At 41.2% G+C, this 143,694-nt stretch overlaps 8 protein-coding genes across 12 annotated transcripts; 2 read left to right on the plus strand and 6 right to left on the minus strand.

The window, feature by feature from the left end:
• Positions 1–15,013: 15,013 nt before the first annotated feature.
• On the minus strand, positions 15,014–28,732 carry wnt11 (wingless-type MMTV integration site family, member 11). The gene is made up of 6 exons (XM_033636885.2): positions 28,456–28,732; positions 25,956–26,148; positions 23,934–24,178; positions 20,091–20,368; positions 19,715–20,007; positions 15,014–16,053 (listed from the first exon to the last, which is right to left on the minus strand). Exons 2-6 carry the CDS (start codon positions 26,036–26,038, stop codon positions 15,879–15,881), a joined length of 1,074 nt encoding a protein of 357 aa, XP_033492776.1. The 5' UTR covers positions 26,039–26,148; positions 28,456–28,732; the 3' UTR covers positions 15,014–15,878.
• A 7,585-nt stretch (positions 28,733–36,317) lies between these two features.
• LOC117267355 (uncharacterized) lies at positions 36,318–50,913 on the minus strand. The gene is made up of 11 exons (XM_033643236.2): positions 50,530–50,913; positions 47,262–47,382; positions 45,189–45,296; positions 45,049–45,085; positions 43,079–44,880; positions 42,938–42,968; positions 40,864–42,629; positions 40,687–40,735; positions 38,731–40,529; positions 38,587–38,623; positions 36,318–38,445 (listed from the first exon to the last, which is right to left on the minus strand). The coding sequence occupies exons 1-11, from the start codon at positions 50,622–50,624 to the stop codon at positions 36,914–36,916; spliced, it is 7,377 nt and encodes a 2,458-aa protein (XP_033499127.2). The 5' UTR covers positions 50,625–50,913; the 3' UTR covers positions 36,318–36,913.
• Positions 50,914–53,337: 2,424 nt separating this feature from the next.
• Positions 53,338–59,742, minus strand: thap12a (THAP domain containing 12a). The gene is made up of 5 exons (XM_033651746.2): positions 59,530–59,742; positions 58,459–58,576; positions 57,782–57,880; positions 57,639–57,675; positions 53,338–57,527 (listed from the first exon to the last, which is right to left on the minus strand). The coding sequence occupies exons 1-5, from the start codon at positions 59,613–59,615 to the stop codon at positions 55,723–55,725; spliced, it is 2,145 nt and encodes a 714-aa protein (XP_033507637.2). The 5' UTR covers positions 59,616–59,742; the 3' UTR covers positions 53,338–55,722.
• A 2,125-nt stretch (positions 59,743–61,867) lies between these two features.
• On the plus strand, positions 61,868–64,904 carry LOC117269519 (cytoskeleton-associated protein 2). The gene is made up of 7 exons (XM_033646565.2): positions 61,868–61,979; positions 62,336–62,416; positions 62,502–63,310; positions 63,392–63,713; positions 63,814–63,874; positions 64,026–64,320; positions 64,421–64,904. Exons 2-7 carry the CDS (start codon positions 62,372–62,374, stop codon positions 64,683–64,685), a joined length of 1,797 nt encoding a protein of 598 aa, XP_033502456.2. The 5' UTR covers positions 61,868–61,979; positions 62,336–62,371; the 3' UTR covers positions 64,686–64,904.
• Positions 64,905–65,326: 422 nt separating this feature from the next.
• On the minus strand, positions 65,327–77,403 carry stt3a (STT3 oligosaccharyltransferase complex catalytic subunit A). Of its 2 annotated transcripts, none has more exons than XM_033646541.2 (18): positions 77,335–77,403; positions 76,423–76,543; positions 75,251–75,311; positions 75,040–75,161; positions 74,704–74,849; positions 73,626–73,716; positions 73,434–73,540; positions 73,187–73,351; positions 72,889–73,069; positions 72,577–72,732; positions 72,354–72,445; positions 70,085–70,240; positions 67,969–68,157; positions 67,719–67,835; positions 67,443–67,545; positions 66,366–66,554; positions 65,912–66,027; positions 65,327–65,704 (listed from the first exon to the last, which is right to left on the minus strand). In XM_033646541.2, the coding sequence occupies exons 2-18, from the start codon at positions 76,508–76,510 to the stop codon at positions 65,666–65,668; spliced, it is 2,118 nt and encodes a 705-aa protein (XP_033502432.1). In that variant the 5' UTR covers positions 76,511–76,543; positions 77,335–77,403; the 3' UTR covers positions 65,327–65,665. The 2 variants fall into 2 exon arrangements, with proteins under 2 accessions (XP_033502432.1, XP_033502441.1); XM_033646550.2 differs by lacking the exon at positions 77,335–77,403 and adding an exon at positions 77,167–77,188.
• Positions 77,404–79,433: 2,030 nt separating this feature from the next.
• On the minus strand, positions 79,434–96,269 carry ei24 (EI24 autophagy associated transmembrane protein). The gene is made up of 11 exons (XM_033609586.2): positions 96,135–96,269; positions 94,088–94,224; positions 91,928–92,073; positions 91,202–91,262; positions 90,760–90,826; positions 90,545–90,669; positions 87,572–87,691; positions 85,126–85,237; positions 84,917–85,028; positions 80,965–81,039; positions 79,434–80,873 (listed from the first exon to the last, which is right to left on the minus strand). The coding sequence occupies exons 2-11, from the start codon at positions 94,127–94,129 to the stop codon at positions 80,711–80,713; spliced, it is 1,023 nt and encodes a 340-aa protein (XP_033465477.1). The 5' UTR covers positions 94,130–94,224; positions 96,135–96,269; the 3' UTR covers positions 79,434–80,710.
• A 2,153-nt stretch (positions 96,270–98,422) lies between these two features.
• Positions 98,423–125,470, minus strand: dmpk (DM1 protein kinase). 3 transcript variants are annotated; one of them, XM_033610260.2, is made up of 16 exons: positions 125,130–125,470; positions 111,034–111,125; positions 110,714–110,797; positions 110,395–110,490; positions 110,103–110,251; positions 108,752–108,845; positions 108,399–108,596; positions 108,051–108,299; positions 107,001–107,080; positions 106,806–106,902; positions 106,441–106,643; positions 104,988–105,085; positions 103,981–104,042; positions 103,848–103,870; positions 103,611–103,685; positions 98,423–100,150 (listed from the first exon to the last, which is right to left on the minus strand). In XM_033610260.2, the coding sequence occupies exons 1-15, from the start codon at positions 125,293–125,295 to the stop codon at positions 103,646–103,648; spliced, it is 1,731 nt and encodes a 576-aa protein (XP_033466151.2). In that variant the 5' UTR covers positions 125,296–125,470; the 3' UTR covers positions 98,423–100,150; positions 103,611–103,645. The 3 variants fall into 3 exon arrangements, with proteins under 3 accessions (XP_033466151.2, XP_033466146.2, XP_033466157.2); XM_033610255.2 differs by lacking the exon at positions 103,848–103,870; XM_033610266.2 differs by lacking the exons at positions 103,848–103,870; positions 103,981–104,042.
• A 1,668-nt stretch (positions 125,471–127,138) lies between these two features.
• LOC117265028 (uncharacterized) lies at positions 127,139–142,801 on the plus strand. Of its 2 annotated transcripts, none has more exons than XM_078172345.1 (4): positions 127,139–127,256; positions 137,844–137,922; positions 138,032–138,297; positions 141,073–142,801. In XM_078172345.1, the coding sequence occupies exons 1-4, from the start codon at positions 127,228–127,230 to the stop codon at positions 141,188–141,190; spliced, it is 492 nt and encodes a 163-aa protein (XP_078028471.1). In that variant the 5' UTR covers positions 127,139–127,227; the 3' UTR covers positions 141,191–142,801. The 2 variants fall into 2 exon arrangements, with proteins under 2 accessions (XP_078028471.1, XP_033495305.1); XM_033639414.2 differs by lacking the exon at positions 127,139–127,256 and adding an exon at positions 131,919–132,096.
• Positions 142,802–143,694: the final 893 nt, after the last annotated feature.

The raw sequence follows: 143,694 nt of genomic DNA on the forward strand, positions 1-143,694 counted from the left end.
GGATGCCATTACTCCACTAGATCTTTACATAGCATATAGTGGTTTGCTGCTGTGTTAATGCTCTGAATTTTGCATACAGGACCTTTAACTAATTTTGCTTTTGAGAAGTTGCTTCTTTTTCTAATCTATGTTATGCAATCTATGTAATCGTGTTGTTGTTTTTTATTTATAAAGCATCACTTCCCTGGAAGTTATTTGGTGCCGTAATTTTACTCACAAAAAGAACCTAATTTAAACATATTCATATGACATTTCTAAGTGCAGTAGATTTATCTGATACTGTTTAATAAAAAACAATAGCCTTCATGTTAGCCCCTGGCTGCTGAAATAATTCAAATGTAAACATTTGGCCTCCTCTTGAAAAACAGAGTTGCTGTCATCCAAGATGTTTTGTGACGAGCCAAGTGTCTGCCGATGGAATCTGCGATCACGGCTGCTGAACCAGCACAGCTGTGAATTGTGGCGCGGTGTGGAATGAAGATTGTGATGCAAATTCTCCAGGGAACAGATTTGTGTAGGAATGCACTGTGATCCAACCTCTCAGCCAATAATCTGGTCCCACCGCAGAGGAAAAGAGAAAGAGAGAGAAGGAGAGATGGAAAATAAAGGGGAAAATAAATCTGTTACACGTCTTCATCTCAATTTGTCATCTGTAATAATAAACACAGCACGTTACAAAACTGTACACCATTTATGACAAGCTGGACAATCACATACACACTCTTCTACCGGGAGACTTGAGGCAGCGTTGATCAGATATCTTTGAACCGTTCTACAAAGCAGATGGTTAATGTTTTGTCTTTGTTTGTTCGTGAGAGCCGGCGGAGTGAAAAAAAAAAAAAGCTTCCTTAATCATTTACTTGGCGCAGGATAAACATTAAATGCGATTCCATGGCTGGCTGTGGAAATTCAACTCTATTCAATGTTATTGTCATTTTACTGTGAAACAAAAAATCAGCTCCTTGGGGGTCACACCGCTTTCTAAACAACAGAAGCAAGGACAATACAAGACTAAACACCACAATGGTGTCACACAGCTCAATGATTACATCATAAAACAACATAATAGCTAAGATTACATCCTACTGACATGCATGGTTAACAGTGAGAGGTCTACCTGCACTTTATTGACATGTACACAGTACAGCCCACAGTATCTTATGCACCAAAACAACACAAACTCAGCTGAGGGTCAAAATTAGCTGCATGAGTTCTTTTGTTGGTTAACAGGCAAGCTCGGGTCACTCACACACACACACTCATGAATGCACACACAGCTTCATAATACAAACAGGAATCCGACAAACAAGACCGCTCCTGTCAGTCTCCAGCTGCGCCCCTCCACCAAAGTCACACAAGGGCCCTGAAAGCACAAATGTTTGTTTCCCCCGGCAGAATTAATGAGGGCATCAGTTCCTGCCACCTCCGCTCTGCTGCGCCGACAGACTGCGCCCAGCCACCACTCTGCCTGGGCTTGAAAGCGAGAAGTAAATATTAGGACTTGACTATTTAGAAAGAGTTGGAAATGTGAACCCTGCAGCAGGGCCATGAGAGGGGCAGCAGGAGAAACCACTGGCAGAACATCTGAAATCTGCTCCCCACCAGGATGTGACAGAGATGTGCGCTAATTGCTTTAACCCTTCACACCTACTTGCTCCTTGTAATGGCCCTCCAGCTTTTCCTCTTCAAATAAAGATTAATCTCCCCTCACCTACATGCATGCATTTCATTTTAAAGGGACAGTTCAACCCAAAATCAAAAATACCTGTTTTTTATCTTATCTGTGGTGCTTCTTGTCAGATTAGATCAGGGGTAGGCAACATGCAGCTCTTTAGCTCCTCTCCAGTGGCTCCCTGTGGCTTTAAGATTATATTAACATTTTAATTTTCATTTATTGTTATAAGCTTGAAGTGATTCTTACACTCATCAACTATAAAAATGTGTAGCCTATACAAAAATGTTTTCACATTTTGGCAACTAAAGGCCTTCGCACACTGAATACATTTTTTTCGAACGTTTTTTTAATCCGTCATTTGAAAAAAATCATTACCCACAGAAACCTTGCACACTGATTTGCAATAAACCCTAACCGGCTGTCACCACTCCCTCCCTGTCTTACATTTGGCACTGCAGCTGCATGAAGAGGTCGAGCTGTCCTCCACATTCCGTGTGCGGTCCACATCCTCCTTTTCCTCATCATCATCCACCTGAATATTCAGTTTCAATCAATCAATTTTATTTATAAAGCCCAATATCACAAATCACAATTTGCCTCACAGGGCTTTACAGCATACGACATCCCTCTGTCCTTATGACCCTCGCAGTGGATAAGGAAAAACGCCCCAAAAAAAACCCCTTTTATATTACTATCTGACCTGCTGAACATGAGCTATTTGAGTTATGAAATGATCCTGAGCACCCTGCTCCTCTGTATTGTTGCAATTGTGTCCTGCTGCCACATTTTCTTTGTCAATGTCTGTAAAGGCTCTGACGGATGTGATAAATACATTTCTATGACAGATGAAAGTTTCGGACTCAGTGTGCGAACGTGGTTGTCACAACATGAGGTTGTATTTATTTTTAGCCGTGCAAGAATTTTCGGATGAATAAAAACTGACTCAGTGTGCAAAGGCCTTAAAATGTGCATCATGTCTGTGGCCTGGCACCTTTTCCTCTAAAAACATCACTAGCAATGGCTACAATGGTCTTGAGTCTTGGCTAAATTCGAGGCTGTGTTACCTTTATTATGAGGCTAAAATTTGTCAATACGTTTCTTTTTTGGCCAAAAATGTCTCTTTTGATAGTAAAGGTTGGCAACCCTTGGTCTAGATTGTTTTGGTGTGGGGTGCAGAGTGTTGGAGATATCGGCCATAGAGAGGTCTGCCTTCTCTCCAAAATAGTAGAACTAGATGGCACCAGCTTGTGGTTCTCACAGCGCCAAAAAATATATTCAACAGCGATGTCTCTTTCCAGAAGTCATGCCCCAGTTACTCAAGATAATCCACAGAACTTGTTGCGAGCAGTTTCATGTTGGAACTATTTTCTTTCAACCATCACTGAGAAAAAGGAAGTGTGTATCTACTCATGGATGAGAGGTTTGTGTTTGTGACAGCACAAGATGTAAACATTAATGGCGTGCTCCTCGGCTGAGCTGTAACATTAGCCAGCTCAGTGGTGCCAGGTGAGCTAAGACTCATTCGGTAGAAAGAAAATTGTTCCTTCATGAAACTGCTCACAACAAGGTCTGTGGATTATCTTGAGTAACTGACTCATGAAACCTATAAAAAGACATTGCTGTTGAGTTTTTCAAATGTGTTTTGTTGGCACTTTAAGCAGCACAAGCCGAGTGCCATCTAGTTCTATTACATTGGAGAGAAGGCAGAAATCTCTAAAGCCGGTATCTCCAACACTCAGGGATTTCACAGCAAAACAATCTAGATGATGAACAGCACTACAGGTAAGAGGAAAGGATTTGAGGTTGAACTGTCCCCTTAATAAGAGTGTAATTAGGTAACTGAGAACAGAGCAGTAATGAGGGTATGTTTGGTGAGCAGCCAGCTCACACATTTAGTCAAATAAAAGTAATCTGACCCCTACAGTTGCAGAGCGTCTTACGGTAGTGTGTGAAGAAATTATTCTCTAATCGGAGCAGTCTTAACAGCCCATTGTTGAATGACAAGAATATGTGATGTAACAGAGGCTTTCCTTTCATGTAAAGGTCCACTTCTTGCTCCAGTTCTTGCTCTGTATGCTTTTGATTATGTCTTTTGGCTGTATGTTTCTACTCGCACAGTTACATGTCTAATGTGGCCAGGAAGTACTCTATGCATTAACACTAACAATGTAGTCTTATGTGTCCACGACCACCACCATATGTGTTTTGTGTGACCGGATTCTCGGTGCATCTTGAATGTGTTCACACCTGTATTTTAGCTGTGCGGTTGTCACTGGAGCACCCGAGTCAGACTTTCATGTCAGACCTGAACAAGCCCACCCAAATAGCTAGTTGTACACATTTAAAAGAGCGCATTTCCACAAGTATTTACAGATTCAAGATTGCACGACCACACACTGATCGTATGTGTGTTGTGAGAGGGGATTTGGATGAAGCAGGTTAGTGAGGAGAAGCAGGGTGTATCTGGGAGTGGAGGAGGTGAGACAGAGTGTAGCAGCAGTGACTGTTCCCCTCTTGGCTTCATCAGTGTGTAGATTTAACAGCCCAGCCGAGGGTTGAGTCCATTCCAGCTCTAATAGAGGCCAGTAAATCAGGCTGGCGTCAGGCTGCAGGTATAATATAGTGGACCTGTGGCCTGTGGCGAAGGTCTCTGGGTCAAAGACAGCACAGCAGACTGGGGTCTGCACCATCATCATTTCTCAGGGCTCCGCCTACAATAACTTGGAGGGGAAGTTGAATGTTTTTTGTTTAGTCACTCCTCTCCGATTATAGTTTGTTTTTTCACTGCTCTTTTTGTTAAGATCTGAAATGACATTTTATTAAATCTTGGGTCTTATTTCCACATTTTTTTGCATCATTTCTGTTAGTTATGATAACAAAGTTCAACCTGCCTGATCATCCTACCTAGTGTTTTTTGACCTGGACCTAGATCTCAACAATTAACATGGAGAAGACAATGTTATACAGATGCAGCTTGCAACCCCGGTCTCACTCCGAGGTCACTGAAATCCGGCACTTGGGCAGTGACTTATGGCGTCAGACACAGACGAAAAAAGCCATCCTTTAACGTCGGCATGATACGCGGCTGGTTGCCTTTATAGTTTAACAGCGCTTGGCATCGCCAACGAAAGTTAAGGTGGCGAAAGTCCAAGTAGGGTGGGTGGGTCCAACAAACACCAACCTCTTACCTGGGAGAGCGGTGTTCACGACCTGTAAGATTATAACGCCAAAACTTGTTATTTTTTCCTACTGTTGTTTATTGAATAGCGATGATGTGAAGATGATGAAGGACACTCCGCTGACACCGTCTTGCTTGTATATAGAAAGGTTTATTACAAGAAGTACAGCATCAAATCAAGCGCCTAGGAAGCCTGAGAGGGAGTTCGAAGCCAATATGAACTGCTCTGAATAACGGCTCAATTTACCCTGCATATATAGGTTGGTTGTTTTGATGAACTTTGAAACAAAATGTGACAAGTGACAGAGAGACAATCTAGATGGAATCCAACCTTTCATCTTACTTATCTATCCTTGACCTAAGCCATGATAAAATCTTGACCTGGGCCCCTAACTGATCATATAAGACCCCAGTCGTCACATAACATGTGGCACGTCAGATACTACACTACCATGTGCGTTAGTTGCTGGAGGGTAGTTGTACTGACATAGTGCATTTATTTTGAAAGAGACTGTATGTAAATGGTAAATTTCCTGTGAAAACAGAAGTGTATTTTGAGAGATGTAACAGGCAGAACTTGACACGGCATCCCAGAACATCAACAACCAACGCACCCAGGGTACCGTGCATATCGTATCTGGACGTGGAAAGTCCATGACCAAACATCGATATGTGACGAAGTGAGAATGTGTTGCAGTTTGATGATCTGTGAGGTGGCCTTAACACTCTAAGCTGTTTTTAGTCTGTTCTCTTCTTGTCTCAATGTTCTGACAAAATCAGACATGTTTAATATTATCATAGGTTTTTAGTCTTGGCTCCTGTAATAATGACAATCAACCAGTGACGTGAACATCGTCAACAACCAATGGCTACACTTTCTTCAGCACCAAACAGGGAGCAGCCAAACAGGTAGACAGTAAACATGGAGGGAACTCCAGGGAGGCGCAAGAACATGAACACGTCTCGGTTGTCTTACTATGGAAAAGGAGGATAAACTGGTGGAGGTGTGGAGTGAACAAGAGTCTGCGTTAAATTTGGCGTGAATCTGATCCACCAATCACCACTTAGTTTAGGGAGAAATGTAAACATTTAAATCACTTTGCCTCTCATTCCCACAGTCTCCTTCCACTTAAATATCGCAGCTGACCAACGGAAATCTGGCAGCAAGTTGAGGGGACAAAATCCAGAATATAAAGTTTGTGTGGAAATTCAGTTTCTTTACGTATTAAATTGATGCCGAATTGACAATACTGTCGACAAATGAGACCTTCTATCTCGTGTTTCTAGAGTTATGAATTTTTACAGACAATTGTTAAATTGTTAAAATGTCACATTTCATAAAGGGAGTTTGGTTTAATATTTTCCACCAGGAGCAAGATGGGAAATAACCTCAAAAGGAATCTAGTTGTAATCTGGCAAATAGTGACCCTGCCATATCCTCAGTCTTTGTAAAATCTTACAGTGTGTGACTAATATCTCAGACTGTCTTTAGATGTGAGACCGTGTCAGATTTTAGTAATTTAAAAGTATTTTCAAAATAAATAATATACTATTAGTTACATTTTCTTTTCTTTCAGTTTCCTACATTTTTTAAAGTTGAATTTATCAGATTTTACGATATAAGCTAACTACAAAAACAAAACCCAAGTTGTAAGGCACCTGCACTGGTCACTTAACAAGGTAGCTACTGTGTTTTTATATTGTAATTTGTACTGCTTCTATTATGTTAGGCACATGAATTAACTGTAGTCTGCATTGCACCTTGAATTTTTTTTTTATTTATTGCGTCTACTTGTACGTGTAAGACTACAGATGGAAATTAGCATTTTGCTAAATCTGGTGCAACCATGTTTTCATTTCTTGTAAATGATTAATGTCATTGCACACTGTCCTCTTATAAATCAAATAAACTAAACTAAACTAACCTAAATTAAGCTAAACTAAACTAAATTAAGCTAAACTAAACTTATTTGAGCTAAACTAAATTAAGCTAAACTAAACTAAACTAAATTGAGCTAAATTAAATTAAGCTAAACTAAACTAAATTAAGCTAAACTAAATTGAGATAAATTTAACTAAACTAAATTAAGATAAACTAAACTAAATTGAGCTAAACTAAATTAAGCTAAATTAAATTAAGCTGAACTAAACTAAACTAAATTAAGCTAAACTAAACTATGCTAAACTAAACTAAATTAAGCTAAACTAAACTATGCTAAACTAAACTAAATTGAGCTAAACTAAACTATGCTAAACTAATCTAATTAAGCAAAACTAAACTAAACTGAGCTAAACTAAATTAAGGTAAACTAAACTAAATTGCGCTAAACTAAATTAAGGTAAACTAAACTAAACTAATTAAGCTAAACTAAACTAAACTGAGCTAAACTAAATTAAGGTAAGCTAATAAGCTAAACTGAACTAAATTAAACTAAACTAATAAACTGAAATAGCTATTTAATTTCAATACAATCGTGTCTCCTTTTCTCTTTTAAAGCATCACAGGGTTTTTTTAAAATTTTATTTATTTATATATTTATTGTGTTAAAAGAATTAAATACTAAAGTGGGAAACAATAGATAATTTTTTTCCCCAGCAATCACCAATGGGTGAACACACAAACATAACAGTACACTGAGTATCATCATCATAAACCCCTACATTTCCCTCCATCCCAATAATCCAGAGTAAGCATCAAACAAACAAAATAACGAAACAAAAAGCAAAACAAACAAACAAAAAAGTATACAAAAACAGCGACATCATTGTTAGTCATAATATCATAATGTGTTCTTAATTTATGGTGTATTTATATCCATAAAGGCTCACAGCCAGAAACTGCCCAGGTCCGTTATTGAGCACTCCTTCAGGTTTTGTAATTATTCCATAAATACTTTACATTTTTGACAAGAAAATGAAGCTGCTGCTGAACATCAGCACAAACTCTCAGCCAAGATATATGTTTGCTGATTTGGCCTTTCAAAATTGGCGGAGCCATGAATATTTCAGCACCTGCTTCAATTTCGGTAGCAGGTTATTGATGATTGATGGTGGCACATAGTTTCCAGTTGGGTATTCTTAAATCGGGAAATTAAAAAAGAAAAAAAAAAAAATCTTTTCCCACAGGCCATGTCACCAATCAGACAATTCACAAATCAAATCAGTGCTGCAAACAGTGCTAATCACACATAATGGCTTTGCTGGCTGCCCTTCCCACTCAGCCTTTTGCCAGATAAATGGTATTACCTCATTCAGGCTGAGAAATGTGGAAGCAATTAAAGAGAGGGGGGGTAATCTGGCGACCATTCAAAATCACCCTCATGTTACAAATGAAGGAGAGACTGAGACAAATATGCTTGTGTGTGTGTATAAAGTCGATTCCCTCCTCATGTCCATTGCTTTTTCCTCCCATAAAAAATGGTTCTTTTAAATGAGAGCTCAAGTTGAAAGATTTGCGAGGGCAAAAGATTGATTTATTATGATGCGCTTGAGTTGCAGCAAGAGAAGAAATGTCTGAATTTTATGCCTGTGCCATTCATTTGGACAACTTGAGAAAGCAGCGGCATTTAACCAGATCTGGCAGGGGATTTGAGCCGTGCACTGAGCTCATATGGTCTATCTGCTCTAAGCCAAGGCTGTGTGTACATTTCAGCCACTCAACAACTGTGACTGTCGAAGGAAGCCGAGGAGCAATTTTAGCACTTAGCCCTGAACTTGTCCTCATGTTCCCGTGTTCAACCTGACTTGTCTGGGTTAACAAAATACTGAAAAGAAAGCTGAACAGTGATCAGCAGCCTCCTGAATTAACTGACGCCAAATGAATTATTCTCACAGTTAAGCTTTGGGCCACAGTCGCAATGAGAGCGGAATATTTATTAGAAATAAACACGACCCACATCTGGTCTCAATATATCAGTGTATATGACAAACAAAGTCCTTTTCCAGCAATATCCACTTGCACATTCATTTTCCAAAAACTGGACGCTGAAACAAAGGAACGCACACGCTGTGCTTCAGATGAAGATCACAGTATGGAGTCATTTATTCCAAATGTTTCTACATTTTTGTCTCACTTAACAATGAGCTCGTAAAATCTGTCCCTCAGTTCATAGAAATATTAAAACTAGAGTTAATTAATTAGCATCTGCGACACATAAAAAGTCACTGTAAATCTGGCATCAAAAGGAATCCAAAAACAAACACTCACTGTTTCCTTAGTATCAACTGACAGATGGGAGAGACAAGAATTAATACTTGTACTAATAATATTAAGTCTTGCATAAAATCGCCTCTTTGTTCTCCTGTTTTCCTTAAAAATCTCAACATTTTTCATATCTGCCGTTAACTGGATTCCTTTGATGTGTTTGCATGACATCAGTCAACTTGGCAGCACATGACAGCTGACGGTTAGACGAGGATATTAGCGGGGAAAAAATGCTTCATGCAGGGTGATGAAATGCAAAGCCAATTGGCCTGACGCCTTGACTGATCTGTGGTCAGTGTGGGGGGCCGGCCCGCTCCATTTATCAGATCATCATGGCTGATCTTAATGCTGCTGGCTAGGTGAATGTTTTCCCTCATCGGTCGTCTCGCTCTGGCCTCAAAACGGTGGCAGGTTTCACGTCAGAAACTGCCGTATTCTCCCAACTTCACAAGACTCACACAAAACTCTCTCAAACTGTGACTGAAGCCATCTTTACATTTTTGTCCCTGAAATCTTTCCTTGAATTATACGCTGAGGTTTACATTGTTTGACTCAGCCAGACACTGGGTAAACATGGCGGCGTTTCACTGATCTTCATGTGAATAAAGCCGTGCCGCTGCCCTCTTTAACCCCTCTCAGTAATGGTAGTTAGTTAGCTGTTTTTTTCTCTGGGTTTGTTGACTCCTCGACTGAGGGCGCAGCCCGCTCTGTCAGCCCCCTGGCCAGATTTACTGTGATTACACGGAGCAGTGTTTACTTTTCCCAGCGTACTTAGCTCGCTGTTTCTTTTATTCGTATTAATTCAGTCTCCCTTCTTTCTCCCTCTGCAGCTCTTTTCATCTATCCTTCCCTTGATAGCTTATACTGAGGGTCTGCCATCCAGATAGGCACTGATTCACTGTGTGTTGACATTACGGAAGTATAAATTTATCTGTTGTCGCGGGTTAAAGACGAGTTTAGTCTGAAGATGAACAAATCTGTTTTTATCCCAAACAATGTGGCATGTCCTCAACTTATATAAACCAAAGTGCTTTTACTTTAATGGAGGATTTATGGCTCAAAAACTGAAAATAAGTTGCTTTAATTTTGTTTCATACAGTTTCCAAACACTGCAGAAAGAATTTAACGGAGATGTTTAACTGTAGATGTGTAATTTGAATAATTCTTGAGTCTGATTCATGTGCCTATATATGGCCAAGCTTCTCAGCTGTGTCGACCTCAGTCACACACATCTTGATTTGTGTGCTTTATTAAATTGTAGACTTATTGCGATTACCTTGAGAGACTCACTGTGACTCAACAAAAAAACCCTGACAACCCGCACTGCAGCTCAGCTCCCGTTTGATATATGTGACCAAAGTGGTCGTAAAAATAAAAGTGGAAAAAGGAAAAGTTTACAGAAAGAAATGCTGTTTAAACTGTGATATTTCATTCACATGTTGAAGTAGGTTTCATGTTTATTGTTGTTTTTATTGCTGCTTTCACACTCAAATTCATTTTGAAAACATATTCAGGGTAGAAATACATGACTTGTGATCTGTTCCAGGATTTGTTTCCAGAATTATGTAATCTGAAAGAGTAGTAGAGTGATTTAAAATGAAGGTGAAGCTTGGTTTTGTCTCTAATTAACAACTTAAAACGTAACGCACGTGTCCACATATTCTCAAAACGACAAAAAGAATAAACCTCCTAATACAGGACACGTGTGCCAGAAATGCAGAGACAAAAAAGAAAACATGAAATTAAATATAACAAGCTGTAAATAACACAAAACACAAACAAGATGTTGTGCTTAAAACTGAAGGATGGCAAAGGATAAAAGCATTAAAAGTTAATATAAATTATTTCCACTGTGAAATCTGAAATGTTTATTTGCATCCCCTTGGCCATATTAGTTTCCGACTCAGCGGTGTCACTGTCTGCTCTTCAGACATCCGCTGGGTTGTCTTAGAAAGGTGCATGCTTTGCATGATCCTCTATCTCCCAGCAACATGCCCGAGGACACACACACATGCACACTCTCACCACAAACAAACAAAAAAAAAAAAATAGCCTTTAACAGCACATACTGCTGGGTTCCTATTTAAAGGGCGGAGGGTGAGAGCGGGGGCGGGGTCCACAAAAGTCAATTTACAGTACGGGTCAGTACATCTGAAAGCCTTTACCACTTCAGCCAAATTCTTTGTCTCCCTCATTCACTGCTTGTTATCTAGACCGCAGGCATCACAAAGGCAATTGGCATTATATTGTCCGGGCTGACATTAACCCCTGATATTTTCACTGCTCTCCATTAAAGTCCTCTTTTCCTTCTCAATTACCAGGCAATTCCCACAGAGCAAAGGGTCACACCAACCGTGGAGAGATACTCAGATACTTTCTGACAAAGACAGAGAGTAAGAAAAGAAACATAAACTGCAGCCGAGATTAGTTCCGTTTTTTTGTCGTCTTTCGGACACAAAGGTCCCTAACAGCCCAGATAAGGGCCGCTCTTAAGCTGTTTTTTACCTGATCGCCGCCAAACTGGCAGCCCATTCATGTCCCTTTCTCCACACTGCCTCTCTTCTGCACCGTCACAGCTTTGTGTCGATAGGAAAAAAAAAAAGGAAGAATGTGGGCCAAATTAATGTTAACAACAGCTTTATATTGTCGCAGACATGTTTTATCGTGTGGACCATATCCAAGTGAGATATTTCAGAAGGGTTAGACTGAGGTCAGCGGAATAGTTGCACGGCTTAATGATAACAATGGTTGCTCAGAGGGTCAGTCAGCTCGGTTCAGCATTTCCAGACGAAAGCAGGTCAGACTTGAGGTCCTATCTAATCTTTAAAGGCGTGATAAAATTACTCTAATGTCATGCTTACTTTTTAGTCTGGAAAAGAATTCATATGGTACTGGTGTGTGACAGAATTTCACAACCTGATTTCAACATTTACATAAGCACAGTTTCGTCATTTTTAAAGTAAATTTCTAGACCTGGATTAAACTCACAGAGGATGAAGAAAGTAAATTTGAAAACATCTTAACACGGGTCAAGAGTTCAGCTCATTCATTCACTGTCAGCAGATTTTCAGAGGTGCTTTAGTCATACAAGAGAGTGGCCACATAAGAGTAAAAAACAATGTCTGTCCAGCTTACTTAATGCAGAGGTCCATGGTAGAGGTTGGCAGTCTCAAAAGCATCTTGGATTGTATATAAAAATCCTGAATTAATGTGGATTACCAGCGCCCTTTGGACTTTAAGAGCCTTCATCAGGGTGTAAAATGGATTGGGGACAGGTGTTCAACTTAAACCTCATCAAGAGGTCATGTGACACAGGTCACATGGCATGTTAGTAGTGCCTACTTGAAAAAGAAAACACCTCTTCAGTCTTCATTTATTCCCTAGAGCAGTGGTTCCTAACTGATCCAGATTTCCCCTAAGTCATTAGTTAAGGTGCACACAGTTTAAAATACTGAGCGTCATACTTGCGTTTGGCCACGTTGTTGAACTACTTTCTTGTCTCTGTCAAGTAGCTGTATGTTGGTTGCCCACTCTACAGCAGGAAACGGCACTTCAAAATAAAAGCTCTGTGCTGGAAATTCACTGTACTTCAAAATAAAATGTTTTTCTTTTACAAACTCGAAATGTTTCCGAGTCCCTTGCAGTCCATTCATGATGGGTTCACAACCCACTTTCGGGGCCGCAACCCACCAGTTGGGAACCACTGTTCTAGAAAGTATTTTACATACTTAAAATACGCTCTATGGTGGCTTATTTTTTAAAATGTATTAAGAGTAACATCTGTAAATCTTCCGTACGTTTCAGGCAGGAACGTTGGTGTCAGGCACATATGAAATGGAGGAGCTGGGGATCAAAATTCTGAGCATCAAACACTTTTTTATGCACCAGTTTGTGCATTTTCTGCATTAATCGACAGAATAAATGTCTTTTATTACTCCTGCACACTGTCTAACCTGCAAAAATAATGATTTAAATGCTGCTGCAACATTTCGGTGACGAGACCTTCATCGGGCAAACAGCTCTGTAACAAAGAGAAGCCATCTTAAAGCGGAGTGGCTGTGAGTTTGCAATCAGTCACATTACTCACGTGCAGTAGGAAGACATCAATACCACACATCTTTAAGACAATCAACATTATACATAGAAATAGAGGAACAAGAAATTAAAAACAGCTTAGTGACAATCCTAAACATACCCCCCCAAAAACTAAGTTATGTCACTGGTTGCAAACTCACAGCCACTCCGTCTTAAGATGGCTTCTCTTTGTTACAGAACTGTTGCCTGACGAAGGTGTCGTCACTGAAACGTTGCAGCAGCATTAAAAATTTTGCAAGACAATCTTTTCTTCAAGTTTAATTCTTCTCGTCCCTCTCCTACGCACCAGTTTGAGAATAGATATGTGAAGTATTCCCTCATTTTGTGTTACAGCTGATTTGCCATGTTTTTTTGGGGGGGAGACAAATGGATACGTTCCAAATATTGATCAGGACATGTCCTCTGCATCCCCTGCAAAGTCTACACATATGTGCTCAGACACACTAACATGACTTTGGTGTCCTCATTAGCACTTTTCCACCCACTGCTAGTCCTTCGACTCCACCTGTATTTGAGGACAGCGTGCAAGTCGTCAATCAGCCGGCGAGGCTTCACATTTCTGCAGCAGTGAACCCAGTGACAGACGCATACACACACATACGCACACCCTGTTCTCTCCAACTGCCAGGCTGAGGAATGCCAGTGACTGAGGAGTCCTTGAGGCTGTCGACGGACAGGCCTGTGTGCAGACAGCGCAGTAGACCCCCGCTCACCTGCAGGCAGCAGATCCTTCCAGCCCCCAAACCAAAAGACCACAGTACACTGTGTCCGCCCTCACTGCCTGTGACTGCTTTTAGACTGCGGCTATACAACAACATCCACTCATTGACTCTTTATATATGTAAGGCTTCTTAGAGTTCATTGTTCAGCTGCTCCTCTTGGTCGCACTGTTAGCAAGCATCGTCTTTGGTTCTCTGCTGGAACATTAAAGAGCTTTTTGTATTCACAGTCTTGGCTTTGGATCCAGAGTCATATTTCTGCTCATTACCTTAAATAGATGTGCCTAATCAACTCTTCTTAACCTGTGTTTGTATCCAAAATGAAATGGACAGCTGTGAAACAAGTCCAGAGTCATAAAATGGCCACTAAAATCTAAATGGCTGGTGATAATATCCCCCTCCACCTTGTTTTTCCAGGGTTGTTTTGGCTGTTTCTATGTCCTAGTCCACAGGCTAGGTTCAAGGAGTGTTACAGCTCCAGTGAGTGTGCAGCTTGTGTGAGCTGGTGGTGCCATGTATCATGTGAGCTCACAGCATGGGCCCTACATCTTCCACAGCTATTTCTGTCAGTGCAAAATCATGAGAACCACTTTAACCAACACACGGCAGGCCAGAGGGTAATGTCTCGGCTCTGTGCAGCGCCAAGTCTGCTCCCTCCGACAGGCCAACAGTCTGGCTATACATTCAAAATAAATTAGATTTCTGTCTTGTTTTTTGATTTGATGTTTGTCCATTGGAGGTCGGGCTCCCAGACAGATGAGTGTTTGAGTGCTAAAGCCATGATAGGAGTGACAAAATCCCTTCGCAATGGCCTTTGTGAGGACGTGGAATGTCCAAACAAACACTTTCCCAGGGTTTGGGTAATTCACCGAGCGATCCCAAAAGGCTGTCAGGTCGAACCCTGCAACTCATTACTGGCTGCGCTGAGCTGATTTACAATCACAGTGTGCTATAAGTTGTGGTAAAGTCTTATTTTATAACACTTGGATTTGCAGTGAATTACGGTAAATGTTGCTTAGTTTAGAAGTAATTAGCCTTGGAGGTTATGAATTTGTCTTTGCCAAAATCCTGTAAGATGATCTACACAGCACATCATTAAAGGTGCAGTTCACAGAAGAAAAAAAAGCCATGCAATTCCCATGTAAAGATGATGGTGAGGATCATTTAATTATTTTATAAATACTTCTTTCTTTATTTCAGTATACAAAATAACAGTATGTACATCCACACAAAAGTGGTTTACAAAAAAATCCATGAGTTCAGCTCATACGCTCTGAAAAATAGAATATATTTTGAACTGCATGTCAGACATAAAGGAGATAATGCACCATTTCACAAAGTCCTTAATGCTCTTCTCTCAATCCACAGGGATGCAGTCATGTCAAGATCCACACAGGACACATGGTGAGAGTCCAAAAACTCAATCACAAAAAAAGTTCCATGGTTTAAAAGTACTTGAAGTTCCCTTTGTGTTCCTTTTTCCCCCCATTGTCCTTTTGCCGCAGAGGAAAAAAGTCTTAATAGTACCTTAAGAAGTACCACGCGGATCCATCAGAACCCTCTGATTTCCGTGGAATGAAGCCAAACACAAGTGTCTGTCTAGTGAGGGGAAGAGACAATCCCTCACCTCCAGCATAAAATCCAATATTATTTCTTTTTTATTAGAGATATAATAAAATAGACTTTCAACATCCCTGTTAAGGGGATTTATAATCATTAACATGAAAAAAAGGAAATACCCAGGAGGACGGCGGTCTTCACGTAAACCAGCACTGTTGCCACGCTCTCCACGTCCAGGTTTGTGAAGCAAAAAAAAAAAAAAAAGCTTAGAGGCCCAATTGGCAGTTTGGAGATACAAAAATGATACTGACACAAGAATAGACCACTTCTCATTGAAGATACACATGCTAAAGCTTAAGACAACAGTAAGCCTTCTTGGTATTGTAGTGCTTTGGTTAATCTGTAGCCTCGGGCGGCTGGGTGCGAGTAGAGGACTGTAGGTGGGGCTCATTTGCAGACGTATCTCTCCACGATCCGCTCGCACTTTTTGCAGGTAACGTAGCAGCACCAGTGGTACTTGCAGTGGCAGCGCTCCACCAGCTTCTCCGTGTAGGGGTTGTATCCACGCCCGCAGCACATCAGGTCACAGCTGTCACTGCCAAGGGAGGTTTTGTTGCACTGCCTGAAAGCACCAAAGACAGTACAAAGGAAAATATTAGTTTTATTTTGTGTTATTTTTTGCTTCAACAAGATGGAATAAATGGAGGAGCATTTCGGCCCGCTATGAACATAATTTCAGTTTAGTTTCCTGCCTCAGACAATTAGGTTTACAGCTTCTCTCTAAAATATTTTCACTATCTTGCAGCCGTTGAACAGTCCACAATAGTCCTTTAAAAGCGCTTGATGGTCCTGTGTGCCTCAGCCTTTTGTGCAGTCCTTTTTCCAAACATTTTTTCCCTTTCATTTTCTTTTTGTTTCATCGTCTTTGGGCTGTGGATGCTCATTTCAGAAGCCCGAGGCATCCTGAATGAGAAGAGAATAGCCCCGTCGTAAATCACACTGAATACACAGGGCTGCCCTCCCTTTCTTTAGCTTGACCTCTTCACATAATTGCATTGTTTTATGATGGCAGAGCGTTAATGACCAGCATGGTGAGGGAGACACTGGGGCTTCTGCGGGAGCGGAGGAGAAGGAGGAGAGTTACTGCGAGTGCAAGACAGGTTTATTACATCAGTGGGAGCTGGGAAAGAGACAGAAACCCCACACAGTTATGTTTAGTCAGGAGCGAGATCTTGTTATATCACTGCTGTGCTGTAAGTAGAGAAAGAGGACAGCAGTGTGCATTCTGCAGCTCACATCTGGTGGTTTAAGTGGACGCACAGTAATGTAATTTAAGACTAAAGCACAGGCTTCAATAGCGTGTCTCTTCCCAGGGCCATGACACAGCTTTGCACCAGTGATCACATTTTATCCATTAGGAACTGCTGCTAAAATTTACCTGTCCCAGATTCTATCATTAAATGTGCCGCTCTCGAGTCTTGTGAGTTAACAATTTGGACAGCAGAAGCGTAAAAACTAATAAAACCTTTCCTCAAGGGGCCGTCAGTGAGCGAGAAGTCAGCGGTGAGATGATTATGGCAGACGATATATTGAGCATGTGATTGAATGCTGTGACACAGCAAGGTTTGAGTATCCCTCCACACACATATGGGAATAATCGATACCCACGCATGCACACTCACGGTTACTCATACACAAACAACAGCGTCACACGTTCGTGTAATAACAGCAGCAAAGAGGGCACCTCGTGATTTGGGAAAAGCACTAATGTTGCAGACATGTGTGTGGCTGCTGCGTTATCAGTGAGTGCTCAGTGACATGAAACATGTCGCTGGTTATCTGTGGAGTGGCCTCTGGCTGAGGGACACATGATATGACAGTCATATGATGTATGACATTTATAATATACAACAACATCATGTGCCATTTAGTGGAGCTTCTTATCCCCAGTGACCTACTCAGCCATGATTGCTGGCTGTTGACATTGAAGCATGCTAAAGTACATGAAGATGCACAAAAAGATTTATTCTTATGCCTCTGTTAGAGAAAAGTTAAATGGACTTGCAGTTGTATAGCACCTTTCTAGTTTCCTGACTACTCAAAGTGCTTTTTTACACTATGAGTCACATTCACACGCTGATGTGTGAGGCTACTGTACAGGGTGCCACCTGCTACGCAGCCTTAACACACTCACACACCAATGGAACAGCGATCGGGAGCAATTTTGAGTTCAGTATTTTGCGGACTGAAGGCTGGGGATCGAACCGCTGATCTTTCAATTGGTGGACGACCTGCCCTACCTCCTGAGCCACAACCGCCTCTAAAGGGACTTAGAAACTTAAAGGGTAACTTTGGTATATTTCACCCTTGAGTCTATTTTTGTGCGTGTTTTTGTCATGTTTTTGTGTCTACATGATTAATGGGAACAAGAATTTTTTAAGTTGGTCCAGCACTGAGGAAGAGCTGCAGTGTAACCACTTGGGGCATGTGCACACCGTCAATGTACGTCCACTAAAAGTGCTTGTTTTTGCCACTGACAGGCTCATTTTTTTATTCTAAGTGTCCAACAACTTACCGAAAGGATTCCTACAGAGATAGACCTTTGTGTTAAAGAGAAGGGTCCTTTTTATTTAAACAGAAACAACCCCGAAATTGCTATCACCAAAGCCACCAGACTCCATTTAAAAAAACAGCACTTTTACAATCGTAAAACACACTTCATTCAAAATTGACAGAAACAAAATGAAGTCCTAAAACCCATCCTGGTTCATCTGTCCACTGTTCAAACAATCACCAACTCTGGTTTAGTTGAAATAAACCCTTAATTCACCCAGTCAGATGTGTAAATATGCTGCCTCTATTCATGCTAAAATTACTGTTTTTTTAAATGGAGTCTCACTGGTGGGTTTGGAGATGTAGGTTGTTTCTGGTTAAACAAAGAGGATCTCACTCTTTAAAAAGAGTCTAACTATGTAGAGATCCTTTCCATAATGTTGTCAGACACTGTCAGTAGGGCTGCAACTAACGATTATTTTCATTGTCGACTATTTCTTCGATTAGTCGACTAATCATTTCATTGAAAAATGTGTTAAAATGTTGAAAAATGTTGGTCTGTCTCTCCCAAACCCCAAAATTATGTCATCTAATGTCTTGTTTCGTACTCACGCCAAAGGGTTTTAGTTCACTGTCATGGGAGAGTGTGTAAAGCTGCCAATATTTGAACATAAGAAGCTGCAATAAGAGTTTTTTGGGGGACTTTTATAGTACTTTTCTATGAAAAATGACTCAAACCGATGAATCGACTACTAAAACAGTCACCGATTATTTTAATAGTCGATTAGTCATTGATTAGTCGACTAATCGTTGCAGCCCTAAATATCGGACAATAATCTGATCCTGTCAGTGGCAAAAACAAGCACATATTGTGGATGTAAGTTGATGGTGCCCACATGCCCTAAGTGGTTGCATTGCAGCATGTTTTCTGGCTGCCAGCTGCAGTGCTCCTAATCAATACTGGACCTTATTTAAAACTTCTTGTTCCAGTGAGTTAAGTAGACACAAAAACATGGGAAAATAGGGTCCAGGTTGAAGTATCAGAAGTTATTCTTTATGCAACCACACTAGTCATCCTCATAATTTGCCTCCTGATCCACACATCTCAACACAACCTGTTCTTCTCTGCAAAACATTAATGAAAAATAGTGCTGCATAGTTGTACCATATTTCTCCAGGCAGATCTCAGCCTGAGTCAGACCCTCAGACAAATGAGCTCCTTTCCTGCCCATTTACTTCTCACAGAGCACAAAGCAGCAACATGTAGCACTGTCCCAACTAAAACACTGGGGCTGAATGGTGTAAATAAACCTTTATCTCAGGGGGGCTATTTCCCCATTTGTGTGGCCCTCTCCAATCGATATCAGCTCGAGTGCACTCAGTCCTAAGAATAACGTCATTAGATAGCGGGACAACGACTCCAGTCACAGGGCCAGTGACACATGCTCAGACAAGTCACAGACAGAGTACTTTCAGGGTTGTTATCAGCGAGCCTGCAAACTAACTGGTGCCACCAGGCAGGACGGCACTTCACTAAGTCAACATCCTGGATGACCAGACATTCAGGATTGGTCACTTCCTATTTGTCAGCTGTGCGGGTCTGTTGCTGATATGAGTCGTGCTAATAAATCTAACACCAGACAACAGAGAATTATCACTACCACCACATATCCCCCTCTTTCTCATGCACGCTCACAGTCAAACACAGTGATGTGACGCTGCAGTCTCACCTGTCCTGTGTGCCAACAGAGCCCTGTTTGTCATTCTTAACACAGAAGTCCGGGGAGCTCTGCAGGTAGACCAGCTCATTCTCCCTCACAGGCCTGATGTCAATGTCTTTGGGTACCAGCTGCTTGCGTGTCCCCATGGGCCGGTGAACCACTTTGGTGGCAGACAGGTACTTTGTCTTCAGGTCCATGGCGATCTCCCTCAGGTCTTGCAGGCCTCTCCAGCAGGTCCTTATGGAGCAGGAGCCGGACACGCCGTGACATTTACACTTCATCACCAGCGCATCTCTCAATACCTACATCAGGACATGGAGGTTAGACAGTACTCAGGCATAAAAAAACAAAATTTTTGCAAGCAAAATATGTCCATATTGCTTACTTGTCTCCCGACTTCACTGTTGTGTAGGTGCATCAGTTTGTTGGCGTGTGAGCCTGCGCGCTTCATCTTCATGGGAGCATCAGAGAACTTGGAGCCCATCATCAAACCATAGTGCAGGTTGTCAGCGCAGCCGCCCCAACGATAACCTGGCTCTGGGATCTCCGCGGGGATAGGACCACACGAGCACAGCCGCAGATCTCCAGAAGTGCATGCCCGTGCTATGGTGTGACTGATGGTTGCTGCGGACAGGGCGTAGACAAATGCAGCCTCTCTTGTTCCTGGTAAAAAAACAGAAAAAAGAAACAAATTAAATAAGTAAAAAAGAGTCCAGTGCTAACAAATTATAGTCAGCGGTCAGTGGCATTTATCAGGGCTGCATCCAACATTCATTCTCATTATTAATTATTTTCTTGGTTAATCAAGAAATCTTTTGGTCTGTTTTAACATCAGGATATAGTAAAGTTTCCTTTCACAATTTCCTAACACCTACAGTGACGTCATCAGATGCCTTGTTTTGTCCAACCAACAGTCCAAAACTCAAGTTTGCTATCACACAAGACAACGAAAACCAGCAAATTCTCTCATTTTAGAAGCTGGAACTGGTAAATGTTGGCATTTATTTGCTTGAAAAATGACTTCAACAATTAATCGTTTATTAAAATACCTGTATTTTATTCCTCTGTTGACTGATTAATCGACTTATCGTTGCAGCTCTTACAGTTGTTCATAGCAAAGCGCCTGCCGATTCAAAAATGTAATACTTGAAATAATATTTGCTTAATATAAAGAGCTACCAGCGCAGTGTGTGAATATTTTTCTCTGATTTAAGTTTAGTGAGATTAGTCTTTTTTGTGTGTGTGCTTTCCTGCAGTTGTCAGAATACGTTCCGTTCGCAGTAAATGTTGCATCGTCCATTTCTGCAAACCACAGATATATAAAATTTGTGCATTATTATGTAGTGAATATGTTGAAACTTTATGTTTGCTTTATATTTTAACAATGTTGTTTTGTGGTTACATTTAGCTACAAAAACCACTTGGTTATGTTCAGTAAAACATCATGTTTTTGCTTCACAAACCGCCCGCCTATGACCCGCTAAAAATGGTTTTGTTTTTTGTTTGTCTCAAACAGTGGTCGGCAGTCTGGCAGCCATCTCTCCCAGGTGTCACACCATCCAACATCCCCTCCACCTCGGGACTATGTCACTTTAGAAACATTGATAGAATACGTATGAAGGAGAAAAATGTAACTGTGGTTTGCAGAGACGTACATTGAAAACATTTTCCTCTGGCGACTTGGCTGCAGAATATTATTATTCGTCAAAATGTATGCGGAAGCGTGTGATGGTCAGCTTAAATTTAAAAAATCCCAAATGAAAACACCCTTAAAAAATTCTCAAACTACTTCTGCTGTATATTCAACTCCTCTGCTATCCATTTATCCTTCAGTTCCCTCTGTCTCGGCAAAAAAAAACAAAAAAAGTGCACAAAATGAAACTATCAAACATAGTTTCAGCCCATCACTGCTCGGGCTGTAATGCAGAGTGAGCACTGATGTAATTGGTGGTGATGTGCGTACACAGAAAGCACATATGTTAAAGGCCGGGGAGCAATTGGAAGTAAGGGAAGAAATCATGTATGACCGTGGGCTGGTTAGATCAAAGCCATCCCTGGACAGAGATGAGCCATTTCCTGTTCGGAGCAGACTGTTCATTTGGCAAATGGCAGCCATGTCTTTTTCTTAGAGGAGTGCTGCACCGCTCCCCCCACCCAAAACCCTGCAACTGTCTCCGGCTAACTCAAGGTCCTTTTTGGCAATAAAAACAACAAAAACCAGACGGTGACGCGAACAGGCATGTGGAGTTTGGAAATAAGGAGACAATTTTTTTTCCATACAGAAAGTATGCATTTTGTTTGTGGGGGTCATTTCAAATAACAGCTTCAGTAAAAGTCCCTGGTGAAGGCTCCTCGGGAAAAAATGATGGTGTCATTTGGCTGGCAGTAGAGGCTTAAAAAAATGTGGCTTAAGTCGTCTTTAAACCAGAAATCTTTTTTGATTGGTATTAAACCAGAGGTGTACTTTTTGTCATATCTCGCAGATGCTTTATTCTTTCATTCCAATATTTCATGACGATCACTTTTCTCTGAATCACTTCATATCACTATTTTATGTTTCAGTTTTGCTTTTTATAAGTAGGCTACCAATGTATTGGGGGACTCTTGTCAAAAACAGCCAATTCCGCCTATGCAGTTTTAATAGATTTAACTATTTATTGAGTTCATGTTTGCCATGTGTCCTAATTTAAAGTATCACACACTATCAGTGGGGGTGGGGCACTCTGTCAGTCATTATGAAGGAGACAGACACAGATTTGCTCATGTGCTCTGTCGACAATGTTATATACTGAGGGTCAGGGAAATAATCGATATAGCATAGCACTGTCATATTTTGCGTATTTTTAAATAATATAAACTATTAAATATTGCAAATAAATTAAGCTTTTGGCAGCCTGGTAGAGTAGTGGTTCCCAACTGGTGGGTCGTGGTCCAAAAGTGGGTCAGAGGTCGATTCTGAATGGACCGCAAGTGACTCGCAAACATGTCGAGTTTGTAAAAAAACACACTTTATTTTGAAGTAATTTCCGTCACAGAGCTTTTGTTGTGAAGTGCCATTTCATGCTGTAGAGTGTGTGACTAAAGGACAGCAAACTAGCTTGACAACATGGCCAAACACAAGTATGACGGTGAATATATTAAGCTGTGTGGACCTTGAACTTATGACTGAGGAAAAATCTGGACCCTGTAGCTGGACCAGTTGGGAGCCACTGTGCTAGAACAATAAATACAATAGCTTTTTCAGTCTCCTGCATAAATTTTGCTGCCATTAAAGTGACTGAGGTGATTGGATAAAACTGATGTTGACAGTTTTCCTCTGAGGACATAATTTGCAGCTGTAAAAAGGTAATAAATTGCAATATATGATATGGTAATACTCTGCATATCGCAATAAAATTTAAATCTTGGATCATGACTTAAGTATCCTAGCGTGTGGTGATTCCCACCTCTACTAAATACTGCTCCTCCTACAGTAAGAAGATGTCAACTAACTCTAACTTAACTGTAATAATAATTATCTGTTGTTACCCTTTAGATTACATTATTTGCAAAACTAAAATGTTTTGAGGAGAAATAGGTTAACATTTTCCTATAATGGTTGTTTCTTTCAGTAGTTTATTCTAGGGGCCCTCAGGGGCCCCAGTCGGTAGTCCTTGTATGTTATGTTCATAGGTGTAGACTAAAGGAGGGATGCAGGGGACACGTCCACTTCAATATTCACAACATGAGCATTTGTCCCTCGAGTAAAACATGAAAGTAGCAGAGGACTATTTTTTTTGACAAAACTAAAGATATTTACACCATAAATTTCCTATAGAGAACACACAAATTGGTGCATTTTAATTCACCAGATGGCAGTAAATCAAGTGTTTGATGCTGGCGGGGGACCCCCCAAACCCCCTGTTTAATTTGTATCTCCCTCAAAGTTAAACTAAACCTACACACTTCAATATATTGGACAGATGAGGGTTTATATGTACGGACAAATCTATTGTGGCGTCTGAGCGCAGACACTGTTAAACAGCTGAGGATCATTTCACCAGTTACTGTAAACTGAACTGCAATACATGCAGCACTTCATGACCTCGGTTTTGGATATTCACTGAATGTCAAGCGTGACCGTAAACATCAGACTCTTGTGGGGAAATGAGGAAAAAAAAAAAACTTGGAGCGGCTCTTTGGAAACAAAAGCGTCCGTGCTGTCATTCCAAACAATTTATGACCATACCTCGGTCGAGGTCTGGCCGATACTTTGGAGCATCGATGGGGATGTCGATGGAGGAGCAGTTCCAACGCATGTCAGAGAAGGTCTTCTGGCATGTTTTCTTGACTTCGCGGGCGGCTGTGATAATAGTTTGCATGAGCTCCAGGTTGCTGCGGCACAGCTGAGCTTGGGAGGACACCAGGCCGGGCAGCAGCTTACAGTGTTGGGTCTGATTGATGTGTAAAGATGTAGGGGTGTGTGATAGTGATCTGCAAACAAGAGGAATTGGTTAGTATGCATTATACAATATACTTATTTTCTGGTGCTGGCGTTGTGATGATTTCTTAATCGTGTTTCTTTGTATTATGAGTTGTAAAATCAGGTTTATGCGCCTAAGAAACCTGCGAGTTTTAGTTACAATTGTGTGTTCGCGATTTCAGTTTGTTGTGTTCACACATTTCAAGCCTCTGAGATGCATCAGAACAAACAATTGAAAAATTGAAACAGATAATGCTTCAGGCAGAGAAATATCTGTGGCATGTGTTGCAGAGAAGAGCCATCTTATCACAGTGAAAAACTTGAAGGAAAGTCTGCTGGGGATTCATAAAATATAAGTGACACGTTCTTGGCACGGAGCTTTTCTTTTGTTAAAGCACAGAGGAGGCCTTGAGATAGTCCAAGAAAATATTTTAAAATAACCCGAATAAATTCAGATCCACAGTTAGATGAGAAACTGCATCGTTCCTTTACATTTGCATTCTGCACCACAGAAAGCGTCGTCCTCCAGGCCTCAGCTTGACATGAATCATCAGTGTACGGGTTATCAAAGGGTGCACGCGTTTGATTTAAACATTTCAGACTTATTGAGTATTAACTTAATAGAGAAACCACAGGCGGAGCAGGTTAGCTCTGATCTCCACTCTCTGTGTCTCGCACTCTGCTCAGAGTTCGTGAGAACCAGGCAACACCGCCTGCACCTTGGCCTGTTTTGCATTAGGGGGCCGTGGGGCCGCCACTCTGTGCCCAATGATAAGCTGTGACTCCACTGGGCCGGTGGTAACCCGGCACTCACAGGTGTTTACAGCCGCATCTGTTTTGCATTGCACCGCTGTGCATTATCAAGACTGAAGAACCTCTAGCTTAGATTTAGCACATGCCATCCAGGCTCTCATGGGCACATCTGCTTAAGTCTTCCCACTGTGAGTACTACAACACTCTGATGAGAAGCCATGGATATTTTTGGTGAAGCCAACGCAGAGAGTTTTCGCGGTGATCTGACATGAAGCAGAGGGATAAAAACTCAGATAAAGAAATACACAAGACACACATGAAGAAAACCTCAAAGCGTTTATGGGTCGACCAAACAAAAGCGTGCAAAACATCCAATTGAAACTCAAACAAATTCAAAAAATAGCGACTTGGGAATTTTATGGACTTTCCAAAATTATTGCGAAAATTATTGTTTACTTTTACCCTGCCATAAAAACAGCGTGCTGTTCAGTGCGAGCAATCAACATTTGTGTCAACATTTGCAGCTTCCCTCTGCAGCACACTACTTTTACACTGACCGAGGCCTAGCTAGACTACACACACTGTCACTGTCTGCGCCACCGTGACGCCTCCTCATCTCCATCTCAGTTTCTCTTCTCATCATCTTATTATAACACAGCAGGGGGTGCATGTGATCTGAGATCTTGGAGCTGAAATGCACACGCCCTCTCCTTTTACTGAAGACGCAGTATTAATAAAAAAAAAAGGTTTCCGCTCATAACTTGAAGACCTGCCAGCTAATCTACTGTCCCCTTCATCAGACGCACATGTACAGAACACATAGCCTCTCCCTTGATCAGAAGCAACTCGAGGAATGCTGGGGGCCCTTTTCAAAGCTGCCACGGGGCCCTCCACTCCATAAAACACTGAAACATGCAGAAAAGAGCTGCACAATATCGCATATCTTCACCACGTCATCTGTTTGGACATTGTTTGAATGCGAGGATGGCGAAGAGGCCTAAAGAATGAGACGGCGCCACTCCTGAGGATACTTACAGCCATTTGATGCCGGAGCAGACCTGAGACAGCAGCAGAGCCGTGAGCACACCAAGAGGCAGGACATGAGAGCTGCTCCTCATGGTTGGACAGGGGCTCCGGTTCACACAGGACACAAATACAAAGGGTTGTCAGGGCTTCTTGGCTCAGACTCAAAAGTCAGCTCTCATGGCACGGCCTCCTCTTTGAAACCCTGGAATAAATAACAAAAATAATATGAATGACCATGCAGATTTTAGGTAGTTTTTTCTTGATGCGTTCATGAAAACTGTTAAAGTCTGAATCATTACAAGGCTTTTGAGAAGGTCATTTTAAAATCTGATGAGGGAATATTATTTTAAATCTCTGTCTGCAATCTCAAAAAATATGCACGCATTAAGTAACTAATAACTACAAGACAGAAAAAAATGGAAACGAGCAAAACTGTTCTACTCAATGGACTACATATACAGACTATGACAAGCGTTCACGCACAATAACAGTAAGTAGTGAGTAAACTTAATTTATAAATTGCCTTTCCAAACCAGAGTTAAAAGGCGCTGTACAAGTGCAACAATAAAGAGTGTGCAGAAGGCAAAAACACAAAACAACAAAAACAATACAGCACTTCAACCTCCTAACACACGTGTGTATGCATTTATTTAATCATTTATTTAACCTTTACTTAACCAGGAAGTCTCATTGAGACTGAATATCTCTTTTACAAGAGAGACCTGTCCGATAGCAGCCGATTAAAACACATTTAAAATGCAACAAATGCAAAAGATTATACAAAAATCCACAATAAAACAACTTTTCAAACATAGAGAAGCAAGCACCACATTCATCATGATGCCCTTAAATTCATCAGTGGATATAAGTGTTCCTAATTTTAGATGTTAGATCAGAGTAGGAGAATGCAGTTTCCCCAGATCTGTTAAAACCCAAGGTACATTAAAAAGTAACCACCTGGAGGAGTGTAGCTGGTAACTACCAGAGCTGACACACAGAAGGGTGCAGAGGTTGGACGGAAGTTTGCCTAACATTGCTTTATAGGTAAAATATACCAGTGCTGCTGTCTGCGAGTGGTCAGTGACGTCCAACCCACCAAATCATAAAGAATGCAGTGATGAGTAAGGGACTTTGCATTTGTAATAAAATGTAGAGATGCATGATACACTGAATCAAGGCTACGTAAAATTGAGGTTGCATGTATATACAATATGTCACCGTAATCAATCACAGACAGAAAAGTAGCTTCTGCAAGTTTTTTCCATAACACTGAAACACAAGAAATTTGCAATGAAACCTGCATGACAAAGACATTTTTAGGAATTTTTGGAGGAAAAATAACTTTTTGCTTCTTTCTGTTGTTTTGTAGTCACCCTAGAATTTACAGTAACAGTCACGAAAGCTGGTTGTTACACAGCTGTACTCAGTGTCCCATTGTTTGGCGCTCACTTAAAATGATTTTGCTCAACTTTAAAAGAAGCATGCAAACAAAGAAAAAGGGCCCTCTTTCCTCTGCTTCATTTGCACCTCAGCCTCTTGGAGTCACCTGGTCGTCCTCTCAGCTCCACATGGAGAAATGCAAAGAATTTTACATTTAGTGAGTGACAGCAGTGGGATCAACGCGCAGATCAACGCAGTAATCTGCAGTCAGAGCATCAGGAGCATTATCTGATAATGAGCTGCTGCTGATAAGCAATCTCTTTGAAGAGAGCTTAAAGCGAGCGCATTCAAACTACAGATAAAGGGCTTTTTTTTAAAAAAAGCACGAGTTCCGCTGCTGGCCTCTGATTGGCGGAGGCGCTTTCGAAACTGTGTGATATTAATTATTTAAATGAGCAAACACATTTCACAACTTTTCAAACACTTTGGATTGTGAACTTTGAGCTAAAACATTAAAATAAAAAAAGGGTATTTCCTGAATATAAACAGTCATATCTGTTTAAACACATTTGAGGCCTCAAGTGGATTAACTGGTTAAATTTACATTTGGCCCAAGTGGGCTCAAAGGCAGCTCCTGTTTCCCTCCTGGAAGATAAAGGCTGATAGCGTCACACTCACACCATCCGATGTGTGTCTCTCATCGAGCCAAGATAAGCTGGGTAGGGTGCACGAAGTGGACAATACATCATATTTCCTACGATCAACAGGGAGTTTATTAGCGGGGATTAACTAACAAGGTCGGGCAAAGATATCTTTATGAAATAATAATGTTGTCTGCAAGAAAACAGAAGTGTTCAGAATGAGAAAGTCACTTTAAAGTCAGATTTCTTCAGACGCATTTTGCGCTTAAGCGTTGATAAATGAAATTAAACCAGCTCCTATCTTAAAGCAAACTTTGCTGCCATTCTTCCCACACTTTCCCCCAAGCAGATAACTCCTCCACAGCCTAACTCTGGCGACAAACAATCAGCTTTTTGTGCGGTACTCACTCCATAATCATAGACCTTTGTGCGTAAAGACGCACTCCAGTCCCAAACTGCCGCCTACAGCCAAACAAGTTTCTCCTCACCTTTGCGTCGGCGCTCAGCTCTCACCGTTGAACAAAACCAGACAAGTTAAAAAGAAATAAAAAATCTCAGCAGGTCGGAATATCCTTTCAACCAGACGCGGGAGTAAAATCCAGCATGGGGTGGTAGAATAGCTCCGGACAGGTACGCATGGTGTGTGTGAGAGCGGTGTCGGTGTGAGAGTGTGAGTGGGACACAGACACAGAGAGGTTGGAGTAGAGGAGAGTGAGTGAGCCTGAGTGGGGGCAGACTCAGCTTTAAAGTACCCCTGCTGGCCTGCTTTGATCTCACTGCTGATGTCAGACCAGCATTAGCATAAGAAAGCACGCTGCACCGGGACCACAGCGCGCGCGCGCGCACACACACACACACACACACACACACACACACACACACACACAGCCAGCTACTCGGAAATGCTGCAAGTATCGCAGTTGGGTTGATAACCTAGAGCAAAGTACTCTGGAAAAGATCCATAATATTCCCACAGGGACGCGGGGTGAGTTATAGTGTGTCTGTGATGATGAAGAGTCCACACAGTGACCTTATTTTAATGGTATTTTTATAGCTGCTCTGGTATCAGAGGCTACTCCCATAAAATGGCATTACAGATTCCTGAAGTTCTCAAAGGACACTTTATAGTGACCTTATCATAAATAGTAGCCAATACTTTAAATATTTCACCAATCACATGGCTGTACAATATTACTGAGATTAAGCTGCTACAAATTTATAAAGCCCTGGATTATAATAATTCTTAGACCAAAATTATCTGTGGTTTTGCAGTCATCTTCAGAAACAGTTAGTCCTTCTTTTGTTATAAAATAATGAGCACTAAAAAACTAACAGCATTAAAGTAACACTGGTGTTAAAAGGCTACAATTAGACATTTATGTATTTTAAGTGATTATATGTATTATAAAGTATATAATTCTTAAGACACTCCTGTGTTAAAGTGACATTATTGTTCAAAACCATTAAATTAAACAAGACGTGCTGTATCGGCAGATTTTTTAATGTGGATTTGTATGAAAAATACAAAAATAATCAAATCCTGCATCTACAATTACTGAACATTTTGATGCCCTATGTTTTGTGTCCAGATCCCTTTAGAAACAACATGTTAAATTCAGATGTCGTTATATTTTTCTGTTGCTTTTGTGCACTTGGAACAACTAAAAAGTTCAGCAACATCTGGGCTGTAAAACTCTTCCCCGCACGGTCTCTCCTTTGAAAGCATATTGCCTTCATAACAGACAGTCATAGTCACGGACACACCCTTTTATCTGCACTCAAATGCCATGTATTTTTTTGGTTCAGTTTCATTTGATATTGGACTAATTTCCCATTTGAAATATAAACGATGCTCTGAATTCAACCCTCATTTTATAATAGTTACAATATATTGCAATGCAATGTGACATGATATTGTGGTGAGTACACACCTGCACACACACACACACACACACAACATGTTTCCTTTAAAATGTTTTAAATAAAACCTTCCTAAAGTTACATAGAGTTTTTCTGGCTGATTTCCTCAAAAATGAACCCACACTGTAAGTGATACGCCGCAAAGCCAGTTGTGGGAAAGCAATGTATAGTTTCCCTAAGAATCTGCTGCACCTCAGACGCTCACACAAAGGCAATAGTGAGCTGTTGTCCAGACCTTGACCTTGCAACTGGTATAGCTAACATGGCTGGCCTCATGTGCTCGCTGCTCCGCCGGGAACAGCAGATCAGGTGTTGTCTTTGCTGTGTGGAGCAGACACGTTTCCAGACCACAACAAGCCCCTCGACCTCTGGGAACGCCCGGCTCTTGTGTCTAAATCTGTTGGCCAAACAAGGCCCACTGTTACGTTTTACACGCAGTATGATAGCTCCGTGTTTACAGTGGAGCTGTGATCCTGGTTCCAGAGAGTCAATGTGTTTTACATGGCAGTCAACTGCGAATGGGCACAGGTCGGAGCGTGTGTGGGAGTCGTGGAGCTTCCAGCAGGACCGGGCCCGTCTACAGAGAGACTTTTTACACACAGGCTCTCCATTCCTGAGCTAGGATCAACACGCAGCCCCTTGATCTTCACATCTCACCTTCCAAGCAACACAGAGGTGGATGGGTGGGGGGGGACACCTTCTGAAGGAGGCAGAGGGGGATAAGTGAGCCACTGGAGTCCATGATAATGAAATAACTCATGTCACGTAACGGAGCTGAGTTATGATACATAATCTACATGCAGGATCAAAACCAGCTTTACGGAGATAATATTACAGTTACATTTTTCTTTTCAACTGTCACGATAATCAGCTTTGGACATGGTGGGATTACTGGTGATAAAACATACAACATGTCTACGAAAAGATGTCCTGTTATATAGACAGTAAAAACATTTCCAAGCATTGCAATTTTGTAGAAGTCACTATTGTTTAATCCAGATGAGGTTTGAGCCTGAGCTGAAAGTTTATTTTCAAATGAATCTCAATAAAGAATTAGATAAATCTCTTTAAATTCTGGGATATCAAGACACCAATGAAATATTTCAAGAACCCAAAATGTAAATATACATAAACACAAACTGCAGCTTATTCGTCTGTGGTAAAACACTGCTTTTGCAAACTGTATATCACAGTTCTTGTGTTGCAAAAAGGTTGTCGAAAAATATACAATTTGAATGAAGAATGGAGTTAGCCCAGCTCTGGATGAATACAGTGTCAATCCTCGGGCTCACAGCATTGAGCCATTGTCCTTCAACTCTCAAGAGGGTCAAGCCAATATCACAAATCTGGAGGCTCAGCGACGGGGGGAGTAAGGACACTCAACTTTCACCCAGGAGGATCAGAGCCTGAATGGGTGCAGAGTTACTATTATGCCCCTGGAAAATACTCCCATGCTCCCATCAGCATAAACCCAAACCGGGCTCCAAAGAAAGACGATAAAAAGATGGTATGTTCTCGAATGCTGAACCTTCATTACACAATCGGAAAGCTGCCCTCATAAGCACAGTGGCATGTTTTTTATTTTTAAATCTAGTCCCTTTTATTTTGTCAATTTTTGATAAAAAGACTCGAATATGCAAACCACAATGATAAACTAATAAAGTTAAACTCTGATGAGGTACGTTCGGTTTGGCCTGTTTTGTATTACCGACGAAACGCATCTGACCGTAGATAAATTTCCAATCAAAATTAGAACCAGGACTTTGATTAACAGACATCATAAATACAATAAAAGCAAAAACTTAAAAGGGAAGTTTCAAATGGAAACAATCAGTGAACCATGTCCGAAACGGTTAGTTTTCATTTAGGCTCTTATCTCCAACCAGACAGTGCAGGGCTCTGCTGCCAGCTGATTATTGACAAATAACAAGAACATTATGGATTCTCAGCAGAACTCCTAAAGGGTAAAATCTATCAAATGAGGCCCGCAGAGGGACAGTGACAGCTTCGGATCGGCCACGTGAAAATCCAAACACCCTCTGGTGTCCCTCCTGTGCTCACAGTGGGGATCGCACCAGAAACAACAAGCTCCGTCCAATCCGTCTGACTGGACCCACGTCTTTTGTATACCATTTGTTTATAACCTCTGTCTCTACTGTGCTTTGAGGACAGAGGCCTTTCAAGTGACAGATGGGTGGCACCTTTGAACACGTCATGTGGTCCCTACAGGAGCCGTCACCATGAGCTGTGTGTTCATGAAGCCCAGGAGTTTACCAAACCAGCGCTGGAGGATCATTCCCGAAAAACAGATCACCATGGCTGTTCTGGTTTGAGCTGCTGGGGGTGTAAAAGTTGCCTGCGTTATGGGTTAACCAGCCAAGAGAGGAGTGGATTCCAGTAAATAATTAATCACATTGCAGTCCTGTCATATCAACAGATTATCGTAAATCTGAGTTAAATGAGTCCATTCGCTGCATGGAAATGAAGTTTAAAGGGAAAATCCACCCTAAAACAGATTGATTTTTACATCTGTTTACTCCACTGATTAAGTCATTTTAACACGTTTTAACTACTGACACCTAAGTCGGAATTTAGATCAAGACATTAATTGACGTTGCCTGGGTCCAGACCTTTGAATCCGCCCACTCCAGAGACTGATTCGTCTGGCATCGTGACGTGAAACAGACTAGCCAATAAGTACCACGGGGCGCTTAATGCTGTATCAAGCTGTCGTCAAGCGGTAGGCTGAAACCAACGAGGGGCAATACAACAATAAGGAGCCCTACAGACAAGATAGACACTCAAGGGTCACTGAACGGGCCTAACAGGCACAGGTCCAAGTCCCTCTGGCCTATGCCTGCAAAAATCATTCGGAAGAAACATACTGACCTGGAAGAGATTTAAAATGACCACAAAGAGATGCAAAACAGCTGCAAGGAGACACAAAGAGACTACAAAGAGATATAAACAACAACAAAGAGATGCGGGATGACTACTTAGAGACACATTACTAAAAGACACTCAAAGTAGCTACAGACTTAAAATCTCTACAAAGTGACACAAGGCCACTCCAAAGAGACTAGAAACGACTACAGAGACAAAACAACTACGAAGACACTCAAAATGACCACAAAAAGAGACAGAAGAACTTCAAAGAGACACTAAACAACAGCAAAAAGACTTTAAACTACCACAAAGTACGTGTCTTACTCCTGTGTTCTGCATGTCAGTGCCTACAGACCAATTGTCTCATAGTCCGTCCATGGCTGCTCTCTCGGCTGTTCTAAATTGATACATAGACCGCATGTCTTCTCAATACTGCCCACGACATAGTTTGTTTTATTTCACTCTGCTCTTAAAACCCCAGAAAAACAGGTATGTGGGCATGGCTACGCAAAAGTGTGGACATAAAATGACTTTACGTTCAGGCAGATGGGGAAAACTGAATCTCCCTCCCCCACGGAAATCGGTTAGATTAGACTGACGATGGAAACAGAGTGTAATGACTTAACAATTCTTACCAGGCAATATCTAATGATGTCATCAGGTGACATGATATGGATTTGTTTCACTGACACATAGTTAGCGACTGTATTAATTGAGAAGTCTTGTCATCCAGTAAATGATGTTATATTTGAAAGATGTGTCTGTCTATAATCCACTAAAATATCTTGGGGATTAGTTTTATTATTTACTGTCTATGGAGCAGCTGCATGACTCGTCTCATGACATCATCACTGCAGACTGTCTCTTTGCTCTTCATCTGGTCGAGGACGTGAATTAAAACTGAGCCAATACATCACTACAAAATTAACACGTGTGAATTATATCTTGAGGTCTATTTTATTACACTATATGAAGCCATATCGCTGCGTCTGAAGAGGTGTTACCGAAGAAGAGCAAAAGGGGTTGAGGGCAGAGGGGGTTGAGGTGAACCATGTGGGTGGGGTGATGACTTCACCAGAGTCTGGGGTGCTCTCCGCCTGCACCTCTTGGTAAACATAAAGCCGAAGAGCGATGGAGGAATTGAAAAGGACAGGCACCAGCCCGGCTGCAGGCCTCTAAACAGTACAATAGATAAATTGTGCAGATACATCTGGTTCTTATGAATTTGGCCCTTTAGATTGTGGTTGGTGGAGGCGTGAGAGCACCAGAGCATCCTTATAAATGATTAAAGCTTCCTTCTTTAGGGATTACAAAAGCATTTGAAATTCCAAGCCGTGTGCCCATTGCTCTGTTAAAGTATTACAGGACCAAATCAATAGATGCTTTTGCACCAGTCCAAAAAGGGTGCTGAGGGTTTTTTTGCAATCAAGTAAACCTTGTCAGCAATCATAAAATAAATTGTAACTGCGTCACGATCAGATAATCTCTTACACACCTCAGTATTGGTTAAACACACTCGCTGTAGACAATCCGTCACATTTTACTCAAAATCCTTAAGCTTTACAATGGCAAGTAAAAATGAAGTGCTCTTTAAGCGTACAATCAACAAGTTGACATCTGAATAATTCAAACCAAAAGTTTTGCTCATAATACTAGGAGGATCTGAATTCTGGCTTGTGCTGCCAATTTTCCCTGAAAGGGAACCTTGAAATAAAATCCACTTAAGCCCTGTGTCTTCCCCTCCAGAGTATAGTTAAATCCTGGCTGTGTATGGACATGATTACAGAGTGCCACGGGTCTTACATCAGTGCAGAACCTTGACTTCCAGCAGGAAGCCTGGTGCACGGGTCAATTATGGCAATACCTTGTTTTGCTTTAAGATGGAGGATGTGTTCTTCATGCCCAAACACACCGGCTGCACCTGAGATTTAAACTGTAACAAAGCCCACCTCTTCGTCGAAAGTGTAAATAAATAAAACACAGCTTGTTGGAGGTATATAGCTCTTGGCCGCGAGTGTAGAGAAGGGGTTATTACGAGACAATGCTGGTGTGCTCCTGTGCTGCACATGGCTACGCTGAGGCCTGTGAACAACACAGATCCGTTTGCTCAGCAGCTGAGCGGGGGTACACGGAGATGCTCCTTTCACACTGAGCTGAGCACCAACAATCGGGGCTTTGTCAGGGAGGCATCTGCTGTTCCGGCTTACAGGAAGAATACATGTTTCTTCAAAAAGTGCACTCAGTGGGGTTATCAGTGTTAAAGATAAGGTGGCTTCATGTCAACAAACAAAGTCTATGTACTGTATGTGGAAGGGTTTTAACAGCAGCAGTCTTTGTTTTCACGAAACAAGTAGGAGAAAACAGGAAAAATACTTCAGTTTAGTCCTGGGGATCATGTCTTTAAGTGACTAAAATAAGCCCTGGGGTATTAAGTCAGTTAACAGCACCCATTTACTATCAGCAGAAGAAAGCTATTGCAGAAAACTAGAATGAACCTGGATAGAGATTCAAATAGGTTTTTAATAATCCCATTTATTACAGGTGTTTGTCAGCTTTAAACTCAGTTTAGCATTTGGTGGAGCATTGCCATTGGCCACAAGTACAAAAGAGTAATTACTTAGGGCTTAAATAAAGCTGTAACACAAACGCAGCTACAATACCTTGCTTTTCTAACTGTCAGTACAGTAGCTGTTATTGAAATTCCTCTTAAAAAGGCTTATACACCAGATTGAAATTCACAGCAAATAATTGACAAGAAGGCCAGACTCCATGCCACAGCAAACCCACAGAATACATTTGTTCTACAAAATTACATATTAACCAAATCACAATGGTAACAATGGAGCCGAAAGCCACGATTTGCATTACTGACCAATACTAGTCAAACCTGTCCACCTCACATACCCAGCATTGCACAGACCTTAGACTTTATTTGAAGATAAAAGGTAATTGTAAAATAAATATTTACCAGGTGCCTTGAGATAATGTAGCGGTCGTATGACCTCAACAACCCTCCCTGTAAAGCCACATCCTTGTTGATCAGTGAAGTGAATCATGCAAGAATTTTTTTTTATTCAATGTATTGTGACCGGAACTTGAGGGTGAAGTGCCCTTTCTCAGCCAGCAATCATTAACACTGGCAACCTTGAACACGACTGAAATTCCACATAAAATTAAACTTCCTTTAGGTTTTTCTTTAAAAAAAGAAAAAGAAAAACATATAGGTCATTTGCAGAAAGCAAGAATTCCACTAGTACCCTGTACTTCCTTCTGTCCAGTTGGACTTCATTATTGTAAAATATTGCTGCAGGTATCATGATTCAACTTTTTCAAATCACATTTTGCTTTAAAATTACCAGCTACTGCACATTCACCTATTTAGAGTGGCACTTCTGACTTGAGTCAATTATTTCCTCCTAAGACAAATTACAGCCCCACTGCGCCATCTTGTGTTCACTCACAGACAGGACTAGACTTGACAACACATGAAAGTCTATTGCACATCTAGCTTGAGGAAAAAAAAGCCAAACACAAAAGCCAAACATCTTTTTGGAGCGTTTTATTACTTTTTTGACAAATATATATGAAGGTTTTCCTATTAAGGAAACATTCTTTCAAAAGATACGTTTACAGCAAATTCATTCCTGCAGAGAGACAGGAAACATGAGAAATCATCAGAAGACGTGATGGAACTAACCATTTCTATTTGTGCCCAGGAAAGGTAAGGGTGCAATTTAATCATTTATAATGAATTCATGACAGCGATACAGAAGTCAGTCAACGCCAATGGGACATTTTTCAACATCTGAATTATCATGATACATGGGGTGAATTATTCGTTTCGCATCAAGGCACACAAGCATTGCTTTTTTTTTGCCAAGACATTGGTCCCATTGGGCAGTACAACTGTACAAACTACAGAATAATAAAAAAACCCAAAACATAACATAGGGCTTGGTTTGCAGGATAACAACAAAAGGAAATCTCAAAGAATTTAGATCAATAATGTACACAGAAATATTAAGTTCAGAACTTGGGACCTCAATTGGGGTTGAGACACGTTAGTTCCTAAGTATGGTGGTGGTGACATCTCAAACGCAATGTTCAAATCTGCTAGCCGTGAAGGAAGACCTGCAACTCTTAAAGAGGATGTAGCTCAGTGAGGGATCGCTTTTCCTGCTGTATGAACTCCTGTAAGCTTCTTTTTCCCTGCCTGAAGTTGCTCTCTCTCCTTGAAAACGGCAAGATGACCTGGAGTCTGAGGAGAGTTTCAATGTTACCAAAACTTCTTATCTGTGACGTCTTGAGCGTATCAAGCACAGTAGTTGGGAGATAGCCTGCCAGGGGATCCAACCATCTCTCCTTCCACAACCTCATCTCAGAGTGAAGAGAGACCTGATCTGGCAAGTCCTCCTTATACAGGCGGAAAACAAGACCACTAAGAATGCTGGTTTCTACTTTGGACATTGCGTAAGGCACAATCTCCAGACACCTCAAGGTATCCAGTACCTTTTCTGTGAAGAGGTCATCAATTTCTGCTATTGAGTGCTCTACAGCTTTCATGCTTACCGATTCTTTGTAAAACTCACTCAATGGCTCGAGAAGCACTGAATGCAACATTGTTACATCGAGTTTAGAAGCCAGCGTGGTGGCTTCCTCAAACCAGGCCTTGTGATGCGTGTCAATATCGCTCTTCAGTTTACTGAGGGATGCTTTCACATCAGGCAAATTATTCACAGCGAGTAACATATCTAAGGGTTTGCCCTGAAGAGACTGACTTAGCTTTTTAGTTACACTCAAGATGTTCTTCTGCACCACTGTTGATAGGATAAACTCAAAGTTTCTGATCGCATTGAAGAACTGTGATGCTTGCTGCTGGTTCGGAGTGCTTCCCTCCCCTTTCAACTCATTCAAACAGAGCATGACAGCTTCCAAAATCTCTGCCATCACCTCATGCATGTCATGACTCTTCTCCCAGTTTTTGATGAGCTTGTCTCTCAGCTCGTTGCCCTTTCCTTCATCCTGCTGGAATACATGAATGATCATGTCTTCCAGTTTGTTCTGGCGTTCTGCATCCTCTGTGAGCCAATGTAATATTTTACCTACGAGAACTGCTCCATCAGCTGCTTCTTCAACGGGAGAAGATTTAGCCAGCCAAACATTAAGAGACAAAGCAGAGCTGACAGTTCTTACAGCATGGGGGTATGTCGTAGCTATAGCTAAAGTTACAGCCCTCATCTGAGCTCCTACTTCACCAACACTCAGCATGGCCTGCCCTCTACAGTACTCCATGTTCAGCCCCCATTTCTCAGACAGGGCAGTCTGAATAGCTTCTGCAAGGGCAACTGGGTCATCACCGAATGGGATGAAGGCCAGCGTTTCCTCACACTGGATGTCCTCTTTGTTTAAGTACCTGATGCACAACGGGATGTAGATCTCACCGTCAATTTCAACAGCTTGCTCAGTTATAACTGTAAAGAACTGAGAGTCCCAGAGTTCCTTGAGGATTTGTTCACGCAGCTGTGGCTCGTAGAAAGACACTGCTTTTCTTGGTCCTTGAGCTACCTCTGCTGTCACTTTACTTTCTGCAGGTTTTACTTCTCCATCAGCAGGCTTCTCTGCTACACTGGAGGAGTGCGATTCTGCTGGTGCCGCCGGTTTTACCTCCACACCTGATTTCAAAAGTAAAAATACATGTTGATTGCACACATACAAATTCACCCGCTAGCAAAATGGTTATTTTTGTCATCTTATTGTTTGAATCAAAGACACAGTGATGCTTTTATAAATCAAGTTGCCACGAATGGACTTACCACTGTCCAACTTTAGTCTTTGCAAAGTTCCCATCACCTAAAAAAATATGTGGTGCAGATTAGAATGGCTGTAAAAATCCTATAATATTTGGATACAACAGGACAAATAATCAAATATCTATCTTAAAACTATTTTAAATGTACCTGGGAAAGACATGGTCTGCTCGCTGGATCAATCTCCATACACTTCTCAATGACCTCTGGCAGTCTCTGTAGTGTTGTGCAGTGAAAGAGGAGCACCACATGATCCTTTCTGCTGCCTTTGCATACAGTGTGTTTCAACAGATCCCTCATTGCATTCAGAGTGGTCTTCATCAGGTCCCACTCCATACTGACACTAGGCAGGACAGCTACAAGCCTAAGCATTGAGGTAACAGTTGGGTGGCTCTTTGACTCAGGATGGACAAGTGTTTCAGCGATGGATGATGGAGGAGCAGCATCCTGGTATTTCTCTCTCCAGACAGCTGACCATGCATTGATTTCCTGCTCGGCTGCTTCAGGTTCAGAAAAATCTGTAAGGTAGAGGCTGAATGGCTTGTCTGTGGACTCTGACAGAATGGGCTGTGGATTGCAGGAGGGCAGTAACGACAGGACCGACAGGGCCTTCAAGTGACTGTCTGAGAAGCAGTACTTCATTTCATCGGTGAGACTTCTGAGGAGAGGAACACTAAGATTTTCTCTGTAATATATCTCAGGTGATTCATAGCTGTTGGCCTCCTCTGAGAAGCACACTTGCTCAGGAGCTACCTTGGTTGCTAGCTGGAATGCCTGCTCGAACCAAGTGGAGTGCAGGGTGCTCACGTTTTCTAACATTTTGTTAAGAGTCTCTATGATCGAGGGAATTTTTTCCACTTCACAGAGAATATCAGCAGGATTTCCACAGCGGAATACAGTGCTACAGTTACGAAGAGGAGCACAGGCGTTCTTCAAAATCACTAGGGTGACAATGAAATCCATATTTCTCAGAGCGGTGGAGAGAACTTGTGCATGCATTGACTTGGCACCTGTTGCACTAGAGCTAACAGCATCCAGGCAGCTGAGGATACCCTCTAATGTGTCAGCGAGTATGTCAAAGAAGTCCTCTCTCTTTTTCCACCTTGAGCAACAGGTTTCTGGTATTTCCTCCAGGGCCTCTCTTGGCATATTCAAAAGCCCATCAACAGCCTGCGCTAGCTGTCCCTCCAGACAAGGAGATTCGTCAAAGAACAGCAGCAGGTCTTCTGTGATGTCCAACATTTTTGCTACTGAGGGGCAAGGCACACTTCCTGCCAGCCAATGGGCAAGGCCGCAAGACTCACTGGGTGTTACAACAGCGAGCGGATAACTCTTGAGGAAATCCAGAGACATTTTCTTCAGGCTTTGATAACCTGAGCCCAAGTGCATGAATGCTTGTCCACGACACTGAGACATTGGTAAGCCCCAGTCTTCAGTGAGAATCTTCGCAAGTCTAGTGGCTTGTGTCTCAACGTGACAGTTTTCATCAAATGGTAAGAAACCCATGAGCTCTACCTTTGGGGCAGATTCTCCAACATACCTGACAAAAACAGGCAGGTGGGTCTTCTCAGCAATTTTTACAGGTTTGTCTGTGATAAGTGAGAAGAATGGTGACTCCTGGATTTCCTTGAGAATGACATCTCGGATTCCATTTATCAGAAGGTTCACCATTTCATCATCACCTATAGAATGTGTGCTTTTGCTCTCTTTTCCAAACCAGTGGCAAATGCTAAGCTCCTGGATGAAAAGCTCTCTGTCCTCTTCTGAGAGATCAGAGAGACTGCCATTCTTTTTCCCTAGTAGTGCAGCCAGTTTGAATACCGTCGCCAAACTCTGACGATTGTCACCTGAGTGCCCATTCTCGTCTGCTGGTTTCATTTCTTGGTCCTCAATCTTGACAGGAGATTGTTGATTTTTAAGCTCTTCAGGTTCCTCTTTGACACAATCAACTAAATGTAGAGAAAAACAAATCACACAACACTGGTTAAGACAATCATTTAAATCAACGCAAAAGCTACTTTCAATAACTTAGTATGGGCATTAGTAACTCTTGTTTTCTTTTGAGTTGTTAGTAAATCATATAAAACAAAAAACCATCCAACATACCTTCCATATTATTCTCAGAGTTTCTGACAAAACTTTTGGATTCCTTGTCCTGCAAATATAGCCAAGAAAATAAAAATTAGTCAGACATTCATATTGATAATAAAATACAGGGAATAAAATAAGAATAAACCAGAAATATAACACAAACATTTTTTATGAAAGAATACAACCACATACCAGACATATACCCTCCAAGGCTTGCGGAGTAACCTTCAAACACTGGGTCACCATGCGGTCCAGGTCTCTGCTGAAGTCTGTGCTCACCTGCAGCAAAGCCAAGCACGGGGACCTGTCTTTGGGATTTGTATTTCTCAGGTACTCTTGGAACTTCTTGTGGCGCATTACGACACCACAGTCCTCCAGTGCTGTGCTGGGTAGCACGGACATAATCCTTAGCAGTGCATTGATGTTACCGAAGTACTGCATGAGTGGCAGGCGCAACGTCTGAAATATTGAGCCTGGGATGGTCACAGATGCAACTTTGGTCTTCCACGTTACTCTCCAACAGCACAGCTCTGTGAAGAAGTTGTCGGCATCAGGAAGGTCACTGCTGTAGAGGGGAGGCTTTGACTTCAAGCTCTCAAACATGTAACTCACTGTGACTGAGCATGGAACTAGGGAGAGGAAGTTCAGAGCTTCTTTGTGGTCCTCTGAAAAATGATCCTTCACAGCATTGATGAGGTTATCTACTAGGGGCACACTCAAGCCATCTTTATAAAAACCCACTGGCTTAATCATGCCATCTCTTGGCAAAGAATTCTCAGGCACTTCAATCTGCACTCTTAGACTCTGTGCCATTGCACAGGCCTCATCGAACCAGTTCTGGTGAAACACCTTCATGTTTGTTTTCACTCGGTTCAGAGTGGCCACAATACCACTGATTTGGCAAAGTTGGGATGCGGCACTGAAGTGGTCCTTCTGGAGACCCGCGCTTAGCTCTCTGGTGAAAGAGGACGCATTCTTCAAGACCACCATAGCGATGATGAAATCAAACTCCATTACCTTGCGGAGGAGTCCCCCAGCTTGGTCAGACACAAAGGCTTTCCATCTCTGTGGGTTATTTTTGATCTTCTCCAGACATTCAACCAGGGGTTCCAGCATCTGCACAAACACCTCATAAGAATCGTGCTTCTCTTGCCAAAGGGCACAGAACTTCCCCTGTAACTCCTGAACCTTTTCATAGCTCTCTCTAAGACCAAAAGCTATCACATGGTCTAGCTGTTTTTGTAGAGTAGCGCTGCTGCCAAAAAACATCAACACTTCTTCAAATGTATCCAGGGCTCTCTTAACAGCAGGCACTGGGATAGATTTTGACCACCATGTGTTGAAAGAGTAGGAAGAGCAGTGTGTGCTTATAGCGAGAGGATGAGTCTCCTGGACTTTGCAGGCAAAGGCTTTCAGCTTGTAGGAAACATCACCAGAGCCGAGGTATGCTTGACCTCTGCAGTTATTTAAATCAAGACTCCACTCAACTGTGACTATTTCATGGAGACGCTGTACCATGGCATCACAGTCAAGATCAGCCTCAAGAAAACCCATCAACTCCAATCGCATGACATCAAAACTGTCCACAAACCTCAGGAAGAGGGGAAGATAGTCTTTCTCCCCCAACTTCACAACACGGTCGATGAACAAGGAAAAGAATGAAGTCCCCACTTCCATGAGGATTCCCTCCCTGACAGCGTTTTCGCACACAGTGAGAACTTCTTTCATTTCAGACTTGGTCACATACTCGACCTCTCCTTCGTGAGCAAGAGCTTCACCGTGTTGCCTGCTTTGAGTGCTGTATGCAGCCGTCACTGCAGCCTGCAGAGCAGATTTAAGAGCTTCTCTATCAGTCTCCGCACACTTCATCTCCACAAGCCTTTCAGCATCCATCTCTAGGTTTATGTACTGTAACTCTTCTTCAGTGTCCTTTTCAGCATGGTTCCCATGGGATGCCACTGAAATGAGAGGTGAGAGTGGTCTTGAAAATCAAAGGCATTAGTAAATCAGCAAATGTGCATATTCAAGATTGTAGTTAAACAAAAATTTTCCTTTTGCCCCAGTTACTTCAGCTGAACTAATTTAATCCCAAAACATCTTTTTAAATGTAGCCATTATTGTGTGTACTACCCATATATTTGTCTACAGCTCTATTTCCAGAACAACATTTCCTTAAATTGGCATATTATGTGATAGAATAGCTGTGCCATTAACCAAAAATGTGGCATGCTGAAATGGTAAATAAATAATTTCAAAGCCATCTCACCTTGCGGAGGCTTCTCCTTTGTGTCATCATCCTGAAATAAACATTCACATAGTTTAATGTAATTTCAGCAAGAACAGTTGTTTTATCACAAAAGAGGGCAATGAAATTTCAACATTGATCTGCTAATGAGAATCTACTAACCGTTTGCAGCAGTTGCAGGATGTCTGGATGCTTCTGGGTATATGACTCCACCATTTGTTCCACATTGAAGTGCACATCTTGGTTCACGTAGACATATGCCATGCTGCATTTTCTTTGGTCCTCTGGCGTGGCTCTCAGGTACGAGTGGCACCGCTCAAGTACCATATGGTACTGACCATACACATCTGCTTCTGCATTTACACACGGAACAGTACCCAACACCCGCAGCAGGCTCTGCACATTTGGGTAAAACCCAATATCTGGAATCTTGAGCGTGGCAAACACTGTGGTAGGTAGAATTCTGCGCTTGCTCGCATGCCTCCACTTCACTTCCCAACAACCAAGCTCTTCGTAGAACGTGTCAGGCCTGGCAAGGTTGTTCAAGTTGGCGTCTGCTACTTTGTCCCTGCGAATGCTGAAATTGTGGTCAGCCATGTAAGATGGCACTAACGAAAGCCATCGGAGAATCCTTACCATCTCTGTGCTGAACACTCTCTTCACCTCTGCGACAAGATACTGCAAGATAGGCCGGCTCAGAGTTTCTCTGTAAAAGTCCTCCAGTGGTGTTTCATTTGTGTCTCCTTGGTCCATCTCTGGTTTAGTGACCTCCACTCCCAACTTCTTTGCTCTGCCAACTGCATCTGAAAACCATTTCCTGTGGAATATTGCGAGCTCCTGTTGGTATTTGCTTACCAGCTTTAAGGCATTGGAAATTGTGTACTGCAACGTACTGCTGATGCTAATTATTCCCCTGAGACTCGAGTTGAGTATGCTCACACAACAGAGGGTGTTCTTCAGAACAACAAGTGTGATGATGAAGTTGAAATTCTTCAATACTGGCTTGAGCTTGGCCATCTGTTCAGCAGTATCTTCATCTACCTTTGAAATCATCTCATTGATGCAGTTCAGGAATGGCTCCAGAATGTCCAACATGGTCTGGAAGGCATCAGTGCCATATTCCCAATTCTCGCTGACTGCTGCTTTGATCCTGTCCACTTCCCCTTTTACATGCCCATATGTCATCTGGATCTTTCCCTCCAATCTTTTCCACAGCTCTGGTGTTCTCCTGAGTAACGAGGCCACCTCCTCTACAGTGTTGGCAACATTCTGAATGGAGGGCACAGGCATGCAGCGAATAATCCATATGTTGAAGGCATATGGGTCACTTGGTGACAGGACTACTTGTGGGAACTCCTGCAGAATCCTGGAGGTAAGGTCTCGCATTTTCTGACACATGCTTCCTGTAACCAGATACGTCAGTCCTCTGCAGTGCTCCATCCTCAGCCCCCACTTGTTTCGCAGCTCTGAGAGAAGCATGTAAAACAGATTCTCTGCATCCATGTCGCATGGCAAGAACCCAATGAGGTGCTTCTGTGGGAACCCGTCTACTGTGACAGACCTGATGAAAACTGGGATCTGCTCCTTTCCCTCTATACTTGTCACATCCTGAAGCAGAATGGAGAAGAATCGCGCCAGTCTGAGGCTGTTTTGGATCTCCTCACGCATGAGGTCTTCGCTAAACTGGAGGATTTCTTTCTTGTCAATTTTCTCCACACAGATACGATTGAGAGCCTGCTGTCCCCTCGCGCCTCCGATGGGCTCATCAGTGTTGATGTTTGCACCGTTTATGCTGAATCCAGTCAGTGCCAGGATTTCCTTGAAATAGACTTTCAGAGTCTCTTTTGCTTTAGAGTTGGCTACATCCTCTTGGGTTTGGTTCTCTTTTTGCAGTTCAGGTGCTGCACTGTTCTCGCCAGATACTTCTGTCCTCTCCTCAGTCACTTCTGTTGTTGCTGTGTTTTCTGATGAGAAAGAGAAAAACCTGAGTAAAAGCCTGAGATCATTTTTATAGCTGCTAATTCAATCAGTGGATAAAATTTACAGCAGTGGCTATTACAATCTCACAGACTAAACCTCAAGGGGCTTAAATGAGACAATTTTCCAAGAATGAAGTGAACTAGTTACTGTACCTTTTGTTTTCTTCACAGACGTGGGGTCCTCTTCAGACTAGGTAAATGGAAAGGATAATTCAAGGTTTGCATTCTAGTGTCTTAATGTGTCATAGAAAATGTTCAGAAGACAAATGTTAAAGATTGAATATAACACTTACAGGATCTCTAGCTCGTTTCCTGTTGCAGGTTGATTGATTATTCACAGGCATTGTTAAGTCAAATATTGTTGGAACAGCATCTTCCCTTAAGACACAACTGGAAGCGCTCTGAAAAACAATAAGCAGAGGATCCCACTTTTATCCTAATCCTCAATATTCTATAGCCTCATTTCCACCAAGCAGTACGGTGTGGTACAGTTCAGTACGCATTTTTTCCATTTCCACTGTCAAAGGTTGTGGATGGTATCAATGAAACGTTCTGTACGTCCCCGTTTTTGGTCCCCCCTCTGTTGGGGTACCTAGCACACAGATCTGGTACTAAAAGGTGGAGCTGTGAACACCGCAGTCTGTTGAATGGTCAATAGCAGACGGTCACTCTGCTCAGGGCTGAGTTGTGGCTGGTTTTGAACTGTGAGAGTTTTATCAGTAGACTGTAACTATAGATTGAAAGGATGTTTTGCTGCGTCTCGCAGCAGCTGGAGTTGCAGTAAAAATAACTTAATTCACTGGGCCGACTGCCGGCTTTTTACGGTGGAACATTAACTTGTAATGTTACTCAACACATGAATTGACGACATGAATCCATCAACACACCTTCAATTTCACTGTGACAACTATGACCATTGCTTTAGCTTTTTTATGACATAAACTTTTAGCAATGAATTGATCTTAAAACATTTATATATTAATTTCGACCAGGATGGCATATATCCCAATACTCATTTGGAGGGGGAAAAAAATTGCAGACCGTTGTTCCTGTGGACTCCGGCAACACTAAACTCCTGAGCTTGCCTTAGAAAGACGAAATGAACAAACCTGCTATTTTTAAATACCCCATCGAGAGAGACTCTCACTGCAGCCTGTTTTATTTTGTTCTGAAAATGTCGGCATGCAACCTCGTTCCGTGGACGATAAACAAGGTGCAGACTTCCATCTGTTTGCGGTGAAGGGTTACTTTTGGCTCCAAAGGTACCATACCTAAAGTGTTTGGTGGAAATGGGGCTTATGTGAAGCAGGGAATTCCCCACTGACTAGTCAACACAATATGATATGGAGCTTAAGAAATCTAACTAAATATACAGCAGCACTGAGTACACAAATGTTGAATAACAAAACCTTCACTAACTCTGATGATTTGTGCAGCTATAAAATAAAAAAGACTTTCAATGACCCCCATTTTTGCACTGACAAACTGTCTAATAAACCAAAGGGTTTCAGTAGCTGTTTAAAAAAGGAAGTTTGTAAAATTTTTAAAACCCAATCACATTAGTAATATAGCACTAAAAACCACCAACTTGTGTTACTACTACTACTAATAATAATGATAATAACATTAATTTGATATAGCACCTTTCACACATAAGAAATTCACAAAGTGCCTCACAAAATACAATCAAGCAATCAAACAATAATAGTCAATAAAAACAAAGGCAATATAACAAATAAAACAAAGCAACAAAAAGAAAGTAAAACATAAGGCAAATACAGGCTACTAAGGCCTCGGGCAGAAACATACCAGGGAACAAGCACGAGACAATTAAGGGTGGGACAAAGGCCATTTTGAAAAGATGGGTCTTCAGTTGTTTTTTAAGTTTCTAAAGAGACCGCAGATTGTAAACCTAATGGACGAGAGCTCCATAATGTTGGAGCCACTTCTTCAAAGGCACGAGCACATTTTGTTTTGAGTCTTGAGCAGAGGACAGCCAGTAGATCATTGTCAGTAGACTTAAGGGACCTACTGATGATACATGGATGGAGGAGGCCACTGATGTATTCAGGTGCCTGACCCTGGAGGCACCGAGTTACATGTGACGCCACTGCATTACACTAATCGAATGCACAAATGAGTTTCTAATATTCCTAACACCTATGGTTTTTGACACTGTAAGCTTCAAAGACAGGAATCATTACTGTTGCTTTAAAATGCACTAGACTGTTTAGGTGTACCTAACAAACAGGTAATCCAGGTTTACATACAGCTGTGAAAAAAATACAATCATTCAAAATTACAATTATAATTATTATTATTGAAACATTTACAAAAAGGTTATGGGCAACAGATTTGATTCTTACCTGACGACAGATCACAGAGGGCTCAAAGTGCTTTGCACAAAGTCTGTACAGCTTATGCAACTGTTCAGGAGGTTCTGATGCCAAATCTTGGCGGTGACAGTTGTTCAGCCATTGTTTGCATCTGAAAAAACAGCAGGATAAGGCATAAGTTGTTGTCGGGGTCACAGCCATAGACTCAATAATTAAACCAAGCATTAGCCAAAAAACTTGCACACGAATGTTCTGTGTTCTAAATGTGCTAAATAATGACCTGACGAACAGATATGAGCTCTCAAAGGTTGATGAAACAGTTTGCTTTAATTAAGACACTGTTCATTGTGATGTAACAGCCTAACATGGGTGAGCATGGCGAATCTTTGCATTACTAAAATGTCACCATAGCAGTGGGTCTGAACTACCCTACAGCTACAATATTCATTCAATGACATTTCATCTTATTTCAGAGAGTTCAACATGCTTACTGAGCGAAAAACATTTTTTTTTGTTATTACATTTGTCTGCATACTAGGGCTGCAACTAACGATTATTTTCATTGTCGACTAATCTGTCGATTATTTCTTCGATTAGTCGACTAATCATGTTATTGAAAAATGTTGTCAAAATGTTGGTGTGTCTCTCACAAACCCCAAACTGATATCATCTAATGTCTTGTTTCGTACTCATGCCAAAGGGTTTTAGTTCACTGTCATGGGAGAGTGTGTAAAGCTGCCAATATTTGAACGTAAGAAGCTGCAATAAGAGTTTTTTGGGGGACTTTTATAGTACTTTTCTATGAAAAATGACTCAGACTGATTAGTCAACTACTAAAATAGTCACCGATTATTTTAATAGTCGATTAGTCGACTAATCTTTGCAGCCCTACTGCATACATTATATTATTGCATTGGTCCAAACCACTGTATCGGACCTGCAGTCTGTTTCTTTATAAAATCTTTGTCTCGCAGGTTAGATCGCATATTATACTTGTAACTCTTGTACTCTTTATGAATTTTGTTTGAATGTTTTTGAAGACTGTAAAAGAAAAAATATTGAAAAAGAAAAGTGAAATAAATCATGTGACCCATTAGCACGCCTGTGAGTGCTCGTGTGATCCTGTTGAGCAAGCTTGAAGAAGCCATGGGCGAAACGCTTTGTTCGCTCTTAATAAAATCACAGCAATTCAGTTCGGTGCGCAGTGGTTTATGTTCACGATTTTATCTTAGATGTTCCTGCAGCCGACCGACACCTGATCCTTGAGACTGGCTGTGCAGAAGGAGTTCTGTTAACTCACGAACTCGCTTTACTAAATGTGCAAATTGCTATGTGGAGATACTAGTTCAAATACATTTTGCATTATGCATTAGGGCTGCACGATATGAAAAAGAAAAAAATATATATCGTACTTTGATTATTTTACAAATAATGCAATTGCCTTGCATTTTTTTTCGGGAATGGTAATTTCATTTATCTTTTAATTAAAAAAATTATAAAAATGATGGTGGTGGTGTGATTTTTGCTAGAGTCTGTATCAAACAAGCACGTTCCCTTGCATCCAGGGTTGGAAATTAATCTATTGTAATCTATTGAGTGGCTGGTAAAGTTTGGAATCCACCAGACACAGTGGCAAGTGGACAAAAAGTTAATTTCCAACCCTGCTTACATCTGGAATATCATTTGAAGGCCGGGGCCTGTATGGGGTTGGCTTGTGGAACGAGCTGCATGATGAGTTGAAACAAAGCACATACATAAACCAATTAAAAAAACTTTACAAAAAAACATATTTGTGGCAGATATATAGCTAAGGAAAGGTTGTGTTAGGGGAGTGCATATTTTTTTGTAACACTGGGTGGTACTTGGACCGTAAATAAACTGGGTTTATTACTTATTTATTAACAAGGTGGTAGATAGATTGGGGATTGTTGTTTATTATTTAAATATTAAATTGGGAATTCATGCATTCATTCATCTCTGCAGCACCACAATCATCTGTTCATCTCAATTAATCTATTACGGTAACTGTGACACATTAAAAAATAGCACCTCCTGCTGTTTGGTTATTGCATTTGGCCATATTACAATTCTGATAATATTTCAATTAACTGTGCAGCCCTGAGCGTGACCACATCACGCATGATAAAGAGGTCATATCTGCAACAATAACATGGATTTGATTTATACAATTCTGCTTTAATTAGCTGCATCTGTAACAAAACCCTGCCTCAGTGCTGGCGCTAATAAAACAGGTACCAAGTTGTAACATCTTGCTAAAAAGCCTTCACCACTTCACAAGCTCTTTGCTCTCATAACACAAATTCCTCCTCTCCCTCTCAGCTGATTTTATTGATGCATGCACAGAATGAGGCTGGATGGATTTGCCCACCAGCAAATGAGATTTACCTCTCTAAATTTAACACAATATCAGGCTGGTGACAGATTATAAACGAGCACAGAGTGCAAAAGGAGAGGAAGAGAAAAAAATCATTGCAGGGACTGGACGTGAAATATTTTGGTGATCTATAAGTCTTGGCTGGGAGGTTTGCATTTCGTCAGCTGTGATTCAGCCAGCTCAACTGCAGCTGTCAATCAATCACAGTCCTTAAAAATTACTTGTGTTGCATAGATTTTTGTACAACACATCACTCCTATGGTTGCACAATAGCACCGGAATCTAAGCGTGAACAGAGCCAGTGAGGAGGTCTGATAAAGGGGGCGCTAGACTGCTATTTATTCATAGGGACATCACCTGTTAAAACTACGTTTATATTAGTTTCTATTGATATCCACAGTACGCTGTGCTGCAAACTGACTCCACTTTATAAACGCAATTTTGTACGCAAAAGCAACAATAACGCAAAGTCAGCTCTATAAATAGGAGGTGTTTTTATTTTGCTAAGCTAACATCAGTTTTCCTACTAATGTTACCGCACTGTGGAGACGGTAGGTGTCGTGTATACCGATGGCGATTTAAATTACAGCACAAAAAGTTTTAAACTATGGTTTCTGTCGGTTTGAGACACACCTGAACACAAAGACAAACGGACACCAGCTAATATCATGAGTCAGTGTCGGTCTCCGAGGCTGAATGAGTGAGCGGAGTCTGTTTCACACGGACTTTTCTTTCAAGAGTAACGTTAGTCTGCGCCATTTTCGACAGAGTTGTGTCACTGTTAGCCAACATGATGTTAAGCTAACGCCAGTGCTAACAGTGGATAGCTAACACATTCATTCTGCATGCTCACTGGCTCGTTTTTTTACACCCACATCTCAATGAAATAAGCACAACTCTTACCGCTCCGGGTCCAAAGGGAAGCTGAAGAGTGGAGGGGAGTTTTCGGATCCCCCTTGCTGGTAATCACAGTTCGCTGCGGCGCAGCAGTCAGTCATTTTGGACTGCAATGATGCTAGCTAGCAAGTTAGCTAGCTTAGCTGGCGGTTGCAAGCTGGCAAGCCTACTGTGAGCAAACCTGCAGGAGAGTCTACAGAGTCATGCCTCGGGCGAAATCTGCAACCGACACAGTTGGGTTTCAAGGTTGTTCTCGCTTAACGTCTCTTTGGTGAACTAAGAACCCACTAATTCCATGCTTTTAAAAGTTGATGTTGCGTGGTGAGCCAAGAGTCGCCGAAAGCGTGTTATCCCATCAACCAGGAACTGGACCGTGCAGTGCAACACGTTGACCAGCAGAGGGCAGGATGGCACCGTCGGCTCCGGCCAAAGAGTTTCATTGTCAAGATAAATCACTTCCTGATTCATTGTAACCGCCCTGTGTCGACTGGTTTGTGCTAATTCCTTTTAAAATTTAGTGATATGCACCATGCAAGCATCAACTAATGTACTTGTTAGCATATCTGACGATTAATTATTGTGTCAGTGTGACGAAACAGATGGATATAGTACTTTATTGACCCCAATTTAGGACATTCTTTTGTTACACCAACAGATTAAAATTTAAAGCAGTAAACAAACAGCAATACTCATACCACTCTTGACAGGAAAATGCAACAACAAATAGAAAAATTATATATACACTCACCAGCCACTTTATTAGGTACACCTTGTTAGTACCAGGTTGGACCCCTTTTGCCTTTAGAACCGGCCTTAATTCTTCATGGTATAGATTGAACAAGGTGCTGGACACATTCCTCAGAGACTTTGGTCCATATTGACATGATAGCATCACACAGTTGCTGCAGATTTGTCGGCTGCACATCCATGATGCGAATCTCCCGTTCCACCACATCCCAAAGGTGCTCTATTGGACTGAGATCTGGTGACTGTGGAGGCCATTGGTGTACAGTGAACTCATTGTCATGTTCAAGAAACCAGTTTGAGATGATTTGAGCTTTGTGACATGGTGCGTTATCCTGCTGGAAGTAGCCATCAGAAGATGGGAACACTGTGGTCATAAAGGGATGGACACGGTCAGCAACAATACTCAGGTAGGCTGTGGTGTTTAAACCATGCTCAGTTGGTACTAAGAAAATCTCCCCCACACCATTACACCACCAGCACCAGCCTGAACTGTTGACACAAGGCAGGATGGATCCATGCTTTCATGTTGTTTACACCAAATTCTGACCCTGCCATCTGAATGTGGTAGCAGAAATCCGGACTCATCAGACCAGGCAACGTTTTCCAATCTTCTATTGTCCAGTTTTGGTGAGCCTGTGTGAATTGTAGCCTCAGTTTCCTGTTGTTAGCTGACAGGAGTGGCACCTGGTGTGGTCTCCTGCTGCTGTAGCCCGTCTGCTTCAAGGTTGGACATGTTGTTGGTTCAGAGATGGTCTTCTGCAGACCTTGGTTGTAACCAGTGGTTATTTGAGTTACTGTTGCCTTTCTATCATCTTGAACCAGTCTGGCCATTCTCCTCTGACCTCTGGCATCAACAAGCCATTTTGGCTCATTGGATATTGTCTTTTTTTCAGACCATCATCTGTGAACTCTAGAGATGGTTGTATGTGAAAATCCCAGTAGATCAGGGGAACAAGATGTGCAAAATTTCCATGTGCAAGGTTATTGAAGGGCAAAAACACGGTGGAGTTGGGACAGAAAACCATAAAGCTGACAGCTCTCTGTTAGAGAGAGGTGAGGTGGTGTACAGAGTTATTGCTTTGGACAGGCAACATTTCCTTTATCTGTCCTTGTGACAGCAAAGCACAGACAGATAAAGGAAATCTTTGCCACTGACTTTTATGTGTGTATGTTTATGTAGGCTACACAATAAACATATGTGCCGTTCAAGCTATTTTTTGCTATAACATTTTTCAATTTAGTTTTTTAATAGGCTATATATTAATGGACATGCTCTTGTTGTTTTGACTGCTTAAGAAACACAATAACTTCTTTGGATGTAACCAACCGCAAAGACATTTCTGGAACTGCTCCTGCACTGTAATTTGAGCTTCTGTTAATAAAAACAAATCTTTGCAAAAAGAAACACAGTAACTTTGTGATTTCATAGAAATGCTATGCATGGCAACTTTTGTTGAGTTTAGAATCTTGATCAGTATTCATTGATTATATCACACTTGTCTTTACACAAGCACGACACAGAAACTTTTGACATAGCTCATACAGCTCTCACAGTTTCAGTACTGCTCGTTTTGTCTTGATACTCTCTGATTTGGATTTTCAGCTTCCTGTTCTTTACACTTAAGTTAATTTTGTTAATTTTATTGTTACTGTTGCACCCAATAGACCCTGAATGCTCAACACACCCTATCTATGTCTCAGTAGACCATTTAAATCTCTCTGATCATCCATTTAATTATTTCTGTTAACATGTCTTGGCAGAAAAGAACGAGTACACTCACTGGACCCTACAGAGTAATTACTCACTTATTAAATTTGTCCCTTTAAAAAAAAAAAAAAAAAAATACAATTTTCTGATATAAAAATTCATTGTTTCCTAGTATCAGTCCTCCTTCTGTCAGTGTCCTTTCCTTCTTACAATGGCAAGTGAAAAACACACAAGACCTAAAGAGTCTTGCTCAGTCAGGGTCCAGGAACTGGAGCACAGGGTGATTAATCACAGCAGTGGTAGTATAAAATGTCTTCAGTGAAAAGGGTCGAACTCAAGCAAGAGATGAAGCAGCTGAATCATTTTATAGCTTTATTATACACAAGAAAACAAATGCATCCAAGTCATAAAAACATACTTTTCTAAAACCTGAGCAATCTACGCATATTTTGTCATTCATACATTTTTTATAGCTGCCGATGAAAGGTTGTAATGATGTCCCTTTCGACACGTGTCATTAAATGTATGAAAAACAATAGATTATGACAGTTAAAGGAATTTATTTGGCATTTTTTAATCAAAAAAGCATCTCTTTTTTACCTTTTTGTCCTCTGTAGCAAATCGTGTCTGTAGTCTAAATAGTTTTAGTTTTCAATCATTTCAGATTTCATTAACACCAAACACTAAAAGTGGAAATATGAGTCTCAGAGCAGACAGTGACTCAGCTGTTTGGCCACAAGCATCCACTCCATTCTCAGACACACTAGCCAAAGTGCAAGATGGATAGAATTGTGGCCTTATTCACAGGACGCTGAACCTCATGCTACTTTGTCCTTAACACAACAACTCACTATGAAGTCTAAACTTGATTAATAGTCAGGACACATTCCTACACATTTTAGGCACAAACCAGGTTGTACTTATTGGCTGTCATTACCACCTTGCACCAGTCCCAATTCTGAATATGTCTTGAAAGAAAAAATCTGTCTTAGTTTGGACAGAAGACAAAAATGTAATAATCTAAATTACCTCACTACTATTCTGGTTCAGTTTCTGTGTTGCTATTTTAAGATTTGTTTCTAACAGACTTGGAAAACATGAAGAAAAAAGAAAAAATTAAGAATGACCATAAATGGCTATTAAACCCATTAGAAGAATTTCCGGCTGATCCTCTTTATCCACTTGTTACGCGCCAGCAGATCAGTGGGTGACACAGCAAAAACACTTCAACAAGGCTTACATGAGTATTAACTCCCACTCTTCAAACATGAACAATTTGCAACTTATTCCAACAAAGGACTCGAGGAATGGACATCATCATCATTGGATATAAGGAATCAAGACTCACATTCAAGCAGTTTACAGGTGGTAACAGAGTGGCCAATACTGGCTCCCAAAATATAATATGACAACAGCATGGAGAACAAGTACAGCAAAAACGAAATTGAAACATGTCTGGTGTTTATCACTGACTTGATGACACTGCAGGCCAGTATTTTCTATTTACATTTATCTACATTTTATCACAAAAACATAAACAGGCTATAAAAGATGGTACTTCAGCATGATGGATAGAAAGTAACAACAAAAGGCCAACAACAAAAGATGTCTGATTCATTAAAGGGTAAGTTTGGTATTTTTCAATGTGGACCATGTTTTCCTGTGTTTCTGAGTCTGGGTGGCTAATGGGAGCAACAATTTTTTGATCCAGTACTGAGCAAGAGCTCTGCAACTGGCAGTGATGAAACAGGCTGCTACGTAACCACTCAGGGCATGTTCCCACTAGTAGTGCAACGATGATTAATGATCAATACATAATGAAAACATCGATTCATATCATCATCTTTAAGATACACCTTTATTTTGAAATTCCCATGGTACTTCTGTCACCATTTCCATCCATGGACACCTTGTTCTTAAACATTTCACAGTGCTAGTGGCCTAGCACCACGCAGAGAATGGTAAGCAGCCAAGAAAAAGACAATGAGGATATTTACTGATATCACCTCATATTGATCGCAACCCCTGAATTGAAATCATATTGTGGCAGACCTTGGGATATCGGCATATACCATATTGTTGTTTAAAGAATCAATATAGTATTGTATTGTGATCACTTACACCCCTAGTTCGAATCTTCAATCCATCCTTCCATTTTCATTCGCTTATCCAGAGCCGGGTCGTGGGGGCAGCATGTCGAGCAAAGCGCCCCAGACATCCCTCTTCCCAGCAACGCTTTCCAGCTCCTCTGGGGGGGACCTCAAGGTGTTCCCAGGCCAGATGAGATATGTAATTCCTCCAGCGTGTTCTGGGTCTGCCCCAGGACCTCCTACCAGTGGGATATGCCTGAAACGCCCAGGAGGCACCCTGATCAGATGCCCGAACCACCTCAACTGACCCCTTTCGGCACAAAGGAGCTGGATGGATTTTTTTCCCATAAATTGTCAGACACTTGTAATAACAATCAGAGCCCGTCAGTGGCAAATACAAGCACTTTTATTGAACTTAAACTGACGATGCGAACCTGCCCGGAGTGGTTACACTGCAGCCTGTTTCACTGTTGATGTCTGCAGCTGTCTCAAGTTACACTAGACTGATTTTAAAAATTGTTGATGCCATTACTCACTTCAACACAAAAACATGGGAAAATAGGGTCCAAGCTGAAAAATACCATACCGGTACTTACCCTTTATCAAAGCTGTGGATAATCTGTCTGCAGGCTTAACTACCACATTACAACCGACTTAAGACACATCCTCCCTGTCAGGGTATGTCTTCATGTAGAGCTCAACCATTGAATCCAGGTCATACCCAACATCAGCGTTCATGTTCAAAAGAGCGAGACTTTTTGATTTGAATTTGTCAGGTGTGTTCTCCATGTACATCTGGAAGCGCTTGTACGCCACATCACAGCTGTCTTCCAGAGCCAAGGTAGGCAGGATGCCGATCCGTCTAAGAACTGCGAGCATGTTTGGGAAGAACTTCACGTCAGCCAGCTGCAGTGTTTCGTGGAGACTGGAGGGCAGACTCTCCCCTTTGCCTCTTTTGCTCCATTTAACCCACCAACAGTGCAGCTCAGCGGAGAGGGTTCCTGCATTGGGGATGTCATTTTTAAACACTTGTACGCTCTCTTCCTCAGGTTCTGTTGACTTATGCGGCTCTATGACGGCAGGGAGCAGCGACAGACATCTCAGAGCCTTCAGGTGGTCCTCACAGAAGAGTTCATTCACTTCATTGATTATGTGCTGCACCACTGGAACAGACAGGTGATCCTTGTAGTGAATTTCTGGCCGAATGGCTCGACATTCTGACTGGTACTTTCTCAAGAATGACCGAGGAATCTTTACTGGGATCTCCATCGCAGCAGCTAGATTAACGGCCTCATCGTTCCAGAACTCATGATACACATCGATGTTGTCAGACACCTCCTTCAGAGAGTGCAACACAGCTTTTGAACTGGCTGCAGCAAAGTGGGCATCTGCTCCCGTCCCTTGCAGGTTCTTCCCAAATGCTTGTGTAAGTGTCAGAGCGTTTTTCAGCACCACCAGCGCCATGACAAACTCAAAATCAGCCAGTGCTTTTGAAATCTCTAAGGCAGTGTGTGTGACTTGGTCGTTCCACCTCATGTCCTCGTTGTCATGAACACTGTCCACACACAGCAGCAACGCCTCTAGGATTTCCACTGCCACCTCAAACGCATCTTGCCGTCTGGTCCAGCTGGTTCCACAAATCTCCTTCAGTTCCTTGGCCTTCTCCTCTCTGTCCGCATAGAAAATCGAAATGGCGTGCTCCAACTCCAACTGCAGCAAAGGGGACTGACTGAAGAATGACTCAATCTTCTTAAAGGTAGACAAAACAAGCTGAACCCCTGACAACGCCATACCATTTGCCAGTGAGAGGTTCAATGCATGAGTAGATCTTAGCATCAGCACTGCCATCGGGTACCTCTCCATCAGTTTGGCAGCAAATGTTTTCATTTTACTAAAATGTGTCCCAGAGCAGGAGTGGGCTTGACCTCTACACTGTTCCATATCCAAGCCCCATTTTTCAGTCATTTCAGACAGCATTTTCTCTGCAAAGTCTGCTCCATCTCCTTCAAAGGATAAGAATCCAACAAACCTCTCCTGCTGGTAGTTAGACTGGTCCACATAACGGAGAAACACGGGGAGGTACCATTCTCCTGAGATCTTTACCAAATCATCAGTAAGTAATGAGAAACAGCCATTTTGTTTAACTTCCTCCAACAGCTTACTGCGGATGTATCTCTCGCACACCTCGATCAACTGATTCAGCTGAGCTGATGAGCAGCACACCTGATTCATGTCGTACCTCTTCTTAAGGGCTTCATCTCCACAATTCATGCGATATTCTAACAGAGACTGAAAGTTGCTCGACACAAGGCTATCCTGTTTATTATCACCAGGCCCTGTCAGAGGAATGTTTTGCTCTCCCAGCAGTACAACAACTTCAAATAATGACTTAAGATACTCTTTGTCTTCCTCCTCCTGGGGGAGTGTCTTGACATCTTCTTTAACTGTCTTTTTGATTTCTAAAAAGGAAAAGAGAAACAGTTGCACATTTATCAAGTGATTAATGTGGGTGTGGGAGCCATTACTTTCATTTTTGAGTAATATATGTGTGTGTTAATATTTCGACTTACTTTTTCTCCCCTTACTGCTCGTTTCATTCTCTTTGGTCTACAAAAATTGTCAAAGTAAAAAGGTGTTTATATAAAAACTACATTAATCAAATTACACAAAATATTTTCCCCATTTTCATGAATTAAGATTTCTTTTTCCCCACCGTCTCTTTGCTGCGCTTCACTTGCCCGTTTTGAGGTTGGCCTGTTACATCGAAGACAGTTGGCACTGCATCATCCTTCAGTACTGTACTCTGAGCGTCCTGAAAACAAAGACAAGCCAGAAAAGTTCAAAATAGTAAATATAAAGACTAAGGACAGTATAAAGATATATAATATGAAGACAGTAAATATAAAGACTGAATAAAAACTATTTCTTATGTTGAACTTATCTCAAAACCTTATTTATCTACATATTCACTTAGCCACTACACAATATATTGTATTAACTAAATAATCTGTGAAATAATATGCAGGGCTGGGTTAAATCCTTTTCACATTTTACTTGAAGATTGGCAAAAAAGCACTGCAAAGTCAAGGGCAGGGGCAAACTGAGGCTCCAGAGCCACATGCGGATCTTTAGCCCCTCTCCAGTGGTCCCCAGTGGCTTTGACCGAAAATCATGTGGAAATAATGCTGCATTCCAGGCAAATGCTCACTTAGCTCTATTAGTAATGTTGATTGGCTAAATTCGATTCGAAAGGCTGTGTTACTTTTATTAAGAGGCTCAAATTGGCCAAATATGGCTCTTTTGAAAGTAAAAGTTGCCAACCCTTGGTCTAGGGTCACATTGTCGTCTGCAATGTGGTACTAAATTATGTACTTTAAAAACATTACTTACACTATCAACCGATGCTGTTTCAAAATGTTTTCCACACACTCGGTAGTATCTGTACAACTGGTCTGGTGATTTGTCTATGAGTTCTGGCCTCTGGCATTTTTCAACCCACTTCTTGGACCTGAAAGGAGATGGTTCACCAAAATGAGAACAAGGTTTAAAGTCAATAGAAGTTATGAGTTGGAGGTTTTTAATTACTAGCAACACTGTCTGAGAATATGGTGATAAAGAGTACATAAAAAGCATAAAAGTGTATTAAACAATCTTATAAATGAGTGGCTGGTGACACCTGTCTATGTTGTGGCTTAGTGGGGCAATGGTGTATAAATAGCATGATCTGTTATAAAACACACCTCCTGCTGACTGTTAAACATATTGTAATGCAGCACAGTAGTTCAAATGGATCAGCAATTAAGTGAGCCTCGTTTAATTCACAAATGCATGTTACTGAAGATGCAGTGACTACGCAAGGGTTGAATGGATACATGTGTTCATGGTGCTAGGTACATACATCAACACGTTAAGTCACTAAAGCGGGAACTGCCCATTGTTCCGACCATATTAAACCCATTGTTCCGACCATATTAAACTCATTGTTCCGAGGTCCGTTCCGAAATCATCATGATGCCCTGTGGTTAAGGTCTGGTTAGGTTTAGGCACAAAAACCACTTGGTTAGGGTCAGGAAAAGATCATGGTGTGGGTTAAAATGAAAAAGAAACTGACAAATACATAAGCCGTGAGCCTGCTCCACCTCATGCCGGTCGCGGCGCACCATACGCCCGCCGCGAGCCGTTCGGCACCGCGGACAGTCGGACTAATGGGATGTCGAACCAATGACATGGGCCCACTAAAGCAACAAAGTAACGTTAGCAAGTGAAGAAGACAATACACCAATACTTTGCACTGGGAATAACATTAACAGCATGTCTTGACTTGTCGTAGCAGAGAAAGCACAGGTGAAACTAATTTCGCACGCAGTATTCAAAGTTACAGGACCCTGGATCTAGCTTGTCTGCTCGGGGGTAGCTCGAGAGCTTCCTGTTTGCTTTAGCATCTGCATTAGTATTAGTTACCTTTCTGGATCTTGCGGAAACCTGAAGAGTGGCTGCGGGCCGGATTTGCCACTAGCACAGTTCGGAACAGCGCAGTGATTCTGCATTACAATTTTATTTTTGTATCATATACTCGTTTCCCGCGGCGAAATCCTTTTGAGGATAGCCAACTGTGTTGCTAACGCTTGTTAGCTGTTAAGTAACGGTCAACACCAGGGTAACTTCCGGTGTTCACTTTCAAAATAAAAATGCATCGTGTTTGAGTAGCTAACATATATCTCTTTCTGTATGTGTACTGTATTTTTTATTTTTTATAAGCGAAAACACTTGTTTCCAAAGGCCACCGACAAACGATATCGTGCATGCTTCTTGTTTTAGATTGTGATTTAGATTTTATTTTGAAGGCTAATTCGCTTGCGTGTTAAAACAGTTTTGTGAAACGTGATGTGTTTAACAACGTGCATTAAAGCGCGCGCTTCGCTTCTTTCCCATAATACTTTGCAGTCTTTTCAAAGCCCGATGGTTGGAAACATGCCATGACATATTTCAGCTCTTGAAGTTAACCTCAGTTCATAAATAATGATACACTTACCTGTGACACGACATTTTAAGAAAATAAATTTATCATACTCTCTTGTTTATTCCTGCAAAATTTTATCCTCAGAAGTGTAACTTTACAAACCAAAGGCCATAATAAACTGTATATGGCATGTGATGAATAAGGTGATGTGATCTCATCTGGATACAAGCAGTGTTGGAAATGTTTCTTTTAAAACGTAATAGGTTACAGATCAGAAGTTACCCTGTTAAAATGTACTAGGTAATGTAACTATTTAATTACCTCATCAAAGTAATGCAAGTTATTACATTTGATTACTTTTCAGACAACTGTTTAAACTGGGCAATAAAGCTGAGAAATGTCTGGAAAAAGGCTATGCCAAAAGAAGATATTCCTTCGTAGTGGATGTTATACTCTACATATGAACATTTTACTGTACAAATTATAGTTGAATGTAACCCTTTTGTAATCATCAACATTTTGATTAGTAACTGTATTTAATTATACATGTTTTCTCAGTAATTGTAACTGATTATAGCTACATTTATTATGTAATTTAATTACTACAACTAGTTACATGCCGTCTAAATAGTTGCTCCTCAACACTGGATACAAGAGACACTTGTTTTTCATCTATGAGTTGTGTGCTAAGATAAGATAAGATAAGATAAAATTTTATTAATCCCACACTTACAGACAGCACAGACAGAAAAAAAGAGGGTGACAATGTTGCTTGAGTAGAAGAAAATTAAAGATTAAGAAATATAAAATGTGTATACAGTATATATATATATATATATATATATATATATATGGATAAAAAGTGCTGACTGCATATCTGTCGGGATTCTTAAACCATCTACACCAGTGGTTCCCAACTAATGGGTCGCGGTCCAAAAGTGAGTCGTGGGCCCATTCTGCCTCACAAACTTCATTTGTACAGTCAAATTTTGAAGTGCCATTTTCTGCTGTAGAGTGAGTGACTAACCGACAGCTACATGACAGAGACAGAAAACTAGCTCGACAACATGGCCAAACGCAAGCACAATGCTGCATGCATTAATCTGTGGGACCTCAAACTAATGACTAAGGAGAAATTTGGACCCTGTGGCTGGACCAGTTGGGAGCCACTGGGCTATAATATCATAGTAGATGGGCCTTAAATGTGCCTTTAGTTTCTTTCTTTTGTCTTTTTTTATTATGCTCTTAACCCCCCAGGCATGTTTTTTTTTTAATTTTGCATTGTGGTTATTCTTACTGTCAAAATGAGTGACATGCAATTTGATCAGTAAAGTTTTATTTTAAAAAAATGACACACACGCTTTTCTTTATATTATTATTATTAATAGTAGTAGTAGTATTAAAACATGCAATTGCATTTGCCTACTTGTGCAGAAAAATATTACCTTAGATATTTAATTTCCTTGTGCTGACCTTATAAAACAGTGAGTGTAGTTCATTTCTACACTCTATTTACATTATAGCAACATGATGTAAATATGCACTGTTTCCTGAAAATATTTGTTTTTGTTGACCTTGTGTCCCTGATGATGATTTGTGGTTTGTTTTCCACTCACAGAGGCTGTCAGGGCCGTCATGCATGGGGCGTGTGTGGAGAAACTGTTTGCATGGACCGGTATCAGAGGAATCCTATTTGGTTTCAAACATTCAAACAAGAAGGCATGAAAACTTGTGACATGAAAGAAATGACGTATCTTCTCCAGTTCTCGTTTTCAGTTTCGAGGCATCCTATTGGTTGATTTCGTTCTGTCGCGATACTACGGTAACCAATTGCAGAGCAGCAGCGCCAAGTCAAATCGAATATTTTTCCGCAGAGAAGCAAACGGCGTAAACTGCTCTGGAGTTGTGCTTTCGCCTCCTGTTGTAACTCACAACAAAGGACCACACAAGGGTGAGTTAACATTTATTTTTAACTTTGATTAAATAAAGATAAAGACAAAGCCAGCACACTAGCTGGCATTTTGCTAACGGCTAACGTCCCGCTGACATTAACGTTTTATCGCGTTTATCGTCATGTAAGCTAACGTTAAGTTGTGTGCACAAAGTTCACGCGAAACTAGATAAAGAGTATATGATGTTCTCTCCAAATGTAAAAGGAAAAACGCATGAAAACTGCTAATACTTAGAGTGAAATGTTGTCACAAAGTTTTGACAGTTTACCCCCAGCATGCTAGATGATGCAAGCTAACGCTAATGACCCAGCTTAGTTACTAACAGTTACGACCTAACGTAATTACTTTGTTTCAGAAATACCCATTACTCTGACGTGGTCGAGGCTTCACCATGGAAAACGTCGCCGTTTCAAGACGAAACCACACCTATAAGAAAGTAAGTTACCATCACTGAATATCATGTGAACTACATTCATTGTTTTAGCCCACGCTCCACCTACATAATGCTCTTCTTGTTTTAGGGAAACAAGGAAAATGCTCAGCCTGTTCATGGAAGCAAGTCTTTAATCAGAAGAGACAAACCGTCTGTTACTCCCTTCCAACTGACAAACAAGAAAGAGGAAATCTTGGCAGTAAACGGCCCCCTTAAAGCCAAGGCAGACACAAAGTCAGCGCCTGTTGATGTTCTGAAAAAGACTGTGCAGAAAGATGGAAAGGGAGCCACTGCTGCTGCTGCTAATGTCAAACAACAACAAACACACAGCCGAGCCTTCCTCACCGAACAGGCTGTGAGGCACAAAAAAATAGTTGCTGAAGCTCCAAAGCCCCCAGCCCCTGTGCCATCATCAAAATCAGCTCTCGGCATGTACAAAGGCAAGATTGTCCAGTCAAAAATTGGGTCAATTTGGAAATCAGCTAGCACCACTGCCATGGCAGATCCCAAACCTGCAGCAGCTAAAACAGAGCACCAAAGGGTTGGAAATGCAACCAAACGCAGGTCCAAATCTGTCGCTGACCTTCCCAGGCATGTCGCACAAAAACCTGTGCCGACAAGGTCCAAGTCAGTGTCAGATAGATCTGCGCAGGTGTCCAAGCCTGCTGTCACCAGCCGCCCTCCTGCTAGGTTCTACTCTGCTCGCCCTCCTGCCAGAACCGTCCCAGCAACACTAGCCAGTACCAGCTCCAGAAACGCTAAAGTGGATCCCACCAAGAGAAGTGGGACTCAAGACTCAAAGCCAAAGACTACAGCGACAGAAAAGAAGGTCAACAAACCTGTCTCAAGTGCCAGCAGTCAGTACAGATATACAATGGAGACTGCAGAGGAAAGAAGGTGAGACTTTTTCCTTCATACATTTGCCTTGGTGTTACTGTACGTCAGAAATGCTCAAATGCTTTTGTGTTCCCTCTGCAGAGCGAAACTGGCCGAGTGGATGGCCTCCAAGGGCAAAACTTTCAAGAGACCAGCCATGACAACAGAACCCGCTAAAACCAAAGCCTCTGCAAAACCTGAAGCTGATCTCAAACCACAGCCTTGTGTTGAGCCGCAGCCGCCTACACAGCGCAACCCTGAACCTGAACCCAGACTGGAAGCACACATGCCAGACTCTGTCACCGCTTACTGTGCAGAGTTACCAACATGCAGCCAAACTCCAGGGATCATGAACACCACTCTGGACCTGCTGGAAAACTCTGACACAGATCCGCTTGTTGAGCCACAGGACAGTGTGGATGATGTAAGGAAACAGGCACCGTTTCTGTTAATTTTGTTTTCGCTGCATCAAAAATCTTGCCTTCTGCACTGATAAACCACGTTTATTTGCTTCATTGTGACAGATCGTCGTGAACCTGTGTGATGCTTTAGAGGCCATGGAGACACCCTCTAGATGTGATGATGGTAAGTTCACTAGTGACTGACGACTTTGGTATTCATCTACTCAGATAACTGGCATCTCTGGTTTAAACATGAATAACAGACAATATAACTGCAGTCGTTTAATGTGCTGTATTGACACTTCTCACACCAACACCCTCTTTATTTTCATTAGAAATTTCCCAGGTGACAGATGTGTGCAGTGATGTTGAAATGGAGGACAACAAACCAAATGATGACTGTGAAGAAGAGGAGCTGAAGAAGGAAGTGCCTGAGGATGTTAGCGAGCAGCCAAAGGTTGAGCAAGTGAAGGATGAAAAAGAAGAAAGTGTTGACGATGTGGAGACAGATGATGATGATGATGATGAAGTGGAAAGTGATGATGATGAGGGTGTAATGAAGACCACACCACAGATGGAGAATGCTTCAGTAATAAAATACAGTGTGAAGACTACTCCATACCTGCAGAGGTGAGTCCATACATTTTTTTTTTCTTTAACCTTGAATTAACTTACAACAAAGTACTTTTTTGACACTTGTAATATTGTGTTTTTTTCCCCCTTCAAACAGTGTGAAGAAGACGATCGAAGATGAGGTCAGCACAAGCACATCCCGGAAAAAGAGCAACATCAAAGACCTGAAGTTTCTGACCCCGGTGCGCCGCTCCAGCCGCATCCATCGCAAATCCTCCCGCCTGCCCGCGATGCTGGTCGATCATGATCCCTGTGTGTCGTCACTGGCCGAGCTGGTGAAGCTGGACGACGACGCGAATGCCTACATCTACAGGAAAAATGAGGCACTTCTGGAAGATTTGCCAGACCAGCCCAGCCAGTGAGGAGCTCTGTAAATGTGTTGTTTAAAAAAAATCCTACATGTATGGGACTGGAACTAATGGACACTTTATACTGATACTCTTAAATGGTTTTTATTAATCTGAATGAAGACTTTTACTGTTGTTTTATTGTACTGGGAGGGACTTTGCCTTAACACTGTTCATTAAGTTGACATTTATTGCCAAACGCACTACAATAAAAGAATTTTGCCTTATGCTTTTGAGACTTGAATGCATCTGTATCATACAGACTACATTGCTGACTACAACTTTGCTACTTTTACTACATTAATTTGCATTTGTTTCAAATTTGCCATTACTAAAAGTTAAAGAGGTAGGCTGCTCACGGCTGAAAATGTCTGGCCTATCAACATTTTCTGGTTTTAAAATCTGGCCCAATTGAATTTGTAATTTAATAACCCTGTGCTGAGCCATAGTTGTATGACACACGTTTTTGTTGACGAAATGTTATTTAATTTGGTGTATGGGCTACACAGGGAGCTGCTGGAGAGAGGCTAACGAGGAGCATGAGGCTGCATGTTGCCTTCCCCTGGTTTAGATTGTCATAAAGTTCCCGCATCAATTATCTCAATTTATTTGGTGAAGCAGTGCAAGAGGGAAATAAAAGACAAACCACTATTAACTCACGTTTAATCCCACTTTAATTGACCACATAGTAAAAACCCAAAGCGCTCTTGAATGAACACTGCTTTCTTTTAACCACTTCATGGCAAATCGCGCCTCATGACATCAGACTGGACGTTTTCACACCAGCTCCCTCTGATCCCAGATGAGACATTTCATTATGACAAAATAAAAAAAAATGAAAATCATCCACAAAAAAAAAAAAATCTCTTTGATGCAATTTTCTTCCACCAAACAAAAAGTATAAAAAGTACTCTTTTCCCACTCATCTGCAGACCACAGGGGAAGGCGTTCAGTGCTGTGTGCTAAAAGGCTGTTTCCACCGCCATCTGAAGATTTTATGTCCTCGAAAGTCCCCGGTTGTCCAGATCTTTGACCTGAAATGCGGAACAAAAAAGACTTGGTTAGAAAGGTCAACTTTGATTCACACAAAAGAATAAGCTGCATAACTTTGTGATTTCCTAAATGTCTCCAGAGAGAGATGGTGTCAGATCTAAGCTTGACCAGCAAACCAATTTGGGATTCCCAAATGTGATGATGCTGTGTTGAAACACAGGGTAAGGAGGAAACGTTAGTGGCTTTACCTTGTATATCCTAACCAGCCAGTGCTCTGTTGTGTAGGCCTCCTCCAACACATCCAGCTCAAAGTCTTTGTTCCCAATCTCAGCATTCCTCACTCTGTCATAACCAGGTGGGCGCTCTGCAAAAAGGGTCAGTGAGTCCATCAAAATGACAGTACAAGACTTGTTTCATATTAATAATGAGGACCAGCATGAATATTTATGCATTACTCCTTATTTATATCTTGTCTCATGACAGTGCAGTTGTCTTTTTTGCACTGGGCATCCATCTTCACAGTCTGGCTCCATGGCTTTTGCCAACAGCTTTAAAAGTATCATTTAAATGAAAGCACTACACCATCAATCATCCTAAACTAAACAGCCCTTTCAAAAACGCTTATATTCACAATCTGCATCTGATAGCAAGGTAAAGGTGCATGATGAAAAACAGATCACACTAGGCTGCAGAGTTACTCACTGGCCTCTGTGTAGACCTGGCCGAAGCGGTAGTAGCACATCTTGTACATGAGGCAGTTGAGCAGTACAGGGGAGCCCTCGCGGTCCACTCTGAACTCTCCGGTGGGAGTGTAGTAGTCGTGCTCCTTGATGTGTTTGCCCGTGTCCGTGCTTCCGCCAATACGGACCATCCACAGAAACTTGTTGATGTCTGAGGGAGACAGAACGACCAGTTAGAGAGGTGGTAAAATGCCCTTTTAAAGATTTTTTGCTTCACTTTGCTGTGACATTCAATGACAAACATGAAAATGAGAATAAATATGCCATTACAGAATGCAAGCAAATGAAAACGCTGTTTGAGATGTATTAGACGCATATCTCTGGCCAAATGGAATGTGACTGCATTTATTGTTTCAGTCTATTTAAAAGCTGGATGGATGAGGTGTACAGTGTCGCTGACATAGATGTCAGAGTTGGTGCTGGATAAGGACAGAATTCAGTGAGGTGATGTTTTTAGATGGCTGAACATGTTAGCTGTGTTGCTTTGCAGCAACACAAGTCCCATGCACCCTCTGCGCATGATTTATTGTCGCTTAACATTAACAGATGATGATCCGTTTCAGGGGAATAGCTCTTCCACTTCTGCTCCGGACATTTGGTTTGCATTTCGCCCGTCTGCCCTCTGTTGTATATTACTCTTCCACTCTGGACTGCAGCTGCAACATTCAGGGATGTTTTTCACAGGCTGTCACTGCAGGGTTCACATGCTGCAGCATGGCAGCTCCCCAAAAAAGGAGGCTAGCTGTTACTCTAGGAAGTGCCTGACTTGATATGCAGCCGAGTTTATGAGCAGAGCACACGTTTTAAAGGTCAATAGCGCACTCCATCATTTCAAATGTGATCAAGATTAGTACTCCATTAACTGTGCAGTTCAACTTTGCAAACAGACCATCAAACCAAAGCTCTATTAAATCCAGCTCCATAAAACTTACACCTAAAGTACCAATGTGTCTGTCGATGTGCATTTTTATGTCAAGCTGCTTTAAAAGCCAGTGTTGCGAGTACTGCACTGACAGAGCTACTGATACTTGGGACGTACCGTCTGAAGAGTAGCCCGTCAGTCCTCCGAAGATGACCAGGACATAACTGACATCCAGCTCCCTCATAATCTCATAGGCCCTCTCTTCTGTGGATGCCATGGCCTATGGAACAAACAGCCCAGTCAACACAGCAGCACTTTAGAAACACAATTACCCTGAATAGGGATGCACGATAATATCGGCATGTCATCAGTATTGGTTGTTACATATTGTTACATATCAGCATATCGGCAAAAAATCCAACATTGTGCATCCCTAACGCTTAACCAGCTCACCTGTCCAACTCTGGAGATGTGCGTGTTGTTCCACGTGTTGTTGTCCACTAGAATTGTTCGATTAGCCATTGCAGTTATCTGATAGCCATAATCCCACCACGACATGACTTTGGCATCCTGCATACACAAAACAAAACTCGAATCATTGAAAGGAAGCCCTACGATGGTGCATGACTCACAACAACAATCAATAAGCCTATTAAGAGCTCTCAACTGATTTAACTATTCTTTATTTCTTCTTATGACTGACCTCAGGAGTGTTGTGGCGGAGCCAATAGTACGCCTCTCTGAAGTCATCGAAGATGATGCGGCTGCCGTCACCTCCACGGGCTGACAAGACAATTGAGGGAGAGGAGTAGGCTTCGCTGGTCACCCAGGTAGAGTGGAAGGTGTATGTAATGAGGAAGAAGGCCATGACCAGAATCATCCCACTGGCAACCTGGTAAGAATGTGCAACACAGGAAGTTGTCAGGTTTTACCTTTCCGTCCTTGGGGCCATTAATGTGCTTTTATTTTGACAACTAAAACAAAAGATGCTTTAGGAAAAAAAAGCATTAGTATCCTTCCCTGAAGAATGTAATGGCATTTTATTAGTTAGAGAATACACATCTGCACAAGCGAGAACTTTAATAAATGCACCAATGTCACAACGTAAAAAAGTCCTGTATTTAAAATTCTAAAACTACAGAAGTAATCTCAACATAATTTACTTAAAGTATCAGAATAAAAGTACATCATCTACAGAAAAGTAGCTCCAGTGACTGACACACCATATATAACATTATAGTACTAGTACTAGTACTGGCAGGAGTGTATTTAGGTCTAGCTAAGTAGTGACATCTCAATAGTGTTTCATTATCATGCCTCCTGCTGGTACAGGCTGTAGATGGCACCACCCTCTAGAGCAGGGGTGGCCAACCAGTCAGAGACCAAGAGCCACACAAATTACCGTGGTACTACAAAAAGCCACATCATACACGTGTGCTTACAAACGCACTCCCTCTCTCACACAAACACTAAATGACATAAAATCAAAATCCATACATTTCCAATTTTCAAAGCCAGATTTATTTATCTCACACACAAATGAATAAGCATGAATAGAGATATACACAAACACAGTCTCTCCCTCTCATACTGTCTTTCTCCGTCCCCCCTCCACACCCACAGTCTCTCCCTCTCCAGCTCTCTCCACACACATCCACAGTCTCTCCCACTCTCATACTCTCTCCAGATTAGTGTTGTCATGGTACCAAAATTGGGACCCACTGTACGATACCAGTGAAAGTATCACGGTTCTGAGTAGTATCATGATACCACAGCAAAGATGAGGCAGATGTGCCTTTTGTCATTTATAAAAAGATAAATCACTTTTCTATAATACATCAATGATATTTCAATGGAATAAATTACTTATTGACTTATTCATACTTCAAAAACAGCATCAATAAGTGATTAACATAGGGGGGGATCAAAATAAAATAAATAAATAAAATAAAAATCAACCAGCCACCCTCCTCCCCTCACAAGTCCCTTCATAAGTAAAGAACAGTCCCTAAAGTGCGGTGAGGTTTGTGGACCGTTACCTGCCGCAAAGCGAAATGTGAACGGCTTGTTTCTCCTCTGACACGCCACATACCTGTGTGCTGCCACGGCTCGGCTGTTCAGGTATTTCTGGGCAGTCATGACGCCAATTTATTCACCTGGAGCCGTGCTTCTCAGTCGCTGGTAAGCCGTTATCTTGCGCCGCGGAACACTATGGCTGTTATTGGCCAGCGCATGGACACTCACCCTCCTTTGACTGGACTTTGAACTTATCCCACAGTAGTGGCACCGTGTCATGTACCGTGGTGTTTAAGTAGCAGCCTACTGCGGTCTACCGTTGGTACCAGTATACCTTGCAACACTACTCCACACACATCCACACACAGTCTCTCCCTCTCTCATACTCTCTCCACACACGCACATGCACACACAAAGACACGCATTTCTTCCCTGACATTTTTTGTTGTTGTGATATCGCCACCGCGCTGTCCTGCATTCCTCCTGAACTCCACACCTGCCTGTGCGCACTCCTCTCTCTCTCACTCGCTCCACTTAAGCCTGTTACATTTCTTAAAGGGCCATACGCACTCCTAACACTAAATTGATTTTTTTATGACAGAAGAGCCGCACGCCAATGGTTTTAATTAATGGATCGAAGAGCCGCACACTGATAGGCAAAGAACCGCATGCGGCTCGCGAGCCGCGGGTTGGCCACCCCTGCTCTAGAGAGTCACAACTATGCAATGACAATAAAGGTTTTCTAATTCTAGTTCTCTGCCACGGCTATAATTCAGTCTGAACCTGTCTCACAGGCCTCCTACCTCATTTTTGATGGGGTAGGTGGAGTCCTGCTGCTTCTTGCTCTTCTTGTCTGGCCGGCTGACATCCAGGTTCTTCATGTAAGTGGTAAGCACCTGGGACACACCGATGCCTGACAGGATGCACATGACTGGAGCCAGAACCAACATCAGACGCACCTGAAAAGGCAACAAACAAACAACATTTTTGTCTCTATTAGGGGGGGCAGCGGATGTTTAGGAGGAGATAACAGGTCAACAGTATATGCCACAGAGAAGTGGTATGCATCATCTGAAAGCTGGGAACCTTAAGCCTTATTGGAGATGCAGCACGACTCTGTGTGTCAAGTTTGTCTAGTCATAAATCTGTATTGAACATTGTGTCCTGGTTAGATGCCTATTCAGTCTTTTAAAGTTTAGAGTGTATAGATGTTTAGAGTGTTATGATGGAAGTATATGATGGCCATTCCCATGCTCAATTGACCTTTCGCTAAGCCCCGCCCCTTTGTGATGGTCTAACAAGCTGTCAGAGTAAGCACGTAGCCCACACTGTAACTAACTGCACTCTCTGAAGAAATATTACAATATTTGTGGAAAAATGAAACAGTGATTCCAGAGAGAAGCAGACAGAGGGGTCTACAGTCTGTGTTTGAAGGATATCAGCAGTAGTCTCGCCACCAGACAATCAGAGATCACTGGCTTCTGATAGTCTGGGGACACTCCTTTCTAAAGTGTGTTTAACACACCGGCGAAAACGGCCGGCAACAAAGCAACGCCTCTTGCATTTTTGAAAAGGACACGCCTTCCCAGAAATGTGCGCTCCCCCTTTTCTCGTCCGCAAGGAAATAAACACACAGAGAGCTTGAAAATGGATGCTGAGAGATTTAACTCCGTTTTATCAAACGTGTGCTCAGTCCACAAGATTGTGGAAATGAAGGACTTACAGCAACTTGAGCCATTTTGTACCGCTACACGTGTTTCTAGTCGGACTATGTTTAAGAGCACAAGAGTTCAGCGAGCCACCAAAGGACCACCCTGTGGATTTACTATTGGTTCTGCAACATAGGGAGTTTTTTTAAACTGTGAAACTGTATCCGCCCATCTAAACACAAAATCAGGGAGAAAGTCATCAGTCTGTAGTTAAGCAAAGCGTCTAAAGACAGACTTGTGAGTCTAACTCAGCAGCAACAACAGGTTAAAAAGACAGAGATGGTTAAAAGCTAAAGCCCAACTATAGGCTACAGATCACAGTGTAAAAGTGAACCACCACATCACTGCTGATCGCCACACAAGACAATGAATATAAAGGGAAACTTTGCTAATATTGAACCAGCTGTGTGGCATTGCAGTGTGTGTAGATGAACGGTGTTTGGCTTTGCCCCCATGCTGTTGCCTGCACCTGGACCTCCGCCGCTGGACAGGCAGGGATCTCTGGGTAAAGTCAAACAACGTTCATCTGTGCACACTGTGATGACACAGTGCTGGTTGAATATCAGCAAAGTTTCCCTGCTTCCCTTCACTGGTTCCTGTACAGCAGGGTCGCTCTTTGTTTCACTGTTATAATCATTAAAAAGCAAAAGCAGCATGTGTATACATTCAGTAGGCTATATCTTCAGTAGCTAGCTAGCTAACCCTACACTTCTCAGGGTTTGATTTTGGTTTTGGAACAGGGAAGAAACGTATATCTTTCTCCAACCTCTCCAGGTAACGAGTATCATTAATACACGACGTGCCCCAGGCACAACATTTAGCTCCAAAACCAGCCGGAAAATGAAGGAAATCTGAAATGACTGCATTAGAGTCAATGGAGCACAGCTGTGTTGTTGCTGGACCCTGGTCTGAGCCGGCCCCATGCTACGTTATGATTAGCCAGTCTGCGTCTGGGGGCAGGACTTAGCGAAGGGTCCATTATGTCTATTAAGTCATTGCAGAAATTACTGGGTTGACACCATTTGTTTCACAGATTTGGTGCTAAAAAGAAGTTATACAAATGGTCAAAAAAAACATGTTGTGATTTGGTATCAAAACTTTTGGCATTTGGAGATTTGAAGACAGTAATGTCAGCTGATGTTGCAGGTGTCCTAGTGGAGTGGAAGATGTTAACCCATGTGAGGTACAAAGTTAAAAGAAAAATAGAAATACACCTTTCTTAATACATGTTTTTTGATTTACTTCAATTATGCTTAACGTTGTGAGTGTGCGGTCTTCTAGTGACACAAACCCCAACAGCAAACAATTAAAGGCTCTCTGAAGAGTCTTTTGAGACATATGTGTGGTGCTATACAGGACGTACCATGACAGCTGAGAAGTACATGCTGGTAACTCCATACATGATGATGAAGATCCTGGCGTCTGACAGGTTGTTGAAACAGTAGTAGAGACCGACTGTAAGGAAAGGGAGGGATACGGTCAGTCAAAACCCAACAAGAATACAGTAATCTGTGTGTTTCATTTGCATGAAAGATGAAATGATCGCACAGTGTAAACCTCTTGTTACTCTGTGTGTGGGCACTTGCCTGGGAACATGAAGACCAGCAGCTGGAGGTCAAAGTAGTATGAGGACCAGGTTGTGGGCTGGTGCTCAGAGACAGAGGCGATGATGGGAATGTTGTTCTTGGCATAGGAGGGATCCAGCAGGGAGTAGAAGCGACCAGTCCATGGAGAGATCTTACCTGAGGGGAATATACTTTTGGTCAGTCACGGTCCAGAGTGAAAGAACTTAAAATCAGTTTCTCACAAGACAAAAGCAAACATCTTAAAACACTTTGCCATTCACTATGATGCCGTTTGCCAATGTATCTACTGGTGCAACTTGTCAATGTTCTTACCGGTCAGCATGAGAACAGTGCCCACAGACAGCAGGATGAAGCCCACCAGGGAGATGACACTCTTGAACAGCACCTCAAATTGCTGGGCGTTGAGTTTGCTGCGCAGGTAGTCCACAAAGGCATGAATCTGGCACAAGCCAAACATACCGAAGGCTGCCATGTGCTCTGATGACTGCACCGGCTGGTGTACGAGGGAAGAGAGACAGGAAGGTGAGTGAAACCTCTCTTCCTAACACGACACTGATTTTTGTATTGCCGAGTAAGTCACGTCACATTAAATGGTATGTTTTCAGCTTACCTGGAAACCAACAAAAGAGATCTGCATTGAGAGGATAGTGCCCAGGCAGTAGACCGTGCAATAAGCCACATAGATGCGGTGGGAGAATCGGCCTGTGAGCATCAGAACCAGGACGTGGAGGGGGATGAGGTTGATCAGGAACACGTAGCCACCCCAGGAAGAAACCTTTACACACAAACACCTTATCAACATCTCTGTTAACTCCAAATTTATCTAATAAAATGTGCTTTTTTTTAGTTCTCCTCACCATGTAGAAGTAGGCCAGTGCGCACATGGATGACCAGTACACTGACCCTGTTTTGACAGCCTTGATCCACATGTAATAGGTCAACAGCATGCAGAAGATGGCGATACCTAAATGGGATATCACAGAGGGATTTTATTCATCTTTTTGTGATGTTTTATTTAAGTGACAGTGTTGTGCACTTCAGGTGTATACCTTCATTATCATAGGAGCCAGCAACAGAACGAGAGATGTAACCAGGCACCACTGCGATCATGGCAGCAGCCAGGAGCCCGGCACCTGCATCCTACAGGGACAAAGGGCTCTTTAGTGGTAACAGAGTGTACATCATCATATCAATAAAAGCATATTGAACTAATTTTTTGTTTTAGGTCCAAGAAATCCTGATGAGGTAATTTCTTTATTAATTTTGGGTTTGAGACACTAAATACCTAACAGAAAGCCTGTGCTCCCATCTGGTGGCGTGTGGAGATTAAAAGATGTGGGCAAGAAGGGCTTGACAAGCGACCAGGGCTCCTGGTCTTAAAAGTCTTAAATAAACATAGAGGAAATTCAAGTCTTACATTATCTTAAATTTACCATAAATTTGCTTGAGGCATTTAAAGGTGGTGCATTTAAGGCTAATGGGAAAACTGCCATGCACCCATGCCTGCAAAATGTCCAATAACCTGTGTTTGTTTAACTTGTTTGTACTAGACAATCGGAGATTCTCCTATTAATGAGTATTATAGGTTCGCTAGCTTCATTATTTATCATTGCAAACACAGCCTTGGATGAGTCATGACAAATATCTGTAGCCCTGAGACATCTTGTCAGACATAACAGCTGAAATATATTTGGAAATCCAAGATTCATTGTCGAGAACCTTGAAAATAAATCTTGTGTGATCTCCACAAGATATAATTTTAAATGGAAAACATTACAAATGCCGCACTTTTCCTAATCTAAATGCAGGCAATTTTATAAGTTACTCTCTTTTCTATCAAAGAAATTGTTTTGAAGGTTTTTGGATCTTACATTACATTTGTTGAGGTTGTATAAAGCATTAAATTTGACTTTATAAATGGGACAAGAGCCCTGCGAAGGACACAACAGAGTTGCCTTAAGGGAACTGTACGATCTAGTGTTTTTTGGAGCTTAACCCATATTAATAACAAGTCATGATATTTCTGCTGCTTTTATTTTGACCATTCTTTTTTAAATCTGACCTTTTAAACAAGTGTGGATTTTTATTAAGAGTTTATAACATAGTTTGTTGTGTATCTGTGTCTACCTTCAGCTCCTTGGTGAAGTGGTAGGTGACTATGGCGGTGAAGGAAGAGAACAGGGGAGCCAGGAAGACACAGACATTTCGGATGTCAATGGTGATGTGGAAAAAATGTAGGACGTGGTACAGGACGGCAGAAGTGATCATCAGTCCTGGTGAGAGAAGAAAGGGAGACGAGACAACTTTGCATTAAGGCCAATAAAGGCAGACTGTGTACATAATTCTCTCTTCTGACTTTTAAACATTTGATCTGCTCTACTTCTGAGATCAAACAACCAAGGATAAATCCTTCATTCATTCATCTACTTGTGCTGCTCTCTAATATCTTTCTCTGATTTCTACCTGGATAAATGGTTCCCCCGATGATCCTCCCCAGAGGATACCATGCTCTGTCATCAAACCAGTTGTGAAACTTATAAAATCCTTCTTCTGCCAGGAAGCGGGTGGTACGGTAGTTAAAGTACCTAAAGGTGAGATGAAGGTGAGACGTTACTTGAAGGTGTGAGATCTATTAACAATCCTTGAAAATAACCGTGACAGAAGTGGCACTTACGGATCAAACTCATGGATGACACTTTCAAACCTCAAGACGGAAAAGAGTCTGGTGGAGAATGCTGAAGAGGAGGAAAAGCACATGAATCAATGTGTGCAATATGACATTGACAATCAGGCACAGTCTGCTCTTCTCTACCATTGTAGTTCATTTTAGGGACTCTTGTACACTAGTTACCTCACTCCTATTGTAACTCTATTGATTTTAGATGCTCAGAAAAATGTGTGGCCTTCTCAAAAGCTCACTCACAGTTGCTCGATGATTTCAGCATCTTCACTTCTGACAGTAATCAATTGAAAGAGTGTCCTCATACACGTACTTGGGTATATGGATAGATGACAAGCTTTGCTATTGCCATTTTACGTAGCCTTGAGTCAGTGCACCATGCATCTCTACGTTTTATTAGAAATGCAAAGTCACTTACTCATCACTGCATTCTTTATGATTTGGTGGGTTGGACTTCACTGACCACTTGCAGACAGCAGCACTTAAATATTTTTATCTATAAAGCAATACCGGGGCGAACGTCCAGCCAACCTCTGCACCTTTGTGTATGTCAGCTCTGGTAGTTACCAGCTGCGCTGCTCCAGGTGGTTGCTTTTTAATGTTGCCTGTGTTTTAACAGATCTGGGAAAAACTAGTCTCCTACCCTGATCTAAGATGTAAAATTAGAAACACTTATATCCATCGATGAATTTAAAGGCATCATAAAGAATGTGGTGACAGAGACATGTGCTTGTTTTTCTATGTTTGAAAAGTTGTTGTTTTATTGTGGATTTTTGTATTATATGTTGCATTTTCATGTGTTTTGTGCTGCTACCTTTCAATCTCAATGGGAATTCCTGGTTAAATAAAAGGTTAAATAAATAAATGAGGCACTGTTTTTTGCTTTGCTCCTTGAAAACACTTTTTATCGTGAATATTTGAGTATTTTGCCAGATATTTAATACTCTATTGTTCTAAAACTGGACCCAGTGAGTAACCCCGACCCAGGGATTCCGCTGGTTATTCTGATGTGAATGTCAATTGTTGTTACTGTAATTTGAAGCATTCTCTGGCACAAGAATTTCCTTCGGGATAAATAAAGTTCTACTGATTTAAGTTGAATTGTAACATCTGTATTTTTAGTTTTAGCAAAGCATACTGATGTGCATGGGAATTAGAGGACTCACAGAGGATAGCAGCCATAGACAGGATGAGCAGCTTCAGCAGCGTGTCCTGCTTCTCATAGGACAAACGGAGGAAGCCCAGCTTGGTCATTTTGGCGAGGGTAGGGACAGCTCACCGTACTACCTGATGAAGAGACAGACAAGCACTGTAAAAGACTACAAACAGGAGGACTGTGGAGGAAAGGCCACTCTCACCTAATATAAGTGTACTTATTGAAATGCATCCTGCATTATAAGAAATCAATGTCAATGCCAGGCTGTAAGCAAGCCAGATTCTCATAAAATCAAAGTCTTCCAGCTGTTAGGAGCCAACTTCATGTCCAGCCCAACCAGATAAGGCCACGCACTAAGATGTGGCGTCAGGAACCAGGAACCACGTCCACTCTGGAAAACTTCTGCAGGGATTTGTGCCTGCTTTCTTTAATTTAGTGCATTTAGCAAAACCAAAAAACATACAGCTCAACAGACCTGTAATAAATGCTAAGTTCAAAGGTAGCACTACCTGAGCTAACCTTAGAAGAACTGACAGTTAACCAACCTTTCCAGTTTCACATAGCAAGGACATGAGCAGCATCATTGTTCACTAAGTTACCTATTGGCACGAATACTGCGCACATTTCTGAATGAAAGCAGTGTTATTATAGCACAGACAGCGTCTTATAGCTGCTCAGCATTAGGCCGGCTAAGTGTTGATGCTGCTTCCTTCCAGTTAAAAGTGTGAGAGTAACGTTAGCTAGCAATGCTAACCTGCTAGCTGCTGTATAATGAACGCCCCAGCCCCGCGCCTCCTCTCCGACTTATTTTACAAATACCAGCGACTCCTTCACATGTGGCAGCAGGACGACAGCCTAAAATAAAAACTGGTGCTCCTAAATGAGCTAAAAGATTTAATATTTAATGTTCAGGAGGACTCACCCGCTCCGTTCCTGTTACTCATACACTATTCACACACAACCTTCACCGTGAGCTAGTCCCACCCCAACCGCGGTATGCTGCGCGTTTATTGGTTGAGCGTCAGTCAACAGTAATTCTACATGAATGTGATTGGTTCGTCGGCTGTCATTCAAACTTGGTCCCCTACCTTGCCGCTGTAGTGTAGTGACGTGTCCTTAGTGAGGAGGAGAGGCCCCCTAGTGGTGGAAAACTCTCAGGACAACGTCATCTCAGTGGTGCAGCCGAAGTCAAAATATTAGCTGTTAACAGCTATATGACAGTTAATGGTTGGTTCAGTGGTATAAAGCCTGTTGTTTAGATTATTTTCCTCAGTGACCAGGTAGTGCCAGCCATGGATGGATTACTGAACACTGGGCACACTGGGCACAGGTCCAGGGGCCCCATAGTGTCAGGAGCCCCCCTTGTCTTCATCTGTAAAATGTTACTCAAATTAACACCAATGGGCCAGGAAGAGACTCGAAATGAGCATAAAAATACAACAAAGCAATGCAAAGGAACTGCCTAGAGACATGAAATCACTCCAAAGGTATATTAAATAACCACAAAAAGGGAAAAGAACCACAAAGACACACAAAAAGACACAAAATTACTAAAAAATAGGCCACAGACGAGACAAACTGACCTCAGTTAGACACAAAATGGCTACAAAGAAACACAAAAAACTAAGGATGAGTCAAAATGACAGCAAAAGACACAAAATTACTACAAAAAGGGTCTAAACAACCACAAAGAAACCCAAAATGACCAAGTACGAGACAAAATGACCCCAAAAGATACAAAACGACTTCAAACAGACACAAAAAGACAACAAAGCCATGCAAAGGGACTGCAAAAACACACAAAATCACTTAAAAAAGACACAAAATAACTACAAAAGGAGGAAACAATCACGTAGAAACATGAAACGACCAAGGACGAGACAAAAGGACCTCAAAAAGACACACAATGACTACAAAGCAACACAAAACGACCAAAAATGACAAAAAATTCCTTCAAAACCATTCAAAACAACAATAAAGAGACACAAAATGACTACAAAGAAACACAAAACAACCAAGGACAAGACAAAATGACCCAAAAAGACACAAAACAACTTTGAACATACACAAAAGGACAACAAAGCCATGCAAAGGGACTGCAAAAACACACAAAATCACTTAAAAAAGACACAAAATAACTACAGGAGGAGGAAACAATCACATAGAATTACATGAAACGACCAAGAGAGGACACAAAAACAGATCAAAACAACCACAAAGGAACACAAAACGACTAAGGACGAGACAAAAGACACAAAATGACTACAAAGCAACACAAAATGACCAAAAATGACACAAAATTCCTTCAAAAACCAGTCAAAACAACAATAAAGAAACACAAAACAACCAAGGACAAGACAAAATGACCCAAAAAAGACACAAAATGACTATGAAGATACACAAATCGACCACAAAGGGATGCACAGGAATTGCAAAAGACACACAATCACTTCAAAGAGACACATAATAACTGCGAAAAGGGGAAACAACCACAAAAAAACACAAAAAGACTTAAAGAGACAAAACAACTACAAAGAGATGCAAAATGGGGAAAAAAACCCCAAAAAAAAACAAAACACAAAATGACCTTAAAGACACAGGACAACAAAATGCTACATAGCAACCACAAAGGGACTCAAAATGAATACACACAAAATTACTACAGACATGAAACTATGTGCCTATCTGTGCCGAGGGGTCCACTGTCTAATAATTAGCCCATGGCACCAGCCTTTGCTGGTGACCAAAATAAAGTCACCATAACAGATTTATACCATATAGCACTTTGTATAGAGTACTGCAAACACACTATATCTGCTCATATTCACCCTGCTATATTATTATAATAAATGGCAAACATTGATTTGAAATAGGGGATATGCGTTAATTCAGTGTGTCCGTTTTCTCTGTGAGGTGTCGAACCAACTCTTGGTGTGGCCCAAACTGCCCCATCTTCATCTTTTCACTGTCGACTCTGTCACGTCCTGCCGAGCAAAACCCAGAACACAGTGATGAAAATACTGAATACTGACCAATTTTATTGAAATCAGATGTATTACTTTTACAAAACCTCACTCACATACATCAGTCTGCACAAACACTATGCTCTTCTTACAATGATTGCACACCGTTTCAAAAATCATGACCCACTCCCCATGACCTCTGACGAGTGAGAGAAAGTCTGGTGACCGGGTTGCTGCATGGTGGCGGACTTCTGGTTGAACATTCAGGATGTATTAACATTATATACAGCGTGTAAAATCAAACAGCCGATGATCTGCGGGGACCGTATATATTTGCTTCAGCTCTATGGGGGAAAACTAGAGCAAGCAGGTCAAGGCTGATCACCCATTTGTCAGGATGTAGAGTCTTAAAGTGTGCGACTCCTTCCTTTGTTACAGAGCTTAGCATTTTAGTGGCTGAAGTGAAATAAACAAAACATAGATGCAACAGTTTGGCAGTGTCATCTCACCTATCACCTACTGAATTCACACAGCTTCTCCTCTGCTGGTGTCACCCTGTGATTTGCAACATCTCATCAGACAGTGTTGTGAGCTTTAATTTGGGATGAGACCCCAAGCTAACCAGAGTGACTTTTGTTATTTGGTTTCCATAACTAAGGTCACCAATACTTTTCTTTAAGCAGCTCCTGAACTGTTTTATATATTCTACTAAAAACAAAGCTCTTACAGGATAAAAAAAGTCTCCCTTTTTTTTTTTTTTTTAACTATACAAGGTTATTCCTGGAACTGCTAGGACACCATCATTTGACAGAAGACATATGCATGTGCAACAAAACATTCAATCTGTGAGGAAGGAATGTGACTTGCAACATCGAGAAAACATGAACTGTAGGTAAAACAAGACTGTGCTTCGCTTCTGCAAACAAGGCCCTTCGGTTTAAAAAATCCTTTTAGTCACAAGTTTGCTTCAACATATTAAAACTACACCATTTCTTGTGCTGTAATTTATTAAAGGAGAGTCACTCAAATGGCACATTATACAAAACAAACAAAAAAAAACAACAATTAAAAGTAAATCCACAAAAGAAAACAAGTCAAGAGCTGAGTATATAATGTGTTTTGAGTGTGAGGCACGGGGCAGTCGATTTTTGTGTCACACTGAAAAATGTGTCTGCAAATGGGGACAGATATCAGATAAAAACATGTAAACCCTTCGTCCTAAACCACACATCATCTTCATTAAAGGAGATCCTTCTGGAAGAATCACTTTATCACATTGGGTGCAGCCACTCATCAAACGCGTTCCTGTTTTCCTATCTCCTTGAGGTGGACCTGTCACTGGCTGGGCAGAGGTCTCTGGCGGGTCGGGGAGGTGTGGGGAGACGACAGCCTCTCAGAGGAGGCGGACGACGTCAGAGAGGACTGCAGGTGGACCGTCTTGTGGAAAAGCTTGTTGCTGATCAGCACGACCAGGGAGAAGAGACGTAGCTGGAAGTGGCTGAAAAGATCGGGGAACATAAATGTGATCAGTGGGTCATGCATTAGAAGAAACTATGTTTTAAAAACAACTGTTATTGTTTCACACTTACTACAGCTTTGTTGGCGTCTTGGCCTCGTTAGCGCTGATGATGAACAGAGGGAAGAGGATGGAAAACAAGCAGCCACTAGGGGGGAAAGGAAGAACAAAAAACTCTGCAGTCAGTAAATGCAGTAAAGAATAATTCGACCCAAAGGGAAGCATGAGGCACATTTTCCAGATTGTACTCCCAATTAAGCACAAGAGGGTGTGCTTTAACGTCATTTGTGGCACCTCAGTGATGCGTATAGACCTTGGTGCTCGCGTTAAAGCACACCGTCTCATGCGATATTGCGATTATACAACTATTACCAACAAAATAAAATATAAAAATCAAAATGTATTTATGTCGAGGGGCAGTTAGCTCTCAAAATAAAAAACTGTTTGCTTCTCTGTTTCCATGGAAATACATTCAGTCAGACTAATAGCTGGAAAAGAATCAGTCACGTCAGTAGACTACTATATGTAATGAAACCTAGCTTACTACTCCAGCACGTAGGTCAAACCATAGTAACGACTTCACATCGGACCTGTTTTCTAGTCCCTGTTGAGTCCACCAGCGAACTGGAGCTTATGCTTTCTAGAGATTGTCGAGTTCTCTAAATAAATACCTCATATATAAATACAAAACTGCTTTGCTAGCTCTGTCTTGTTACAACTAAGATACGTGCTGAAAAGATTTAGCTCCTACATCCACAAACTCCACATGTATTTTTAAGCTAGCAGTGCCGAAGATGGAGAATGCCAGAGCATGCCAGACGTTTCCAATCATTCAAAAGTATATTATAGTCTGAAAGTCTTTGGGAAAAAAAAAAAAAAAAAAAAAAAGACGTAATCATTTCCAAAATCCACCACGTTTTTATCAAACGAAATATTCTGCTACACCATCCAAACCCTTAAATAAACTCCAATACATCCAGAACCCTGCTGCCCGTCTGCTAACCCATTCCCTATCCCACGATCACATCATCACTGTCCTTCAGAAACCTCCACTGGCTTCCTGTCCTGCAACGCATCCAATTCAAAGTCCTTCCCCTCCATAACTTGCTCCACCGCCACACTCCTTCCCGCAGTCTCCGCTCCTCTGATGCCAACCCCCTGACTCCCCCACTCAGGTCCAAGCATGGAAGCTGGGGCGACAGGGCCTTGTCCATATTTGCCCTCTCCCTCTGGAACACTCTGCCCAAACACATTCGAGACTGCACTGAACCTGTCCCAGTTCTAATCACTACTCAAAACACATCTTTTCAAAACTGCTTTTAATGTGTGAATGATGTCGTGTGTTGCATCTATTTTGTGGTCGTTTTCAACCAATGTTAAGTGTCCTTGAGTACTTTGGAAAGCACACTATAAATAAAATGTATTATTATTATTATTATCATTACATAATATTAAAGGATTTTGTAGACTTCAGCCCATAAATGCATATAGAACGTGTGTGTGGTATGTAACAAAGCAACAGCAGCATCGTCTTTTTCCAACCATTCATCAAACTCAGTCGGCCCTATACAGTACATCAAAATTAACATCAAAACCATCCATTTAGTACAAGTTTTGTAGCCTTCTGGTATTTGCTCTGGCAGCTGCAACGTTGCCATGGAGATGACAGTAATATTTGTAGTGATGAGCCAGGTGTGCTGTCATGCTGATTTGAGCACATTCTAAGTGTCTTGTCGACCAATCAAATTGCTTGGTCAGAACTTCTTGTTGTATAATCTTATAACCTGCGTGTTTCATGGTATTTTTGTAACTGTTCCACATTTTCACCTTTGTTTTTCATACTCTAAAACAACTCTGGAAGATATATTTTAATATATAGCATATTGTTTTAAGATGTGTTGCTCTCTGGCATTTATAGAGGTATTTTTGTTCTTTTTTTTTTATAATCTCATGGCTCTGAGGTTATAAAGTGATTTTTCTTAAACATTTCATCTTAATTTGTTACATACACTGTTTCCTGTCAAGAATGAACATCAGAATCAGGGAAATTCCCTCTCTTTCACTGTTTGTCTAAAGCCCAGCATACACTGTACGATTTTTAAAATCTTGTTGCTCACACTGTACTGCACTGAGTGAATCGTCTGCGATGTGCGGCCAAAGCTCACGATTTATGTGCTCACACTGTACGTTCCGATCATCAAGCACGATCAGAGAGCTCACACTGTACGGGTGAAAGCGGCTTGTCGGCCCCTGCTGACTGTCCTGCCTGTTGACAGCTGTCAATAAAGATACATTTGAAAGCTCCGATTTGTTCCGGAAGTGCCGATGTTGCCAACGAAGCAGGACAAGCGGTTTGCTTTGATGATTTGCGCTATACTGTGTGCCGAAACGTCCAAAAAGAAGAGGCGTCAGTGCATATGGACTCGCAGATGGCTTGAGAGACGTGGACAGTATGGTTTGTCCATTTTACAACGAGTTGGAGGTAAGACGGCTACAACCGGGTGCACCCACTGTGTGTGTGTGTGTGTGTTGTACCTCGTCTAGCGCGCTAGCTTGTACGTTTGTTGCTCTTGCTTGAAAATGAGAGCAGAAAAAACTTACCAGGCAGCTGAAGAATATTGGCTATCTCCTGCCAGCGTTTCTCTCGTTGATAGCGGGCGTGGTAGGTGGAAGAAGAAACGTCGAACAGGCACTCATACTGTTGCCACAGCTCAACCAACATGGCCTCCATATTTACAGTCCACCGACGCGTCACCATGGTGATCTATGTCTTCACGCAGGCGCAGTGAGGGATAAATGCACAGACGTTGGTGAATCGGCTCGTGGCTCTGCTTCAACTGTGCGAATGTCTGTGCCGGCTGACCAAAATTTCTGGCATGTCAGAAATTCATCCGACCGTCCAACCGCGGTTCTGGAACACATGATCGCCCCTCGCCCCCACCCCCGTACACTGCACGGCAAAAGAAGTACGACGAAGCGGAAATCCGGCCCGAGCGTCGGCAGGTCGTGTGTCTCAAAAATTGGGTCAAATCCGGTCAAAAATTGTACAGTGTATGCTGGGCTTAATAGGGCTTTCTTACAAAAAACATATATGCACAAAATAATGTAATTTCTAGGTCTATCAAAACATTCATAGACATATCTATACAAATTATGGTAACAAACACATTTTGGAGTTGAGTGGAGCTAAAATAGTACAGTAGATCTGTGGTTCTCTAATGGTGTGCTGTGGGATTGTGTGATAATCACACATTATTAATGCAATATTCAACTGGGTCTGGGCCTGTACAAAAAGTCATAAATCAGAGTTTTGACTGTATCAGTATGTTGTGCACGGCCATTTTCTAATAAAGAGGCAAATTCTAGTTAAAAATGTCATTTAATTTAATTTGATATAAAAAAACCTTCACGGGGAGCCTATTTGTCACTGTTTTTGCATGGGAATTATAAGTGTGTGACACATGAAAAGCCCTGACTGGCAGCCAGTGTGAGGGATGATAACGTTTAAAAGGAGAAAGCCATCAGTGGGACAATGGATCGCTTTATTGTACGGAGCAAATTACAACAAAGGGCCACCAAAGACGACCTACCACCGAAAGAAAAGAGACAGTATAATGAAAGCTACCTGTCTTATTCCTTCTTATTTTTATTGTCTCATGTCATGATAAGAGTGATAACACACATTACAGAAGCTACTGTGCACAGATATAAATACGGGCGTGCCTTGAGATTGTGGCTTGCCCTTTGAAAACCACTGCAGTAGGTCACCAAGTAATTTGATAATAGCTTCTGTGGTAATACGTAAAACCCATCCGTGAGGCAGCTGGACATTAGCATACATAGTCGGTATAGAGTCTATTTAGGGCATGTCCACTTCCACCCTTGCTAGTTAAATGGAGCCTAATCTGGGCACGAAGTAAGGCACAGGGGGCAAAGGGGTTGTATTTAGTCCCTTAATCAATCATAGGTGTGTTTGGTGTAACATGAATATAATCAATCAGAGTGTCATCTCCCAGGAGTCTTACCTGATGATGTATGAGGAGGGCAGGGCAGTCAGCAGGGCCATGGGCAAACCAAAGCCGAAGTAATAGGGCCAGTTCCTCTCAATATTGGACAGCCGTTGGTGCATCTCAATGCCTTTAACACACATAGACAGCCTCAGTTTTGTTTGAGTTCTCCATCCAGTGAGTCCAGCTGATTTGGGGTGTAGAGTAGTGTAATGTGAGTGTCTTACCATGGTTGAACCAGCGATACTCAAAGCAGTACAGGGAGTAGAGCAGAGACATGTGGAGCAGGCTGACCATCTGTCCAATGGCATCGATGGGAAACAGGCTAACAATCATGCCCTGGAGGACCACGAAAATAAACAATGCAATTATTTTCACCAAGGAGAGAAATGTGTGTAATGTATTATTTGTTTGAAATTAAATTAGTATAAATCAAGTGTGTGGCAAAAAAAGTCCTCTTTACAATCTGAACACCAAGTGGGACACCATAGAGCTTTTTTATATTTTGAACATTCTTTGAGAATCAACTCAAGAATTATAGCTGCTGCGCAGCAATGGTCGGGGCCGGGCAATTTTAGGCAAAATTAGGCAATTCTGAGCAACACACACACTAAAACAAAGCATATCACAACATAGAAGTTACATCATATAATTATGGCATACCCTTCAAATTGTGGATGAGTGGCTGAAGTGATTAGACTCATAATATACAAAGGAAAAAAAAAACTCAAGAACAAGAAAGTAAGAATAACATTAACTGCTAGCAATTATGGACAAACTGGCCTGCTCTATCTTAAAGCTAAACATTATCCATGGTGACAAAGATGAAAACATTTTTTAAAATGTAAAAGTAGCTATTGGATAGACTCTGCATATTGACTGATAGCTAAGCCAAATAAACAGGGAAAAGAGACAAGGGATAGCAGGGAAAAGTGTTGATAAAGAGTATTTGTCTCTCCGCAAAACTGCCTGGATCATAATTATTTTAACCTTGGTAGTCTCTAATCCACATAGCATGATGCCTGAACATAGGACTTTCACATTAGAATGTCCGTTCTACCTTAACTGAGGCTTGAACTCACAACTTCTGAGACTGAGGTCCGTCTTCTATCTCACTGAGCTAATTGGCAAGTGATAGTTCATGTGTGGCTTCACAAATTGACTAAGCCAAGCATCAGGGTGCCAGACAGTAGCCATCCATGCCATGGAAAAGCAAATTTCAAAGTGAACGTTCCAAAGCTGTAGCACATATGGTTGATTTGTTATGAATTTTCAAAGTTTTGAAATTTAGAGGCTTGCTGTAGCGCCACCATCAGGACTATTGTCTTGTGTTTCCAGTTGAGGACATCTGGCATGGGACTGGACCTTTATGAAAAGTTTTGGTAGATCTCTCATATGGAAATGTTGCACGAGCTGAGGCTTGAACTCACAATCTTCAACACCAAGAACCATCCTCTATCTCACTGAGCTAACTGGCAAACAGAAATGTAACATGTAGCTTCACAAATTGACTAAGCAGTCACCTGTGTGCAAGACAGCAGCTGTTAGTGTGTAAAGGCAGATTTCAAACGTCTGTCAAAAATTCAGTTATTAAGACAAAAATCCGAAAATACACAAATTGCATCTAGACAGCATGGAGATGTTGGTAATTTGTTTTTAACAATGATTTATTGGCTCCATAAGTGAAAAACTGATGTTTAAAAATGCCATTTTTGCATTGACTCCAATTGTTCGCATAAGAGCGAAATTCAAAATGCTGTAAAAAAATTCAGTTTTTGAGATAAAATTCTGATATTTTCCAAACATCATCGACCATGACTCCAAAATTTTGTCATTTTTTTAATGAACATTGAAAATGTATTTAGCAAGAATTTGCAAGTATATGTTTACAGTACTGTTTACAGTCAAACATTTTGACGCACTGTAGGCTCAATTTTCGATAAATCAAAAATCTGTGTGGATCGTTTGTGTAGGACAGTCTGAAGATGCTCTGTAGCAAGTTTGGTGTCAATTGAGCAAAAATTGTGGGAGGAGATAGGTTTAATAAGTTTTACAGTTTTTGAAAAAAACAGTGATGGACTTCATAATTTTTAATAGTAAATGTACAAAAGCTTCTTCAGTATTGGGGCTACATTTTGGTGAAAGTTGCAAATCTGTAGCACATATGGTTGATTTGTTGTGAATTTTCAAAATTTTGACTTTTGACTTAGAGGACTATTGGCCTGTTTTTGCAGCTGAGGACATCTGGCATGGGACTGGACCTTTGTGCAAAGTTTGGTGATTTTTCGCGCATGGGAAGTATGATTTCCTCGGAAGAAGAAGAAGAAGAAGAACATGCAGCAAAACAATAGGGTCCTGGCAGCTTAGGCTGCCCGGCCCCTAATTAAGGAATGAAACTGTTGGCCTGCCATGCTGCAGACACAGCTACTGATAGCAGAATGACCAAACTCATAACAAGCATGACTTTGTGACTCATTTAGAAAAGTGATATCATTTGCATAGTCTGCAAAGATTCGACATCTGGGTCTACGGTGACATCAGCTTTACTGTAACTGTTCACCTCAGACATCTTGTGAGACGAATGATGAGAATCAGATGAAGTTCTGGGAATATGCACTGCAGAGATGCACTGACAACAACATTATTTTTACATGGAGAAAGACAAATATGTACCTGAATGAGGAAGAGTGCCTGGAGAAGGAGGTTAAAGAGCATGTCTGCGATGATCTTACTGACGCTGGGGAACGGCTGCGCTTTACATCCAGACACTTCGAATGCAAGGTCAGCTATATCCTGCAGCAAAGAACAACACCATGATATCAGCAGTCAACAAAGCATATGAGGAGAAACACTAAAACATGAGGATTTGGAACACAGTCGTCTCTTGCATTGGGACGGCAATTTGACATGACAGGAGCTACAAGCTGACAATAAACAAATATGTAATACAGTATTATTATGTCCTAATCATCTCACATACAGGTGTTGAGAAAAGTCCAAAATAGCTCTCCAAATGTGCTTCAGGCTACAAATTAGAATATCAGGCTAATCCAAAGACCTCTGTGTATGCAGTCATGTGCCTGCAGATTACTCGTAACAAAAAATTCAAGTGATGCCTTGTTGCTTCGCACCTTGTTTTCATCAGATTTCCTGCAGCTGTTAGGTTTTCTATTGTGAGGCAGCTGAGGTCACACGAGTCCAGTTTAGTGATATGACATCAGTCCTATAGCTACAGGAGATTTCCCTTTTTTGGTGTTTTTTGGATAAAGGATCAGTCTGACACATTGCACAGAAAGAATGGACTTGCTTACAAATACTGGGAGAGACAGAGCTGGCTTTATAAATCCCAGTCATTTCGGTAATGAAGTCAGTTGTATTTTACTGCAACTCTATTCCAAAAACTCATATTGCAGTGACAATAACATACAATACATTTTGCAACATAAAAGGTCCAGTGTGTAGGACTTAGTGGCATTTAGCAAAAACGTGAATGGTTCTATCTAGAGCCAGTGTTTGGTTTGTCAGTTCTGGGCCACTGTAGAACAACATGGTGGGCTCAGTAGAAGAGGACCTGCTCCGTATGTAGATATAAACAGCTCATTCTAATGTAACAAAAACACAATTATTTGGTTCAATCGCACTCAAGTTCGTTTGTCCCCTAAGTGCAGTTCATTTGGGCAGGTGCAAACACAGCAATCACACTCAGGTGTGCACCACAACAACCGGACCAAGACCTTCTTGAAGAGGTGGTCTAGGTCCTGTTACAACTGAACTCTATCGAGTTCGTTTGTGGTGAGAACGTGTTCTGACCTCGAACTGCAGTCGCAAGCCCAGCATACACTGTACGATTTTTGACCGGATTTGAACCGATTTTTGAGACACACGACCTGCCGACGCTTGGGCCAGATTTCCACTTCGTCGTACGTCTTTTGCCATGCGGGGGGGATCATCTGTTCCAGAACCTCGGTCGGACGGTCGGATGAATTTCTGACATGTCAGAAATTCTGGTCGGCCGGCACAGACATTCGCACAGTTGAAGCAGAGCCATGAGCCGATTCACCAACGTCTGTGCATTTATCCCTCACTGCGCCTGCGTGAAGACATAGATCACCATGGTGACGCGTCGGTGGACTGTCTTTTTGGACGTTTCAGCACACAGTATAGTGCCAATCATCAAAGCAAACCGCTCGCCCTGCTTCGTTGGCAACATCGGCACTTCCAGAACAAATCGGAGCTTTCAAATGTATCTTTATTGACAATTGTCAACGGGCAGGACAGTCAGCAGGGGCCGACGAGCCGTTTTCACCCGTACAGTGTGAGCTCTCTGATCGTGCTTGATGATCGGAACGTACAGTGTGAGCACATAAATCGTGAGCTTTGGCCGCACGTCGCAGACGATTCACTCGTACAGTGTGAGCTGGTATTAACAACAAGATTTTAAAAATCGTACAGTGTATGCTGGGCTTAACACATGTTTGGGTTAAACATGAGCATGTTACAGTCCTGGAGGATAATTAATGTGCACCTCCAATGACAGCAATATAGTCCACGATGAGCAGCGCTAAAATCAGCCTGTGTAGTTGTCCCTGCATTGTGACATTAGAAAGTGTCACATTTATATCTTGCAAGTGTACTCTTCTGCAACGTTTCGTTCACATCCTGGATTTTTCCCACATGGAAATTCAGACCAAGGACAAGCACCTATTTTGGACAGGCATTTGATCTGGTCTACTTGTAAATGCTGCTGTGAAAACATGAACCAACTCTAGGCAAATATGCATCTTTGTGACAAACTTAGTCCATGACTCGGACAGCAATCAGGGGCGCGAACTGTAGGTCTGAAAGCACCATATGTTTCAGGTGATTAGCAACTTATGAAAACATAGTTGTGAATATTACATAGCATTTCTGCCAATAAACATCATGGTGTAGGCTACTGTTGATGGCGCATACGCTATGAGTGCACACAGAGGAGTTTATGTTTAACCTGTTGTTTGTGGCACTATGCTGTGAAATGCCAGGTGACATACAAACAAAATATTCTGTGGATAAGAAGAGGAACGTTCCAGGAAACGTAGGCTGCCTGGCAACAGTAGTAAACACATGACTGTGTAAAATAAACACAGACGTACTGCCAACAATTGTATTTCTGTACTGTAATTATAACTGCTGTTTACATCCAAATTGAACTTTTTTTTGTTTCCATGTGGCCATTATTTAGCTTTCACAGCTATCTCTCATGTTCTCCTTCGCTCTTCAGCAAAAAGCCTCTTCTTTCCCAGTGTGGTGGCTATTTCTTTCCTAGAATTTTAAGACATTTGATGGCCCTGTTGTCTCTCAATGAGGAGTCAGGAGTTGTAGCATGCATCGTGGGCGCCTAGTTACAAAGATTTAGAGGTGCACAACCAAGCACCATGACAACTCTGGGAGCTTCACGCTCAACGTCAAGGGGTTGATTACATCATTTTACACTACAGCGAGTAGCCAACCTTGCTTTATGTCACAAAAGCCATTGAAGACCCTTGAAAAGTATGCAACTTTGTGTTATGGCATGTCAGATTGCGCGATGGAATCTACGTGTAGATTTTCTATAAGGCCACTTCCTCTACCATCACACCATAACAGCCTAGCAAAGCATGGCCTGACCTGGAACCAGATGGCGTTGACTATCTTGCTGAGGACGAACAGAGGGAGAACCCAGAGAGCACTGAAGACGGAGGTTAGGATGAACTCTAACCAGGACCACACACTGCCATGGAGGGAGGGGTCACCTGGAGCAAAAAACAGCTTGTTGACTTTATGGATCAACCACAAGACCAACAGAGAACCTGCCCCCCAGATTCACGAGCAGCCATACATACCGATGATTTTTGCTGTGAGAGTCTGCAGCAGTGGGATAAACACCCGGTAGAAGAGAAACAGACTGAGCTGGAGAGAGAAATGAGATACTACAGTTAGTCTTCAACTCATGCTTCCACACTCAACGGGGCTTTTGAAATTAGCATTTGACTTGAATAGTTTCATGGACATTTACACCAGCTGTCAAGACTTTTTGGCACTGCAGACAGCACCCATAGGATTAGGAATAGAGGTCCCTAAGGCCATGTGAAATGGGTGTAGCAGAGTTGGTTTCTTTAGCTGACATTTACAAAAAGGACTTTAGTTCTTAGTTTCCAGAGGCTAAAAGATAAGTTTAGGACAACACATTGCACCTGTTAAGTATTCACTAGTGTGTGTGTGTGTGTGTGTGTGTGTGTGTGTGTGTGACAAGGCTGTACTGTAACAGTAGGCTAAATGTCTTACCCAGAACACTCCTCCATTCCAGGCACAGCATTGAAAGATCCTGCTGGCTACTCTGGGGTCACTGAATGAGAAAATACAACATGTCCATCACAGCTGAATATTATAAGGACAGTTTAACTTCACTTAATGTTACTTTTCTTATTTAACCAGAGTCAGACAGATCCATGGGTGCTGCTCTCATGTCTCAGTTTGCAGACTGAAGCTATCTGGAACAGTGGCTTTTACTCACAGATATGTACAGTATGGGAACAGATGGAGAATGAGGAGGATATTAGAGCAGCATAGAGCCGTGACTGCTCCAATTAAACATCTTGTATCTATCTGTATTTCCATTATTGACAGTGACACGAGCATGCAAAACAAATTCCAACCACTTCTTGTTCGCATGTGCAAAGAGCCACGATGCATGCTCAGGGGGGATTTTGTTGACCTAAATTCAGCACTTACTTTCAGGCTACTCCTGCTCTTTTGCTAGGAATGCCAGGAAAACTAACTTTCTCTTGTCTCATGGTAAATATAGCCACTTGACTGGTGAAGCTTGTGGGAAATGGTGCAGAGGATGGGAAGTGCATAGGAGGATCTACCTAAGAGGATCATGTCAAGAGGAGAAGCAACTTTAACAAGTATGCAGACACACAAAAAATATCCACGAGCATGTCTGACTCTGGCTAAGTAAGAAAATCGGTAGCACTGAAACTAAAATATGCAGCTGTTTTTCTGGCCTACTTGTCCGGTTTGCGCTCCTCACTCTGTGCCCGTCTCTGTGCCAGGGCCCCGCTGGCCCTTCTCCTCCGCTGCTCTTCCCTTTTCTGCTGGATGCGGGCATCCAGCTTGGAGATTGTGCCAATCCCCAATATGGAGTCCTTGATCCCCTAGAGAACCCAGAGGGAGAGAGAACAGACAGTGTTTGTTTATAACTTATAAAAATAGCTGCTGTAATGGAGCTCAGAAATGTCTCAATAAGTGCTTGTTAAACACAAGAATAAGGCCAATACGGGTATTTGAAGGCATATCCCATTAACAATATTTTAGGACTTCATGGTTCAGAGGAAGTTTTCTGTTATGCATCAATCCTGAAATATGTGTATTTTTTATTCAGTGCCACTAAAACCACTTTTGTTTTTCTTATAGCTAGAGCAACAATGACACTAAAGTTACTCTGAATCAACCAACTAGATGCTTCTGTAGTAAATAAATACAGTGTGCACAGATCAATCTCAGACCCCATCAGCAGTCAGTCTGATGACAATAAGCCTCTGGGGACAGGGGCCAGTATTTCGGACTAATCCAGTGTAGCCAGTGGATAGAAGAGTCAAGACTACCTCTCCCATACTCCGATTATTTCAGCTAATTTTTCTAAACAGATATCTACATTTGAATGCATATATCTTTTTTAACAAAAGCTAATAAAAAGCTAACTTATCATCAGGTAATAGCCGATGGGTTAAAGGACTGTATTTCGGCCAATGTGTTTGCATCTCCACCAGGTCTCTTTACATTCTGTTCAAGCTTAATTGGTCAATACCTCTTCCTACACCAATATCTTGTCCTGTCACCTACAGGCTCTGCATACATATGCAAAATCTGTTTATAGAAATTACAAAGAGACAGAAACTAACATCTCCTCTTATTCATTTGGCTTAACAAGGCTTGCCCATGCCACTTAACCTCGCCAGCTAAGTAGCTATGTAGGCTGTGAGTTTGGTTTGTTTCTCAGTACCAAACTGAAGAGACAGTTTGAACAGCAGTAGCTAATGTTGGCTGCATTATTCAGAGTTACCACGGCTGCATTATGAATCTAAAGATGTTCCCAGAAAAACACTCTGTGAAGAAAAAAAAACAGTCTTCCTCTGCCAACAGGAGATAGCTAACACTGCTAACACTAGCTTGTTATGAAAATTAATGATCAAAAGGTCATAAAAATAACTTCCACAGGATGGCTCCTCAAGGTCTATTCTGCTGTATGCTGGTAGCAGACAAACACCATTTACGGTATAACACAAGAGATATCAGGAATCATTTCAAAGACAAACAAACAATATCTTTGGACTCTTTTGGAGTACAGCCAGCTAATATTTAAGATGATGGTACACAATGATAAAGTTCAGGGATATAAATAGGAAGTTAAGTTCAACCGTCCTCATTTGTCCTGGACTAAAGTACACAAAAAGCCCTGCATCCTCACAGGACTTATCTGTTAACAGTTGCCCTTCACACACTACAAATACACCAGTGGGACAATGTCATGTTCCATTATTATCAAGAATTTCTGTGGACATTATGGTCTTCATTCATCAATGTTGCTTCTATTGTGTTCAGTTCTGGACATACGCCACCTCTTTTCTTGTATGGAGATTAAATCTTTTGGAGCATAATCTAGAATAGGCACAACATGCGTCTTTTTAGCATCTTTCCACATTAGATTTGGTAGTGAATATATGTTCTACACACCTTGTACGCTTACTGCCCACTTTATTAGGTACACTGGTACAATCTAATGCAATCCAATACAGCATGCCTGCCATTAATTCTACTTTTATAAAGCTCATAAATTTTCAGTGTTTGTTGACGCTGTTTAAAAATGTGACAATTCTATTACTGTGTTTATTTTTGAGGTTGTTGTCGGTGGTGTTGTACTGCCCTGCATTACATCGAAAGGTGTTTATAATATTTGACAACCCTATTTACATACATGAAGGTGGCAAAATATTACAAACACCTTATATTATAGGTGTACCTCATAAAGTGGCCAGTGAGTGAATGTCTCTGCTATTTCAAAACGACTACTCCACTAGTTTGAATCCATGTATCTGCACTGTCAATGAACGACACCCTCATGCCTTGTGTCGTTGCTCATGTGTAAGTACAGTGTGTGTGTCTGCTGACCGTCGCAACATTGCGGAGGAAGGCCCTGACGCTGTCTGTCATCTCTGGACCAGCTGCAGATCCATCAACTGCAGAAGGAGGGGGTGCTGGTGACCTGGTGGTCAGCTCTCATGGCAGGGAGGGGCTCACCCAGTAACCTACCACAAACCAAAACCAAGGAAATAAAGTGAGGACAAGAGCTAGCAGGTGGAACTCTTTGCCCAAATTTACAATAACAACTAAAAATGCTGGTCTAACCTGCAGAACTCACATTGGTATGCTAGGAGATTGAATTGCAAGCTTAATTTTCCCACCCATGTCAGCTTTATCCAACAGCATTACTAGAACTCAGCACATTCATGCAAAATAATCACTTGTGGTTGCTGCATTAGCAACATTTGTATTTCTAAATGTGGTAGTTCCTCGTGTGCATACACGAAAATCAAATTTTCCAGCGTTACATTGCTGTTATTTCACTTCAAAGAATGACATTAATTGAATGATGACAAAAATCTTCTGGTCTTGAAACAGTTCAAAGATAAATTTACCACTTTTTTGATACTTACATTAAAGGTCTAGCCCAAATTACATGCCCAGTCTCTTTCACTAGCCTGGTGTGACTACATATTTTGACAAATAAACGCCTGTCTCAAATAGTATATATACACCGTAAAACTTTGATTAAAAGCCTAGTCCTTTTTTACTAACCTGGTATGGCTACACATTTTGACAAATAAAGGCCTGTCTCAATTAGACGCATGGTCTGGTTGCCAAGCAGTTCTTTGTTTTAATTTTTTTTTAAAGGAGTTCTTCGGATGTATAAAACCAGGTTGTTGGCTACCTCATATTATACATCCATTCCCCTATTACCCTGTAAGTTATTCATTTTCCTTTAGTCCATAAGGGTCCTCAAATCAAAAGAATCAAATGTGTTCTTCATAAAAAGTAATCCAAGTTGTTAGTATTGTTTTAACAGGACCGTAACTCCCTCTCTCTGATGCCTTGTCTGTCAGAGCTAGATCAAATGAATGATTCATAAGTGATGTATTATCTGAAGCCTGATTTTTAAACAAGTAATATCCAAACTGGTTCAAATAAACGATTGTATTTCCGATCTTTGCTGAGCAACAGTTTTGTGTCAAAGGAATTAAAGGCCTGTCCCAAATATAAGCCTGTTGAGTTCAGTGATTTAAGCAGTAACAGCCCAGGCTAATAATTGAAGTTTTCCTGTATATATATTTGGTAGCCATTTTGTGCTGATTCACAGCTGTTATAACTTGATTTGTTTCTGTAACCAACTACATCAACTACTTTGGATTACGTTGGATGATGTAATGCTAATTTGTGATTTGTCACTTCTTTCTAAACTGTGAATTATTTCCTTTGACACCACACTATAAACTTGTTGTGGTCCTTCAGAAGTTAAACAACATCACACAAAGAAAACACAGGAAACAAACTACTTTCTAACTTTATGAATAGTGTGAAAAACAGGATTTGATGTTGTTACCTAACTGACATCAGGAAAGCAAAGCTAACATCTGCATAATAACTGCTGCTATTGTTCTGTCCCTGTCTAACAAACCCATTAATGTGTTTGCATGGTAACGTTATAAAACAGCAGCGTCACCTCTTCATTTCCCAAATGGACTGAATCAGTTATACAAGTTTTGTACCGAGATAAAAGTTAAACGTTGATTCAGCCAGTGTCTCTTGACCATAACGTTACTATTTGTGTAAGTTAACGTTAGCAAGCTGACTCAGTGGGTTAGCTTTAGGAGGTGTAGCTAACAGTCAGTGTTAGCTAGCTCTCTGGTTTGCCGAAAAGTCCAAACTATTTGACATGTGAAGACCCTCATTATGTCGCCGGTCATGATGCCTCTGCTTTTATTATCTTTGACTTGTCTCGTTGGTTTGTTAAGTGCTCTGCTAGCTTGTGTGTCTGTGTTGCTAGCTAACTGTTACCGCTCAATAACTAATTTAACTGTGATGTGTGTCGTTGAGACAACACCTCGACAAGCGAGTAAAGTCACACAGAGCACACAGATAACGGCGGTGTCGTCCTTACCTCATGCGACAGGCTCAGGGTTGTGATAACTTCGGTAATTCTTTCTTTCGCCCCCCTTAATGTGACAACAACAACACTTAACAGACACTACCAGCCAGGGCCGTGCAAAACATATTGCGCAAGCTCCGACTTCAGGGGAACATGGGAAATGTAGTCCTCCTGGTGAACGTCTCATTTAGGTACTGTTCGTTACTTATGAGGGGGTAGAGGGGTGATACAAAAAGGGGAGGCATGTCAAATTTAAAAAATATACTTTTTAAGCTTAAATGGTTGTATTTTGTTTTATTTTACCGCCATTGTTTCTTTTAACACTTTCTCTGCCAGAGTGTTATTTTGAGAAAGATTAAAAGATTATAAGATTAAAAAATGCATTTTTTCAAAGTGTGTCATTTTTAAGTACAAAATCAAAATAACATTTATTATTTTTTTGCTTTTATTCTCTCATTTCCTTGTGTCAGCTGGGATAGGCTCCATCCCCTCAGCAACCCTTAACAGCATAAGTGGTTACAAACAATGAATGGATAAAAGTTGTATTACACAGTCTAATTGAAAACTTTGTCAGTATAAGAGTTAGGGGATATGTGGATAGGAATAAGTAAGATATACTTTAGTTTCCTATTTTATGTTAAGTTAATGTTAGTAATTATCTGATGTGCAGACTAATACTTAACAATTTGAGTTCCACACCATTTTAATGTGGTATCTAGGAAATACATGTGTAGGTGATAGTGTGGCCAGTGATTGTATCGGGTGGCTGTAGAGTTTGTCTCACACCATGTACAAAGATGTTTGGTTTATCTGGGAAAACATGCAGACATCACTTCATTATCTCACTAAATTCTTTATTCTCGCAATGAACCATTATGGTATGTTTAGGCAAAGGACACACTACACTGTCACTGGTCAACAACATTATGGATGATCTTTAAAGCGACACTTACCTTTCTGGAAATTTTATGCTTTTCTTTGTTTAGGTTAAAATGCTATTAATAAGCTGATGGCACACTAAAATGTAAGTGAATTCCACCAGAAATAAAAACTCAGAATTACACCAATCTCATATGGTTCTAAGAAAACTCCGGCCAATGAATACAATAATTCAAACCGAATGCAATGATTGGCCGAGCGTCCTGTCTGTCTTTCCCACGTGAAGGCCCCCGACTGACGTAACCGCTCGCGTAATATCGGCTCTGCTTTCGAGCGATGGTGAAGACTGATGCAGCTTCATCCTGAGCTAAAAAGGGACAAGATGGTCGCAGAGTTTCTGCTGGACAGGTATTTTTAGTTTGCCTCTAATGTAACATAGGCTGTAATGTTATATATGACAACACAGCATCCAGTTGCTAACGGTTAGCCTACTGTAGCCTAACGTTGCCTGAGCGTCAGTATTATCTTCCTTGTATGTTGCCAGTCACCAGTACTAACTAACGTTAGCGTTTACGTTATATTATAAAACTCATTAGTCATCACTGACCCTGGATAAGTTTCAAAACTCCGGGGTTGCGTTTGACTGTGCAGGACAGGTAACGTTATGTTTAGTTTGCTTCTAATATAACATAAAATGTTATATGACAACACAGCATCCAGTTGCTAATGGCTAACGTTAGCCTACTGTAGCGTAGCCTCTGAAACATTAGCGTTATCTTCCTTGTGCGTTTCCACTTACTAGTAACGTTTACGTTACTATCTAACGTTAGCACTGTAACCTTATTCTAAAACTCATCAGTCATCACTGACTCCGGTTGAGTTTTAAAACTCCGGGGTTGCATTTGACTGTCTTGAATGTAACGTTACACTCGCTCTCCTCTTCTGTGTATCTAACGTTACCTTGCCAATGCCTACATCTATCATAGTCGTAATGAGGACGTAATGGAGGAGGGGGGAGTAGGCCTTTGGAGGGAAGTGGAGTTGCAGGAGGAGGGGGATGGGACTTTGGAGGGAGGCGGGAGTTGTGGATGTTCAAATTTGTGTGCTGTGTGAAATGCAAGAACGGTAAGAGTAGCTTTAACTATTTTTAAGTATTTAAGTAATAAAGTGAAAAACAACGAGTTTAGTGAGTGTTGTCATTGCTAACCAGCACATGCTAGCACGGGTTTGAGCTTTCATCTTTTCATATTAGTTGAGAAGCTATCTCAGTTATCTCATGAAGACAGTATCTTAACATTGTAATTGAGACACACATCATGATGAAAACAAAACAAATAATGTAAAATAATTTGTAATGCCTGTATTTGATTTATTCAGTGCCAATACTTGTTTCAGTGCTAATACAACTTTCCAATATGTGATTGATTTACTTCATTTATTTGAGTTTATTTATTATCATTGTGTCATGCATAAATATTATGCCCAGCCCAAACAGGCTCACAAGACACCATTATTTAGAAAAAGAGACCCGAAACCAGAATAGCAACATAAATTACAAATAATACTAAACACATAAAACCACTTTAGAAACAAAGTAGCCAACTTCTAAACATTAAAACGACACATCCATTCCTTTCTGCCATCATCAGTGCACCAAAACATCTCTCAAATACAACATTTCCAATGCCAGTGTGTGCTTTTTCAGTTCAGGACTGGTTTTCAAATTAATTTTCCGTTCCAAAATATAAAGTGTCCGCCCTGGCTACTGGACTGGTTGAGGCTATGGGGGGAGCTGCAGCACCAAACAGAGCTAGCATGAGAGTATCAGCGAAATTATAGTGAGAAAGGCACATTATGATTTAACTTTATCAGTATAGCTTCAGGGAATTTGGGGTTTAAAAAACCTGAGGAAGAATTCACATTCTACAGTTTGACATAAATCACACATGATGAGATTTTAAGGCCTGATTCTGGTAAATTCAAAACAGTCGAATTCTTAAATGCGACCATTTTAAGGCAAAAACTTCAAATTCAAGTAAAGAGATATCTTACACCCTGAAATATCATACATTTCCATCAGAATTATATTCCTGGCGATGTGTAGAGAGCTTTTAAATAGCCATTTAGACAATTGTGTAGAGGGATAAAATGTGATAGTTTAATTATCATGAATAATGTGGGGGAAAGAAACAGACATTTTTGGTAGTATAGGCATAAATTTCATGGGGAGTAGGATTGCATTGGAGGACTTTGGACTGGCTTTAGCTCTACAGGCCTGGTTATAATGGCAACACTGTATGTCTGCATGAAGATGACTGGATGTAGAGTCAGCTGATAGCCACACAGCTGTGAATGAGCCAGTCAGTGTGAAGCATGAATGACACAGCTGCTGTCGGTACGGCCTGAATTATCTCTGTGCTTCATATCTGATGTTACACACTACACATCTTACACTCAGCTACGTTTGCCTTTATTTGTGCAGCACACCTTTCACACTGTAAGAGCCTGTGCTGGCCCCGAGATAATATAGAGACGTCACTATTACTAACCCTTTAAATACGAAACAAGGCACAGCAAAAACATGCCTATAGTAGTGCAACACAAGAACAAACAACCCCTAGGTGCATATAAATGATACTCAAGAGATTCTGGCCCCTCTCTGTGTCACTCAAATAAAAACATCATTGTCATTGTCACACATTAAAGTTGAGTCTTTCCCTCAGTGTGCTCTCAACTCAGTGCATCTCTATCGTGGCGTTCAGTCTGGTAAGCAGGTCAGAAGATGTCCCCGTCTTTTCTTCCTCATTAGCTACCAGCAGTCTGACCTACCTTTCTCATCACATCAGTTGGAAAACCGCATTACAGTATGAAAATGGTGTACAGTAATGACCCTCAGCAGCTCTCATTAGAAGCATTTCAGTCCTGCTTCTCCTTTGTCTTGGAAAGTTTAGGAGGCTGAGGGGTGGGGCAGGGAGTGAGAGTGGAGCAGGGGCTCAGCTGTCCTGCTACAGTAGGAGAAGTCAGCATGTGCCAACTTTACAGCACATTCAGGAGAGCTCAGTGTTACAGTGTCTCTCCCAGGCTTGGAGCTCCCCCCCCTCTGCACACACCAGCAGGTATGACTCACTCTTCACCTGTGGCAGGCGGACCTAGAGGACAGAAAAACACAGAATAAGATTAACTCTTTTATATTTGATTTAAATTAAATTATATACCGGGTTGATTTTGGCTTTTAACACATCATGCTGTGCAACTTTTGTTTGGTAGGCATATTTGAGTTCTCTGAGCTATTTGGGATCAGCAGGACTTGACAAGTATAAAACCTAAACAACAATGACAATTAAGTCCCAGTGTCCTCAAACGAGACGACAGTAAAGTGCCAATGTCTTCAGAGGAGTACTTCCTAATTAACAGCGTCTTAGCTTGTTACAGTTGCTGAAATTGGTCAAATTTGTTGCCATATCAAACTACAAACATTATTAATCATAAATAAACAAGTGTCAACCATAAAATGTGATCAGGTTTTGGACGTTGTCCACTTTTGTATCATGTAAAATAATGTGAAACTTCACCCACACCTGTGTCAGTTACTACCGGAAGTGAAAGAGACCAAAAGCACATGTGCATCCTAAAACAAATAATAAACAGCAGAGGCTAAGTACATATTCTGGCTCCTACAGACCTTTCAAAGTGCAAACAGACTAACTTTTTAACGCAACTGCATCTTCAAAGACATACAGGCACAAACATATATAGTCAACATATAACAGCTGAGCAGTTTTCATTGGATAACTGATTGAACAGGATTACAAATCTATTGGATGGTGAATCCACAAGTGGAAGTTGCTTTTTTCGATGCAACACACCATGCACCAATCACACAAGCAACAAAATAATGCAGATATCTCCTTAAATTACAAAAATATTAAGTACAGAATACAAATAAGAAAGTACAAATATAGAAAAAAAGTACTACAGCCATCATGTGTAACAAAAGAAAGAAATGACAAGTTCAGGTTTTCATTTAAGCCAAAAGGCTCAACTGTGTTAAGAGCCTCTGCAGAGCAAAGAGTTAACAGTGTCACCACTTGGAGAGGGTAGAACGTTCTCCAGTACCTTATACTTTAGTGACACTGCAGAACTGCTCTGTTGTAGATTAAAGAAGCATGTGTGTGCCCATTGGTCTTGACTCTGGTAAAGAATCTGGACGTGTTCCGAATCGCATCCTTTTAATTTTCAGTAGGTACTGCAGCTGCCCTTAACAAGTACGCACTGTTGCATGCAGTATGTGCACAATTGGGACACACTACTCTCATAACATTACACCCTGACTTTCTTTCTCATATAACCGTTACTTTGGAGATAAAACAAAATGCTGTTCACTGAGCTCCCCAGAGACGGAGGTCAACCTAGAGCTCTGAGCTCTGCGGTGGTTACTTTGCAATGTATGTAGTTTAACTTTTAAGTCTCAACTGAATACACTGTAGATTCTTACATATTATCTTTCTTCTCCCTTGGAAAGACTCTGTCCTTGAGCTGAGAGGCACCTGATGTGGCCACATGCTGTTGGATGATACACGAGGACCTTAGTTTTATCTGTGATAAAGGTGTGAGTTAATGTGCATACGCCCACATGCACTCCTAAGAAGAGGCAAAGTGAGAACACCTGTGTGGGTGTACCGTGGCCCGTATGAGGGCTTTAATATGCAAATGTATTCTTTTCATTTTCAAATATATACTTTATGGTGTAGGTGGGATGTTTTTACATGTAGGTTACTGCTTCTGAAGGTTAAAACAAATGATAATGACCACTGATAATGTAACTCATGTAGGTGCAATTACTGAGGTAAGTACTTTACTACTGCTATTTTTATTTTCTATTTTCTGCTAATTTTCTTCATTAAAAGTCAGAGACAAAAACTGCACTACATTTTATTTAAGATTTTATATACAAAATCATTCATTAGTTTATAGAATATGATGCATTGTTATATTAAACTGCCAAGATTACAAGTCAAGATTATCTGCACCCTGATCAGCTGCAATATTAAAACGCTGCCTACACAGTGATGCATCATTAAAAGAGACAAATCATGAATAAATAAACACTGCCAAGAGGTGTTGTGCTGCATAATGAGTACTTTCAGTTTTGACATAATTTTCTTCTTAGACATCCTCATAATTAAATAATGTTTTGAATGCAGCACTTAAATTGTAATTGAGTGATCACATATTGTTGTATTTCTACTTTTTGAGAAGTGAATAAAAATAGTATTGCATTCAGAATCTCATGTCACTTGAAAAATGACTGGATGAGAGCAAAATTCTGGCCATCAATATGGTTTTTCAGGCAAAAAATGTCAACAGAAATGGCATTTTAGCAGCTTGTTAACAAAATCTCTACAACATTGGACAACAAGAAAATCTCTCTTGGCAGATTCCTAGACTTGTCAAAGATGTTTGATACTGTTGATCACACTTCCTTAATGCAAAAATACAAAAATATGGTCTTCATGATTAAAATGGCTGCTTGATTATTTTAAGGACAGAGAACAGTATATCTCCATTTATAGGTATAATTCAAATAGAGCTAAGCTACTTTGTGGAGTACCTCAGGGTTCCATAGTTGGACATCTCTTGTTTTTAATTTACACAAATGACCTGCCTAGGGTCTGCAAAAATGTACTGCCTCTTTTAAAAAGTTTTTTATCACACTTATTTGAGAAGCAAATGAAGAACTATCATCTATTGTCAAATTATGATATTAAGATGAAAAACCTCTCTCTCAAAACAAAAAATGTCAAATTTTATGATTTTTTGCAACAAAAATAAAAAAGATATAGTTTTCAAATGTATTTGAGTGTATTGAAGAGTGAAGAGGAAGGAGCTGAATGAGGGAAGGGGGGAGGTAGGTATAGGAGGGAGGAGTAGAAAGAGAGTAGAGAGCTAAGTTCTGCCTTTTGTATGGTATTGAACAGTATTAGAATTTGTAAAAAAAAAAAAAAAAGTTAAGACAAAAAAAAAAGTTAACACACTAGATTAACAGCATTAAATAATTTTTTTTCTAGTTCCACATGATATATAGCATTATTTGATTGGTTTATATATATTTTTTTCTAATATATATATATATTTTTATTTTATTTTATTTTTTTACATGCTGTCCACCCCTGTGGACATTTGAAGAACTTAAGAGGAATAAAAACACTTGAGAAAAAAATCTTGGCTGGGGTCGAAATAACTCATGCCTGAAAGGGCTCAGGACTTTTATCATATATTTCATATATCATATATTTTACCAAATTGTCAGACTTCCCTTTATCAATATTCATTGAAATATAGAGGATCATCTCTTTGGAACAACCTACTTCCATCACTACAATCAACATCTACATTATTTTTATTATTATCTGAAAACATCTAAAAAGGACTCTAATATAATATCATGCAATCTTTGTTTTTATCTTTTTCTTTTTAATGTATGATTGTTGTTTTTTAATAGGGGAGGCATCTTCATAAGCCATTCTGTCTTCTTACCTCTCCTGTACAATGTTTTAAAATCCTTATGTATGTATGTATGTATGTGCAGATTACTGTTTGTGTCCGTACCCTGTGGAACAGGAGCAGGTGGCGGTGGAGAGGAATCACCAGCGGGTAATGGCAGCCTGGGGGCGCTCTCTCCCTCTGTAACACATGCAAGTCAGACCAGTGAACAGACAGCAGCTTTGCAGAAACATAAATAGAAGTTAGCTGACTGAATAAGAACTTGGCCAGCTTTACAAATGTCATGTCATACAGTCAAACTCTCTGTTCGCCCATTAGCCAAGCCTGCTCTTAGTTACTTACTGTAAGCAACAACTGCAGAGCTTCTGCAAATGAATTAGAGAATCAAAAAGTTTACATGCTGTTTTAGAAGTGTTTTGTTTTCCATGTCAGGCAGAGAAAGATAATATAAAAAGTGGATTAAAGATAGGCTTACATCCCCTGATGGGTCCACACAGTGGGCAGGCAGAGCAAGAGATGCTGGGTAGATACTCAGTGCTGTGATTGGAGGAGAGAGAGGAACATCAGAGTCCTTGATGTGTGGCGGCGCTGCTGCAGGCATTCAGCCTTTGGGTGCACTGCTGGCCAGCCATATTTGTAATAATACAAAAACAGTACATATTTGTGATGATGAAAGGGATGACGGCGTGAGTGTGAAAGGAGGGAGAGGAGAAGCGATGGGGAAAGCAGTGACTGGAGTGAGTTTTTATCATCACACATGGAGCGAGGTACAGTACGTGCGGTTTGTCCACATGGACTTGTGGTCATTATTCATAACACCCATCTCCCATTAGTCCAGGAGCAGAAAGACCCTCATCACTGCCTCTTTAAAAAGCTCATGACACTGTATTGATTTATGGAAACGGGCATCCAAGTTCCTGCATACCAAGGCTATTCTTAGAGTGGGTATTTATCACCATGTTCTGACTAAGGCCTCCAATATAAGCAGATGTTGCCAGGACTGTGCAGTGCTGTGTTTATTCAGAGTGGCTCATATTGTCTGGAACTCATTCCACCTCACATTTATGTTGTTCTTAAGATACTGAGGACTGTTAAAGTACTACTTTGGCTGTGTGGATGTCTCTGTGATTAGGTCATGTTACTGAAATACCTGGCATTTCTAAAAACAGCCATAGAGGAGATTTTTTTTTCAACCAACTGGGTTAAATTTGACAAAATGAAAACAAAAGCCACGTGTATATGGCTCTGGCTTTTAATGTTCCATTGCTTTCCATCAACAGTTGCATGGATATTTGGTAGCTGTGTTCAGCTGAACTACAACAATGAAAGGATCCATTCCATGACTGTGGTCTTCACAGTGTCAAAATCATATTGGTTTCTATGGTGTCATGGCATACAATATAAAGTGAAACAGAGAGGAACAGAAGATGATGAAGATGATGATGATGGCGTGATGAGGAAGCAGGGGTGTTGATCCCTTGCCTGTCTCTTTGGGGGCTCTCCAGTCCTGCATCTCCCCCTTCAATCTCTCCATTTCTTTCTCCAGCTGGCAATATCTCCTCTCTGCTTCTTGTAACCGTCTGGTGGACAAAGAAGACACAAATGAGTTTTACAAGTTTCATGGTATCTTCTTATTGTTTTATATCTTCATGTTTTTGTGTGTATCTGTATCTGTTCAATAAACAAAATTATCTCTTTCTATGGTAAGATAGAAGACTGTAAGTGAGCATGATTTATACCGGAAGTCATGTTAAATTGACCCTTCACTAAGTCCTGCCCCTGGATGCAAACTGGCCAATCATAACATAGCATCAGGCCGGCTCAGACCAGGGTGCAAAAAACAACACAACTGTGCTCCATCGTTTCAGATTTCCTTCATTTTCAGGCTGGTTTTGTGGATTTGGAGCTAAATGTTGTGCCTGGGGCACGTCGTGTATTAATGATACTCGTTACCTGGAGAGGTTGGAAAAAGATATACGTTTCTTCCCTGTTCCAAAACCAAAACCAAACCCTGAAAAGTGTAGGGTTAGCTAGCTAGCTACTGAAGATGTAGCCTACTGAATGTATACACATGCTGCTTTTGCTTTTTAATCATTATAACAGTGAAACAAAGAGTGACCCTGCTGTACAGGAACCAATGAAGGGAAGCAGGGAAACTTTGCTGATATTGAACCAGCTGTGTGTCATCACAGTGTGTGCAGATGAACATTGTTTGACTTTTCCTGGAAATCCCTGCCAGTTCAGCAGCAGAGGTCCAGGTGCTGGCAGTGGCACGGGGTTGAAGCCAAACACCGTTCATCTGCACACACTGTGATGCCACACAGCTGGTTCAATATCAGCAAAGTTTCCCTTTATATTCATTGTCTTGTGTGGCGATCAGCAGTGATGTGGTGGTTCACTTTTACACTTTTTTCAAATTATTTAGTGAAAACAGTATGAATATTACTTGTTTAAATATTAGGCTTCAGGCAATGTATCAATTATGAATCATTTATTCACTCTAGCTCTGACATACAGCACAGCATTAAGAGAGAGAGAGTTACGGCACCTGGCACACCGACACAACATCACTTTATTCTGTTAAAACAATACTTACAATTTTGATGAATTTTTATGAAAACCATTTTGATTCTTTTGATCTGAGGACCCTTACAGACTAAAGGAGTATGAATAACTTACAGGGTAATCGAGGAATGGACACATTATTTGAGGTAGCCAACAACTCACTTTTATACATCCGAAAAACTTTTTTTAAAAAAGGGAAAAATGAACTGCTTGGCAACCAGACCATGTGTCTAATTGAAACAGGCTTTTATTTGTCAAAATGTGTAGCTATACTAGGTTAGTAAAAGGTACCGGGCATTTAATTGGGACTAGGCTTTAAATTGAAGTTTTATGGTATTTATATTTCGACATAGACTACCTCAATTCATACCTCTGCAAGCCGTCATCAAGTCCTGATATTTGGTCAGTTTCCTCCTCCTCCTCCTCCTCCTCCTCCTCCTCCTCCTCCTCCTCCTCCACCTCCTCAGTGGTGGTCTGCGTGGATGCAGTTGGACCTTGCTCAAGAGTTAGCGGGAGCTCCATAAGAGCCGGAAGGCCGTCTTGTAGAGTGTCTGTGAGCTGCCACAGCTGGCTCTGAATTCAAACCATGGGTGGATCAGGCTCAGGAAAACAACGAAAACTACACAATATTTGTTTTCAGTGAATGAAAATGTATAAAAATATATAAAGTAACGGGTGCAGCCTGACAAATGGAAAAATGCGAGGTGTAACATGTACAGTCTTTAGATGTCTCACCGTTTGCTCTGGTTTGTAAAGGCTCTCACAGTCCCTGAGCCTTGTGTGGTCAATCTGCATCATGATGTCTTGACTGCGGTCGATGGCACCCGTCTGACTATAGAAGAGAGACAGATTAAACAGTACCAAGGAAGACTTCATATAAAGGCCAGTGAGAGTCGCTGGATGTAAATAAAGCCATGAATTCAAGTTTACCAGGTAGCGGTGTAAGAGTATCCAACAAAAGCCAAGTGCACTCCCACTGGAGCTCTGTCCATCACATCAGACAGTGTCTCCTGCAGAACACAACAGATACCAACAAACACCAGTAGGTGTTGTTTTATTATGTGAAGTTTGTAAGGCAGATTTTATCATGATTAAATGCTCTGTTAAATTATGTTATTAAAGGCCACAAAAATATCTGCAGATGGTTACATAAAATTATTTGGGGTTTCCTCATAGAAAAGTGTGGAGGATTAAAGTGATAGTTGGGGTTTTATGAGGTTAAGAGGTACAAGCACATTCCCAGTTTGGAGAAGCAAGACAGGAGTACCACCATGGAAGCTAAACAATGCACTGCTGTGGACTGAGTGAAACAGCAAAACGTATTTTAGGCACCTAAAAAAATAAACAACAGTTTAGGTGTACACTATACTGAGAATATGTTCACAGTTTAATCTTGACACAGATGGCCCTTTCTGACAAGTATGCCGTTATCGTCCTCAGTTCCCCACCTATGCTCTCGCCAAAGCCACCAGACTCCGTTGACAAAAACACTCATTTTAGCTTGCTAAACGTGGGAGCTGCTGGTCTATCACTGCCTCGATCACTTTGTTTGTTTGTGTTACTGTGGGACCCTGGTGAATCCGAACTAGCCCTTTTAAACACCAAAGTCACACATTAACACAAACAAGCAAACGGAGACAGCAGAAGAACAGCAGCCCCTGTGTTCAGTGATGTTAAATTACTGTTTTTCTCAATGGAGTTTGGCTTTGAAAGATGGCTTCCGTTCCAAGTCGGAAAGGGCTGTTAGATGGCAAGATAAAGTGGCTTAGTTTCCAAGCTGGAGCCTGCCGACTGACATCTACAGTATGTAATACACTGACTATGGATAAGTGCCTCAAACAACCTCACTTCAAAAGATCTGTACTATCCCTTTAACCATGTTGCTCACAGTGATAACAAATACAGGTTGTTCTTTCAGACACAACCAAGGCTCCATCATAAGTGCATGACAGGGAGAGTAACATTCTCTCAAGACAATACCATTTCACTGAGACTGTCATCCAGAATGTCAAAGTTGGAGGTGTCCGTTGCATTCGACACTTCAGGCAGGAAGGGAGCAGGGTGCTTATGCAGGGAACCCCAGTCGAGTCCACTGAAGAAGGGATGACTCCTGAAGTCACTGGAGCCTTTCCTCCCTAGACGGACTTCCCTCTCACAGATGAGCCCAGTGACGAAGGAACGAGCCTTGTCTGAGACCTCGGGGCCAGAAGAGGGGAACTCAAAATACTCCTGCGCATTGAAGGAAAAGAAAGAAAAGCTTGGGTGTGCTAAAACTACCACCACCCAAATGTAACAGTAGCAGTTGTCGGTATCAGTGTGTTTATTCACCTGAAAGTGGATGATCTTTGCATACGTCTCAGAGATGGACTCTGCATAGAAGGGCGTGGTCCCCAGCATCATCTCATAGGCACAGATCCCCAGAGCCCACCAGTCACATTCAGGACCATAACCTCCACCTCCCTCTACTGCCCGTAAAATTTCTGGAGACAAATAGTCAGGGGTCCCGACTGCTAGGGACGAGTGAACCTGCAGTGAAATCAGAAATAGACTGATGGATTTTCAGACACAAAAAAGCATAATCTAAAGGTCATGACCTGCACGAACATGATTTGATGTTTGGCAGTTTTTTTCCCTTGAAGAGTATACCTCATTAAACTGTCTAAGATTGTGTCAGCTCTCACCATCCCATCCTCTAGGAGCCTCAGACAGGAACCAAAGTCCCCTAGTCTGATGTGTCCGTCAGCTGTCAGCAGGATGTTGTCAGGTTTGATGTCTCTGTGTGAGAAACGGGACGGAGGGGGGACACTGTCATCTCTGAAAGTCATCAGTCAAAAACAACATATCATAGGCTGTTTGCAGTGTTCTCATGCAGTTCTAGCAGAGACAGCATCCATGTTTTTGGTGTGAGCTGTTGGGCTTATAACTTATAACCAAAAGTGCTATTCATCAGTCTAGATTGTTTCAGTGTGAGTTGCAGAGTGTTGGAGATATTGGCTGTAGAGATGTCTGCCTTCTCTCCAATATAATGGAACAAAATAGCAGCTTGTGGTGCTCAAAGCAGCAAATAAATATACAACTCAACATCAATGTCTCTTTCCAGAAATCATGACCCGCTAACTCAAGATAATCCACAGACCTTGTTGTGAGCAGTTTCATATAGGAACTCTTTTCTTTCGATCTACAACTGCCAACCATATCACCGCGTAGAAGGAGGGGTGCATCTAGTCATGGGCAAGAGGTGATAATGACAGCGTGAGATACAAACATTTATGGAGTCTTCCTCGGCTCAACTAGGTGAGTGGTGCTATGTGAGCTAGCCATAGATGCACCTTTCCTTCTGTATAGTGATATGGTTGGAGGGTGTAGTTTGGTAGAACGAAAATAGTTCCTATGTGAAACTGTTCACAACAAGGTCTGTGGATTATCTTGAGTAACCAGGTCATGATTTCTGAAAAGAGACATTGCTGTTGAAGTTTTTCAAATGTATGTTTTGGCACTTTGAGCACCACAAGCTGAGTGCCATCTAGTTCCATTATATTGGAAAGAAGATGGACATCTCTACGGTCAATATCTCCAACACTCGACAACTCACACCAAAAAAATCTAGACTGATAAATAGCACTACAGGCAAGAGGAAAAATATGTGTTTTTGACTTTGGGATCAACTGTCCCTTTAAGTTACAGTTTCTCTAGGGACTTTAGGAGGTTGCATTTTAAAACTAATTTGTAAATTTTGTAAGCAGCGAGGAATGGGCCTTCTCGGGGGTGAAGTCAGATCCCTGCACTCAAGAGTGAGATGGAATATCCGTCATAGAGTGTGGGCATTAGAATGACCTATTTCACATTTAGTCCACTATGTGGCGTTAGAGAACACACTAATTATACATCATGTTGGTGTAAATCAATTGTTGGCCACACCGTGTAAATTTCAAGTAAATCAAAAGCTAATTGTCCGACAAGTCTTACTTCCTGGTACCTGTATTTGTACATTAAAACACCATGAGCACCATTTTAAAGAGCAGAATAGTCTACCTGTGAACATAACCCAGTCTGTGGACAGAGTCAATGGCCATGATCATCTCAGCCAAGTAGAACTGAGCCATGTCCTCAGGGATCCGGTCTCCAAACTTACTGAGCAGAGTCAGCAGGTCCCCCCCTACATAGTAATCCATCACCAGGTACTGAGGGAGGAGGGGGTGAATGGGTGAGGGAAAGGGCAGTGGTATTTCAGTTATATTACAACACATACTAAAGACTAGCAGGATATAATCATACAAAACATTTACTTGACATAATTGATTGGATGTGTTCATTTTATACGCACCAGATAGTTGTCATCCTGAAAGGCATAGTGCAACTCTGTGATCCAGCGTCTGTCGCCTCTCAGTAAAACCTCCCTCTCCTCCTGGTAACATGCTGTCTGTGTACGACACAAACATAAAGACAACCGGGTAAAACCCACAAGGAGAAAGACAGATGGCTAAATAGCTGTCACACTGAGCCACAAACAACTGAAGAACATGCAGCTTAACTTTAAGAGCACAGTTTCTTTTATCCTCCATCTCATCCCAGCATCGCAGTAAGAAAATTACCCATATTCTCTGTCCTGTGAATGTGAGCAGGGTTTTGTGTTTGTGTGTTACCTCTCCTCGCCTCAGCATGTCCCACTTATTCATAATCTTCAGAGCATATACTTGTTGTGTGCTTCGCATCCTCGCCACAGCAACCTGCAACAGTTATATGATTGTAGTGAGGATGATTCAGATGAGCATCTTTGAGTGTGGCTTAAAGTGCAACTTTTACATCCAGTTGCAAATTATTAACAACAACAACTTTATATATAAGTATAAAAGCAGGAAAAAAAAGAGTAATTCAAATCCTTTTGGAAACTGTTCTCATCAACTCCTTATCAGATCAGTTAAGATAATTTTAAAAGCATAATTTCTGTTTTAGACCCGCTCACCTCACTGAATGTGCCTCGACCGATCACCTTCAGGATGTGAAAGTCTTCTCTTTTGATGCGAGTCCTCCTCACCTGTCTCACCAGGGGCTCAGCTGTTATTGGAGGAGAGAGGAGCGAGAGTGTGACTGCCAAGAAAATTTGTGTGCTATAATGTAGCCTACAGATAAGAGAGGACACAGGAAATAAAGTATTGCTGGTATTAATCCCTGGACCATGAAAATGAAGGATGGTATATATGGTTTTTATTTACCTCACAAGCAAGTCAGTACCAAAGGGGTTAACCACTACTGGACTACAGCTACCCATGATAAATATATTTAACTGAATGGAATTGAGTGGATTAGAATTGATCAGATGTGTATAAAATTAAATGAATGAATGAATGAATGAATGAATAAATAAAAACTAAAATCAAGATCAAATAGGGTAAAAATAAACTATACATTCAGTAACTCAAGTAAATAGTGTATGCAATGAAGTCTGTGGAATTTACATTTCAAAAATAAATGAATAGTTTTGGGTACTGTGCATGTTGCTTTCTTGCGGTAAGAGAGAGATAAGAAGGTCGACACCACTCTTGTTCTGCCTGTACATTAAATATGAACCTAAAAGTAGCACACGATTCACTTAGCTTAGCCTGCTCAGAAGCCAAAAATGTTCCAAACACAAAAACAATATTGTAATAGTGGATTTCTTGCCAAAAAAGGCCAAACGTTTTATTCATCAGGATACTTTGTTATGTGTTATCCCTTCTGTCCTTTTTATTGGACAGAGAATATGAATGCAAGAAACAACCTAATAGTAATAATGACAATAAATGGTCTTAACACACCTTTTTTTCAACAAAAAACCTGAGTTAATTTATTTTTTCATGAGTGGTTAACTCAAATCAGTGAATAAAGTGCTGCTTTAAAACACATTGTATAGATATATTGTGTTGTATCTGTCATCACTACTCAGAATATCCTCAATTTCTGAGGGATCTCCTGAAAACCACTTGAGTATAATATTCTATGTTCCTAATCAATAGGATGCATTATAGGCTGATTCATTAGGAAATCAAATCAGCACAGCACTTCCCTGTTCAGTGACACTCAGATCCACCGTCCGTTTCTGAGTTACAGCTATAAATCTTTCATATTATATTCTGACATTTATAAGTCATATGACATCTAATGATTCTTCTTCTTCTTTTAGGTTTTATGGCACGTGGCAACCAGCATTAAGGTGCATTACTGCCACCCACTGTGTTGGAGTGTGAACCAGAGTTATTTATCCTTTCCACAAAAAAGAAAGAAAGAAAAGAAAATATCTTAACCAGTCCAATTTCTTTCAAATATTGGAACAGTCCTCCTACACTGATGTCAAATACATTATTTTAAACTGAATTCTTCCACTCCTAGCCTCCTGATTTCCCTCTTTAACTTTTCACCTTCTCCAGAAAACTTTTGGCAATGCAAAACTACATGTTCCACTCATTCCTTAGCTTGACAGTGTTCTAATGTCTACTTAAACACAGTTCAACACAAATTATGTACTTTAACAATATGTTAAATAGATTAAGGCCCAATCCCAATACCCCCCCTTGTCCACTACCCCTTAGCCCTTGGCCCTACCCCTAGCCATTGCCCACTACCCCTTGGCCCTCTAAATGAAGCAACGAGGGGTAGGGGTAGAAGTCTTTCCCTAGGAATTGGGACACCACTCACTACATCACTGTGTCGGTTACATTCACACATATGGAACTGTTTTAAACAGGAAGCTGCGAGCCATCTACATTTCCAACCAGCATCTACAATGGAGTCTCCGGTTGAGTTCATCCTACCTATCGCATTTGCTGTATTCATCATGCTTCGTTTGATGAACGACAGACGACAGGGGACTTATGCTAGTTAGCTAGCTAGTTAGCTAACCAGCTAACATTACGAGGCAGCATAGTTATACTAGCTGGCGTGTTATCGTAATGTGAAAAATCCAACAATTTTGCAGAACAGGATAGATGACAGACGCCAGATAGTGCGAGCTAGCTAGCTAGCTAACAAGCAACCTGACGACAGTAACGTTAGCTACGTATGAACTTTTTTCCCCGTCTCTTGCTCAGTGTTAGTCATGGTGACGTTTACCCCTTGCTGGCAAGTCAGAATCCGAAATCCCTCGCTCCGAAGGGCTAGTTTCATACCCATTACCCCTCGTTATGCCCCCTACCCCTACACGCAAAAAGGAATTGGGACACCCCTACCCCTCGCGGGAACGCGCAAATGTAGGAGTTGGGCCAAGGGGTAGGGCTAAGGGGGGGGGGGGTATTGGGACAGGCCCGAAAATGTGCCTTGTGCTGGCTCCTTGCCTTGCAGTTGGCCATGCTTGTTAAAAAAAGGGGGCGTGGCTCTACTGCCGTCAACTTTAGATGATGTGGAACAGTGTGATTGGCTTATAGACATCCAATTAGATAAGTCTAGGCATTTGGGTGATGTCAGGTGACAGTAATCATAGATCTAGACATCCTAGAAAAGTTATGTCCATTGCAATGGACCTGAAGTGGGGGACCTGGACGGGTTAGTATGGCATGAATAATCCTGCGTACAATGCTCCTAAAAGCCTGGAAATCTCCCTCAACACCATCAAAAGATATAATGTTATTTAGCCTTAGGAAGACATTACATTTATTTTTAGGAGATAAACGTTTCGCTCAAAAGTAAATTTTCTCAACTTTACATTTCAACATTTGTCTTTTTTTAATCTAAATATGTGAAGCATGGAGATATCTGTTACTTGTAAAGACTGTACTTGTACCTACATCTCCATTAATAAAAATACCTCTGTGAATACAACTCTCCTAAATCCACAACTTGTGATTTATACATTTTGTTTGTTTAAAGGTTTATCAGCTGTAGAGATACAGGTAGGCATATATTTTTCAAAGTTTTGGACATAGTTAGGGAAGCTGTTTCCCCCTGCTCCAAGACTTCATGATAAGCTTAGCCAGTCACATGCTGGCTCAGCTCCATATTTAGCTCCATATTCATTTTTTCCAAAATGCTGAACCGCTCCATTAAGGATTCAGTAACTGTCACAGGAGGTATTCAGCTGCTCATAAAGCTGAAATTATTGCAGTCGTTCTTGGCTTCTGTACGTGATCCTTTAAACTTAGACACATACTTTTAAGGTGGTTGTAGCGTTTTGGTGTTTTGTAGGTCCCTAACATGTTGCCGTGGACATAATGAGGGAAGTATGTAGGAGCCTTAGGACATGACCATTCCTATAAAGATCCTGATTAAGTGTTTTCAAGCTCTAAGGTGATGAGGTCGACAATTTGGCCCTGTGGATGTCTTCAACTGTGAAATGCCTATTTGCTGCTTGTTCTTTTCATTCTGGCTCTCAAATAACAGCAGGGTCCTATTAAGTGTCAGCACGCATACAGTTTACAGCTCCGCGTGTCCTCCCAGCTGAACAGAAGATTCTATTCACCATAAAGGGAGTTCCTCTTCAACAGTAACTGTCTGAATCGGAGTCGCTCTGTGCGGCTATAAATAGCAGCTATCATTTATGAATCGCAGCAAGTTTTCCAGTCCTTTATTTTTATTTTCATTCCCCCACCTCCTCACACGCCGAGAGGAATGCAAGTGAGGCAGAGGCGCAGTCTAAACTGTTTTAAGACAAGAAGAGAGAGCAACTTGGGGAACACACATGCACTGTCGCCTCAGAGCTGGAAGTTTCCTGAAGCAACAGGACGATCCTGTGACAAGGATCCTTTATCCACCAAGAACATATAAACTGTAGCCCTGGGTCAGTAGGCTGGATCAGCCATGTGACCTGTGATGCATCACATAAGGCAGACACAGAAGACTGTGACTGTGGCCACACAGAAACAGACTGATGAATGGACAGCATTCATTTTGCAAATCGACCCTTCTACGATTACACTACATAACCGTATACTGTTCATCTCATATGGAAACAGATAAATTGTATTTTTCTGCTGACAGGATGAAATAATTACTCCAGTGTGGTTCTACCCAGCTTCACAGAAGAATTTCCAACAGAAAAAAGCAGATCCGTCACCCAGACTCTTGTAACATGTTGCTCTACATCAGAACATCATCGTCATCAAAAATTAGTGTAAAGACCTCCTTGTAAAAAGAAAAGTGGTGTGATAGATTAACGAGAGAACAAATGAATACACAAAATCTAAAACCAAACCGACTTCAAAGAACTACCAACGATGAAGGCCCCCTGCTGTGTTACCTGACGTCACCATGTCTCGGCCAAAAAGTTGCACATGAACACATCACAAAGACAGCAGCTGACAGCCAACCAGCACGTACGCTCTGCGCCTGCATGAGAGGATATAACTCTCCAGTCTGTATTCATCATTCAAACCATTAGACTGTCTTGATGCCAGTGTGAGGTTTACAATTTAGGTTAATTCATGTGTTTTAGTAATTTGCTAAAAAATACATTGTGTGTGTTTGTACACTTAACTATTTACACATTTATGTTCACAGTTATTACATGTGAAAATATTCACAGCAGCATTCTTAAAAACATTTAAATAATTTGCTGGATCTGCCACAGTAATTCTCACACACATTTACCTCAGTCTAAGTCCTTCTAGCTTCTCATTGGTTAGTTGAGAGACATGTGACTCATAACAAGGCTGTGTAACCAGGAAATGTGGTTGTTGTGAAGCTGCTGAAGTGTGGGGAAAAATAAAGTGCTGCTTAAGAGAATATCTTTGTCCATCCTGCTGTGTACTCTAAACAAGAGTGGCCGAACCGCCACATATCGAATCCTCACCCACACACCAGTTGGCACATTAACAACACAATCCAGTGTTGAAAGAATGGAGCACATTTACAGTGCACCAGTGGACAGTAACACAAATTTAAGCGGAAATGCAATTCACATACCATTGGTTTAGTACTATGGTATGGCATACTAAAAAACAAAAAAAAAACCCTACTACATTGCATGTTAGTATGGAATTTCGGACACAGACCCTTTCTTCAAAAAAGGGTACTTCAGAAGCAAATGGTTCTGGGTAGAATCTCAGCCCTACACCAGAAGCTTCCAAAGAGGCAAAGTCTGTCACCGACGCCTGGAAGCACAACTCTCAAAAATATCTGTGGCAGCTTTCATTGAACGTTCGATCGTGCTTGTCAATTTGAAGGAGCCACAAAGTGGACCACTGGCTTGAAGGCAGCATAGTTGCTGCTTACTGTTGTCCAGTCAAAAAGCTCATAGTTGGCCTACAGAAAGTTATGTTTGGTCAATGAAAACAGAAAACGTATGTCATCCCACTCAAACAAAGCTAGGAAGACTTACACGCTATGTCGCAACATTAGCCAGCAATTCTCTCCTCTATTACTAACATTACACACTTTAAAACTCACCAGACCACCAGACCAACAAACTACCTCCGCGACATGGTCCCAAGCCTCATTCTTTTAATTTTGTTCTCTGTAACCGAACTGCGACACATTATAAAGGACTGAGTGGACGCGAACACAAGTAATCAACTTCTCAATATCTATTGTCGGAACAAGTGTGCTGTAGGAACCAAAGTTACATGGCTTGCTCTCTGGGACCCGCTTCATCGAAGCACATCAGCATTCCGACTGGTTGCCACCGAACTGCGTCAGAGCTCATTACCATAAAGTTAAACTAGTTTTAACTCCCCTCCGGTCGCTTTGTGCGGCTGACAACCATGTCGCCCAAGTTGCCGGGCTCTCATTGAAAACTAATGACTTCCGCCGCTTTGGAAGCTCTTGTTGCTGTTGGTGTGAACATACAGTAATTGATTGTTCTGATCTACATGTCAACCCATTTAGTTTGTCAACATTTAATGGTCAAAAAGTAAATTTTTTTAAGAATTCTTGAAACTAAGTTAACTAAAACAAGAGCAGCCACAATAAAGGCTTATCAGTTCTTCTTATGCCATTCATCCATTTTTGGCCATTAATCCATGTCTGAGTTGCAGTGGCAGGAGACTAGGCTAGGTAGCCCAAAAGTGCTTTCCGCAGACCTCATCCTCCAGGTCTTCCTGAGACATGTGGAGATGTTTAGCCAGATGAGAGATGTAACTCCTCCAGTGTGTCCTTACATAGCGTCGTGTCTAGATCACTCATCTTCTCTTAGCTCTGTGGCAGCTAAGAAGTGGACTTCATGATGTTTAGTGCTGGAAAACATACCTATCAGTAAGTGTCCACCACCTTGATACCTCTGAATTAAGTTTGAACTTTCCAGCCTCCTCGCTCCTCAGCAACATCATTATCCATGTCTGTAGCTCTTTATTAAAAATCCAACAGTGGGGAGAAATAATTCTGTTTGTTTCTGCGCAGGAAATGGACATTGCTGTCCATCCTGTTCTCTGTGCTTCCTGCAGCTGTATCCTACCAAAAAAAGCAAAGTCCGTGGAACGGTCTGTGCATGTGTGTGTGTGTGTGCATACGGTATGTGCGTATATCCTGAGCCTGTGTGCCTGCTTGTGTTTATTCAAGACTACCACCGTAAGTGCTCTGCCAACCCCTCTGCCAGCTTCCTGTCGTCATGGACGGAAACTACTCCCCTCCATGAGGGACGACGGATCAAGGAGATGGAGGACAGGGTTTTACAAAATGGATCGATGAGAAAGCGATCGAATGTGTTGGTGAACAGTTACCCGAGGAGATGGAATGTCCCTCCGCAGGGTTTGTTTCTGATATTTCTGGTTTTTATTTGCATAATTCGTCTCCAGCATGTTGATGCTGTAAGGACAGTAAGACACAGTTCTGAATGGGACATAAAACAGTGAGAAACAGATGTGAATAGCTGAAGAGCCTTGTGATCATATCTCATGACTGCACATGTTGATGACTAACAACCATTCATAAAATCCATCCTCATATGTGGACAATTGTTTTGTATCAGGCTAGCCCACACAGACTGCTGCTGTACAACACAAAACCATTTTGTGTTGGACTTTATGCACGGATTATACCAAGAATAATTATCATTTTGCATTGCTTATCATTATTTATACATTTTTGGTGGAACAGAAAAAAGAAAAAAAAATGTGATGGAGTCATTGCTAGCTCCTGTAAATATTGACTCTGGCTTTGTCACCATCACTGACCTCTCCTGTTAGGAAACCATGTAGGGAGTGACCAGACCTGAGCAGACACAGAGCACGGTGGAGGGGACGCTACATGAAAACTGCTACGTAGAGATTTTTGGTGAGAAAAGTTATTTCTATGTGCCTGTAAGATCCTTGGTTTGGTCTTCTGTGAAATGTTCCTCTAACAGTTTCCAACCAGTTAATCCACCAGTTCCTCTTGTCATAGCAGAACTCAACTGACCAAAGACTACACTGAGCTTCACAAAGGCACAACAAATCTAATCAATGTTAAAGCTGCATTATACAACTTTTACCGTGTTAAAGGAGTGGCTCATAGTTATGGAAGGACTGATTATTTTCACAGTATCAATTCTTTCAAGTCTGTCATTCTTGTAGGGGCAAGTAGTAGACATCCCAGTTACCTCCCCAGCCTTGTGCTGCATTCATGTGATGTCAGAATAATTTGAAAAATTACTTCCCGATCATTTAGTGTTGTAGGGATGACATTTTGTTGTAGGCCGATGTGGAAGTAAGTGTCACCCTAGTTCCCTCGTCAAAAAGCCAATGGGATTTTTTTTTGCAAAATAATCTTCACAAACAAACACCACTTTTATGGTTTTTAAAGCCTCAATGCAGTCGCCAGATGCAACAAGCTAACGTTAGGCTATAAACGAACTACACAGTGGTCACATGACTTCAACATTATCACCACACCAAGGCTGTAAAGCCATGTTAGGAGTGATGATGTTCTGTGGTCTCATTTAGCCGCTTGTTAGCAACCACCTCTTTTAAAACCAGGGGGTCTTTACTGACATATTTTATGTCATAGAACAAAACGTCTCTTAGCTTGTGTTAACAGACCTTATTTCAGGCATCAGGCTTCAGGCACCAAAAACCCATTCAAAAAACCCACTGACTTTGCGACAAGGGAACCCGTAGTGTAAACATGCTAACTCTGGGTTTTAGGGTTCATTCCTGTACCACTCTATTTCATGGCTCCCCTCATCTGTTTCTGTAGCTTTTTGTTATCAATGTGTTGTTTAAATGCTCCGAGTAAATTAAATACAAAACATCTTTGTAGAGTTCGTGTTGTTTCCATGTTACAACTTATAGGTCATGAACACACCAAAGTTCGGAAGAACAACCATCTGAGGAGCACGTGAATGCACTTTTGGCCTTAGCTGGTGGAGGCTTCTACTCAAGTCTGATTTAATCGGTCCTCACTTATTCATTTAGTGCCATTGCTGTATTACGTTAGGACAGGTTAGGGATTCATGAGCACCCAGGTGTTCAGCAGGCTGACCCAGAACATACTGGACATTAAAACAAGATTTGTTTGTTAATTTTACTAATGGCAGTGTCTGTCGATTTTCCAGATTATTGGGGATACTGCCTCTGTAAAACATGTTGCTGTTGAAATTTTCAGTGTTGTGAGCAGCACAAACACATTTCCATTCACCTCCATTGTACTTAAATCACAGACACAGATCATTTAAAACCTGAGCAAATACCAAACCCTCAAAACCTTCTACACCTGCACTGTGGAAAGTATGTTGTCAGGGATCAACATTACGCACATAAGAGTTTTCCTTGTAGGATTTCCCCCAGAAAGCACTTTCTGACAGAAGTCTGTTGATTAAATTTAACCCAATCCATGACCTTTTTCAAACCTTAAACAAGAAATCCGTTTGATAGAAAGCCGTCTAGGAAAACTTCTCCCAACTGCCATCACACCTGGTCTGGCAGCAGTACCTAGCAGGCCTGCAAGGCCTTGCCGAGTGTGGTACAGTGTGCCAAAAGTGCTGCAGGGGGTGCATTCCCCAGCCTACAGGACACTTACGCCAGGTGGTGCAGGACCAAGGCTGGCAGAATCACAAACGATTTGAGCCATCTGACCAATGACCTTTTTGAATTCTTGCGGTCAGGGAAGCGCTCCCACAGTCACAGGGCCAGAACAGAGAGGCTAAAGAGGAGCTAATTCCCTCAGGCCATCCGAATCCTTGTATATATAGTATTTTCTATTTATATTCAAGCATAGTACAGGAGAAAGCAAACAAGCACTCCACAATGACAAATAAAAGTCTTGAAAAAAGTATTATTTCCCTCCGCTTGTGATGCTTCCCCGATCCTTGCCAGTTGAGTGAAGCATATTTACTCTGAAGCTCAGGCCTCAAGTCCAACTAAACCCAGAAATCTGCTTCATCACCGAAAGCCCGGCCAACTCCGACACTTGATCCTCATTCCCGGACACATGCTGTGGTTAAATTTGGAGTGTCACATCACTGGGGACACATGATAGCCCTGTTGCCCCCCTGGCTACTGGACAATACAATACATACACAGTCACAGTCACATGCAGGGATGTATTCTGTCAATAACAGAGAGAGAGGATGGATGGGGGTGAAGTTAAAGTGTGATGACATGTCAACAGATGTACACACAGAGCAGGGGCAGGCAGTCATACTACAATGGGCAGCATTTATGAGCCATTCAGTGTGTTGATACGTATGTGTGCGTGTAATTGTCTATAATTGATAAAAATGTTCGGCATGGTAGGGAAGCACCAGCTGAAATCACCATCACAACATATAAGCAGTGAGCATCAGTGTCATGTTAAGTCTGGGGGAGGTTCATGAGGGATGGCAGAAAGTCAGCAGAGGAGAGTTGTTGTTAATGACCTTGTCGTAGTCTCCTGTTGCTCTAGGTCAGAACACTGAGGTTATGAGGGCAGATCTGTGTGTGGTCGCTAAAGCTCAGTGCTGAAATGCTCTTCACATCATGTGCCCAAAACTGTGAGGCTCATTTTAGAGTCACGGTGCGCTGTAATCCCTGGAAAATGTCGACCTTGCCTGTCGGTCAGTCTTTAAATAAAATCCAGTTTGGATTCAGATGAATGTCAATTAATTATATTAGTATCAGTTTAAAGGAACAGCTCCCACCATAATCAAAATACATTTGTTTCCATATACCTGTGGTGCTAATTATCAGTCTTATTGCTTTGGTGCCGTGTTTATTTTGACAGCAATTTTAGATTTAGTCTTAGTTTTGGTCTTGAGAGGAATTTTAGTCAAGTTGGTCAACTTGTGGTCATTATGTTTTTTAACTGTTTTTTTTTCATGTTTAAACTAAACCAGTGAGGCTGATTCATGTATCAGAAATTAAAATCATGGTGACAGGTTGTATAAAAAACTGAAACTTTGACACCACAAATGACAACTAGGATTTGTACCCAGGTTCATTGTAGACTCTGACTTATCAATCAAAAAATAACTTAATTTCAGCCTGAATTCTTTCTAAATCTGCAACATGATAGTCTGGAGGTTTAAACTTACGTTCTCTCACAGAGTCGGTGATTGAACCTACACTTTTATCTTTGTCAGAGTAAACTCAGCTGAATTCAGACTGCCAACTTACAGCACAGCTACACAACAAAGCCTCCAACCTGCCTGTCAAACAGCAATCAATCCATAAACCTTCCTGAGACAGTCCGCATTTGAGTGCTTTTGCTGGCTAGTGAAACATCCTGGTACAGACTATTTACTGGAGTTACCAGCCCGTCGTTCATGTGGCATTTGATGATAACCGCAAGAAAAGGGTAAAGAGATAAGGATAAAGATCAGCTTTCAATGTCTGATAGTCCACCACTGACATTTTTGTCCCATCTCATGCTGTCCCATCTGTATTATAACAATGTATGTTGGGCAATATGCCTTTTTTCAGTGGGGTACACAAATATACTGTATGTCAGATTCTGAAATAATCAGATAATTTTAGTCTGACTTAACCTTGTGTTTAAAGGTACAAACATTAGACTTTTTTCTATTAATACTGGTTGAGTTTAAGGGTTTAGATGGAGGTAAAGGTTAGAAACATGAGCATGGTGGATTATTGAGACCTGCCACTAGCATTTTATTATCGATATTAGGCTATTATTTTCATTATTGATCAATATCTCAGATATTTTTACAGTAAAAAATTCAATTCATTCAATTTCCCTGTTGCCAATATGTTGAAATTGCTTGTCAACGGTCCAAAACCTGTAGAGGAAAGAAATGAACTGATGGTTACTAGACGACATGTTATCATCCCACTATTTGTTTCACTGTGGTATAGAAACCAATCTGATAATGTAACAGCACAGAAACTGAATAAAAATCCAGATGTAAACTGTGCTTCAGTGTTATCCATTAGAGGATCATATACATGCCACACTGTGTCTAAGTGCTCTGATGTCCACTCTGCATTGTGAGTTACCCCATTTAGACTTGTTGCTGGTTCTGTATTAGCAAGGACTGGTAAAAATAACTGCATTTTGCATTGTAATGTGAACTATAATTACCCCCTAACTTCCTAGTCATTTAGGAAAACATTACATCTGGTTCCAGAACGAAAAACCTAAACCAGAACTAAGAAACTGAATCTATCATGCACATTATGGTTCATTGTAGATGTTAAGACATAAATGTGTTTGCAAAATGATTCTTCAATGCATAGATCAAGGTAGAAATGTCATTAATGCACTACAATGCAACTTTCAAGCAGTGTCCTGTCTCTCTGATCAATCCAACAGCCCCTCTGGTTGACCCAAATGCACCTATTGGCTACTGTGGCAAACTCAGGTTCAGGTCTGGTGTAACCTTAATGGACTTTCACACCACATGATGACCTGCTACCTCCAATCCTTTCAATGAGGGGAAGGGAGCAGAGAGGAAGAGATTTCGAAACATGGTAGTAGGGGCATGCAGTGGCTGCCACCCATGTTAAGATTTGACTCTGCCATTTAGAGCTCACTGTGTTGAACTTCTGGTGAGTGCCAACACATTCTCACTTCGACCTCATCACATATCAACGTTTGGTCATGGACTTTCCACGTCCAGATACAACGTGCAAGGTACCCTGGGTGTGTTGATTGTTGACGTTCTGGAACACTGTGTCAGGTTCTGCCTGTTCCATGCATTGTCTTCTTTCAAAATACACTTCTGTTTTCACAGGAAGTTTACCGTTTACATACAGTCTCTTTCAAAATAAACACACTGCATCGGTACGTTGTTGGGTTTAGGTAACAAAAGTACGTGGTTATGTTTAGGGAAAAAACAGGGTTTGGCTTTATAATCTTACGTGATGCGAACCCCGTTCTCTCGGGTGAAAGTTCAGGAGTTCAGTTCAGCACCGCTTCTGCCCGCCCCACACGGACTTTCACCATCTAAACTTTCATTCTTGTCCTGCTGCCTCCTGACGCTGCTGAATGGTGTTAAAGTATAACAGCAACTGGCTGTGTATCATGCCAATGTTGAAGGACGGCTCTTCTCTTCAGTGTCTGGTGCCGCAAGTCACTGCCCAAGTGCAGAATTTTGATTATTTTGGGGTAAGACTGGGTTGTGGTTGCTGCCTGGCTCTGGCCGATGAAATAGAAGGGGGCGAGCATTGCGGAAGCAGAACGAAGACAAGATAGAGGAGCTGATAATGTTGGTGTCTGAATACCCAAAGTTGTTCAACATGGCACTAGCAACTTAGAAGAAAAACTGGGCAACTGGATAACATTTGCACCAAACATCAGATGATGTCCCATTGTCTTGCTACAGTATGCAGCTACAAGCTAGTCTGAACTTCCGCCAGTGACGGTACCAGAAGCACCTGCCTCTTATAGCAGACCTGGACCATTTAAAAACACTTGCTTTACAAGGGAATGGTCTTGCAGGTAGGTGGTTGTCAGGGCGGTTTCTGCACAGTTGTGTGAAAGCACCTTGTGGGCAAATGTGAACCATAATGCTGCGTATTCACGTTAGCTACTTCTGTGCATTCCTACGGGTAAGAGGTTGTTAGAGACAATGTTTCTTCAAAAAAACATCACCAGATAGATTAAGTACAGTGCCAAACTACCTTACTACGTATGGTTAAGGTAAGATCTTGGCATATTATGGCAAAGAAACTACGGTACATAAGAAATCTATATGTGACAGATGCCTCAGAGCACTGTGCACTGTCAGAGAACTGTGGTTGATAATGTTGCTGAAGCCCCAAAACACAAAAACGCCAGTCATTTTCTCAAATATCACAAAAGGACACACAGTAAAAGTTTTGAAAGCCTTAGACAAATTTTGTCATCCTGCCAATAGAGGCATCAAATCATAAAAAAGACACTACTTCCTGTATCGGCACTGGATGTAAATCGTTAGCTGCAGTATCATCCAATATTAACATAATTTGTAGGATAGTAGGCCTTTCACCATTCACAGCCTGCAGTCGTTACTGCATTTACACACCAGTGTTGACATGACTGTGACTTCTATTCTTAAATTGCTGCTTTCCTGCTGAGGAATTCAGTTCTTGAACAAACAAAGCAACCAGGTTAAGTCATACTGGCATTAATGGACTTCTTGTGTTAACTCTTAGATAGTTTATCAGGGTCAAAGTTAATGAATTATAAAATAAGTTGCTCATTTTCTGCCCAGGAATGTAGCTCTTGAACAGCAGAAATGGAAATCGTTTGCTTGGTCACACATGGTGCTATGTTTAGTTGGTGAGTTTTGGGTAATGCATCAGTCGATCGTCCTTGACCAGGAGCCAAACAAGGGGGTCGCCAGGCAACATGTATGGTCAGTAGCAGGATGAGTAATTTAGGTCAGCATGGTAATAGCTGAATAAAATACGAATAAAAGTTTAGTTTTCAGGAACTGCCTGGTGGGTTCATGTGTGATTAAGTCAAGCAGAAGTAGAAGATTCTACTGTATAAAAGAAACACGAACACTTTCATGTAGCCATCATTTCAGAGGACATAACATTTGACATACATTTGTTTCCTGGAGAACTACCCTGACCACGACTGGCTTCACCCTAACTTTGTCCGAACCTTTACCCAAGTAATTTTATGCATTATGGGACTTGCTTTTTGTCCTCAAAGGGAAGGCGAGTACCTACAGTTTGGCTGTGTAAACAGATGTATGTCCCCACAACATGTCTACATATGCATACACACACCTAGAAATGAGACGAAAACACTCACCCCATTGCAGGAAACCAGAGACATACTTTTCCCTTGCAAAGGGCGAGGAGCAGAACTCCTGGTAGACGCCTACCAGAAGGTCCAACAGGGTCTGGAGCCCAACAGGTCCTGTAGTTTGGGGGCCCTCGGCCAGGTCAGGTGCACCAAGGCCAGGGCCCGTTGACATGGTGCCCGGTGGGTGAGAGGTTTGCGTGGTTTAGAATTGCAGTGAAACCCCGGTGTCCATGGTGTACTGGATTTACAGTGAGACAGGCTGGATCTTCTTCTTCCTCTTGGTTTACAGTTGCTCTGTTGGCCTCTTGAGAATCTCATTTACAGTAACAGCCCACCCCCCCATCCCACCCCAACGTGCACCCACACCCCCCTCCCCCTTCTGGAGCTCTTTCTGGATCACACCTAACCCCACCCCCCGCCCGTCCGTCCTGACCTGCCTGTTCTGTCTACCTACTCTGCTTGATCACAGTAGGAGTGTATGTTTTCTATGCAAACATCCTCTTTAACAGTTCATGTTTCCTCTTCTTCTCTACTTCTACACAACTGTCAACTGTTTCTTTTGTCTTTATATGTCAGTCCCCTCCTCTCTCTGTCTGTCGGTCTGTCTCTCTCCTTATTCTTCTCTCTCCATGGCTGTGCAGCATCTGTCAAGCCTGCAATTTCTCCAGCTCTGACTCCAGACCTTTTTTGGTGTTTGAGTCTCCCTCTCCGTCTCTCCCCACTCCCTCTATTCAAACTTTCTACTACAACACTGAGACTTAATAGAGAAGCATCTACATGCTCTGAAACAAATCCTCTTTCCGTCTATCACGTGTTAATTTGTTTTTATTACCTGTCTTTGTTTGCTTTCCTTCCCTTTTTCCTCCCCCCGTGACAGAAACAGGAACCACTGACCTGAATCAGTGCTTGCTGTTGCTGTTACACTCAGTCATGTTTTGAAGAGCACAAATCTCTTATTTTGTCAACCGTCCAAGGATCCTTTTTAGTCCCCTTGATTTTTTGCTGTGTGTCCCTGCTGTCTCACTCATCTCTCCCCCTCTGTCACCCCGCTCAGTCCTCCTCACGTCATGTCTCCCTCACTCACTCTTTTTTCAAGGATGCAGCAGCAGAGATCGCCTCCTCTTGCCCAGCTCACTGGATCTGAAAATCCTTCCACTCTCCCCCGTCTGTTTATCCGTTTACTCTCCCCGTCCCTCTTTTTCCCTCCTGTACTGCACTGTAGCTGTCTGTGTCTGTTCTCTCTTTCACTCTCTTCTCTTTCTCCTCCCCAACTTTTCTGTTTTGACTTTTCGAGTGAACTGCCTCCTTCCTCTTCTCTCTTTATAAATACACCACAGCTGCCACACAGCACCGCCTTAAAGTTTTCATCTCCTTTTCATAGCTGTATTTTTTGCATCCAACTAATGCTCCAAGCTTCCATCTAAGTGTGACTGTGTCTTAATTTTTTCTCAAACTTGTCTATGAGCATAGCGAGGAAATGAAGCATGAGTGCACAGTTTTGTGTAACCGATCACATGAGTATGAGACAGTTATTTGTTATGAAAAAAGGACAACTGAAAAGGAAAAAAATATAGCCATCATCAGTGTCCAATATCAGCTTAAAATGATTTTAAAAAATATACTATGCTTTTATTCTTACAGCCCAGGAAACATATTTTCAAACGTGACTGCATGTACATCTTACATCCTCACTTACAGATTTTAATGAAGTGGTTTTACATACTTATGTATTCTGCCACCTGTGTATGACCAACATGGATAGATACATGCTCCATTACTTGCACATTATAAACACTGACGCACATTCAGAGCTTGTGTGTTCCATACGCTGAAATGATTTACTGTGAAGTGCTGCTGGCCATAAGGATTCAACTCTGAGTTCTTCCAGTCTGCCGACCACTGATGCATGCCAGGGAAATATTATGGGTAAATAATTTTTATCAGCTGTGACAATGTTGCTGGTTTTGTTCTCACCTTGTGGATCTGTGTGTTTGTGTGTGCATCACCATGACAGAATGTGGTTGCAGGGACGACCACAGAAGCCGTTTCTTTGCCTGTCTGTCTGTTTGTGGGCAGATTTTGTCAATGCAGTAATGTCACAACCATGCAAGATGCAGTCACAGAACTTTACAGGTGTGTACTTAAGTTCAAAATTAATGATGGGAATGATGGGTGTGGTCTGAGCAAGGGGGATGGAAGTAGGGGGGTAGAAGAAGGGAAGAAGCCACTATCCTTTCACTTTAGGTGCCTGACCCTATTCAATTTAAAAGAAGAGTGTGTGTAAGAATTAGGGGGATTTAGTGGCCTCTAGTGGTGAGGACTGTAGATTGCAACCAGCTGAAACTTGTCCTGATTAAGGTGGATTTATACTTGTGCCTCAGCTCTATGCAGACCCTACGCCATAGCCTTTGCACATGGCCTATGTTGTTGTGAGCATTTATACTTGTGTGGTGTGTCTGTGTCACTCTGCAGTTACACCTCCAAAACACTAGTCGGCAGCAGGGTTTCTGTGAAGTGCTGTAAAGTTAAGTTGATTCAAAACACACATTAAACACGGCTTAATAGAGACAATTTCAAACACAAGAACATAAATCTACTTCACTGTAACTTGCAGGATTCAAAGACAAAGCACAAATACATCATGCTAACGTTTTTAGCACAAGCCTAGGGAATTTTGCATTGTATAAATTAGCCTAGCGGCTAGCGCACTTTTCCCCTATACATATGAAGCCAGGAACAACAGTAACATTTAACAAAGGTAACGGTACATAATTTTGCTCCAAAACAACTCACAAGCTTCACTAACAAAACAACTGTCTTATACTAAACATGTTTCCCAAACAAATATAACACTCTAACGTTTTTAGCACAAGCCTATGGTATTTTACATTGTATAAATTAGCCTAGCAACTTGCAGATACTTCCTCTACTCATATGAAGTCTTAAATCACACGCAAGACTTAAAATGCTATTGTGTGGAGGCATAATTTCTCAACAATTTATTGTTTCTTATCAGTGAAATAAAAGTAAATAAAAGCTTGGTTTCCACTGAGGGAAATGGTTACATGTAGATACATTTCTGGGGAGGTGCACATCAGGTTGCAGCATATTTGCTTTGACTGAATTATCCACAGAGGTCTCTTCCTTTTTACTAAAAAATGGACTAGGTGATTAAAACTGGAAATAAATAAATAAATAAAGCAGTTTCAAATTGTTTCTTGGACACTGTTCGGCATGTCGGAGATGGGCCTCTAACCAAGCACCTGCTAATGTGTGCTCAAGTTTTTTTCTCTGATAACTTAAGATTCAGGCATTCAGGAAGTTTTTATTGTGAGACGAATTATATGCAGAGTTCTCCTTCTCTCCAAGACAAATGAACCTATTAATTACTGTAACATAGTGATACAACATGGTGATCTCCAAGGACAAGGACCCGTTGTATGGATATATAAACAGCTAATCCTAATGTGACAAAAACACAACAATTATTATTTTTAGGTGAATATAAAGAAAACATACTCATTATATTATATTATATTAAGTTTTTGTCAGTTTATCCCCCTAAATTCTACACACTGGACCTTTAACTCATGGATGGCTGTATCAGAGCTATTTTTTCCCCTGCATGTTTTGTCATCCGGGTTTTTATTGTGTTTAGTATGAGTTAATTTAAGTCTGAAATGCATTTGGCCAGGGCCCCAGTAATGTGAAATGTCTTGTTAAATGAGTGTCTCTGACAACAGTCATTAATAATTCCGGTAATTTTTATTTAGTTCCCAAAAAAGTAAGAACATTGCTATTTCTATGATCATCAGTGGAACTATAGAACTAGAGTTACAATCTGTAACTGTTTTATTAGAAGAAGAACATATACATTATTAATCCAATTTTTCACTCTGTTTGTCATATACACACAGGTCCTAAATACACACACATGCACAAACATGACCTATACATGCATTAAATGGAGACATCAGGGTGAGGGGGCTGCAAATGATAGGGTTCGTCAAGATTCAGCAGTGCCCAGGAGGCAAACAGGCACCTCTTCAGCTACCAGTCCATGCTCCACATGTGGTCCGGCTGGGGACTTGAGCCAGAAACCCTCCAGTCCCCAACCTATGTCCCTATGGGCTGAGCTACTGCCGCCCCTAAAAGATAAGGAGATCCTAGTTGAGTGCAACCTCCTTGACATGGAAATGACAGCATGACAAATCATAAAGTCATAATGCAACATCATCAAAGGGAACTGAAGGGTGATGGCTTTAAAATGTGATGCCAGTAACACTCCGGGCCAATGATCTGACATCTAACGGACAATCTTACTTAAATTTCTCCTGAGGTTGTGTCTGTGAGCCTGCCTATCCCCATAACAGCCAACACGCAGTAAGAATAAGCACAGTGTAACGTGCTCTTCTCCGAGTGCCAACGCCACAGCTTCTCTGTCGCCTTCAGTGACAGTGTTTGAAGCGAATGCTGTCATGTTGATGTAGACCACTGTAGCACAGTGGAAACTATTTTGTATCACCTGTTACTTAAAGTCTTGGCCTTCATTTTGATTAATTCTTCGTTCAAGGATACTTCAGTGGGCACGGTGCTTAATCAACAGGAAAACTGCTGAAATACATATCATGAACCCTCCTCAGTAATCTTTTTTGTCATTTTTGTATTATTCTGCATGCTTATTTTATTATACCCAATTTATGTATATTATGAATAGTCTCGCCACCAGACAATCAGAGATCTCCGCCTTCTGATAGTCTGGGGACACTCCTTTCTAAAGTGTGCTTAACACACCGGCGAAAACAGCCGGCAACAAAGCAATGCCTCCTGCATTTTTGAAAAGGACACGCCTTCTCGGAAATGTGCGCTCCCCCTTTTCTCATCCGCAAGGAAACAAACACACAGAGAGCTTGAAAATGGATGCCGAGAGATTTAACTCCGTTTTATCAAACATGTGCTCATCCATGAAGAAAATATTTTTTTCCAGCGGATGTCTTAGTTACAACATGATTGAGCTAACTGGAGTAGTTTCATGTTGTATCCGACAACGGGAGGCTTTTAACAGATGACGTCCTGATGTTAGCTTTGCTGCTAGTGTTAGCTGTCCCTGTCAGCTGCAGCCACTGATGCTTTCTAGACATCGTGATTTCCCAAAACTGAATAAATACCACACATAGCAAAACAAAACTGCTTTGCTAGCTCAATCATGTTGTAACTAAGATATCCACTGGAAAAGATATTTTTTTCACGGACCGTTTAATGAGTTATTACCTATTACAGACACTGCTAACGGCTAACAGCTAACAGCTAACGGTTAGCCCAGCTAAACGTGCACACAGAAATAGTAATGTTTGTTCAATCATTGTGTTTATAGACTTTACAAACATCGCATTAGTCTAAACGGTGATACAGTGATGTGAAAAATGTGATATATAGGCTATATATATAGCTAAAAGCTCTGCTGGTTTTCTACCCGGAAGTATTTGTAAACAACAAGGCGATTCCCTCTAGCGTGACGGATGAGTCTTGGCCTTGTAAAAGATTATGTTTGTTTCTTTTAGTTGGCGAGAATGTGTCGCCGCAAACCCAACAAACATCCACTAACTTTGACAGCGTTTTCTGCAAGCACGGCTGAGCCATTTTGTACCGCTACACGTGTTTCTAGTGGGACTATGTTTACAAGCACAAGAGTTCAGCGAGCCACCAAAGGACCGCCCTGCACATTTACTATTGGTTCTGCAACGTAGGGAGTTTTTTTAAACTCTGAAATTGTATCCGCCCATCTAAACACAAAATCAGGGAGAAAGACATCAGTCTTTAGTTAAGCAAAGCGTCTAAAGACTGACTTGTGAGTCTATATTATGAAAGACAATGCCGACTCCATATGTTCTGACTAATGCCACAGTTATATGGTTAAAATTCCACACTGAGACAGGACCGTGATCATGATGTTTTTAAGGAAACTGAAGCCCCATAAGCAAATGTAGAGAACATCCAGTAATGGTTCATCCATGAAATCAATGTCAGACCAGAGCTGACACATTTGACACACATAGTGAGTGAATACCCTGCTGTCACTGCCTGGTCTTGTACCATGTAGCTGTTGATGGCAAGTTACAGTGTAGACAACAGCACTGCCCCAAATGTGCTAGCACCTCCCACTGGTTAGACTAGAAAATGACCTCTGTTTAACTAAACTATCAGTACAGGTGTATAAAACAACTAGTACAGGTGAATAAAAATACTCAGTGTTTGTGTATAAAAATAGCTTCAATTTTGACTGAGTTCCCAGTTAGAGTGAAAAAGGTCTACCTTAGATGCACTACACAGGTCCTGGAAAAGTAAGCTAAGCCCTGATCCTGAAATATCACAAAAAGACTTGTCTTTACTTTAAAATCTTGATTAGGTAATCCTGTCTGGGACTTCCATAATCTACCATGGCATCTGCCACTCTGCAGAATGATGAATACTTGGAGTTGTTTGGGGGGCAAAGCCTCTGGCATTGATGTAAAAATAACCGCCCAAATGTGATGAATGCAGCCAGGACAGCTCACCTGCTAATCTGTATGTGCGAGGCCCGTTGTGTTGCTGCAGACTCACATGTTGCATCAAGGCTTTGCTCGCAATTGAAGGTGACAGTAAGCCTGTCAGCTTGAACAGCAGGTTTGCACGTCTGCACTGATTGTACAGAGTTGCGTGCGTCACTGAACGGGACGCTGTGGGAAAAAGAAGGGAGGAGGAAAACAAGAGGAAGAGGGGTGGGGGGGGGGGGGGGGGGGGGGGGATTGCTGCTGAACCTGTGACTGGCAGGAGGGAAGAAAGTGACTGATAGCACAGTGTGGCCGACTTTCAGATGGAATAGTCCAGTTCCTGGGCCATTTTTGTAAAAGAAGACATTTGGAGTATCTTCTTGTTTTGATCCTCTGGGTCTGTAGGCCCCAGTCAGGATGAGCTGTATTCCTGCCTCACACAGGTAAGACAACTAAAATATTCATCAATCTACACAAGTATATACCTGCTCACTACCATAGCTAGGAGAACTAAAGCGTGTTGTGTCATATTGTCAGAGTACAATAATAAAAATGAGGCCACACTGTAGATTTAACAAGATAACGACATAATTGATTCAAGAAATTAATGGAATTAAATTGATCAAAACCCGGAGGTGGAAACGGGATTACATGCCAACAGCCCGGGATTAACATCATGTCAATCATTTCAGTTAATTAGGCTTTGACACCTACTCTTTGTCTGTTTGATTTAAATCTAAGTCAACAGATGCTGCTTCAATAGAATTTCAAATCTAGCTTTATTATTTTCCTGCGTGATGTGTCGAGGGAGTTTCCTCTTGTAGCATGTCTTGTAGCGTAATCATGGAGATATAGATTAAACAAACAAAAGGTATTAGTGATTGGAGACTGGTCAGCATCACTGACGTTACCTGAGTGTCCCTCTTTTACATCATCAACTATGGGGTGCCGTTTGTAAAGTGTCTCACGCTGAAAATAACATCAACATTTTGCCACATTTAGCTTCAAACAATGTTTAAAAAAGTATTGTGAATTTTTTAACGTCACCTTTTACCACATTTACAGCAATATTTGTTAACTTAGAAATATATTAAATAGTTAAATCTAAATATTAAATGTGGCACCTAAATGTTAAATGTTAAATCTAAATCTAAATGCTAAATCTAAATCTAAATCTAAATGTTAAATCTAAATATTAAATATAAATATAATATAAATGTTAAATCTAAATCTAAATGTTAAATCTAAATGCTAAATATAAATATAAATATAAATGTTAAATCTAAATGCTAAATATAAATATAAATCTAAATGTTAAATCTAAATATTAAATCTAAATCTAAATCTAAATCTAAATGTTAAATCTAAATGTTCTGGGTGAAACTAAATATTTAGCTAATATGCAAATTCACACTGCCGGTCACCGGAAGTACCAAAATAAAAGCTCGAGATGGTCAGACTGTGTTTATAGAATCAAATAAAGAATTAAAACCAACTTATCGGGGGAAATGAACACTTGAACATACATTAGCGTGATAATAACTACCTAAAATAACAAGAAACATGTTTGGAGAAATTTTATTTGACGAGTACTTTGAGTTGTAGTGTCCCTTCGTAGGGATTACGAAGCTAAGCTAACAACCGTTAGCTCTTAGCCCCGTTAGCAGTGTCTGTAATGACTCATTAACTCTTAAACAGTCCGTGAAAAAAATATTTTTTCCAGCGGATGTCTTAGTTACAACATGATTGAGCTAGCAAAGCAGTTTTGTGTTGCGATGTGTGGTATTTATTCAGTTTTGGGAAATCACGATGTCTAGAAAGCATCAGTGGCTGCAGCAGCAGCAAAGCTATCAGGACGTCATCTGTTAAAAGCCTCCCGTTGTCGGATACGACATGAAACTACTCCAGCTAGCTCAATCATGTTGTAACTAAGACATCAGCTGGAAAAAAAATTTTTTTTTTCACGGACCGTTTAGAGTTAGTGAGTCATTACAGACACCGCTAACGGGGCTAACAGCTAACGGTTAGCCCAGGTAATCTACGATAACCATGATATTAATTTCAGAACGTGATAATAATGTTTGTTCAATCATTGTGTTTATAGACTTTACAAACACCAGATTAGTCTAAACGGTGATATAGTGACGTGAAAAATGTGAGATATGCATATATATATGTAGCTAAACTCCGTTGGTTTTCTACCTGGAAGTATTTGTAAACAACAAGGTGATTCCCTCCGAAGGGACACTAACAACTCAAAGTACACATTAAATAAAATTTCTCCCAACACGTTTCTTGTTATTTTAGGTAGTTATTATCACGCTAATGTATGTTCAAGTGTCCATTTCCCCCGATAAGTTGGTTTTAATTCGTTATTTGATTCACACAGTCTGACCATCTCAAACTTTTATTTTGGTACTTCCGGTGACTGGCAGTGTGAATTTGCATATTAGCTAAACATTTAGTTTCACCCAGAACATTTAGATTTAACATTTAGATTTAGATTTAATATTTATATTTATATTTATATTTAGCATTTAGATTTAACATTTAGATTTATATTTATATTTAGCATTTAGATTTAATATTTAGATTTAGATTTAATATTTAGATTTAACATTTATATTTATATTTAGATTTAATATTTAGATTTAGCATTTAGATTTAGATTTAATATTTAGATTTAGATTTAGCATTTAGATTTAACATTTAGATTTAGATTCAATATTTAGATTTAACTATTTAATATATTTCTAAGTTAACAAATATTGCTGTAAATGTGGTAAAAGGCGACGTTAAAAAATTCACAATACTTTTTTAAACATTGTTTGAAGCTAAATGTGGCAAAATGTTGATGTTATTTTCAGCGTGAGACACTTTACAAACGGCACCCCATAATCAACATCAGTGTGCATATTTATTATTTGTTTACCTGCAAATCATAAAAAAGTAATGGCCAGCTCTGCTCTTTCTCATATTACAGGTATTTAATCAGCTGGACAGCCACTTTTTAAATACTTCACCTAGTGAAACAAAATGTTCTCTTAATATCCTCTTCACAACTACAATCTTTTCTTGGGCCGACCTTCTTGTTTTAGAAGAAGAAGGGCTCTCTCACTCTTCCCCCATCCTGTGATTTGAGAAGTCACTTGTTGTTTAAGCCTGTTATGTCATTAAGCGCTTACCTGCAGATTAACACAGCGGGAGAAACTCTTACCCTGCCCCCCCTTTCTCCTCATCCCCTCACTTGTTGTCAACACTGCCCACTGTTTTGCATTGGAACACATTTCAGAGAAACATATGGTAACGCAGTGGAGTTGAGCTGAGATGGAAATCCCTGAGGTAAACCTGTGTGATCTTACAGCAGGTCATATCAGACTTGCACATCTGTGCAGCTACTGCACAAAGGTTTTATTTAAGCGGTTTGGATAATGCCTGGGATTGGGGTCAGGAGGAAGCTATATGTTTAGATCTGGTTGGGACTGTAAAGACTGTCAGATGTGAGCTGCAGGGTGATTAGTGGTACAAGCAAAGCAAATTTTCCTGTCTTCCTTTGTAGACAGAATTTTGATACTGCAAGCTCCCAGCTGCCGTCACATCACATTGCACCATCTGTCCACGTCTATTTGATCAAACACTGTCCCACTAACCTCAATACAAAATGCTGCAGATTCGGTGTGCAGGGAACAATTGCCAAACCCAGGATTTACTGAATACAATCAAGTGTTTATTCTGTTACTTCTGTGACTGAGCTGTGTCTTGGCAAGAATCTGGTGATACAATATGTATCACAATACAGAGGTTACGATTCAATATATCGCGATATTTTATGACACTATTAGCAAGGCAATACATTGTGATACATTTATGACTTTCCCTGTTTCACATGTTCTTTGTGTTTACATTGGTGATGTGTTGTTATATTGGAGTGGAAGAGTCAAATGTCTGAGGTCAGGGGTTTAAACACAACACACAATGAACCACTGCTGCAAATCTTTGCATGTTAATTATAAATTAAAAATTGATAGAGTTTTTGAGAACCAATACAGTATCACAACACATAATATTGCAATGCTCAAGTGCATCAGCATTTTCTTAAACCCATATTTGTGACAACAGCTGTAAAAAGTTTGAATTTAAATGTTAAGACCACATTTGTTCCATGTTGCATAGCTTTTATAGAGAGACCCGAACATTTGTTTGGTATGTATTTTTAATTTCTCCAAGGTATTTGAGATCAGTAGGACTCAATAAGTATAAAAACTTCCAATGTCTTCAAACGAGTACTTCCTAATTAACAGTGTCTTAATCTTGTTACTTTAGCTAAATTTGGTCAAATGTGTTGCCATATCAAACTACAAACATTATTTATCATAAATAAACAAGTTTGAACCATAAAATGTGATCAGGTTTTGGACCTTGTCCACTTTTGTGTCGGGATCGCCTGCAGACATCTTGTTTTTATATGGATTAGTGTATTGTGCTCTCATTACCACTAGATGGCACAAAAAGTGTCCACAAACGAGGACAATGGGTCTAAATTAAGAAGAATGAAGTATGGGGTCAAGTAGTCTGAGTGGGCGGAAGTTTGCTGCATAGATCAGCCTCTCATTGGGCGGAACGAGCCACCCGCTGAAGTCCCACCCTACCACCTCCGGTTGTGTAGCAGTTTTCAACCGTTTTCAGCACGTCCTTTACTAACTTTTGCGGTGTTTGATCTTGCGGGGATGTAGCCATTTTTCTGCCATGGTTCGCGTCCTGTAGGCGATATTTTTGTGGGCGTATTACACCAAAACCTGTTTCCCCCCGGCAATATTTTTGCAAGCGCACCGTTGCTGTGGCACCGCCCAGAATAATTGTGATTGGTTGAAAGAAATACAAGCACCCAGAGCGTTTTTTTCTCCAATCTTAAAGTGAGAGTCGGCCCAGCCAGACCTTTCTTTTCTTGAGAAAGGTCTGGTGAGCGAGACTAGGGGTCAAGTAAACTCAAAATCTGATGTCCTCATATGAGGACACAGGGTCTCAGGAGGATATATTGAATACACATTCTTCATTGGTATAGATCTATATTTGAATTTCTTCTGTTGAAAAGGTTTGTTGGGTATCATACTCTGCTACGAACAAATTTAACTAGTCCAGATATATATGAGGATTTTTTTGCTATGTAAAAAAAAAAAAATTGTTGTCACAAAGCTTTTCTTACATTTAAACATATTTATTGTCACAAAAGTGTGGCATCACCTGCAAACCCTTAAATGTAGCATGAGCAGTAGGTCTCACATTGCACTGACAACAGATCTTGGCTCCAGTTTAAAGTGGGATTTATACCTTGCATCAAATCAACGCTGTTACTATGGTGTGGCCTAGGCCATACCTATGTCTGAGTACCTCCTCAGAAATGTAACTCTGTCTACCTCCTGTCTGTTTTTATGAGCTAAAACCATTTCCCTCAGTGGAAACAAAGCTTTTATTTACATTCATTTCACAGATAAGAAACAATAAATTGTGAAGACAATAAAGCCTCCACAAAAATAGCATTTTGAGTCCTGTGTGTGATTTATCCCGGCTTCATATGAGTAGAGGAAATCTCCACTCGCTAGGCTAATTTATACAATATAAGATGCCATAGGCTTGCGCTAATAATGTTAGCATGTTGTGTTTGTGGGGAAAATGTGTCCAGCAAAGGATTAATGCTTTGTCTGTGAATGCTGCGAGTTATAGTGAAGCTGATTTTTGTACTTGTGTTTGAAATTGTCACTATTACGCCATGTTTAATGTGTGTTTAATACAGGTTTGAATCAACTCAACATTACCTCACAGAGACCCCACTGTTGAATAGTATTTTGGAGGTGCAACTATATGCTCACAACGGCGTAGGCCATGTGCGTAGGCTATGGGGTAGGCTCTGCATAGAGCTGACGCACAAGTATAAATCCTGATTAACTTATATTTTGTGGTCAGTGTAAAGTGGTTTGTAGTTTTTGGAAAAAAATGTAGTTATTTTGTAGCTGTTATTCATTGCTGAAACCTCCAAATCCATTCAGCATAGACCTGAAGCAAGAAATCTTTGGACTCTTTTGCTGAAATTCAGTGGGACATTCAGAATACTGTTAAGGTTGAACAAAAAATATGCAACAGACAAAACTTACCAAAATGAACCCAACATGTGTTTGTGTGTGTGTGTTTGCAGTATGAGCACCATTCTAAGTCAAGTAGAATCTCAGATGGAGGACAGTCCAGGTCAAAGAAGAGGGAGCAAAGCCTACCAGGTACAACAGACATCTTTACCCAACTGTCTTTTACTGCAAATAGCATCCTTGCCGTCAAATCTGGATGACATAAACATAAAATGTATTATAAATCTCCTCCCTGGACCAGATCTTCCCTGAAGCCAACACGGATGAAGATGGAGATTCCAGCTCCTATCCTGAAGACTTTCTTTACAAGAGGGAACGTCTTCCTTCTATAGTTGTGGAGCCCACAGAGTGCAATGAGCCAGAGAACGGGGAGCTGCGCTGGCCTCCAAGATCCCTATTGGGCCACAATGTGGAGGAGGAGGAGGAGGAGGAGGAAGACAGCAGTGTTGATCACACAGACGGTTCTATGGATGCAGAGCAGCAGGAGGACACAGGGATGGAAGAAGGGTAAGGACCAGAGTGTTATAAACTGTCCCCACACCTCAACCACAGTCTGTCAGATTTTTGAGGACTGTATTTCAGAAATGCTTGGTTGATGTTGACAATATTTTGTGTCACAGTGACAGTGGTATTACTTTTGATCATGCCTTTCAGAGGCATTTTGACTTATTCAGACCTCCAGCCAGAGGAAAACATTGACATTGTATGTTTCTGCAAACTATGACTATGTTACATTTGTATAATATCAGCATTTCTACAGTGAAGTAGTATATGAAGCAACATCATCATCGGGTTGGAGGGCATGGTGGATGGTGTGACACCTGAGCGAGACACTTGCCAAGCTGCAGACTACTGTTTGGGACCAACAAACAACAAAACTGGTTGTTACCTCCGCCAAGGAGGTTATGTTTTTCTGTTTGTCTGCAAAATAACTTGAAAAGTTCTGAATGGATTTTGATGATTTTGACCTTTCAGGAAAGGTTGATAATGGGACAAGGAACAGATGATAAAACTTTGGTGGTGATCGGTTGAAGCGAAGTGGATAAAATAAGAAAATGGCAGGACATCCAAGCTGCTTGGCGGAGGTCTGCGCTCTCTGAGTGTTCTAGTTTTTTAGAGTCCTCACTGTGTTTCCAGTGGCTTTTTAGTCAATAAATGTGGATTTTTCTTAATGACATGTTGCTGTGTTTCCACCATGTTCCTGCCAAGAAAAGCCATTTTTTTAATTAATTACTAAGCTAGGATACTGCCAAGAAAGGGGTTGTTTTTGGTTTAGACATCGCTGTATTTCCAAACGTGACTGTAACAAGAAAACCCATTGTTTTTTACAGAGAAAACACCACAATTCCAGCTGGGATATTGCCAAGAAAAGGGGTTGCTTTTTACTGAGACATTGCCGTGTTTCCAGCTGTTATTGTGCCACCAAAAGCAGTTTTTTTACCAAGACATCTGTGCACGTCCAGCCATGAATGTTCCAAGACAAGCCATTGTTTTTTACTGAGAAAACACCACATTCCCAGCCAGGATAGTGCCAAGAAAAGGGATTGTTTTTTACTGAGACATTGGCACGTTTCCAGCTGTGATTGTGCCAACAAAAGCAGTTGGTTTTTACCAAGACATCTGTGCAATTCCAGCTGGGATAGTGCCAAGAAAAGAGGTTGTTTTTTTTATTGAGACATCACCGCATTTCATGCTGGAATTAAAAGTTGTTTATTACTGAGACATAGCTGTGCTTTTTTTTTCCAAGATATTGCCATGTTTCTAGTTGGGGTAGTGCTAAGAAAAGGGGTTGTTTTTTACTCAGACATTGCCATGTTTCCAGCTTGGATATTGCCAAGAAAAGGGGTTGTTTTTTACTGAAACATTGCTGCATTTCCAGCAGTTTTTTAGCCACTAATTGTGGGTTTTTCTTAGTGACATGTTGCTGTGTTTTCATCATTTTCCCGCTAAGAATAGCCTTTTTTTTGTCCTACCAAGGCATCGCAACATTTCTAGCTAGGATAGTGCCAAGAAAGAAGAGGTTGTTTTTTGAGACTTCACCATATTTTCGGCTGGGATTGTGCCACGCAAAGCAGTTGTTTATTACTGTGACATCGCTGTGTTTCCACCATGTTTACTCGGACATCACCCTGTTTCCAGCTGGAACTATGCCAAGAAAAGCCATTGTATTTTACCAAGAAAATGCCACATTTCCTGCCAGGATATTGCCAAGAAAAGGGGTTGTTTTTAACTGTGACATTGCCACACTTCCAGGGGTGATTGTGCCACCAAAAGCAATTGTTTCATATCAAGACATTGCTGCATTTCCAGTGAACTTTTAGCCATTAAATGTGGGTTTTTCTTAGTGACATGTTGCTGTGTTTCCACCATGTTCCCACCAAGAGAAATATTTTTTTAACCAACACATTGCCACGTTTCTAGCGAGGATAGAGCCAAGAAAATGGGTTGTTTTTGACTAATAAGAAAGGATGGTAGAGGGCTGGGCTAGAAAGCCAAACAAAGGCCCACACGCTGAAATCAATGCAAAAATCGTCTATTTATTTTAGACATCTGTGCACAAAAATGGTGCTCAAAGTGCAAACAAATGACAGAGTGAGTAAAAACAGCAGCAAACAATTCAGTCCTTGACCATCATTAGTGCTACTGACATGAGTGCTTCACAGAACAGATATAGACACAGACAGATTAGATGTGGTGAATCAGTCAGCTGGTGCCACTAATTCGATGAGATCAGCTCTGAGGAGCAGAAACATGACTACACAATCACAATGACCTGTCCTATGAGCACTACACTATTTACAGCATCCTCAAACACCAATATAAGATAGCAGAAGAGATAGCTGTGAATTATGCCACCAGGGGCAGCTGTTTATTACTGAGACATCGCTGCATTTCCAGTGGAGATTGTGCCACAAAGGAGTATTTTAAGCCAAAACATGATATTTTCTGAACAACAACCAAGTGTTTTTTGTCCCTCGACCTAACCACATATTGACCAGACATAAAGTTTCAATGCATCTGCTACATAATACATACAAATGTAATGTATCCATGGTTTGCAAGACCATAGAAAGCCAACATTATTTGTTGTGATTTAATTGAATTTTCGCTGTATCTAACTGTCTCTCCACTATCAGGGGACTTTCAGGGCATTAGTACAACAAAAGCTAGCCTTTGCTCTGAATTAAAATGGAATTACATTTCTAAAAGATCTTCAGATTGTCAATATTGTTTGTATTCAGTGCACTACCTGACTGTGTCTGTCCACTTCCACTGTTGCAGCTTGATTGCGAGGAAGTCTTCCATCGGACCGTCCCTGAGTCAACTGTCCCTCTCCCGGCTGACCCCTCCCGCCTCCCCGACTCCCCCTGAGGCCGCCCCACCCTGCCTGAGGAGCTGAACCGGTGCAACCAGTATGGACTGATGGCACTGCAGTTCACCTGAACTGTAACTTTTATGATGTGTAACCTCTGCGTGTTTGACTTTCCCAATGAAAGAGAAACCCTATGGGAAGGTTGAGATGACTACACATTTCAGAATGTCTGCACTAAGTATGGTCCATTTCTAATAAGTAACACTAAGCAGTTTCCAGTACTGCTATTTTTGGATTGATACCTCTAGTTTAAATTAATTTGTGCTGCACTTTGTGGGCACTCTATCTGACACAGTGGACTAAAGGTAACCAGAGACCGTAGCAACAACCTCCTGGAATCTTTCCTTTGCGACTCAAACCTCATCCCATGGCAAATAAGCATGTGATGAACGACTGTCAGGGCCAGTTTACTAATCACTAGCATGAAAGCTCATCCCAGGCCCAGCAGTTGTAGTTGAAGTGGCCTGTGTGGGTGTTTTTAAATGAAGGACTTTAGGAAGTCCCAATGGTTTGAACTAAGTTCTGACCAATACGGTTTATGACAGTTGTTCCCAACTGGTCCAGCAATGGAGTCCTCTGTGGTCATTAGTTCAAGGTCCACACAGTTTAATGTATTCCACGTCAAACTTGGCCATGTCATTGAGCTCTTCAAAATGAAAGCTCTGTGCTGCAAATTCACTGTACTTTAAAAAAGAGTGCTTTTTACAAACTTGACACATTCGTGAATCGCTTGTGGTCCATTCAGAACGGACCCACGACCCACCAGTTGGGAACCACTGGTTTATGAGGTCTCGATGGACCACATTTTGTGCCGGCATTGAATATTGTTAAATGACATCACCAAATAATTCTTATTTTTATGTGTCAGGGAGCATAATCCTCTTTAATGGGATTTAGACCATGTCGAGACAACACAGCTCTAAATTCGTACAAACCCTCATTATTGAAAAGATTTGCTGCCACGCTTATACTGACCTTATTCTCAGATATTCTCTGCATGTCTGTATTCTGTGTGCAGTCCTTCAAAATATTCAAATTTATACAGGGAAGTCACATCATTGTGAACCGGATCATGTGTACTGAACATAAACGGTTACATTGATTTGTTAATATCCTATTTTTTAATAAGATGCTGTTATCAACAGCTTTCTATAGGTCCACCCCTATGTCAAAAAAGTGAAAAGAATATAATAGCCCTGTGACTGTTTGTTGAGAACTTCAGTGTTAATTGTTTTATAACCAAAGTTGTTTGATATCCTGCTTTTTCCTTTGGCTTAAAGGAGGAAACATTTAGAAATCTAAAACTCCTGATTCATTACAAAACACTTTAGTTTTTTACAGATGCATCATGTGTTTGTCACGCTTGCTTTGTTGACTGACTTTGGTGAGGACTCCTGAATATAACGAAACATTACTAAATGCTGCTACAGTCCCAGATGGACAAAGCTGAGTGAGAGTCCAGATGTTCTTTACTACTAACACATGAAATGTACAGTAAAGAGAGTAATGTAGAACTTTTGTATCATGTTTCTGTGTAATTCTACTGTAGTGAAACCTCTGTGTGCACTTTTCCTTGATGTTCCGCCAGGTAAGCCTGGACTGCTATTGTACAACAATAAAGTTGAATTTATTTCCAAACGGTTCTCGTGCAAAGTTCATTAAATAAATAACCAACCCAACTGCCAGAAAAAATATTAACATATAGGTTTCTGCAGTTCACTGATATGTTACATAATCATTATTATTTCAATCAGGAGAGACTCGTTCTGAGGGAAAAGAATATTTATTTACATGTGCACATAAATATGAGAAATGTGAAAGTTTTTGGCGAGTAGACCCCTTTGTGGTGTCATATGTTCCAGCAGGGTGTTAAAGACGTAGTAGATTAGGGATCTTGTTGTCGTTGCCTTCTTTTACTGGGATTTAGCCATTTTAATGTTCAGGCTTGCCTTTCCCTGTGCAAATCTTCCACCAATCCAAGTTCCCCTCTGATGCTATTTTGCAAGGGCACCAGTGATTGTGATTGGTTTAGAGAAGTATAAACAACCCAGAGCGCCTTTTTTCTCTAAGAGTTACGATGGGTTCAGCGAGACCCATCTTCAGCACTGACACAGCACTAGACTGACTATACAGTGGTCTGCCTTGGTCGGCATTTTCAAGCTGAAGAATGAAACCGTGTCTAGCTCCAAGTCAGCACAAAGATGACACTTGCTGTGACAGCAGACAAATAAACCCTGAGGGGCACAGCAAGTGTGCGTGGTGTCACGAGATCTCAGTAACAACACTCAGACAGAACACTGTGCATGCAGCTGCCCTCATACCAAACAGCAATACAAGACCATTATAGGAAATCATAAAGTAGTTATTTTAAAGTGTTGATGTGCTGATGTTGAATCAGATCTGTTGTTATTTATTTAAAGACCTTCAGATGATCAATATTGCATCAACACACTAGAAATTTTCTTCCTCATGTGACTCACTCTGGATGTTTGCAGTCAATTTAGAGTGACCATGTGATTACAGCACCTGAC

This window comes from Epinephelus lanceolatus, chromosome 11 (genome assembly GCF_041903045.1).
Source record: "Epinephelus lanceolatus isolate andai-2023 chromosome 11, ASM4190304v1, whole genome shotgun sequence".
In the NCBI taxonomy this organism is placed as follows: Eukaryota; Metazoa; Chordata; class Actinopteri; order Perciformes; family Serranidae; genus Epinephelus; species Epinephelus lanceolatus.

Coding starts and splice junctions, on each gene's coding strand:
- wnt11 (XM_033636885.2), bottom strand. CDS start 26,038: ATGAGGAGCAGCTCTCATGTCCTGCCTCTTGGTGTGCTCACGGCTCTG. Junction 20,369..23,933: donor TCGGCCAGACCTCGACCGAG/GTATGGTCATAA, acceptor TTTTTTTACCAG/GAACAAGAGAGGCTGCATTT. Junction 16,054..19,714: donor TCTGTTGGCACACAGGACAG/GTGAGACTGCAG, acceptor TGGTGCTTTCAG/GCAGTGCAACAAAACCTCCC.
- LOC117267355 (XM_033643236.2), bottom strand. CDS start 50,624: ATGACTGACTGCTGCGCCGCAGCGAACTGTGATTACCAGCAAGGGGGA. Junction 40,530..40,686: donor CTCTGAGAATAATATGGAAG/GTATGTTGGATG, acceptor CTCTACATTTAG/TTGATTGTGTCAAAGAGGAA. Junction 38,624..38,730: donor GCAGACCATGTCTTTCCCAG/GTACATTTAAAA, acceptor ATATTTTTTTAG/GTGATGGGAACTTTGCAAAG.
- thap12a (XM_033651746.2), bottom strand. CDS start 59,615: ATGCAGAATCACTGCGCTGTTCCGAACTGTGCTAGTGGCAAATCCGGC. Junction 58,577..59,529: donor TTTCCGCAAGATCCAGAAAG/GTAACTAATACT, acceptor ATCTCCTTTCAG/GTCCAAGAAGTGGGTTGAAA. Junction 57,881..58,458: donor AAACAGCATCGGTTGATAGT/GTAAGTAATGTT, acceptor CTTTGTTTTCAG/GACGCTCAGAGTACAGTACT.
- LOC117269519 (XM_033646565.2), top strand. CDS start 62,372: ATGGAAAACGTCGCCGTTTCAAGACGAAACCACACCTATAAGAAA. Junction 63,311..63,391: donor GAGACTGCAGAGGAAAGAAG/GTGAGACTTTTT, acceptor TTCCCTCTGCAG/AGCGAAACTGGCCGAGTGGA. Junction 63,714..63,813: donor CACAGGACAGTGTGGATGAT/GTAAGGAAACAG, acceptor TCATTGTGACAG/ATCGTCGTGAACCTGTGTGA.
- stt3a (XM_033646541.2), bottom strand. CDS start 76,510: ATGACCAAGCTGGGCTTCCTCCGTTTGTCCTATGAGAAGCAGGACACG. Junction 75,312..76,422: donor GTCTATGGCTGCTATCCTCT/GTGAGTCCTCTA, acceptor CCTCCTCTTCAG/CATTCTCCACCAGACTCTTT. Junction 73,717..74,703: donor ACTTCACCAAGGAGCTGAAG/GTAGACACAGAT, acceptor TTGTCCCTGTAG/GATGCAGGTGCCGGGCTCCT.
- ei24 (XM_033609586.2), bottom strand. CDS start 94,129: ATGACAGACAGCGTCAGGGCCTTCCTCCGCAATGTTGCGACG. Junction 87,692..90,544: donor TCAACGCCATCTGGTTCCAG/GTCAGGCCATGC, acceptor TCTTTGCTGCAG/GATATAGCTGACCTTGCATT. Junction 85,238..87,571: donor AGGCACTCTTCCTCATTCAG/GTACATATTTGT, acceptor GTGGTCCTCCAG/GGCATGATTGTTAGCCTGTT.
- dmpk (XM_033610255.2), bottom strand. CDS start 125,295: ATGTCAACGGGCCCTGGCCTTGGTGCACCTGACCTGGCCGAGGGCCCC. Junction 106,644..106,805: donor TTTACAAACCAGAGCAAACG/GTGAGACATCTA, acceptor GTTTGAATTCAG/AGCCAGCTGTGGCAGCTCAC. Junction 100,151..103,610: donor ACCTGCTCCTGTTCCACAGG/GTACGGACACAA, acceptor TCTGTCCTCTAG/GTCCGCCTGCCACAGGTGAA.
- LOC117265028 (XM_078172345.1), top strand. CDS start 127,228: ATGCAAGATGCAGTCACAGAACTTTACAG. Junction 137,923..138,031: donor GAGGGAGCAAAGCCTACCAG/GTACAACAGACA, acceptor TCCCTGGACCAG/ATCTTCCCTGAAGCCAACAC. Junction 138,298..141,072: donor GACACAGGGATGGAAGAAGG/GTAAGGACCAGA, acceptor CCACTGTTGCAG/CTTGATTGCGAGGAAGTCTT.